Source organism: Phocoena phocoena, chromosome 16 (assembly GCF_963924675.1).
Source record: "Phocoena phocoena chromosome 16, mPhoPho1.1, whole genome shotgun sequence".
In the NCBI taxonomy this organism is placed as follows: domain Eukaryota; kingdom Metazoa; phylum Chordata; class Mammalia; order Artiodactyla; family Phocoenidae; genus Phocoena; species Phocoena phocoena.
In genome coordinates, this window is record NC_089234.1 from 17,583,193 (window position 1) to 17,722,262 (window position 139,070).

The 139,070-nt window shown below is 44.7% G+C and overlaps 3 protein-coding genes and 1 pseudogene across 8 annotated transcripts in view; 2 read left to right on the forward strand and 2 right to left on the reverse strand.

Moving 5' to 3' along the window:
* ZDHHC6 (zinc finger DHHC-type palmitoyltransferase 6) overlaps positions 1–2,077 on the forward strand; it is a 14,855-nt gene extending 12,778 nt beyond the window's left edge. For 4 of the 5 annotated variants that reach the window (XM_065894087.1, XM_065894085.1, XM_065894088.1 and 1 more), the window contains 3 exons: positions 239–384; positions 477–523; positions 1,470–1,573. In XM_065894087.1, the coding sequence (XP_065750159.1) occupies positions 239–384; positions 477–523; positions 1,470–1,573 (297 nt within the window). Of the gene's footprint in view, positions 1–238; positions 385–476; positions 524–1,469 lie in introns of all 5 variants that reach the window. The other variant, XM_065894086.1, reaches the window with a different exon arrangement.
* A 3,687-nt stretch (positions 2,078–5,764) lies between these two features.
* ACSL5 (acyl-CoA synthetase long chain family member 5) lies at positions 5,765–30,681 on the reverse strand. 2 transcript variants are annotated; one of them, XM_065894073.1, is made up of 20 exons: positions 30,505–30,681; positions 26,785–26,890; positions 21,476–21,540; positions 21,254–21,355; positions 19,547–19,646; positions 18,046–18,224; positions 17,249–17,281; positions 17,109–17,160; positions 16,233–16,306; positions 15,831–15,908; positions 14,595–14,729; positions 13,357–13,491; positions 12,736–12,831; positions 9,964–10,036; positions 9,597–9,685; positions 9,197–9,313; positions 7,560–7,703; positions 6,836–6,937; positions 6,290–6,361; positions 5,765–5,905 (listed from the first exon to the last, which is right to left on the reverse strand). In XM_065894073.1, exons 1-20 carry the CDS (start codon positions 30,658–30,660, stop codon positions 5,765–5,767), a joined length of 2,049 nt encoding a protein of 682 aa, XP_065750145.1. In that variant the 5' UTR covers positions 30,661–30,681. The 2 variants fall into 2 exon arrangements, with proteins under 2 accessions (XP_065750145.1, XP_065750146.1); XM_065894074.1 differs by lacking the exon at positions 6,290–6,361.
* A 29,902-nt stretch (positions 30,682–60,583) lies between these two features.
* LOC136135972 (guanylate cyclase 2G-like) lies at positions 60,584–100,357 on the forward strand (annotated as a pseudogene).
* Positions 100,358–104,771: 4,414 nt separating this feature from the next.
* On the reverse strand, positions 104,772–119,618 carry TECTB (tectorin beta). Its single transcript, XM_065894530.1, has 10 exons — positions 119,543–119,618; positions 118,627–118,817; positions 116,785–116,927; positions 116,607–116,679; positions 112,935–113,038; positions 112,704–112,787; positions 108,658–108,820; positions 107,083–107,155; positions 105,923–105,955; positions 104,772–104,821 (listed from the first exon to the last, which is right to left on the reverse strand). Exons 1-10 carry the CDS (start codon positions 119,616–119,618, stop codon positions 104,772–104,774), a joined length of 990 nt encoding a protein of 329 aa, XP_065750602.1.
* Positions 119,619–139,070: the final 19,452 nt, after the last annotated feature.

A 139,070-nucleotide genomic window follows, 5' to 3' on the forward strand; every position in this document is an offset into this window, starting at 1 on the left:
AGTTCTACTGGACAGCACTGCTTCTAAAATTTCATTCTTAGCCATGTGCTTGAAATGAAGGCTAAGAAAAAGCCTGAGAATTAGAAGCATCAATTAATTACCTTCTATAAAGGGTAGATAGGGAACCAGGAGGGAAAGACTTGCCTGATATTTTGGATCTACCTTTAACAGTTTACATTCAAACTTAAAAAACCTCAGGTATGGGTTAATGTTAAATTGTTCTGCTCACTGATGACAGGTTCAGTATAAAGTAATAGAAGATTATAGTGGTACCTGCTGTCCTTTGAATAGAGGAATCAAAACCTTCTTCACGAGCCCCTGCACTGAAGAGCCTCGGATAAGGCTACAGAAAGGGGAGTTCATTTTAGCCACAAGAGGCTTACGGTAAGTGACAGAAAGTAGGTTATTTCTTCTTGAATGACGAAATTGGCATCTAGCCAAAAAAAAAATTAATTTTAATCTTTTAAATATTTCAGATACTGGTTGTATGGAGATAAAATTCTTGATGATTCCATTAAAGAAGGTATGAAAGTGGAAGGGGGTGTTTAAAGGACAAGACTGCCAGCAATAACTGCAAATTTTACAAGAATAACTTTTATAAACAGTTATTATTTCTCCATACACTTGTATTTATCGGGTCTTTGCAATGATTAGCAAACATCACACCCCGTACTTAACTACGCGATAGGCACTTGTGGAAATGCTTCACTTGTGGTATTCAGGTCCCCAACAGCCCTCCGAGGTATTGGTGAGGGAACTGAAACGTGGAGAGGCTAAGCAACGTGCCCAAGGCCACGCTAAATGCAGATGGAGCCAAGACTCCAGCCCACGCAGTCTGGCTCTAGAGCCTATGACTAAGCTGCCATGCTATACGCGCCCCCGTTGAATGACTCGTCCTATTAAGTTATTATAAAAATTAATGAACTGAAACTGTGTCTTTGTTTTTTTATTTACTTTTAAGAATTGTTCCTTTTTAAAGTAAAGATTAACCCAGGATGCTCTTTTGAAAACACTGGGTTAATCATAAATTAACCCATGTGACAGCTTAGGCAAGCTTGATATAGAAGTGCACAAGTTAGAGAAAGTCTAAAAGGAAAATTCACAAAGCCTACAGGGAGATAGTCCCCCAGAACAGATGAAGTATGACAGAGCCATCCTCCTTCATGGTCACACACATGTACGTGAACACCAGGTTGCCCCCACTCCACTGGGGCTCTCCTGAGCCGCATGAGCTCCTTCCCCAGATGATGCAATTTGGGAAATATCTGTTTCCTAGCTTGTTAGGAACATTTTTTTAAATTTTTATTTATTTATTTAACTTTAACCACATATTGTGCTTATAAAAGATGGTGGGGGGTGGTAAAGTCTAACTAAAAGCTTATTAATTGGAAGTAATAGAACTAATGGGTCTCACAAATGTCATTGTGGTATATCTGACTTTTTCATATCAGTTTCATTTTCTCCCTCAGATGTTTCAAGAATAAGAGGATGGTTCCCTAGAAACTGTGTAGAAAAGTGTCCCTGCGATGCTGAAACAGATCAAGCCCCAGAGGGCGAGAAGAAAAATAGATAGCCACTTTTGAAGTAAAATTACTCTAAGTCTGCTCCATTACTTGAAAATTGTACATATTACTAAAGAATTATGCAATGAGCCTACTCTGGTTAAGGTGTTCTTTTCCTCAAAGGTGCCCTAATGCCATGATCTAAATATTTTTATTATCATTTTGAAATGGAGAAGCCATTCTGCACATACCTTTGAATTCCTGCACCTCGATGCCACCGCTCCCTCTCCCCAAAAGGAAAAACACTTCACCCAAGTAAGTCGATTGCATTTTCTCTAGGATTTTTTTATGCACTGCACACGGTGGACCTCACCTGCAGATATAGTTCCCCCTTTGCCAGGAGCATCTGCATGTGATGCTTTTATCCTCTCTCCCCCTCTGCTGGAATTTCTTATGTAATATTCTAGATACTATAGAACTTAATTTGCAGATTCAATGTAAGCTCAGATTTTATTACCCGTCTTTTAATAATGAAGATTTTGTCAAATCAAATAAAGATCAATGGATGTTCTGTATAAATTATAGTTTTTACTCAAAGTATCTTTCTTTTTGCTGACGAAAAAGGATTGTCTTAGTTCCTTATGGAAAAACTGCTCTACTGCCTTGTGAAAAATAGACATCTTTAATCATGAGTCTTTAGACATACATATTTGCCTCAAAGTACCCAATTAATGGCATATTGAGATCACAGGATTCTAGGAGACGTTTTTTTTTTTTTTTTTGCAGTACGCGGGCCTCTCACTATTGTGGCCTCTCCCGTTGCGGAGCACAGTCTCCGGACGCGCAGGCCCAGCGGTCATGGCTCACAGGCCTAGCCGCTCCGCGGCATGTGGGATCTTCCCGGACCGGGGCACGAACCCGTGTCCCCTGCATTGGCAGGCAGACTCTCAACCACTGCGCCACCAGGGAAGCCCTATCTATTTTATATATAGTAGTGTGTATCTATTAATCCCAGATTCCTAATGTATCCTTCCTTGCTTCTTTCCCCTTTGGTAACCATAAATTTGTTTTCTATGTCTGTGAGTCTATTTCTGTTTTTTAAATAAGTTCATTTGTATCATTTTTTTAGATTCCACATATTAGTGATATCATATGATACTTATCTTTCTCTGTCTGACTTCACTTAGTATGATAATCTCTAGGTCCATCCATGTTGCTGCAAATGGCATTATTTCATTCTATTTTATGGCTGGGTAGTATTCCACTGCATTTATATACCACATCTTTATCCATTCATCTGTCCATGGACATTTAGGTTGCTTCCATGTCTTGGCTATTGTAAATAGTGGTTCCATGAACATTGGGGTGCATGTATCTTTCTGAATTAGTTTTTTCAGCTTTTCTGGATATATGCCCAGGAGTGGGATTGCTGGATCATATGGTAACTTAGTTTTAGTTTTTGAAGGAACTTCCATACTGTTCTCCATAGTGGCTGCACCAATTCCCACCAACAGTGCAGGAGGGTTCCCTTTTCTTCACACCCTCTCCTGCATTTATTTGTAGACTTTTTGATGATGGCCATTCTGACCTGTGTGAGGAAATCTCATTGTAGTTTTGATTTTCATTTCTCGAAAGTTAGCAATGTTGAGCATCTGTTCATGTGCCTATTGGCCATCTGTATGGAGAAATGTCTGTTTACGTCTTCTGCCCCTTTTTTGATTGGGTTGTTTATTTTTTTGATATTGAGCTGTATAAGCTGTTTCTGTATTTTGGAAATGAATCCCTTGTAGGTTGTATCCTTTGCAAATATTTTCTCCTATTTTGTAGGTTGCCTTTTTGTTTATGGTTTCCTTTGCTATGCAAAAGCTTCTAAGTGTAATTAGGTCCCACTTGTTTATTTTTGCTTTTCTTTCCATTACTCTAGGAGATGGATCCAAAAAGATACTGCTGTGATTTATGTCAGAGTGTTCTGCCTATGTTTTCCTCCAGGAGTTTTATAGTATCCAGTCCCACATTTAGGTCTTTAAACATTTTGAGTTTAATTTTGTATATGGTGTTTGAGAATGTTCTAATTTCATTCTTTTACATGTAGCTGTTCAGTTTTCCCAGCTCCAGTTATTGAAGAGACTGTCTTTTCTCCATTGTATATTCTTTCCTCCTTTGTCATAGATTAATTGACCATAAGCACATGAGTTTATTTCCGGGCTTTCTATCCTGTTCCATTGATCTATGTGTCTGTTTTTGTGGCAGTACCATGCTGTTTTGATTACTGTAGCTTTGTAGTATACAAAGCTATTTTTTGGGCTCTTCTAAACACATGGGTAGAATTATAGTAGTCACCTATTCCAGTAGTAATTCTTTCCAAGGCAGGGAACTTGAGCTTTGGGGGTCTGGCTTATAACAGTTGACAATAAGGGAAGGGCACTTGGGGATTCATCAATGAATGAAGCACAACTCTGCCTCATTCCAGTGAGGGGGTAGGGAGGTGGACAGACAGTAAAATATATGTCAGATGGAGTCATATATTATGAAGAAAGCAGGTGGGACAGTCTGATGGAGGTGACATTTAAAGTGGATGAGGGGACAGATCACATGTCTCTGGGAATATCTGCATTTTAGGCAGAACAACAGGCTGGAATGTGGCTGGCGTGTTTGAGGACAGGAAGGCAGCCATTGTGGTGCAGTTGGAATGAGTGAAGGGGGCGTGTGAGAGGAGGTCAGGGAGACAGTGGGAGTTAGATAGACATGGAGGCAAGTTAATTCCTGCCTGCCCTTCTGTTTCAAATATCCAAGAATAGATGTTTCCTCAGCTCTTCTGGGCTCAGGGAAAGACCATCCAGGAACATTCTCCTTAATTCCGGTGAGAGACCAGAAAGGAACACTGTTCGAGACTACTTGGATGATAAAGGAGAAAGAACATGAATTGTGCTCAGTTGGCGTTAGGGTTCGACTGGTATTTATTTTATTATTCACAGCTGTGGGATAAGAAGGCCTGGTCTTCAACGTAGCTATCAAACCTGGTGGCATTCTAGAATCACCTGGGGACCTTTTAAAAATCCTGATGCCCAGGCTGTACCCCTGACCATGTTAATCAGAATCCCTTAAGTGTCCACAGGCCTCAATATCTTTTTAAACTCCCAGGTAATTCTAGTGTGTAGCCAAGTGTGAGAGCCACTAGCTTACATGATTGTTAAGGGGTCCTGTCTGAGGCTGGTTCTCGTCACAGTCTGTGGGGAAACACACACCACAGCTTAAGCTATCTGCAGTGGTTTATTCTGAATGCTGAACATTTCCAAGTGGAAGCAGCACGTGTTGAAGGGGTGTAAGGTACAGCAGGAACTGAGTCAGGAGAGGAAAGATCAGTCAGTTCCTTCCCAGAAGGTAAGCCTGCTGTGCAGGCTTCATGCTTGCCCATAGGTCTTCATTCCCAGTTCAGGAGGTTGTTACTCAGTGCTTGCTTCATTTACTGGAAAAATGCGCTTGACGTGAGTTTCAGCTCCTTCCCCCACAGCTTCCAGCTCAGCAGTAAACTGTCGGGAAGAGGTTCAGTTACCAGGTATACTGCAGAAGACACTTTCAGGACAAAATGTCATAGGCCCAGCTTTAAATTCTCCCAAGTCAGAGAAACTACAGGGTTTAGGAAATCCTGAGTGATCAAACTTTTCCCTTCTGGACACAAACTTCAGTGGACACAGAAGTACAAAGAAGAAATTTGTCTCACAGATATGATTAATTAATATGGTGATAGCTTAAAACTCAATTTTAGTGGTTTTGTGGAATGGTTAGAAAACATGAATTATAAACAGCTTTTCAGAACTTAAAGTCCTCTTAATTTGAACACTGGAAGGCCTGAATGTTGAGACTGCCAACAATTTAGGTTTACTAGAAAACATGAAAGAATTCCCAAAGGGTCACTTTGGCCCTTGAACTAGTTACACTTATAAAGGTTGGAGATCACAAGGAAGGAACAAAGATACAAATGGACCTTGAAGAAAGGTATCTTGATAGAAGTAGCCCTAAATGTCAGCAACATTTAAGATGGGAAGGACAAGAGTTATTTAGTTCAAGGCTAAGCTTCCACATGGTAAGTTCTCTCACTTAATATTTTTAAAAAGCCCTGAAACTATGGTTTTATAATTTAGTAAGTAGCTACAACAACAGACAGGAGGAAAGAAAAAAGAATGAACATAAGATTAGTTTTTAATCCATAGTCCCACAAGGCAGGCTACCTCTGAGCCCCTCGCAGCCATAAGTACCTTAACCTACTCCTGGATTTTCTCGTACAGACTGTTGATTTGAGTCCGAAAGTATTTGGCAAGCTCTCCCCTCTTTGATTTCAAGGTTGGTGTCAAGAGCCCGTTTTCAATGGAAAATGGCTCTGGATGAAGATAGATGCGTTTGACCTGGGAGGGAAGATGCATGCATACGTGTTTAATAGTGATGTGGATGGTTCCGCAGAGCCCTCTAAATGCTATGTGAAGAACCTTAAAGACTATTTCCCCTTATAAAAGTGGCGTTGATGAAGTGGGAGGGTAAAGAGAAAGGCAACACGTGCCCATTCTCTCACACTAATAATTTGGGAAAGACATGAGTGGAGAAGGAGGAGGAATAATGAACAGCATGAAGGGGCTAGACAGGTAAATGCAAAGGTTACTGTCATTAATGGACTAATAGTACCTCTAAAATCAGTTCCTTGGAAACTACTTTAAAATTTTAAACCCCATTATAAATGCGAACTTTAAAACTTTATGACATGAGAGACCAGGTATAACATGAGTAGTACGTACCTGTTCGAAGGATTTAAGGCCACCTTCTGTCCCAGTTTTCTGCAAGTCTTGTAAAATGCTTTCCCTTATAACCTAGGAATATAAAACAGCTCAGAGCATGGCTGTTGAAAAAGAGCCTAAAGGAAAGGCTGAGCACGAACCAATTCAAAATGCCTGCTAAGCTCATCAGGATAAAAGCAGGATATGGGGGTATGTGCCAGCACATGTGATACCTAAATGATGCTCAAAGAAAAGAAGTCATGGGAAGAAAAAACAAATCTAACTGGTAGCAGGGGTTTTCTCTGGATGGCATTATTTAATTCCTCATTTTCAAGTTATTTTTTCCACAATGCACATGCTACTATAAAAAGAATAGGGATTTTGGTTGTTGTTTTTAAACTCCCCATCCTCTCTTCCAGTCTAATAAAAGCAGTCAGTCCATGCCCAGCAAGGGTCTGTTCTTCCAGAGAGGAGGCTCTAGGCAGCTGTGGGTGCCCAAGCTGGGGAGGCCTCCCCTTCCCACGACGGGCCGATGGGTGGGCATAGGCTTTTCTGAGTGAGACTTACTTGGTTTTGGCACAGTTCTTCAAACGAGCCCTTCACCCCAAGTTTGGCTGCAAATGAGGGAAGCACATCTGGGTCAGGAACCACCACTCCCACCAGGAATGACTGGAAAGGAAACAGGCATGTGAACTAGCGCAGCACTGCCCCCCAGTGGGGAAAGAAAGCGTTACCTCAGAATGCATGATTGTACCCAAGCCCTGAAATTCAGTGCTGGCGTCCTACAGTTTTCTCACCATATATTTCAAACCCTCATGGAACTCTGATCCCATTTTCCCACTCAACATTTCTACAAAAATGTTCTATTCAAACATGAATAGAAGTGGAGCTCAACATTAAGCTTAAAGCATCTCTGGCCTGTCCATGTCAATCCTCCCCCACTCCCAAGAAGCTAAGTTTAAGTGCAGTATATATAAGACAGTTTGTGCCAGAAGAACTCCTATTGTAGTGGAAACGAAGTGCACCATGGGGCTCTTCTAATGAATGGCTACCCTTTAGTATAACTGTTTTAACAGTTCTACTGACTTGTTTACAGAGTCTATCATAGTTTCAAAGAATTTTTTTTTTCATTTATAGTGCCTTATTTGAGGTTTGGAGTGTGGCTTCATTTCTTTAGTTTTATAAGCTGAGATCTTCTCATCCTAAATCTACCTATACAGATTTCCTTTAGCTATGGAAGTTGGCATGGTCTGTGCCTGAAACTGGCTGTTGTTAAGACAATATACATTACCCATAAGCTTTCCCCATGTACAAAAATTTGCAACACCAGGCTACTCCTGATGTAGATATCTTCTATCTTCTCTGGAGCAATGTATTCTCCTTGGGCCAGCTTGAAAATGTTCTTTTTTCGGTCGATGACCTTCAGAGTTCCATTCTACAGGAGACAGAGATAACACCATCAGTGTTTCTGAGCCCTACTGAGTGATGTCAGTGAAGAGAGAGGTGAAGTCAGAGGTAATCTTCCTTCTTTAAACTTGACCTCTCCATTGACCTTCGGGCAATCTTTCCTGTCTCTTTCTTGGCTTTGGGGAAAGGGGAGGAAGGCAGCTTTCTTCAAAACCTGTCTATACTGCGTGTGTCTTTGAAGAGTCAGTGGGCAGTCTTGGAAAAAGTCCCTTGGACCCACTGGCATTGTGTAAATGGTTGCCTCATCCAACAAAGAAATTTTGCAGCTCTGAATTTCCAACAACTTAATTTCCAATTACTCCTTTTCCAGAACTCTCAGGAATAGGGAAGGTGTTATCTTTTATTAAGACTTTTGAATTAGCTCTCCCCCTCCTTGACTCCCTTTTCTGTATCCCTCCTGTTAGGTCCGGGAGCAGGCTATACAGCTCTACCGTGCCACTGCTAATCAAGCAAGTCAGTAATTGCGCCTGTTAGGACAGAAGCAGGGCTGGGGAGGGCTCTCCGACCAGCCGCCAGAGGTCATTTGCAGCTTCATTTCTCTGGGCTAATTGGTCTGAGGCGCTTAGGTGTTTAGGGATTTGAATTATAGAATTGGGACAAGTGGCAAATACAGTCCACGTGATCACACCCTGAACAGCGCAGCAGACTGAACCAACCCTGGAACTATTAACAAGGCCGACTCAAGAAATTAGCCATCAATTCAGCCTAACAGACATTATCTGAAAGTGATTAATAAGGCTCAGCCCTTTACAATTCCAGTGGGAGGACACATCTGTTGCCTACATTGTAGGCTTATTAGAACTGAGAACTCTTCGTTATGCAGAAACAGATCTGTTAGCAAAATACCACTAGACCCAAATCTGTGAAATACATCATTAGAACCAGGGTTCTTAGAGATCTGTTGTCGGATATTCCTTGAATATCACTTAAATCTTGAGAATATTGAGCAAGAAGGGAGTTTTAAATCTAGTTACATTCCTGCTCCCCCAGCACAGCGTAGACAAAAACCTTCCAGAGAGAAAAGCTCTTGGAATATCCTCCACAGGGGTTTAAGGCTCCATGATTACCATGCCTTCATTTCCTCTCTTAGGAAAACAGAGGGGGTTGACAGAGACTACTTACTGCCAATTGTTAGCAAGCTATGCTTTTAAAAAGTCTCAGTGTCTTCCACCAAGAGAGGCTGTGAAGGTCACCGAGGGGCAAAAACTAGCCTCTGCATACACCTTGTTTAGAAATCCTGCGTCCTTGTTTTGATATGTCTCCATATATAAGTGGAAAGAAGCTTATCCCTTTGAAACTCATAAAAGGCAAACACTATAGGCCCATGGAGTTACCACAATTTCTTCCTCAATAAAAGTAAAAATCACAACAACAACAAAATAGACTACTACACTTCTTCTTTGGAAAAGTCACCTAATTTTCCTCTGTAGGGACTCCCAGAAGTTTTGAAGCAACACCCACCGGGAGCCAGCGGCCAATGTCTCCTGTGTGAAGCCAACCATCCTTGTCCAAGGCTTCCTCTGTCTTCTCAGGGTCCTTCAGGTATCCCTTGAACACATTGGTGCCCTTGATGCAGATCTGCACATAAGATGGTACAAGGTGGTGACAATAGCAAAGTCTGCTGCAAAACACCTACTTTCCTACCACCTTGAATCATTTGATGCTTTCCACTAACGTATGAAGAGCACCAGATTTTAATCCCCATTGTGGGGACTGGAAAGTTAGGCTCAGAGACACTGAATTCCTTGCTAAAATTCTGAATAGAATCAAACACAAACCTGTTCACAATTGTGTGCTTTTTCTGATGCAAATGTCCCCACTATGATTGTCTGAAAATGACTGCCCGGCACAGCCTACCCACCTGTCCTTCGTTGTTCACTGCAAAGTAGTTCATATCAGCCACATCTTCCAGCTTCACATGATTGCAAGCAATGGGGACTCCAACGTGGCCTAAAACACACCGTACTGAATCAGCCAGGGTACTGCGAAACGGTGATAATCCCAGCCATATTTCAGAGAGATTTATGGATTGACTCTAAAGGAATAAAACTGAAAAGTCATCTGGCACCAGTGCTGGAGAGCCAAGATAGGAAGCCCCGGACCAAAGCTTAGGTTTGGCATCTGCCACATTCATCCACAGCACTGAGGTTATCTAAACGCCTGCGTCCTAGTTCATCTAGAACTCCTCCCAACCACTGAACCTCCTGCCCAGTTGACAAAGAACCTACCTGATTTCCAATCCCCAGGTGATGTAATTGTACAGCCAGCAGTGCATTCTGTTTGACCGTAAGCTTCATATACCTGCGCAAACCAAAGAAGGGCTTTGAGACTTACTCGAGATAAAGCAGGAGCCGGCTGTGCCCTATGGCAAGACATGAGGAAAGCAAGGTCTCTGAGAGTTGGAGGACACTTAGTGTCCTAATACCTTGAATTTATGCCTGAGCTGCTAAATCTTTACAACTGTGGATTCACTCAAAAACCAAAAGGGTCCAGAAATAGACCAAAGTATGGAAACATACTATACTTTGGGAAATGTGGCATTTCAGGCTGATGGAAAAAAGCAAGTTATTCATTGAGTGATGGGCAACCCAATGGCAATCAGACTTGAACCAAGGCAATGGAGTGCTACTGAAGGAGCTGAAGAAAGTGAGTAGCATTTTTTAAGGGAAATAGCTATGGTTTGGAACAGGGGTTGGCAAACTTTTTGTATATAGAACCAGATAGTGAATATTTTTGACTTTGTGAGCCACTTGGTCTGTATTTCAACGACTTATCTCTGCCAGTGTAGCAGCAAAGCAGCAGTAGACGATATGTAAATAAATGGGTATGGATGTGTTCCACTGAAATTTTACTTATAAATACAGGCAACGGGCCAGATTTGGCCTGTGCTGCAGTTTGCCCGCTCCTGGTATAAAGGATAATCTTGACTGGAGAGGGGATGTGGGGACGTAAGTGCATGGGCTGCAGTGGGGCTATGGCCTGTCATAGGCAGAGCTGGTGGAGAAGGCGAGGAAGGCATTTCTGGGAGGGGTGTGGCAATAGGACCTTCTGACCTATTGGTTTTAGGGAAAGGAAGGTATTAAGACCGGCCAGGAGGATGCTGGTTTGAAAGACCAGAGGAACTCTGACCTTGGCATCAATTCAGAACCTTTTTTCTTTTAACATCTTTATTGGAGTATAATTGCTTTACAATGGTGTGTTAGTTTCTCTGTATAACAAAGTGAATCAGCTATACGTATACATATATCCCCATATCCTCTCGCTCTTGCATCTCCCTCCCACCCTCCCTATCCCACCCCTCTAGGTGGTCACAGAGCACCGAGCTGATCTCCCTGTGCTATGCGGCTGCTTCCCACTAGCTATCTATTTTACATTTGGTAGTGTATATATGTCCGTGCCACTCTCTCACTTCATCCCAGCTTACCCTTCCCCCTCCCCGTGTCCTCAAGTCCTTTCTCTACGTCTGTGTCATCAGAACCCTTTTTTTTTTTAGATTCCATATACATGCGTTAGCATACAGTATTTGTTTTTCTCTTTTAAGCCGTTGTTTCATTCATGTTGTGCATGTTGGCCGAATGAATGAACTACTTAGCCGTTTGTGGAAAAACAAATATGAGAGTGTATCTGTACTCAAGCCCATTTACTAAATTCCAGGTGGAGCAGAGACTTACTTGGAAAAAAGTAAAACCGTAAGGCTACCAGAAGATCTGGACGAAAACAGATTTATGCGATATTGAGGGTTAGGAGGCCTGTCTAAACAATTATAGAGCCACATAGAAAAGGTGACTGACTACATACACATAGTACATATGTACATACACATAGTACAAAAAGGTGAGACTAGGAAAAATAGTTCTAACACAACAAAGATTGATTTTATGACCATACGAAGAACTCCTAGGAAGCAAGGTGAAAGAGAACCAAATTATCCTTTGCTCATTTTTCTATAAGTAAGTAATCGAGTAATTCATGAAAGAAATACAAGTGCCCGTAAGCAGTAGAAAAGATGTTTAGTGTTAATAAAAGAAACAAAGTTGCAATGAGATTTTTCATGTATCTCGTCGGCTAAGATTTAAGTGACTGAAAAAGCACTAGCAAGAATATGGGGATATCAGGACTTGTGCATTATTTGCATTAATGCATAAAAAAGACAAGACCTTCCTGGAGGGAAGTGTGATAATCTGCATTAACATGTAAAAAACCCATATACTTTAACCCAATAATCCCCACTCGTAAGGATTTATCCTAAATTGATAACTGCATAAATATACACAAGTATCCTTATCACTTGATTATAATAACAAAAAAAAAGTGGTAAACAACTCTAGTGTCCATCAATAGGAGACTACTGATTTGGGTACGTTCAATAAACTATTACAAAACCATTAAAATGATGTTTATTTGACAAGGAGCAATGTTAATGGGCACTGTTTAATAAGTATTTTAGAAAACTGATGCTGTTTTTTTAAAGGTTATACTCCATTTATAGTTATAAAATATTGGATATATTCCCCGTGTTGTACAATATATCCTTGTAGCTTACCTTATACCTAATAGTTTGTACCTCTTACTCCCCTACCCCTATCTTGCCCCTCCCCCTCTCCCCACTGGTAACCACTAGTTTGTTCTCTATATCCGTGAGTCTGCTTCTTTTTTTGTTATATTGACTAGTTTGTTGTATTTTTTCAGATTCCACGTGTAAGTGATATCACACAGTATTTGTGTTTCTCTGTCTGATTTATTTCACTTAGCATAATGCCCTCCAAGTCCATTCATGTTGCTGCAAATGGCAAAATTTTGTTAGTACTGATGCCATTTGTGTAAAGGTTTCTGTACACAGGTGCATTAAGAAGTGACTGCAAGGGTATTTTCTCTTGATTTTGAGATTCTGGCTGACTTTCTCTGTGGTACTTTTCGTCTGTGTTTTCATTTTTATCTAAATAGCTTTATTTGTGCAAAAGTGAAATAAGCTATCATCAAAAAAAAGGTGCTTGGCTTACCGGACATCCCATTGCTGCCCGGAGGAACGTCAAGACAGGAGAGGAGATGGGGGCAGCTCCGGTGACCATGAAACGAACCTTCCCGCCCAGGCTTTCCTGTTTAATAGACACAAAAGACCTGCTGAAGACTATTCCCTTTGCTTCAGTTTCCTGTGTTGCAAAATGGGTAGAACAGCCTACCTACCCGGTGTTGTCATGAGAATTAAACTCGTTAATTTACACAGCACTTAGAATAGGGTCCAGCATTGTAGAAAAGAACTTAAAATGTTAGCTATTACTGTCACCACCATCCATAGCTGGGATCAGACCTGCAATTTTTTTTTTTTTTTGATTTCCTCAGATAATTTGTATTCTTGGGCCCTTCAAATTACCTACAACCTCAACAGACCACCTAAGAGAATGAAAGTGCTAGAACAAGAAAAATCCACTTTCTGCTTTTTGACCAAATCCCTTTAGTGACAAAGTTGTCCAAGAGAGATCTCAAAAGGTGAGTGAACACAGAAAGTGCAAAAGGCTCTCCAGTTAAAGAGATGCTTGACCATCAAAGGAAAAGCAAAGTGTGCTGAGTCAGTGGGCAGCCCAGATACTTACCTGGCTCCATCCATAATCTACCCAACGTACCTGGATCTTTCCAAAGACGAGCTTGTCCCAGACACTGTTGCGTCTGATGATACCCTTTTTCACTTCACTGAATTTACAGGCGACAGCCAGGTTCAACAAGAACTTCTTAAAGGGTGTCTTGGCTTCATTTTGTACCTGCAGAGTGACAGCTCCTCTTAGTTGGAAACCTATTGGAGATACTCACCAAGGCCATTCATCAGTGAGCAAGAGATAGTGCCTCCTAGCTTCATAAGGAAGAGGCTCTTATTCATGCACTGGTGTGCTGAATAATGATGAGCCCACACGAAGAAAGAAATGAACTTAGTACATACACACAGAGCTCCAGCTCCTCCAAATTCCTTGTCCTTAGCAAACAACCTTGACAACTCAGATAGCATGTCCTCAAAAGGTAGTCAGCATCTATCTACACCAAAGTTACCTGGGAGTACTGATTAAACAGCTGATTGGGTACCACTGTTAGGACTTTTGATTCAGTATCATATGTATGTATGTAGTGGCATAACATTACAAAGAAAACATCCCACTGGCCATTTTTGAAGATCGCTGGGGTACCAGTTCATTATTTTGAAGACTGATAAAGGAAAAAATCAAATAAGTTTCATGCCTTTATGAAAGAATCTCAGCTAATGAAGGCAAGAGAAATGCTTGGATTAGAAAAATCACCATTTTGCCAAGCTTAATGAAAAACAGAGCAGTGATCAATGACAGCTAAAACTGTTATGTGGCAGTGGGATTCTGGCCCGACTCCTTAGTAGATCTGACCCTGGACAAGTTATTTAACCTCCAAGGTTCAGTCTCCTCATCTGTAAGTTAGGGGTTGTAAGTGTTGGCATGATTTCCTGGGCTTTTGTAGAAATTAAATGGTGGAACGCATCTGAAATAGTTACCGTGGGGCCTGGCACCTCAGCAAGAAGCACACTAAACCAGTAGGTGTTATGAAATCAGAGTAACAATTTACCAGTAAGTCAGCTGAATTTTGAGGGGCTCCCCAACTCTCTGAATTAATCTCTTTCCAGATCACATCCAAGTAATCTCATCCAGAGGAGAGGGAGTTTCATCTGTTATGGTCTTTCATGGCTGCAGTTGTACGTGTGGCTATAAGTGGATGCTGGTAGGGGTTGGGGGTAGAAGTGGAGCACGTTTCTTAGTAACATAGAGTTCCTAAGAGCTTTAGTCAGGCCTAAGCCCCAGACAGCTCCGGCAGCTCAGGGCCAGCCCAACAGAAGCAAGGTTAGCACCTTATCATAGACCCTGTTAAGGAGTCGGGGAACCGCAGGAAAGACTGTGGGCTTCAGGGTCTTCATGTCATCAGGCAGCAGCCGAATATCTCCTTGGAAGAATCCAACTCTGGCTCCACAAGAGTACACAACAGCCTAAAAACAAAACCAAAGAGCAGAGCTCAGAGCCAAAGGACCACTTTGGGTGGGGTCTGTATGGAACAGAATTGAGGAGGTCCATGGGCACTTTTCTCTGGACAGGACACCCGACCCCTGAAGTTTCAGGTACCCAGAACTCTGAGACCCTACCCCCTAGGCAAGATGGAAACTCACTTCTGCTGAGGTGGCGGGACAGGTAAGACAGATTGTGAGACTGAAGGCCCAGCCCTACTCTGCCCACAGCTCTGGGTGAGGGTCTAAGGCATCATTCTTTGTAAGAGACCATTCCTTATGTAGCACTAAGAAAAAACACTGCCACTCAAACTAGAACACGCCTACAATTGTAAGACCATCTCAGTTTCAGAAATGGTAAAATGTGAAAAAATATGCTTATTAGAATTGATATTTTATTAATCAGATATCAACACTTTAGCCCAAGGAACTGAATCTTCCATTTTGGCATTTCATGCATCAACAGATAAGCTGGTTGAAGAGGTATTTAAGCAGGGATCAGAGAGAGGATTTTCCACGCCTAATAACACCTGTGTTTTTGCTTTCGGTTCTCCAATCAGCCTCAGAGTAGCCTAAAAGCTTGGCGTCCGCTCACAGAAGGCCAGCTCTCCCCCCAGTTGCTGCACGGTCCTCAACGGCTCCACCTTAAACACTCTGGACACCTTACCTGGATCAAAGGCTCCTTCTCCACCCCTCTGTGGGGAACTCCTTTTCTCCAACCCTAGGTCTTTTCAAAAATTCTAACCCAAACAAAAGAAAACAGAAAAAACAATGCCTCGTATCCCTGCTCAGAATTGAGGGTAGATAGTAAGCTCCCGGCTATGAGCTCCCTGGACTGGCAGGCACCCTGTGTGAAGGCAGGAGGAAGCATTTGCTCCGTGGGACACACACAGACTCAGCAGAGAAGGCTCTGCAGCAGGTTAGGGGTGATGCCAAGATTAAGACTCAGCCATGCCAACTCCCTGCCCATGTCCTTCACATTAGAGCAAAGACTGTAAATGTTGCAGAGCTGCCTTTGGAATAAACGTGGGACTAGCAAGTCAGGACCTTCTTTTCACATACCTGCTAGAAATATAGGATCCTTACCTGTACAACCCTCTCAAACATATGAGCCAAGGGGAGGTAGGATATGGTCACGTCCTCAGAACTGGGCTCAAAAGTATGCTATAGATCAGGAAATGGAAAGAAGACAACAGTGGATTAACGCCAACTTTCTCTTCCAAAGAAGATTTAAACGCTGCTTCTTTCTAGGACCGCTGCACACAGTTGTACAGGTGTGCACTGTGCAACTCTAAGGGGCGCCCTAACTGCACCGAGTGCAGAGATCTGCAGTGACCCTAAAAGAGCAAAACTCTAGGCAAAGATGCACCAGTATTTGTCCACACTCCGGCCTTCAACCTGTTTCTTCCCCCTCTGCCTCCTCTGACTTTAAAATCTTATGACAGATTCCCATTTTAACGAGGGCCTCCTTTTCAAGTGACCACTGACCTCCACACATTTGAGAAAAGCAGCAGCATTTGAAACGATATTTTCATGGGTTAACATGGCTCCTTTGGGGTCACCTGTAGGAAACAAGAGGTGGGAAGATCTGTTAAATGGCTAATAGGTAGCCTTTGGCATTGAAATGAGAAGCTACATTCGATTGGTTCTGTTCCAGGGAGCAGAGAGCTTCTCCTGTCACTGTGTTTTTTTGTATGAACAGTGTATGACTCTGCTTATGAATGACTGATGCCTCCACAGATTCTACTTCTGACGGCAGCCTTAGCCTTGTCCTACCACACAGGGCATAGCCACAGTCACAGACAGCAACACAGTCAGAAAGAAAATCCCAAGTAACCCGCCCCCCTCCCCGTGCCGTTTTCATGTTGAAGACTTCAGATCTAACAACATTACCTAGCCATCACTTTATAAACTGGGCACAGTGGAATGGATATAACTTCTAGATCATCATGGATCATGTTAAAATTTATTGAGTTCTAATAGCTAGGTAACTACATACAGGGGAGAAAGAGGACACAGAGTGATCTGTGTAGAACTACCACCGGGCTGTCTTGATTGAGTGAAACCACTCCAGTGATGTCAACTTGAGAGAGTCTGGGCTGGGGGATAAAGTTGACTTTCTGATGCCACCTTTAAGAGCCCTGAATTCCATAGCATGTAAACACCTCCCACTGTGTTCAGTGAAATTTATTTGCTTATGCATAGGTTTTTCTATGCAGGCATCTGTACTCAGAAATCTTAGATTATAAGCCCCTATGGATAGGGCTTATTGTAGGGTATTTTTACCAGCCCACTAGTGGTCAGTGGCTCAAGCCATGTTTTTGGCTGACCAGGGGCCTCTGGGGCAACTTCCTGGGCACTGACCTGTGGTCCCACTGGTGAAGCAAATGATGCTCAGATCTTCTGGTGCAGGAGGCTGGAGGGGAAAGCACAAGGGCTTAGTCTACCGTGAGCTTTGGAAGTTGAATACGGAAAGACTCAAATTTGGGCAGAAACAAACTTACCACGGGTTTTTTGAAGTTCTCTTTGCCTAAATTCTGCATGAACAGGAAACCAAGAAAGAAAGACATTAGTCGAGTTGGGAAGACTTAGGACAAATACAGCCCTCCCTTCCCCGTTTGCTTGAGTACACCTCTGTGGGAATACAACCAAAATTCCAACCTGCATCAGGCCCAGAGGCAACATTCAGGTACAATGGAAGCCTTGGGGTAGAGTATAAGTTTTCTCTAGAGTATCAACTCAAGAGGGCCGATCCCAAATGTCCAAACTTCCCATCAGACTCCTATGGTTCAGTCTTCTAGGACCACTGCTAAATCGTTTTGAATAAAATGAACAGTTAACATTTCAAGGCTTACTACACTTTATATTACTGTCCTGAGCACTTTATTTTCTCTCATACAACCCTTTACAACTCCTCTGTGAGGTAAGAACTATTTCATCCTCATTTTACAGAGGGGGAAAGGAAGATGTGGAGCAACTGGCCCAAGGCCACCTAACTAATGGGTGTGGAGCTGGAACGTGAACCTAGGAAGCCTGGCTCCAGGACCGTATCTTTAACTGCCACCTAGCCTCTGCATTTATAAATCCTCTACTTGGAAGTCTGTGCACACTGACCACAGACCTTCCTCACCCGCTGAGTTGTCTTGGGGAAATGACTCCCAACGCTTCACAGCATGAGTGTAATTTACTCTTCTCCTTCCACCCCGGAGAACAACAGCTTACTCCCTTGTGTAGAAGTCCTGCAAGTTGCCCACAGCATCAGCCCAGCCTTCCAGCTGTGAGCTGACTTTCAGACCCATACCTCAGCATCAAGCAGTGATAAGATCTCAACTCCACATTTCTCCCCTCTCTTCTTCAGGTCCTCGTCAAAGGGATCCATGAGGATGATCAATTTCAGGCCCGGGGTGAGGCCTTTTTCCACATTCTTAATCAGGGCCGATGCCTTTTGGGGCGTGTCACAGATCACCGTGGCGATTTCAGCTGAAAGCAGAAATAGGGCCGGGGGTTACCCTTCTGCTTTGCTGTGTACCCGATTGTCTTGCAAAGAGGAAGAGATTCTTGAAAATTTCAAAGCTACTGGGTCCCCAAAGGAGATTATGTCTGTAAATCAGATTTGTAATGTATAAAATCTGAAACATTCCACTGATAATAAATAAGCTTAATTGAAACAGAAGCACTTAATTTCCTTGCATGCACTTAACAGTTTATAGTTTCTAGAGGAGCCACAAAATTCCTTCTGCTTAAGAATACAGACAACGTGTATGAATCATGTAGATGTGGTCCTGCCATTGTGTTTTACCTAGGGGAGAGGGGAGGAGGGATTAGAAGGTAAAGGAGGAGGCAAGTGGGATTCTAGCAGACAAGCATTTATGATTTTTAATGTTAGCATTTGCTTTGATACTTGTTTACACAAATAGAAAACTTCTGATTATGTCTATAGTTCAAATGGATCTACTCACTTAATCTACTAGTTCTGGGACAGAAAGTAACATCTAGTATATGTCTTATTTGCCCATTGAACTTGAACTTGTTTCTCTAACAGTGGTAATTTGGTCCACAGACTCAGCATGGACATTGGTACCTGCCGGTAAGCTATACTGACTTCGATTTATAAGAATAGGAAATTAAACTAGTAGTTTCACAGTGATACAGTCAATTAAAAAGTTATTCACTAACTGTGGCCTTTCATCCAGGGTTGCCAGCAAAAGTAGTCTTATTGCTAAACTGTATTGTCATACTACGCTACCTTGAAGCATTTCATTGAAACTTCTATCTGATTATATACCTGCCTCATGGGCTTTTTGTAACTTCCCTCTAAATTATATCATAGGTACTACAGGACAAGAGAGACTTGAGCATTTTTCTGGCCACAGCATTCTAAGTCTGCTAACAAAAACAGATAATGAGGAATTACTCAGCATCAAGAAAGAATCAAGTTAAAATGTAATAGCGACAGGAATAAAGACGCAGATGTAGAGAATGGACTTGAGGACATGGGGAGGGGGAAGGATAAGCTGGGACGAAGTGAGAGAGTGGCATGGACATATATACACTACCAAACGTAAAATAGATAGCCAGTGGGAAGCAACCCCATAGCACAGGGAGATCAGCTCGGTGCTTTGTGACCACCTAGAGGGGTGGGATAGGGAGGGTGGGAGGCAGACACAAGAGGGAAGAGATATGGGGATATATGTATACATATAGCTGATTCACTTTGTTATACAGCAGAAACTAACACACCATTGTAAAGCAATTACACTCCAATAAAGATGTTAAAAAAAAATGTAATAGCAAAGTTTTACCCTTGTTGACAACGTATATGACGGCGTCTTCTCCCAAGGTGTCATACAGGGGGACAGCTACCATGGAGTACGTGTAACAAGCAAACTCAGAGATGACCCACTGTATGGAGAGAAGTTCAAATAAGGACTAGCTTACGCTTTGAAAAGGAAATGTGCTAATTCAGTCATTTTGTCAACAAATGCTTATTTGGTGGCTCTGTGTTAAAAAAAAAAAAATCACCTTTTTTGTGATGCCCTAGGGACTGCCACTGCTGATGCTATAAAATATAATTAAATAAAGAAGATAAGATAGGTACAGAGACAACAAAGGGAGAGTGTAGTAAGTTCTATCCATAAGTGTTATGGAAAGCATTAGGGAGTCTTGAGGTAGAGTCACACTCAGGGGTGGGGTGGGCTATCTGGGACTGCTTTGGGAAAAGTGATGGAAATTGGGCAGGGCTTTGAAGGACAGGTAGGATTTGGTCATGGAGATGGAAGCAGAGAAGGTATTCAAGGAAGAAGGAAGTGAATGAACAAAGATAGGACCGCATGACTTCACTAAGTACATAACAGAAAGCATAAAAAGTGACAGGAAATGAATTGGAAAGGTGGGCTGGAATCTGCTAATGGTGGACCTTGAATGTCAGTGTAGGCATTATGAACTGAATTGTGTTCCCCCTAAAATTTATGTTGAAGTCCTAACCCCATTGCAATTGTTTTTGTAGATAGCTCCTTTAAGGAGGTAACTAAGGTTAAATGAGGTCATAAGGATGGGGCCCTGATCCAATATAACTGTTGTCCTTATAAGAAGAGAAAGAAACACAGGGGATGGCAGAGAAATGGTCATGGGAGGACACAGCAAGAAGGCAGCCGTCTACAAGCCACGAAGAGAGGCCTCAGGAGAAAACAAACCTGCTGACACCTTGATCTTGAACTTCCAAGCTCCAGGACTGTGAGAAAATTAATTTCTGTTGTTTAAGTCACCAGTCTGTGGTATATTGTTATGGAAGCCCTAGCAGATTAAGATACTAGGTTTGGTGTTAAGTTCCTGAACTAGAGTCAAGGATATCTCTTCTTACTGAGGCTGGGTGTGATGAACATAAAGTATGTAGATGCACCTAAAAGTGCAGCCAGGGCCCTCTTGGATTTTTAGTTAAGCAACTGGCTTAGGTGAGCACATGTCATCCAACTCTTCTGAAACATACAAAGGCTTTCTCTGAGGATATTGGGTCTAATGACTTAACTTGAACTTGAAGATAAGCTTAATTCCAATCATCTTAATGTCTAAAATCTATTTTCAGCTCACTGTGGAAAGATGGCTACAGCTGGTCTCAGTAGCAATGGATGCCTTGGTTGCTAGTTCACGTACAATGTGCAAATTCCAATTCTAGTACAAACTCATCCCTTTCCACATCATCCTCAAGCTCTTACTTGCCAGTCCTTCATAGCTTCCTTATTTTCTTCATACAACAGACTGACTTAAAATGACACATAACGGGAGACATGTAAGAGAAGTCCAGTCACCTAGCAAATAGCACTAGACATTCAACCAGGATTAAAGAAGTCCTGCACTGTAACTTTTAAGTGGAACAATATTTAAAGAATCTGAGGTCTTTAAACAGCTTTGATAAGTCATCAGCAAGTGTCAGAGTGCTGGATTGGGGTAGGGTTTAAAGTCTTTAGATGTAGCCCTGACTCATTTCCTTGAGTTAATTTCAGGATGGTTACCTCTGGCCTATTCTGAGCAAAGATGCCAACAAAGTGTTCTTGTGATGCCTTATATCCTTTCTGCAAGAGACAGGAGCCCAGGTACTCTGCTCGATCAGACACCTACAAGTGAGAGACGTAAAGAGAGAGAGAAAAAAGCAGTCAAGACCCAAAAGAGATCATATTAGCTCAAGATAACCACACAAGCAAAAGAATTTATCCAAAATCATGGGCCTGACTTACCTGTTTGTAGGACAGCCATCTGTAGGGCTGGTTTGGTTTTCTATATCCCAAGCAAGGCCCATTGTCTAAAAACATAACATTAAATGAAAATCAGCTCCAGTTGCAAATTCTTTGGACCAGAGAAGGTTAAAGGAGGTTAGGAAGAGACAAGACACAAAGGATAAATCCAGTAAAGATGCGAGCTTCTCTTATGTGCCAAGGAAATTCAAACGCAGTAAGTACTCAGTTCTCAAAGGCAGAGGGAGCCTTGCAAACTACATTCGAAACACTTGGGAAATGCTACAAAACAAGGGTGGTTCCATGTTGGAATGTGTGACCCCCATGGTGACAGGCATTTGGGGAAAGCCATGAGTATGGACTAGCCCACATGAGGTGAACAAACAAAAGCCCGCAAGTAAACACTAATAGACCATATCGGATAATCTTGGATTGAGCTTCCCTACAATGAAAGAGATATGTGTTCATAAAAATTTAGAAAAAATCAAAATACAAGGCATCAATAATCTCGTCACATAAACACCATTGTTAAGGCTGATGTTTTCTTTCATACCTCCTTTGATAGTTCTACAGGGTTATATTCATTCCACATGTATATTTTGGTATCCTGCTTCCTTCCCCCATTTGATATAAATATTCCCCTGTAATTATTTCTCCTCTGTAGAGATTTCAATGGCCTTATTATGGCGAAGTTATGAAGGGTTCTACTGTATAGCTGAATTTATCTCATTATGGACATTGAGATTGTTTCCAAGATTGACACCTCAGTCTTGGTAATGGTAATGGTATGATGCATATTTTCCAACTGATCATTTCAAAGTTAGAAAATTTTCTTAGAATAGAGTATTTAAAATGAAATAACTGTGCTGGGAAGGGTGGCAGCGGCTGGGAGTGAGGATGGTTGGTCACACGGCTCAGGTTTTTAGTACTTGGCACCACATTGCTTGGTGAAGCAGCTGTGACAATCTGCTTTTCTCCAACCAGCAATATATCAAGTCATAGACACTAAATAGTCTCTTTTTAATATGTCTTCTGGTTAAATAGGTTTTAAAAGTTATTGCTTTAGGGACTTCCCTGGAGGTGCAGTGGTAATCTGTCCTGCAATGCAGGGGACGTGGGTTCGATCCCTGGTTAGAGAAGTAAGATCCCACATGCCGTGGGGCAACTAAGCCCATGTGCCACAACTAGAGAGCCCACGTGCCCTGGAGCCCGTGCACCACAACTAGAGAAGAGAAAACCCGCACAACTAGAGAGACGCCCACGCGCCACAACGAAAAGAGCCCGTGGGCCACAACTAAGAGCCGAAGCAGCCAAACATAAATAAATAAATGAATAAAATTTAAAAAAATTTAGAAGTTATTACTTTAGTCTAGGTTTCTTTAACAGCTATTAAAGTGGGGCCTTTTCCCTCATTTGTTAAGTTTTATCTGGTAACGTACTTTGCCCGTTTGTATGAGCGTGTCTTCTGAGATACTGAGACTCATAAAGAACTGCAAGAACACACACACATACGAGTACATACAGGAGCACACATGTACACACACATTGGCCATCAATATTTTTACAACTTATATTTATTGTCTTACATTTGACAATAGAAGAATTACACTTCTGAACATTGAAACTACTCAGCCTTATTTAAAATTACGATAAGTCTGGGAACATCCACTTACTAGAGTAAATAGTAATTGCAGCCACAGAAGCCGTGCAAGTCATGGTACTTGTCAGGCTAAGGAACAACTCTAACCGGCCGAGAAGATCCCACATCTAAGCCAGAATGAGACTGAGTTTTTTATTATTATTATTATTTTTTTTTTGCGGTACGCGGGTCTCTCACTGCTGTGGCCTCTCCTGTTGCGGAGCACAGGCTCCGGACACCCAGGCTCAGCGGCCATGGCTCACGGGCCCAGCCACTCCATGGCATGTGGGATCTTCCCGGACCGGGGCATGAACCCGTGTCCCCTGCATCAGCAGGCGGACTCTCAACCACTGCACCACCAGGGAAGCCCGAGACTGAGTTATAAATAGAAAAGCAGAAGAGAAGGAAATTTTACATAGAGGATTTAGCCAAATTGCTAAGAGGAATTCAGGTCTAGCCCAAAGGAAGCATTCAAAGAGAAGGTCACTAGGAATTCAGAGGTAAATAAGTGAACTTCCAGACTAAGTGACAGAGGAAAAAGGAGAGAAAGCAGGAAAGAGATAGCCACTCTGATTAAAGAGATATTTAAAAAAAAATGAATGTGGAGACTGTCCACAGGAAACATTAGTTCTTTTTCTTTCTGCTGAAACAGCTGCATGAACGCTCAAGAAGTCAAGTCTCAGACTGAGACTTTCTCTGAAGCCACAGGCAAGTCCTGCTTTAGAGTTCACAGCCAGTGCTCCAGCCTAGAGTGTGTGCCACTGGTGCTCTACCAACGGGATTGTCTGTGCTGACATTAATCACCAGTGATAAGTACCATTTATGGTACCTAGCCTACTCTGTGCTAGGCATTTTAACTCATTGGGTCTTCCCAATAACTACTGTTATCCCCATGGTACCAAGAATCATGAAGGGCTAGACAGCTTCAAGCTCACTCAGTAAGTGGCAGAGCTGATGAAGGTGGGAAAAACTATACTGCATCTCCTTATCACTTCCCTGTTGATGAAAATACTAGCAGAGGCCCATGACCAAGGAACAAGTCAAATAACTGGCCCAAAGGGGAACCAACTGGGGTTTCATTCAACTCTGTGCCCTAATCAGCTTCAGTCTGATTAGCCAGAGTCCTGACCAGGCAACAGCCTAGCCTTTGATTAATTTAAGCAACTTAGATCTTCTGTTCTAAGACGTGGCCATCTAAAAAGAATCATTAACAACTTCTCAGCAAAACTGGGTCCCAAAGCTGGGTAGAGTTGAAACTCCGGCATGCAGAATCCCTGGAAAGCTTTGTTAAAAACTCATATTCTTAGGTCAAACTATCTGGAATTCTAATTCAGTAAAACACAGTGGAGGGCTTCTCTGGTGGCACAGTGGTTGTGAATCCGCCTGCCAATGCAGGGGACACGGGTCCGATCCCTGGTCCAGGAAGATCTCACATGCCGCGGAGCAACTAAGCCCGTGAGCCACAACTACTGAGCCTGCGTGCCACAACTACTGAAGCCCGCATGCCTAGAGCCCATGCTCCACAACAAGAGAAGCCACCGTAATGAGAAGCCTGTGTACTGCAATGAAGAGTAGCCCCTGCTCGCCCCAACTAGAGAAAGCCCATGCACAGCAACGAAGACCCAACACAGCCAAAAGTAAATAAATAAAATTAAATTTAAAAAAACAACAAGGTGGAGCCAGAGGATCTATATTTTAAACATTATCTGCAGATGATTCTCAACATGGATCATCTACTGGGTAGGGGTTAAAGATAGAGGTTAGGGCTGACGTATTCAATCCCAGTTGTAAACAGACATGTCATTTTTCTATGGAAATAGCCAGGATGGATTTTTCAAGCTACTTACATGAGAAGCCATTTTAACTTTATCTGTTTAGTTTAAATTGAGTATTGAAATAAAATTTCTAAATGAAGCAGTGTTATGTGCCACATATTACACGCTCGATGACTTGTTTCTAGTTACAATAACAACACATGCTCAGTGAAGAAAACTTCAAAAAATGGGAAATCCCAAAGGAAAGTCTATTGTATTAGCTATATACTATCTTAAGTTGTCAAATAAATAAAACTAATGGTTGCATTGGTTTGTGTTTGTTATTTGCCTGGAAGTCTAAATCGGTACTAATTTGGAGCCACAAATAGTAAGTACAGTCCCCTTTAGAGACTTCAGATATAAGTTTTCTTTACAAAAACCTTTCATTGTCTGGAGGTGCAACAACTTTTATAAAACACTTAAGAGCTGACGTAAAATAGAATAATCTAGCCAGATAGACAGATTTAAATTTCAGTATCAGTGTCAACATTTTCTAGCTCTGTCTTCTTTGAAATGTTCCTGAATCTCAGAGTCTCTGTTTCCTTGCTTTAAAAAATGGGGGTGAGGGACTTCCCTGGTGGCGCAGTGGTTAAGAATCCGCCTGCCAATGCAGGGGACACGGATTCCATCCCTGGTCCAGGAAGATCCCACATGCCACGGAGCAACTACGCCCGTGCGCCACAACTACTTAGTCCGTGCGCCACAACTACTGAGCCCATGTGCCACAACTACTGAAGCCTGCACGCCTACAGCACAGGCTCCTACAGCCTGTGCTCCGCAACAAGAGAAGCCACTACAATGAGAAGCCCGTGCACCACAACAAAGAGTAGCCCCCACTCGCCGCAACTAGAGAAAGCCTGCGCGCAGCAGCAAAGACCCAACGCAGCCAAAAGAAACCAAAAACAAACAAACAAACAACGATGTCGCAACTAAGATGAGCCGCAGCCAAAACAAACAAACAAACAAATAAATATTTAAAAAATAAAAATAAATAAAAATGGGGTGATAGCAACTAATCCCTGTGATGTAGGGAAGATAAAGTAGATGATATATCCGTGCAAACGATAGGCTGGTTAGCGCTCGACTATTAAATATTGTCACAGTCATAATTCAAAGGCAGAAGGGAAGGGATGAGAAGAAGTCACAGAGGTAAACCTCCGCCTGCACTGAATATCACCCAAAAGATAAAAGTTATAGCGAGAGTTAGAAGTCAGTTGATTTTGAAAGGAAACCAGTGTACCTAGCAACATGTTCAATGATAAGAGATAGAATGACTGAGCCTTGATATTTTCCAAATGACCCTACTAAAGTTCATGTGGTGATGTTTCTAAGAAAGTCCAAAAGATAATTACCTTCTGTGATACTATGGGCAGCAGCACGGGCCAGCAGTATGGCACTGGGGGCAAGGGCGAGGTAAGAAGTCAGGAGGTCTGAATACTAATTCTGGCTCAGATTCTATAATGCAGAGAATTGCATTTATGAAAAGCATGTTCCTAAACAAATATAATTTACTAGTGAATCAATCAAAATACTTTCCAACTGTTAACTCTTTAACAACAATTTGGCCAGGAAGTTCTCCTTGTGTTAAGTGAGAAATAGGTTCAGAGAGGCAAAGTGGTTTATGTAAAGTCGCACAGCTGAAAATAGGAGAACTGGGTTTCAAACCCAAGTCTGTCCTACTACACAGTTTACAGCACCCATCCTGATTCTGTGCTCACGTCCCCTCCATGCTGTATTTGTGATTCTTCTTGGACCACCGCATTTAAATAGCTAGAGTTTTAGAAGCGAGACTGGGAAGGAGAGGTATGGAACAGGACCCCACCTTGGTCTTACAGGCAAGGTGAGACATCCAGGCTTACCAGACACAGCAACTCCTCTTTGGAAAACTTCATACATCGTCTTGGCATCTGAGAAGTAGTAACGTATTAGGTCATTGTCCTGGCAAGGACCTCTCCGTGCTCCTCCCTAAGACACAAGACCAAGTTTAGGTTAAGACTGAGTCTTTCGCCACCCTTTCCAAACCCTTATGGATTGAACTGAAAAGAACATAAACACTGACTATTGAGGTCACAGCGATGACCCTTTTAGTACTCAGTCAATCAATTTTTTAAATCTCAAAATTGTGGTGTCTTCATATCAGAGAAATCCAGAGATTGTCACAGTTATGTTTTTGGCAATCTCCCCCCACCTCCCTAGGCATACACGCACGTGCGTGCACACACACACACACACACACACACACACACACACGAGATAATATTATAGTTATATCGTTTTTAAAAAATCATGTGAGGTTTAAACATCTATCAAATGCATACTATATTCCAGTCACTCGGCAACTACTGTAGATGCAAAGTGAGGTAAGACAAAATTACTGCCCATGAGCACCCCATAAATGAGAGTTTTTGGAGCTGGGGTAGGGTGAGAAGGGAAAAACATGCAAATATAATACTGTGATGTACATGCTGTAATAATTGTTTTGGGAGATGAATGAACAATTCTGTATCAAGTAGAAAGGCTACAGAGAAGAAATAATATTTCAATTGAGACTTTGAAGATAAGTAAGCATTTACCAAAATGATGTGGTTTCGTAGAGCAGAGGGAAAGGAGGATAATTCAAAGTGAAGGAATAGCCTGAACAAAGGCACAGAGGTAGCAACAAGGATTTACTGTATAGCACAGGGAGTTATACAGTGTCTTATAATAACCTATAATGGAACATCATGTGCAAAAAAACCCAAAAAACAAACACACTGTGCGGGGCTTCCCTGGTGGCGCAGTGGTTGAGAGTCCGCCTGCCGATGCAGGGGACACAGGTTCGTGCCCCAGTCCGGGAGGATCCCACATGCCGTGGAGCGGCTGGGCCCGTAAGCCATGGCCGCTGAGCCTGTGAGTCTGGAGCCTGTGCTCCGCAACGGGAGAGGCCACGACAGTGAGAGGCCCACGTACCGCAAAACAAACAAACAAACAAACAAACAAAAAAAACACTATGCTGTACACCTGAAACGAACACAGTATTATAAATCAACTATACTTCAACTAAAATTAAAAAAAGAAGGTACAGAGGCAAGAAAGCACACTGAAGATTCTGGTGGGCAGCTTGAGAACAGGGTATTTGAGAAAGAGGGAGTAGCTAGGGATTTGTCCAGAAATGTCAGCAGAACTACAGGATCAGGCCCTGATTTAGATCCTGGAGCTGCAGTAAGAGCTATAGGCATGGTTCAACCCTCATGAAAGTTAGTTTAGAGAAGCATAGGCATCAATTAAATAAGCATTCAAAACTGTAAATTACTATCAAGATAAGGGTTATAAAAGTACAAGGTAATCCATGAGGCTATATAACAAGAGATCTGACTTAATCTGGAGCATCAGGAGATTTCCATCAGATGTCACATTAAGTCAAGACATCAGAAATAAAGTTCTTTTGGGACTTCCCTGGTGATGCAGTGGTTAAGAATCTGCCTGCCAATGTAGGGCCCACGGGTTCGAGCCCTGATCCGGGAAGATCCCACATGCCACGTAGCAGCTAAGCCCATGTGCCACAACTACTGACCCTGTGCCCTAGAGCCCACATGCCACAGCTACTGAGCCCACGCACCCAGAGCCTGTACTCCGCAACAAGAGATGCCACCGCAATGAGAAGCCCGCACACCACAACGAAGAGCAGCCCCCGCTTGCTGCAACTAGAGAAAGCCTGCGCACACCAACGAAGACCCAACGCAGCCAAAAAAAACCATTAAAAAAAAAATTAAAAAAGAAAAGAAACAAAGTTCTTTTTCTAGAAAAGAAAGATGGGGTCTTCCTGTCTACTTACATAGATGGACTGAGGAAGAACGAAAGATGATTCAACTCAACTTTAGGCAATTGGGTAAGAAGAGATGCATTTAAGTGAGATAGAGCAGGAAGGGAAGCGGGAATGGGTGCATGCGTGTGTGTGTGTGTGTGTGTGTGTGTGTGTGTGTGTGTGTGTGTGTGTGTAAGGGAGAAGACATGCAGTACAAAGATGTGTGGAGCCTGAGGTACCTGAGTGTCACTGAGATGGACTGGAACTCACAGGCGAGGTCAGAAGTAGAAAGTCAGATTTGGGCGTCATAGACTTTTAGGTACATATTCATGTCATAGAAGAGGAGGGGTTTTCTCAAAAGAAGTGAGGATTGAAAGCAGGGACTGGCAGACTATAATCTGGGGCCAAACATAGCTTGTCACTGTTAAAATTTTATTGGAGCGCAGTCGTGCGCATTCATTTACATATTTCCTGTGCTTTCACGCTATAACAGCAGAGTGGAGTAGTTGCAACACAACCCACGTGGTCTGCAAAGCCTAAACTCTTCACTGTCTGGCCTTCACAGAACATGTTTGCCAACCCCTGCTTTAGAGGAATCAAGAGATGGTGAGACCGACACTGTAAGATGAGGAGAGGAAAGAACTTAAGTGACAAAGAAAGAAAGCTTTCTTTCTTAGGAAGAAATCTCATTGAAGGATACGATGAAAGGCAAAAGTAGAAGTTTCAGGAAAGCAGAAGTGTCAAGTCAATTGAAAGGAAGAGGCTGAAGAATCACTGAATTAAGAAGTTAGATTATGAGTGATGCAGAGAAGTCTGGGGAGATGGTAGTGATAAAGGTCAGCTCTCAGTGAGTGGAAGTTCAGAAGAGGGAATCAACAAATGGACTGCTCTTAAAGACTCTGGGGAAAAGGGAGGATTGAAAAGAGATGGTGGCCTGAAGCAGCAGGACCAGCAGGACAGGAAGATGCTGCTAAAAATCTTCCAAATAAAAGGGAGGCAGGCGGAGAGTGGAGGCAACTTGGAGTAAGATTCCCGAGTAGAAGAACAGAGTTTGTAAAAAGATCAGAAGGGGTTAGCTTTACAAAGGAACAGGAATGCTTCTTTTCTCTGAAAAGGGTTGAAGATGAAAAATCATGAGAGAAAATTCTTGGAGGTTTCCCTTAGCTCAGAGATATAGGAGGCAGTGTGATTTGCTGAAAAGTCAGGGAATTGAGGGGAAAAGCCCAGCTCAATGTCTGTCGTTTTAAGAGGGAACATTACCTCAAAGCTGGTATTTAACTCAATAACTTCTTTACTATTCTCAGACACTGCATGTCTTGATGAAAATGTTCTCCTGTCCCCAAAGTACTGACTCCCTCATCTAGATCGTGGGTCAGCAAACTTTTTCTGTAAAGGGCTTTGTAAATGCGTTAGGCTTCGTGGAACACATATGATCTATCACTCTTTTTAATTTTTTTTACATATCCCTTGAAAAATATAAAAAACATTCTTAGCTTGCTACTCACACAGAAAAGGGTGGATTTTGCCTGCAGGCTGTAGTTTGCCAACCCCAGATCTAGATTACTGGCATCATAAAACCAGTAAAAGCTGTGATTTCATTTTTATTACAAAGGAAAATATGCCATGACTAGAAAGTTTAACTTACAGATTTTGGGTTGTTTTGCTAACCAAAAAGGCTTATTTTCCCGTACTAACCCCCGCCCCACCCAAGTCTCCTTCACCAGTGATCCTCAGGTCTTGAATTCGTTTGTGCTCGATCAAGTTTGACAAACTGAAAAGGTGCTGGGTAAGTTACCTCGAGTCCCACCGATTGCTTGTTCAGATCAACAACAGGCAACACGGGCTGAGGTCTGTTAATCAGCCACAGGAATATGGCGGCTCCAAAGGTCAGGATGCAGATCAGTGCCGGAGTTGGAAGCGGGGAAAACAAGAAGTTAAAGATAAAAAGCATCTTCGTGAATAGCAGCAGGAAATTCAGGCCTAAAATAAAAAAGAAGGAAAGAAAAAGTTAGAGGAAATGGTCGTATATTTTTACTCAATAGCTCTATGTTTACAGAAAGAACACACACAAACACACACACACAGCTTCTAGCCCTCCAAATAGCCAGGGTTGGACCACTTTAGCAGCTGAATTTCTCCCACTGTTTACCTTAACATTGTCGAGAATAGTAGAATGCATTCTCTACCCTTGCTACTTGACTGTCCTCCCACAAGGCAGAAAGGATCAAAGGAAACAGGTTAATCATTTTCCAGACAATTTTGAGAAAGGACTACCCTTTAATTTTTTGACTGACAAAGCCTAGAAGAAGCCCTCTGGACCCAAAATAAGCTGGTAGTCAGAGGAGGGGGCTCCAGAGAGCTCCCCCTGCCCAAGCAGAACGAGGGTCACGAAGGACTCTTGCAACTGCCTCTCCCTAGTATAAACCAGACAGAAGAGGGAACCTCAGGAGAGGTGACACCATCCATCTTAGAAATTAAGCATTCTCGGGCTTTCCTGGTGGCGCAGTGGTTGAGAGTCCACCTGCCGATGCAGGGGACACGGGTTCGTGCCCCAGTCCGGGAAGATCCCACATGCCACGGAGCGGCTGGGCCCGTGAGCCATGGCCGCTGAGCCTGTGTGTCCGGAGCCTGTGCTCTGCAACAGGAGAGGCCACAACAGTGAGAGGCCCGTGTACCGCAAAAAAAAAAAAAAGAAATTAAGCATTCTCCTGTGAAAGACATTTCCTGCTGGCCAGATATGCCTTGCTCATTGCTTTCTTTTCTGAGCCATCAGGAGGGTCTCAGAAATCAACAGAAGCACAACTTGCCAGGTCCAAAGTCCTCTCCTCCAGGGAGCGTGGAGGAACCAGTTTTATTGGAGGCAACTTTAGCCAGGTCTGCAGGAAGGATGCAGGAGAATGGGCCTGACACATGGTAGCAGGTGAGCATTGAAGATTCAGGCCAGGAAGTGATCTCAGCGAACCAAAAGAAACAGTCTTCCCCCACAACTCAGCTTTTCTTGTAGTTTCCAGCTTCAAACTACTGACAGGAGGCATTAACATTTGAGTGGGTCCTAGGAACTCATTCTCGCTGAAGCCAGTCTCCCCCAGCTCTTGCCTCACAACTTTCAGACTTGACTAGGACAATAAGAGCAACAAACAAATAAGCACCAACTCTACGTCAGGCACTGAGCTGGGTTGTTTGCATGGATTATCTAATTGAAGTCGCACTTTACAGACAAAGAAAATAGAAACTCCCAGAAGTAATGACTTGTCCAAGGTCACTCATCATTTGCCACTGCTGCTTCCCCGTTAAAATCTACAAAATCACAACCCATTTTTTCCTTATAGAGTCTAGCCACAAGATTCAAGGAGACTGAATTCATCTGGCCCCTTACAGGTCACAGCAAAAGCATTTCAGATTTTGTATTCTTTAAAGTTTACTGCAACACCCTATATCTCAGAGATGAAACTAAATGTTCCTACTCAAAATCAAGAGAGCAAAGCAAGTCCAATAAAAAGTCATAGCCACCCTCAGAGCTTTGGGACAGCTGCCATTAGCTGGCACCTGGAACTTTTGCCATTGAGGGAAACAATTCATTCCACTTTAACAAAGGCTGTAAAGCCTAGAAATTGTGTGTGGGAACAGCAACAGTCACAAGAAACCCGGAGTCACTTTTCATCATTTTTCTACCCCTTGATTGGGTTATTCCTGAGTTTGGAGTAGTCCCTTTCCATTTTATGGAGCAAAATTGAACTTCCAGAGACTGGGATGACTGTTTCAATTCTTTGGTTTCTTCCACATTGTGTTTAGGTAAAGAAAAAGAAGATTAAAAAAAAAAAGCCAGACCCCAAAGGTGCTAGTTTACCTAACAACAGGTGCTATTATGACCACCTGCCAGGATTCTGAGAGCTGGGATTTTTGGAATCCAGCCTTAGCCAAAATTGTGTGGTAAGGCATTCCAGGAGGCAAAGCATATTAGAGAGCCAGCCATGCGGGACACCATTCCGAGGCCGGCCACCCATCCCAGGCTGAGAAGGGCGGCTGCCCCAGGGGAAGCTGCAAAATTCACAGGACAGGTAGCAATGCCAAAGGGAGAGGGAACCTGCTTTGTGCTCAGCCATCTCTGCCTACTGCCAACCCCTGTCCTCAGCCTGGGGTACTGCCACCAGTCTGGTGCTACCTTAGAATCTGGGATTCTGCCCTTTGCCTTCATCCCTCCTCAAGTGAAAGATTCTTACCTGCACCTCCCTGCTTGGATACAAGAACAGATTGTTGCACTGAGGACTTTTGCCCTCTTCTTACACATGGCAGCTTTATATTTCAGTTGGAGACATAATGGGAGACTTTGCAAACAACGTCTTCAAAAGAGGGTCTAAAGGTGAAATCTGGCAGTGTGGGAAGGGGGAAGAGGGAGGGTGAATTGCCTGACAGGTAACACAAAGGGAGGAGAGAGAGAAAGAACCCATGACCAGTCTAGAGGTGGCACCTGCTGTCCACCCCGGCTGATTCTTACCATGTAGTAATGTGAGCCCAGGGTCACCAGATAAGCTTCTTTACTCCCTAGAAAACCTGGAACACTGGATTTTTATGAAACCTCAATTTTAACTTCTGGCTCTATTAGTAAGGGTCTGGTATGGGATCAACGAAAACACATCTGGTGTAATCCGGACCACGGTCTGCCAATTCTTGAGCACTCCTTTTAGGTGAACTCCTGTCCTATTGCCCACAAATGAGATGAGCCTGGCCGCTTCACTACCTTGCCTACACTGGCAAGGGACTTTATTTGCAGAAAACGCTGAAAGATGTATTTGTCAACTGAAATAGCTTACTCACTTTGTTTGCTATTGCTGACCAGGTATCCAAATAGGATATACACAGAATTTCAGATGCTTCCTCCCTGCCTCCCCACATTTAAAAAAATTGAGGTAAAATTCATATAACATAGAATAAACCAGTTTTAAAATGTACAATTTAGCAGCATTTAATACAGTCACAGTATTACATTCACAGTGTCGTGCAACCGCCATCTCTAGTTATTTCCAAAACATTTCGGCGCCCCAAAAGCGGAAACCACGCACCCATTAAACTGTAACTCCCACTCTCTCCTCCCCCTCACCCCGGGCAACCACTAATTTACTTTCTGTTTCCATGTATTTACCCATTCTGAATATTTCGTATAAATGGAATTATGTAATATGCGACCCTTTGTGTCTAACTTCTTTCACTCAGCATAATTTTTTTTTTTTTTTTTTTTTTTGCGGTACGCGGGCCTCTCACCGTTGTGGCCTCTCCCGTTGCGGAGCACAGGCTCCGGACGCGCAGGCTCAGCGGCCATGGCTCATGGGCCCAGCCGCCCCACGGCATGTGGGATCTTCCCGGACCGGGGCACGAACCTGCGTCCCCTGCATCGGCAGGCGGACTCTCAACCACTGCGCCACCAGGGAAGCCCTCGGCATAATATTTTTAAGGTTTATCCATGTCTACGGTTTAGCATGTATCAGTACTTCATTCCTTCTAATGGCTGAAGAATGTTCCATTGTATGGAGAGACCACATTTTGCTGATCTAGTCATCAGTTGGTAGATATTTGGGTTATTTCCACATTTTGGCTGTGGTGAATAATGCTGTGAACGTTTGTACACAAGTTTTGTTTGAATACCTATTTTCAATTCTTTGGGGTAAATAGTAGTGGAAATGCTGGGTCACATGGTAATTTTACATTTAATTTTTTGAAGAACCACCAGACTGTTTTCACAGTAGCTCTATCATTTTACATTCCAACCAGCAATGTAGAGGATTCCAATTTCTTTACATCCTTACCAACATTTGCTGTTTTTTTCTTTAAAAAAAAATAATAGCCATTCTAATCGGTGTGAAATGACATCTCATTTTGATTTTGATTTGCATTTCCCTAATGACTAATGATGTTTAGCAACTTTTCATGTGCTTTTTGGCCATTTGCATTCCTTCTGTGAAGAAATGTCTATTGCAGTCCTTTGTCTATTTTTAAATTGAGCTGTTTGTCTTTTTGTTGTTGACTTGTAAGCCTTCTTTATATATTCTGATACTAGAACCTTCTCAGATATATGATTTGCAAATATTTTCTGCCAATGTGTAGGTTGTCTTTTCTCTATCTTGATAGTCTCCTTTTTTTTTTTTTTTTCCGTACGCGGGACTGTCACTATTGTGGCCTCTCCCGTTGCGGAGCACAGGCTCCGGACGCGCAGGCTCAGCGGCCACGGCTCACGGGCCCAGCTGCTCTGTGGCATGTGGGATCTTCCCGGACCAGGCATGAACCCGTGTCCCTTGCATCAGCAGTCGGACTCTCAACCACTGCGCCACTAGGGAAGCCCGATAGTCTCCTTTTTAACGCACAGCACACACACACATTTTGAACCTAGGATGCTAGCGCTAGAGAGGATTTGCAACCATATCATATAACTCTCTCACTGTTTAAATGGGAGAAACCGAGGGTCTGAGAGAAGGCAAGACCTTCAGGTTACACCAGTACTGGACTGGTTGCCACTCTAAACTTTAGAAACTATGAACACTTCCAGATATGTTCAAGTAAACAAGGGGAGAAGCCACCATCTCTCTCATCATGTGTCCTGTGTCACTCAAATTACAATTCTGATCGGTCACTCCACGGAACTCCTGCAAGCTTTTCCTCTTCCTTTAACGTCACTCCCAGTTGGGAAAGAATGGAGTAAGGACAAGTGCAATAGCAGTAAAGAAAAGAGGAAGGAGAGCTGTGTTACACTGTATCTGGGAGTTCTTGTTTGAGGTTATCTACAGATGGTTGAACAAGCCACAGGGTTGCCCCAATTGGAAAGCTTCCTCCGCTTTCTGATGTGGTAATAGTGACACGCCTTAGTCCCATACCCCAGGATGCCCATCTGTCCTCAGCCCTTCCCCTTGACTCACGCTCCAGGGCCCTCACTTCCTCTGTGGTTTGAATGGCCACAGCCAACATTACTCATCTGACTCCTGCCGTGTTGAATTCCCAAGCTTGCTGAAGGACACCTCCTGCCTTCATACCTGCTTGCAAGATCCCAGGACCAGCCTTGGTACCTAGGTTATGACCACCCCATAATCAGCTCTGGGTTTCGCTCCTTTGAAGATTTGGGGCAGCATGTCTTCATTGTCCCATTTTCCTTGGATAAAGTCCTTAAATGACCCCCTTCTACTCTAATATTCATGTCTTTGGTCAACTATGTTTATTGCTATGAATCTTTCAGAATCTCCCTATAATCTATAAATAATTTGTCTTCTGATAGTCCCTTTCACTTAAAAGATTTTATTTTTCTGCTGCGTATTCTGCTCTTCAAGCATAAGTCCACTCCCATCTTAGGGTCTCTGTATCTGCTCTTCTTTTTGCCTGAAACACTCTTCCCCAGATCTGAAATGGTTGTGTATTGCTTGTAGCTCAAATCTCAATTCCAATGTCATTTCCTCAGAGGCTCTCTCTGATCACCCTATTTAATATTGCCCTTTCCACCTCAGTCACTGTCATGGGCCCTGATTTCTCTTCTCCATGTCACTGTTTGCTATCTGAAATAGTCCTGGTCCCTTATGGTCCATTGTCCCTACTGAACTGATGCTTTCATTGGAACAAGGATTTTTGTTATGTTCACTGCTGTGCTTCCAATGCCTGCACCATGCCTGGCACAGAGTAAACTTTCAATGAGTGGTTGCTGCATAAATGACCAGTTTTCTAGTTCAGAATTATCTGTTCTAAATACTCTCAGTTGACCCACTTCTCCCTTAATAAAACTCTCCCACCCCCAAACTCTCCAATCTTAAATCATCGAAAGTCACTCTGGACAATCTTGAGATAGGTACTCCTGATCAATATTTTGGCAGGGTATTAGGTTCGGGATGATGGATGGTGAAAGGATGTATTTCTAACATATATAAAAAACCAGTCAGGATCAGTCTACTCCTCCAGGCTTGGAAGAATCTGCAGGATGGATCTTATCAAATGAAGTCTTCTACAGTGTTAAGTGGGTAAATGGTCCAGCCTAGAAACACATGATTCTGTTGCCCTGGGTTTTTGGAATTCAAAGGACAATAAGACTAATTATCTTTGCTTTCAGTCTTGAAGAACTAATTATTTTCTATTCAATAATGAGATATAGATTACAATTATAAGCTTTAAAAAAATCTGCCTTCTAGAAAGTGGCACACTCATTTGGACTTAATTGGTGTTCTGTTCTCTTGCATGTATGGGCTCATTCTGTGGTGATAGAAAGTTCATTAAAAGGGAGACCAGGGCTTCCCTGGTGGTGCAGTGGTTGAGAGTCCGCCTGTCCCAATGCAGGGGACACGGGTTCGTGCCCTGGTCCGGGAAGATCCCACATGCCACGGAACGGCTGGGCCGGTGAGCCATGGCCACGGAGCCTGTGCGTCTGGAGCCTGTGCTCCGCAACGGGAGAGGCCACAACAGTGAGAGGTCCGTGTGAAAAAAAAAAAAAAAAAAAAAAAAGACACATTTAAAAGGGAGACCAGAGTCCCCAAGTTCTTACACGCAGTTAATTAACACATTCTTCCATACTGAATTACTTACTCTCTCCTAGAGACTATGTCACAAATCTTCTCAACTCATAATGACTCCAAAGGGGCCTGTGTGTTGTTAAGGAGGCTGTATATGAAAGTTCTGCTTTCCCGGTTGGGCTTTAAATTCTAATCCAGCCTCCATTGTTATTTCCCTAAATTTCTGCCACCCCCAATTTAGGAGCCCTCCATATCATTCCTTAACTGCGTAGTTAATAGTTAATATATATAGGCAAAGCCCAAAGTAATGGCAACAGGTCAATAGGACATTACAAACCAATAGCCTCATGAGCACACCTGGGAGGATCTGATAACCTTTTCCTTTATATGCAATGAATGTGAACCAGATAAGAGTTCTATTGCAAGATCCTTCACCCAGCTTTCTCAGAGCTCTGGAGCTAAGGAGTTTTCACCTTTCCTTACTCCAGTTTACTCTTCTGTAGCACACGGAGTTTTCTTCTAATAAGAAATAAAACACAACATGATTTGAGACAATCTTCTTTCGCAAAACATGGTCAGAGAAAAGGCTGATACGAGGACCTACTGTATAGCACAAGGAACTATACTCGGTATCTTGTAATAACCTATAATGGAAGAGAACGTAAAAAAGGAATGTATATATTTATATATCTGTATAACTGAATCATTTTGCTGTACATCTGAAACTAACACAACATTGTAAATCAACTATATTTCAATACAAGATTTAAAAAATGGAAAAGCATTGGTTCCTAAGGAGGGTAAACCTCAGCTACCCATGTTATCTTAAATGAGTCAGAAAGGGCCAACATTCAGTTATATCTAAGATAAAATTTATTGTCATATTTCCCAATTTAAAAAAAATTGCTGAGGAGGGAATCCTAAAATCTCTCTAAAGAAATAAGAGGCAATTAGAAACCATGAGATATTTCAGTTAGGTGGCCAGTTACCAAATCAGTAGCCAGAAAGTCGATAGCTTTCCTATATTTTGTGCAAGGAACTAATTCGAAAATAATGGAAGAGGTGCCATTCCCAAGAGTGTATAAGAATAAACGTGTAAAACCTACATTTAAAAAGTTCACATCCGAGGGACATAAAAAGGCTTGAATAATGGAAAGACATACTTGAAATAGTTAAGGGGTCCAATCTCCCTAAATAAATTTATACATTTAGTGCAACCCTAATAAAGACCAACAGGATTTTCTTGGGAAATTAAAAAGTTAAAGTTCAGGGGCTTCCCTGGTGGCGCAGTGGTTGAGAGTCCGCCTGCCAATGGAGGAGACACGGGTTCGTGCCCCGGTCTGGGAAGATCCCACATGCCGCGGAGCGGCTGGGCCCGTGAGCCATGGCCGCTGAGCCTGCGCGTCCGGAGCCTGTGCTCCGCAACGGAAGAGGCCACAACAGTGAGGGGCCCACGTACCGCAAAAAAAAAAAAAAAAAAAAAAAAAAAAAGTTAAAGTTCACCCAGAAAAATAAAACTTACAAAAATAGTCAGAAAGTTTTTGAAAAGTAACAGGAATTGGGTGGGTAGCAGAGAGGTTACCCAAACATTATCCAATTTGCTTACTGTGGAGCTATAGAAGTTTTCTATTGGTCATAAATAGACGAATCTATGTGATGAGATAATCCTGAAATACTCCCAGTGGATGCTATTATCATATACTAAACTGCAGTCCAGATCAACGTGTTGAGACAGTGACTAGCCATTCAGGGAGAACACCGAAAGCTGATTGCTGTCTTACCCCTGAAACAAAAATACATTGGAGATGGATCAAAGACTAAACATAAAACACTGAAAACCACGAGAGTATTTGAGGATAAAAAGTATGAGAATTGTTTTTTATAATCTTGGCATGAGGAAGACTCAAGACAGACACAAAACCTAGAACCCATAAAAGGAAAACGTTGGCAATTTTGACTACACAAAACTTTATATTTGCCCTGCAGAACAGATACCAGAGACAAAGTCAAAGATAAACTGGGAAAAAATATCAAATATTCCAGATAGGCAAAGAGCTCATTTCCTCAGTAGAAATGAGTAGAAGTCGATGAAAAACAAAATACGATCCAGTAAAACCAAGGGCAGAGGGCATGACCAGACAGTTCATGGCAAAACAAACAGGTTACTTAAAACTAGGGAGAGGCATTCAACTTCACTTATAGTTTTTTAAAATGCAAATTTAAATGAAATGCCTTTTCCCCATCATTTAGATTAGCGATGATGAAACAGTACAAAATGCACTATCAATCACGAAGACGTAAACTTGGGGCAGCCTCCGTAGGGATGTGCCCATTGCCCGCTACCACAATTTAAAATGTGTTCCCTTTGACCTAATGACTCTACTAGTAATTTATTCCATAGAAAGACATCAGTTCAATAAAAAGTGTATCACTTTAAATGGCTGTTTGAGGCACCCGTTAGGAATATGGACTCTGAGTCACACCGCGCTCAATCCTTGTCTGTGGTCAGCTTTGTGACCTAGGGTAGATAACTTCTGTGTGTTTTCTCATTTGTAAAATGGCAATACTAGTATCTCCCTCATAAGGCTGTCACCGTGATTAAAGGAGTTCATGTACCTGTATGGTGCTTAGAACAATGCCGGACGCATGGGCTCAGGTATGAGCTATTCTGTTCATCATCATTAATCTATAGGATCGCTGATAATGTCAGAAACCAGGAAAGCCTTCCTTGATAGGAGAGTAACGAGACAAATTATAGCACTTACACACAATGGAATTCTTGGCAGGTAGTAAGGAGAATTAAGCAGGTCTGATAAGGAAAGAACTATGTGAAATACTACCAAGTAAAAGGAAAAAACCGCTTGGACAGTGTAGTGTATGCTTTTGTGTTTCTGAAAGAATAATCCTCATAGGAAAAGACAGACTGAAGAGGAGAAATTATGAATGGATTGTCCAGAAGTTTTGGGTATTCAGTCATTCAGCCAAAGATATTTAAGGGCTTGACTGTATACCATCAGTATCATTCCAGGTGCTGGGATATAGCAGTGAAACCCTGCTCTTGTGGGGTTGGAGCTTATTGGGAGTTTGGCGACAAGCCTGGACAAGAACTAGATTATAGAATACTGTGGAATAAAAACTATATTAGGGAAAGAGGATTGAGTGTACATCAGGGGGTGAATTTTAATTAGGGAGGTTACAGCAGGTATCATTGGGACAGTAACACTTGAGAGGATATATGATTTAATCTGTAATATGTATGCTTTTTAAAAAAAAAAACGTAAAATGAACAACTCTGAATTATCCCACTTCTGACTATGGCAGCTGACTTAGAAAGTTCTACCACCTTGGTTGGTGGCATTTCATGTGACTACACCTGAGAATACAGCCTCACCCTCATTTCTGGAAGTGCAGCTCTCCCACCACTAAAGCTACATTCCATCAGTAGCCTTTTTCCTGCACTCACGTTACGGGCCAGTCTGGATGGCAGCTCTGAGGGTGGAAACGTTTTTCATTCATTCCCTTAGTAGATAAGAAACCAAAGGTGAAGGTTGAGTCATGGGGCCAAAGGGGACCCGAAAGCGCATCTTTCAACATTCTCAGCAGTTGCTGAGAACAGAGGTTGGTGTAACAACCCAACCTACGAGCCTACAGATAACTTCTCAGCCACCCACCAGCGCCTGGGTGCTCAGGCCACCGTCTGGCACTAGCCTTCTCCACCAAGCAGGGCCGGGTTCCCAGGCCTGAGTGGCTCTCCTCCCCTGGGGGCCTGGCACCCAGCATGCTCTGAAGCACACACCCCATGGCATGTCCCCAGGCAGATGGGAAAGGACCTCCTTGTCACCTCCACGGGGTCATTCACGTGTGGCCAAGCAGGAAGACAGCATTATCAAAGGGGATCCCTGTTAAAACCCCAAGGGTGGCGAAGCAGTCATTTCCACACCCCGGAAAGATTGTGTGAGTGCTTCAACAACTAAAACAGGAAACAGAGGGACTCCCCTGGCGGTCTAGTTGTTAAGACTTCACCTTCCAATGCAGGGGGTGCAGGTTCAATTCCTGGTCAGGGAGCTAAGATCTCACAGGCCTCAGGGCCAAAAAAACAAAACATAAAACAGAAGCAATATGGTAACAAATTCAAAAAAGTCTTTAGAAATGGTCCACATCAAAAAATCTTTAAAAATAAAAGCCAAAAAAACAGGGAAGAGATACTAATCTCCCACATTTTGTTTTTCCTAGCCCAATTCCTAGGCCACACCCAACAGTTCCAGTTTGTCAGGTGGCTGGCAGAGAGGAGGTGAGGGCGAGGCTTGGGAAAGTTCCCTGACCCACCAGCAAACATAACCGTAAATAAATCCTCAGGGTTTCGATGCTTATCCACTGGTGATATCTTTGCTACCGAATAGCACAGGAAAAGCTGTAGGAGTCGGATCAGCTCTTTCCTTGGGTTTGGGTCTCGGCGGTTCCCAGGGCTCAGCTGACAACTTGAGTTGTGAGCACTCCCAGGCAGAGGCTATCTTAATGCAGCACTGTGCCCGAGATACGGTGGGAGCCCACCGAGTGCCATCAAGTCACCCTCCCCTTTCGCTCACCGTTAGCACAAGATCAGAGAAAGGCACCGAGGGAGGGGAGTCTACTGAGGAAACAGGTTGCAGAACTCCATCCCACGATGACACGATGTGCGCCTAGACACAGTGGGGGGCCGGGGGGTGGGGAGAGCCGCTGAGCCCTCCTTAGGAATGCCACAGCCGGACTTCCTGCTATAGCAAGGGCAACACTAAGCAACCCGACCCGAGTGAGGTCAAGGTTCACTCATCCTACAAGCATTTGAATATATGAGCACCTACTATGTGCCGGGCAGTGTGTCCAGCATGGGGAAACTACACTCAGAGTCCATAGTCCAGTAGGGGATAAAGCCAATTCCCCAGGCAGGAAACAAATGCTCTGTGGAATGTACCCCAGCTTTGGGAGCATCTGCTCCATACACACTGGAGAAAGTATGTATGTGGCAAGAGATACATTTACCCTCTGCACTTTAAATTTACGTATAATTTCCTTTGAATAAGGCAAACCAAGATCTTAGACTCAGCGTATGCCCGGCACTGTGCTGTGTGCAAAGGGCCAAACACTCAGAAGGCACAGCTCCTGCCCTCTGGGGACTTATGGGTGCATCGAACACTAAAATCACCTATACAAGGATTCAGCATGCAAGATGAGCTAATGAACATGAAGAAGGGAGAGACCAGTGTAGACTGGAGTAGGTGGAGGTGGTCTAAGGAGCACTAGACCCTCAAGGACGTGTGGTCCTCGATCCCCTGGCTGTATTGACAATAGTCTTATGTCCAGGGTCAATCAAGGATGACCACCCCACCAAGCCAATGGCTGGTAGGACCCCAACTATGATTCCAACCAGGGTCACTGTCGCCAAACTACCTTTCTCCATTGTTGTCTGTGTCTCTCCATCTACTTTTCCATGGAGAGAGCAGTCACCATATTAGGTTGGATAAACCTAAGTAGAAGAGAGGAAGAGGAATACCCGGCTGTGGGGTGAGAGGTACAGCACGGTTAGAGGCACCAAAGTGGGAGAAGCGTGAAGGGAAATGGTGAAGACACATGTCTGATGGAGACAGAGGACCAATTTTAGTTGAAAGGGAAAAAAGACAAAGTTTCCAAACGGCTGAGTAAGACAGTGTCTGGGGCCTGGTATAGACACTACACCACTGGAGTCGTTTGGTTCACAAACACCAGAGAGCCTTGGGGTGCCAGGCCTTGGAGGGGTGGGATTTATCAGGAAAGGCTTCATGAAGTCAAATGCCAAAATCCTCTTAACTCAGTCCATGAAGATCACACAGGATAGCTGCTGAGCCACTCATAGGCTGGTGACAGCCAGTGACAAGTCCCGCTGGGGACTTAGTCAACCTTAGATCGACTCAGTCAACCTTGATGTACTACTGCGCGTCCAACAAGTCAGAGTCCAGCAGCTCTACCCTGAGGAAGTTCTTGTCTCAGTAAACATTCCCAAAGGCCTTCCAAGCCTATTGTTGACCGAGTGAATCCTGAGAGTGCTGAGGTCAGGAGAACCAGTACAATCCGCTGGGGTTGATAAGAGCCTGTATAAAGATAGGCTGGAAAAAGTGCGAGGACCCCATCAGCCAGGCCAGGATAAAGACAGGCTGATGCAGGAGGCTGTGAAAGAGGTCTCTGCAGAATCAGCCCACTCACTACCTGGTCGGGCAAGTCAGGGGTCACCAGATCCAGTGTGTAAACAAGCAGCTTTATTCCCAATAGTCTCATTTCCAGGGGCAAACGTGTAAGGCCATTGCCTTTCCAGGTACCAGAGCAACAGAACTACCGCTTACCAGATATGTGGCCCTGGGACAGTTACTTAATGTCACTGAGCATCAGTTTCCCTCCACTGCACACCACAAGGGGTAGGTAATCATCTCTACTTAAAAGGGATACTATGGGTAGACTTTCCACTATGCTGTCCAGCACATAGGAAGCCCTCAGTGAGGATGAGCGCTCTTTTTCCCTCTTCCACTTAAGTCAGTTTCTAACTCCTTGTCAATATCAGATGTTCTGTTTCGAGATGTCCCCAAAGAGAAGAGATGGTCATGATCTTTGTAGTATAACTGCCCTTCGACTTACATACAAAGGTCTTAACAACTCCTCATTTCTATTTAGTAAACAGAGGATTTCTAGCTGGGGATCACATGGTCCACCTCTGAGCTCTGACCCTGCCATCTCCCTCAGCCCTACCTCACCCCTGCATCCTCCCACAAGCCACTCACAACCTCACAACTCTTAGAGTAGAGTGACCCATGGAGACCCAGAGATCTACAACAAGCTTCCCCACAGAGGGTTGGTACCATGGCCTCGCCACAGCAGTACAAGGGCTGCCTGACCTTCCAAACTCCAAAACTCGTATTTATTCTAATGACATGAATTAAGAGCCTGGAAAATACCAGGCTCTGTGCCAGGGGAAGAACGAGAGAGTACATTTCTGATCTCATGGTGCATGGTCACATGGGGGAGAAAGAGACCGGGATGTGTTTATAGCAGACTGCGGCGAGAGCAGGGACGGCTGACCTCAGGGCTGCTGTGGACATGTCACCCTCGTAGGGTGCCTCCGGACACGAGTCACCTGAGGTCACACTCCAAATGAGGGTCAGTTCATCTGCTGGCCAGGCATATGAGACAGACAGAAACAGAAACCTCCTTCCTGATTTCTAAAAATATCTCCAAGTCCTCGTTTAGGAATTCACCTGCCTAGAGGTGGGAGGGTTTTTTTTTCCTCTGAGGTGCAATTCACGTAACATAAAATTAACCACTTTAAAGTGAACAATTCAGCGGCATTTGGTACATTCACAATGTTGTACAACCACCACCTCCGTCTAGTTTCAAAACACTTTCATCATCCCCAAAGGAAATCCTGTAGCCATTAAGCAGCTACTCCCCATTCCTCTTTCCTCCCAATCCCTGGCAACCAAGGATGGATCTGCTTTCCATTTCTATGGATTTGAAAGTGGGAGGATTTGCAAGAAAAAAGTTTCTCCCAGTTTCTAATTCTCTGGTCCATGCACTAAACTAGACTCATCAGAAATGGAGGCAGAGTTTGCCTTCAGAACTAAATGAGCCAGAGTTCAAATGCCAGCTGCAATCTCTTCATATTGTGTCCAGTTTATTTCTAAGTCTTGGTTCCCCTGTCTACAAAAAAACATACTTACCTCATAGGACTGCTTTGAAGATCAAAAGATAAAAGCCCCATAAATGAGTAAGCACAGGGGCTTCGCTGGAGGTGCAGTGGTTAAGAATCCACCTGCCAATGCAGGGGACATGGGTTGGGGCCCTGGCCCGGGAAAGTCCCACATGCCACGGAGCAACTAAGCCCGTGCGCCACAACTACTGAGCCCGCAAGCCACAACTACTGAATCTCACGCTCCGCAATAAGAGAAGCCGTTGCAATGAGAAGCCCGCGCACCACGACAAAGAGTAGCCCCTGCTCGCTGCAACTAGAGAAAGCCCACACGCAACGAGGGCCCAATGCAGCCAAAAATAAATAAATAAAATAAATAAATTAAAACAAACAGTAAGCACAGCACTGCCCCACAGTAAATATTCGAAGAATGGTAGCTGTAATATTTACATTCTAGAAAAATGTCAACCTGAAAAGTCTCTAATAAATATGTGAAGTCAATATCTGCCCGGGACACCATACGTAAGAATCTTTTTAAAAATGAAAATTTCTAGGAAATCCAGAGAGAGGTTAATTCTACACAGGAGTGGATGGAACACGGTTTTTAACATCACACCAACTGCAGCTTCTCTTCCAGTTGACAGCTGGCTGCTTTGCGATCTTGGGAAGGTGGCTTCACCTCTCTTAACCACCCATCTCCTAATACTGTCTTAATGAAATGTCAGAGTGCCCACTATGAGCTGGTGCGTAACTGGCTTCCTCTTCCCCCTCCCCCATAGTTTCCTTCCTTTCTCCTTTCTGGACCCACAGCCTCCCTCCAGCATCTGTGGGTTTAGGGCCTAGGCACTCAATGATACACTGATATTATTTTAGGTGTCATTGCCCCCAGAGAGTTAGAATAAAAGTTGGGAGAAAAGACTATTTCAGGTCAGGACCTCAACAAATGCTCGGCTGAAGCATTGTTTGGTCTGGATAATGTTTGAAAAAAACCCGTCAAGTTGGAGTATGTTTATCTGGGTGCACCTGCCTTGCCTTTTGCCTCTCACCTGCATCTTGTTACATATCACCTACTTTACTTAGCTCTATTGCCTGCCTCTTCTATAAGTATTTGTGACTCTTGTTTTATTTCAGTTTTTGTCCCTTTTGTTGTGCCAAGCGTACAAGTGATGCCTACAAGATTTTATACCAAGTCTCTTCCAAGATTCTTCTGTGTTCACCTCAAATACTTGTCCGTTGGAGGGGACAACCATAAAGTAACTCTCACGCTGGAATACAGAGGGAGGGATCACCAAAACCAATTATTCCTTTTTTTTTTTTTTTTAACTGAACCAATCTTTTATTTTTAAATTAAATTAAATTTAGTTCAATTTAATTCTATTATTTTTTAAGACTGCCTCTGTTAGAGAATACCAATTACCTACAAACAGGAGCTATAGATCCAATCCTACTTTTCAAATCACCAACAAGATGGATACCCACAGAAGGTAGTAAGCCCCAACTATGGAGTCCCTTTCCAACACTCACTCCTTGAAGGTCAAGTTCTTCTTAGATTCAACTTGTGGCCCTGCTCCTTAAAACAGATCCAACTTCATCCAGAAACCATTCCATCAGTCATGCATCGGGCAGCTCTTCCCCTCAGAAGGACTGAAAATCCATCAGGAAAGTTGAGGACAACCCCCAGTGCAGTACAGGTGAGCTACAGGCAGAGGCTCAGGCCCACAGAATGGGGTCCGGGTTGTGGTTCCCCTTCCCCAAGAGAGGCAGGAGAAAGGACTCCTCCACAATCTGCCTTCTCCTCCACCCTCCTGATGGGGAGGGTTTTGGGTTTTTTTGTGGTACGCGGGCCTTTCACCGTTGTGGCCTCTCCCGTTGTAGAACACAGGCTCCGGACGCGCAGGCCCAGCGGCCATGGCTCACGGGCCCAGCCGCGCCGCGGCATGTGGGATCTTCCCGGATCGGGACACGAACCCGCGTCCCCTGCATCAGCAGGCGGACTTTCAACCACTGCGTGACCAGGGAAGCCCGAGGAGGGTATAAAGAAGTCCCTTAGAGACCAGGGAGAAAGTGAGCACTGACACGTGCCTGTGACACAGCAAGCTGCAGATTCGCCAGAGCTGGGGGTCAGGATGCCACCAGGGCTTCTGCCCCATGCCCACGAGACCCCTTACTAAATACCCCCTCCAGCTGCCCCCTTACCCTGCAAGGGGGCCGCATCTCTTGGTGCTTCCAGTGAATGGGGCCTCCTGGCTCTGAGTTCCTCGTGGCACGAGTCCCTGGCCTCTCCCCTCACCCCCGGTTCCTCCAGGGTCACAGGGGCTTCAGAGCATCTCTGCAGGCTGAGGGTCCCCAGTTCTGAGCCGTCTGAGCTGTCAGGCCCCTGTCTGAGCTGCCCCGTGTCAGGAGTCAGGCCATGGCCGGCTTCTAACGTGCTCGGGGACTTCACTTCCTGGTTTTTCTTTCACAACTGAAAGTGGAAGCGTTCTGACCAGGAGAAAAGCCGCTAAAGCTCTCCTGGCTCGGTTTCAAAGCCTTTACCATCAGTCCCTAAGGGCTGACACAGAAGCCAGCCTGCATCCACGCAACTCACGCTCTCCCTGTTTGTCTGACTACCGCTAAACCAAGACCAAAAACCAGACGGAGATGACTGAGGTGCCCCCTGCAGACCACCAGTGTCAGAGAGGTGGGACCCCCTCCCTGGGTTCCCAGGACAGGGAGGTCCAGCCACAGGGCACCGTAGCCCTCGCAGCCTTCCCAAGACTGTGGGGACACCTGGAGGCCAGCCTGGCCTGGCCAGCATTGCCGGCCAGCCGTGCACTGTGTCACCCATTCTCCAGTCCCTAGTGAGCCTGCCTCAGTCCCCGAAGCAGTGCTGATAAAGCCAAGAAAACGAGCATGTCAGGAACGACAGGGACAGCCACGGAGATCTGTTCCTTTCCTCTGACACATCCTTTTCGTACCTCAAATTTGCTGCCTCCCTCACCTCCCAGATTACAACTGGGAAATTTTAAAATCAGGAATCCACGAGCACACACGCCGTTAGCTGTCAGATTGATCCTGCATCTTGGAGTCTCTGTAAAACTCCACTGTATACTCGTGAGACGTCGACAGTGGCAAAGACAAATTACTTCTTGGTATTATTACAAAAATTGCTTTGAATGTGCAGACGCCCTGAAAGAGTCTTGGGGATTGGTCTACAGGGCCTCAGTACCTGCAGTAGTCTCACTGGATTCACCTACGGCTGTGGCCACAGAAGGGCATGGGAGCTTCCATTCTCAGATTCGAAGGCAGAAAGAACAAGTCCTCCTGCCCCTTCCTGCCCCCACCCCTCCCCACCACCTCTCAGACACCCCAGAGTTAGGCAGCACTTTCCCCAGTCTTGGTTCCTTTAAGAAGGATCAAGGTAAGTCCAGCACGAGCTCAGTTCTTTACTAGAGTTAGATTGGGATTCCTTCTCTACACAGAGGAGGGCCTAAAAGCCTCCAACCATAAGAACCAAAGTGAGCTGTGCCCCAGTCTCAGGGAACATAAGAGCTGGTCCCTTGGCCTCACGGGAGCCCACTTTAGACATGGGAGAACGATGAAGTATGGGAAGATGAGGGTGCCCCCTCTGCCTTTCCATCTTCAGGTGCATGTCATGGCTGGAGGAACACTTGGCTTTGCTTAGTTTCCAAGCTCACCTCCCACAGGGGCAGCTCCCTTCAGCGACGAGCAGAGGATGGCAGAGTGGGTGTCAAGTCTCAGCCATTATAATGCTACTGGGCTCTTCCCTGGGTGCTGTCCTCTTTTACCAACCCGACGAAGAGCTTAGGGCCAGGAGAAGATGGTTTCCTCCAGGATCAAATGCTCAAGTACAGAAGAGTCTGGGTCGTTCTAAAGCTCTAGCATCTAGAGGTGCATTCCTGTTCAATCCCACATGCATGAGGGACACCCCCAAGATGTGAGGGAATGATGGAAGGTTTTCACAGCCCCCAAGCATTCCGCATCATGTAGCAGGCTGTAGTGACATACTGACCGGGACTCAAATTCCTGCCCCACCTCCTCTTAGCTATGCAGCCCAGGCTGCTCTGTTTAACAGCCCAGAGGCACATTATTCATCTGTTACATGAGAACTACACCACCTACCTTACAGGAGGTAACGAGCCAATGAGGCCACGCACGTCACATATCTTGTACAGACACCAGCATGGGATAGAAAGTCTGTTAAGAATTCCCTTCCCTGCTCCCTTCCAAATGGGAAGGGCTGTCAGCAGCAGCTGATGGATGGCCTTTCTAATCATATTGATACGGACATTTCTAAATGGAAGAGAAGGAGACCCACATCCTGGCTTTGGCTATAACCTTTAAAGCTTTTAAGTCTGTTTTATTTGCAGTTAGTGAAATTAACAACTCTCTCTTCCAAGTCCATCTCCTGCCAACATTCAGAGCCCCTTCCATGTTTCCACCCCCTTTTCAATTGATTTTTTTCTTTGCCTCCCACGCAAGTCAGCTGAGATTACTATTCAACCAAATGTTATTTCATGTTGTGAAAGAGCCTTAGGCTGAGAATAGACACACGGCCCACTGTCTTCTCCCCAACCACCCCTACCTCTGCTCTCCCATAAACATATAAGCTATGGAGCAGGTAGCATTATTGCAGCTTACCTTGTAAGAATACTCTCGCTTCCGGGGTCCAGGAAACGCGGCCCTCACAGCTGGCGGTACTCGTTCAGCACCGCATTCAGCTCCTGAGTCCGGACGTTTCCTTTAGTGATGATGCCTTTCCTCAGCGCCCGGGTCAGGACCACACCTGAAGCCAATGAGATTGGCTAACCAGCTCTCCTGGAACCTTTGAACCTGTTGCAATAGAAGTTCAAAGGTAGAAGTTACCTGTTCAAACACTTGTGGTAACCTGCGACAGTGAGAAGTGTAGGATTTGGCAAAAGTTTAAAACAGGAGAATGTTATGCAATGGGCTTTAGAGGAAGAAAAAAGAGAGAGAGAGTCGTCAGCTCAGAAAGCTAACGTTTAACAAGCAAAACATTGTATAAAGCCCATACCTCAGGGAAACTGGAGGGGTTAGACAGGGCTTTGCACCTGCTTTTTGGGCAGAATCCTTGAGATTGTGACAGGAAGAGGAAAAAAGTGCTCCTTGAGTTTAGCGGGGAGAGAAAAATGAGACACCACTCTAACTGCCTCTAGCTTTAAGATTCAGATAAGCAGAGGCCTGCATTTTAGAGATGAGCCTTCTTCTAGAAGGGGCCAGTGACCCCTACAGAATCACAGTGTCTCCAAGACAATCAAATAAGGCAAATCACTCTAGAATCTAGACAGAAGGACAGGCATAGCCGGGTGGGATTTAGAATGCAGAATCATGGATACAGCCTACCCCACCCACGGCTCAGCGAGCTCTGGAAGAAGCAGGGTTGCTGTTGCATCACGGTCCAGCCTATCCTCCTCTGTCTTTCCATTTTAAAGTCACTAGTCACCATTCTCGAGTCCAAAATCTTTAAGACTGCAAGGCATCATCACCAAACAAAAACGCTGGATGGAGATGCAAGCGGCTCTGGAGATCATTTGTGATCTCTATTTTATAGGTGAGGCCGATGAGGCCTTTTCAGGTGAAAGAAATCACTCAGAATCATGCAGTCAGTTAGTAGTCAAGGTTAGGCCTGACCCAGGCCCACAGACAACCACCGCAGTGCCTTTGCCCCCATATGGTGCTGCTTTGTTGCTAAGTGTTCATTTCACCGCTAGCAGACCTCAAATACTTGAACGTTTTCTGAGTATCAGGCCTGCAGAAATTCATGGAAATGCTGCATTAGGTTTCTTCTCACTGTATTTGGTTGGGCGGCTAATATCGAAATCAGAAACCAATACCACTTCCTGCTGACTCTGTATGGAGGAGTGGCCACCTCACTGACAAAGAGGTCTTATTTGGCCAGATTCTTATCCAGGTCGTAGGCGCATTGACTCTGTAAGCTCACTTCTTGCCATGGAGCCCTAGTCCTACCGTAGGACCACAAAGAAAAGGCTTCTAAGAGGTGGCTAAAGAAGATACAGTTCGATGGGAACTGGGGGCTGAGGTCCCACTTGATCGCATTAATGCCAACTTGTGTTAAGTAGCAACCCACTGAACACCTGCCGACGCCACGCTAGCCAGAGAGCAAGGTGCTCCAGGCCAGTTGTTCCCAAACTCCAGTGAGCATGACAGTCTCCCGGAGAGCTTGTTATACCGATTGCTGGGCCCATGCTGTAGCTTCTGATACGGTGGGCCTGGGGCAGGGCCTGAGAATCTGCATTTCTCACAATTCCAGCCGATGTGGAGGCTGCTGGTTTGGGGACACTCTTGGACCCCCCACTGCTCCAAGCAGCCACCCCGCCTTCCACGGGCTCAACTACTGAACTGTTCAAAGGAACTCTGCATGGGGTCGTTTTGGCTCTGGTGATCCTGCCATTGGGAGGACAACTTAACACAGATTGGAACTCATGATATGTTCTAGGAGAGAGGTGTTGCTCAAGAAGACCAGCGAGAGGGCCAAGACCCAGGGAGGGTGCTTCGACAACAGCAGGGGTTATCACCACTCACTCTTCTCCTTTCGGTAAGTGTAAGTCAGCGCTGACAGCATCCCAGCTAGACGACCCATGTGGGTATGAGTGTGGGTGTGGAGGGGCATCACCTGATCTAATAACCTTCGCTTTATTCTCAGGGGCACCTGAGACCCCAAAAGGTGCAGCAGCCGGCTAGGGTGAGGCATCAACTTAGTAGGAGAGGGGAGTCCAGAACCCAGGCCTCCATTGCCCTAGCAGGCCACTGTCTCCTGATCAACCATGGTTTCCTATAACATCTCCCTTCAGAAAAACACATGTTCGATAAGGCTTTGCAACACCCTCTGCTTCTCTCTCCCTTCCCACAGCCATATGCATTGAGAAATCAATAAAAAGCAAATTCCTTTCCTGTCCAGGCATCCCATGTCCTCTAAAAAGTGCACACCTTCATTGTTACATGTCATTCACAGGTGAGGTGCCTGAGGTGAGGAGTCTGACCCAATAGCTGCAGTTCTGACACACATACTCCCTGCTCCGGTCGGGAGGTTGGGGAAGGTATTGGGGGGGAGCAGTATACACTCCTTCACTCCTTCCCCTCTCGTAGGGACAAGGGAACCGCACATCTCATTTACAACAGTTCGAGAAGACCAGAAGCCAACATTCCAGAGTTTTGTAACACAGCCTGGAAACAGCCAAGATACCTCTCACCATAGGGCTGGCAGCTCTTTGGAAGCAGAAACCAGGTTTCCCCTATTTTTGAAAGCAGGGAAAGCCAGACCTTCTCAGTAGGCCAACTTTACATAGCGTCACTGTGCATTTGTACAGCTCCTCCCAACTTACAAAACACCTCCAAACTAACTCTTAACAAACCTGCGAGGTATAAGTGGGGACAACACCTTTCACACCTTCAGGCTCCGTGACAAGGACTTCGTTTGGCCCTCACAGTAAATCTTCCAGGTAGTTATGATTTGTGTGGGTGAAAAGATGGAGGCTCAGAGCAGGTACGTTACCTTCCTGAGAAGATGATGATGACGGTGAGGCCAAGCATTTAAAAAATAATAATTTCAGGCTATTTTGCAAAGCCATGTGATTCGCAGCTTGTTCCTGAAAAGGAGACCTTTATTCGGGAGCAGAATTGGTGGCAAGGCAGATTTTAGAGCAGGTTGGGAGGTGTGAATCAGTCAGGGAACCAAATATTATTTAAAGGTCTTTGGGGTGTTTCCAGATTCCAGACATCACTGAACCTTCATGAAGTCCCTCTAGAGGAAAGTGGAATTTCTCCTTTCGGTAAAACCTCTGCCCTCGGAATCCAGATGGCTCGTCTGCTGTAGCATACTTCACTGGATTCAGATTGTGGACTAGCTACTCAACAACGCTCACTGTCGGCATTCCGAGGGAGGGCAGAGAAGGAAGCTGGAGATGAGAAGGGGCGGCACAAGGTGTGTGGAGTAGCTGGGACGGGTGGGGTCCGCTGGACACTTAGTTAGGAAGGATCTGAGGCTGTTTTGACTGCTAATCCAAGTCTTTAGAAGTCAGGCGACATGACCCAAGAAGAAAGAGAAGCAGAGTCCTAGAGCTATAGGCTGAATCTTTTCATGTTGACTCAGTAGTGATGAATCAGAATGCCATGTCCTTCCCTGGAGTCAGCTGTACAGCAGGGCAGAGGGTGTGATGGCTCAAAGTGGGCAAAATGCGAGCTGTGATGGACTGACCTTTAGCTTCCCGCATGGCAGAGCTGACTTTGAAGTTTAGCCTTCCACTGAGATGTGAAAAGAAAGGGGCAAAGTTCCCTAAACGCTTAACAAGATGCCCTAACCGACCATTCCATACCCACCCTTTCCTTGGTTATCTGATGTTTCAAAAGACTAATGGCGCTCAAAGTACACCTTACCGAGGAGCAATCTTAGGTTCCCAGGTCAGCTCCGTTCTGAAGGCCTTCGAGATGATCGTGAATATTGTCGAGCACTTCCCGTGTGGCCCCACTGCGCGGAGCTCTCTGCAATACCCCGTTTAACCTCAGAGCAGCCCTATGAAGAAGTTATTGTCATTTTGCAGAAGAGGAAAGGCTGAGAGAGGTCAAGTTGACTTGCCCAAGGCACGTGGCTAACAGTTGGCAGAGTCTTTTGTGAGCTCAGGTCACCCTGAGTCCAGAACCCAAGCACATGTCTATGATTAAGGATGACTCATCCCATGAACCGCATGCGATATATAAACCCCGTGTGTTTATATATTTCCCTTGGGAACTCTGATTGGTATCTCAAAGAGAATTAAGAGCCATTGCCCTGGAGGAAGGAGAGCCCAGTGCCAGCCACGGGAACCTGATGCCCAGGGTGGAACAACAGCTCCCTTTCCCCTCCTCAGAAGGGCTTCCCACCTGCCTGGACATCCTTCCTGATGCTGAGAGCCTCGCTTCCCGCAGTTGAAGGCGGGCTGGGGGGCGGGGGGCAGTGTACCGCATCTTTCAGCTGTGCGATCCCCAGTTCTTTCTGCTTTGTTGTCTGCTGTGCTGGGAGCGGCCACTGTGCTATTGTAGGCCCCCGTGTTAGGCACATGGGAGAAGCTGACCCCGCAGCTCAGTGTCCGGAGCGGCCTGTTTTGCTCAACTCGGGCCGCTGGCAGTAAACAGCTGGGGCACCTGAGCTCCTGAGGTCACTTGCCCATTCTTTGTGGGAAGGAAGTGTTACTTAAGCGTGAGCACTTAATTGACAAGAATGGTGTTCGCACAGATTGCAATACACAGCTTCCCCCGACCCCAGATGCTCGCCCTGTGCCTCCCCTCCCCCAGCTAACACTCACAGCGCAGATTGCCTTGCGGGCTTGGACCTGAGCTTCCCAACTGGCGAGCCACGGGACACCGGTGGGCCAAGACATACTGGTGCCTCAGCCCTCACAGTGCTGGGTGTGCGCACGGCCAGCCCCGCCTAGGGCGTTCAGTGTGTCACATAAATACTATTATTCTCAGGGTCACGACGTCAACGAGGTTGCAGCGACACAGGCAACTTGCACCTTTCTCAGCAAGAGCACCCCAAGAACATTTAAGAATCAGATGGAAAGGGTGAAGGTCCTCAGAAAGGCGGCAGCTCTAAATTCCCAGAACTTTCAACAACCCCATAGGAGACATCACTATTTCCCAGCTGGTTAGAAGCGTAGCTCAGAGCAAAGATTTAGACGTACGCTGTCCAATACTGTGACCAGTAGCTACATGTAGCAACTGAGCGCTTGAAATGAAGAAAGTCTGCACTGAGACTTGTTTAAGTACAAAACACATGCCAGGGCTTCCCTGGTGGCTCAGCGGTTGAGAGTCCGCCTGCCGATGCAGGGGACACAGGTTCGTGCCCCGGTCCGGGAAGATCCCACGTGCCGCGGAGCAGCTGGGCCCGTGAGCCATGGCCGCTGAGCCTGCGCGTCCGGAGCCTGTGCTCCGCAACGGGAGAGGCCACAACAGTGAGAGGCCCGCGTACTGCAAAACAAAACAAGACAAAACAAAAAACAGAAAAAAAGCACATGCCAAATTTTGGAGACTTAGTATGAAGAAAATAACATAAACTCTCAATTTTTAAAATATGGATTACATGTTGAAATGATAATATTTCAGATAAACTAGCTAAGTATTTCTACTTGTTTCTTTTAATCTTCAAATCTGTCTGCTGGGAATTTTAACATTACCTAAGTGGCTCACACTCTATTTTTCATGGACAACACTGATTTAGACCAAAGATCCTCTGTCTTAATGCCTATAGGACACATGTGAAAGGTGGTGTTACCCAGTGTCAGCATGTTATAACTGCTCTGGGTGAACTTGAAAACAATGAGGTCTTTGACCTGTTCCTCTGGGTTCTGTAGCAGTAACAGTTTGTTCCTTTGGGTTTACATACCTCCGTTCAACAGAGGTTATGATCTTCTCGACGGAAGCAATAGCTCCTTATTATAGAGCTGCTTCTGTTCACTGACTGTTGTTCTGGGCCAGGCACTATGCTGTGTGAAAACTTGTCCCAGCCACAGCTTCAGTCTCATTCCAAATCCGTGCGCCCCACCCTTCTGCTACGCTGCCTCTTACAGGGGAGTGTGGGAGAAATTTCAGACAGGAGCATCAGTACTTTGGGGGTGCCATGCTCACACCTCTCCCCTTGCCAAGCCTTTAAGGACATTGTCCTCTGCTTTGCAGCCTTGGTTCCCTGGGCTCGCAACATGGGGGAACATCACTGAGTGCCTGGCTAGGGAGCAATTTGGGAGCTTTTAACACGAGCAGAGCGGAAACGCCAGGAAGTGGGAGGGTACTGGTCTCTGTAGACCAGAAGCTGAAAAGGGTGGAGGAGCCAGAGGGACATCCTGCCTGGCTTTATATAGCTACGCACCAGAGAGACGCCACCCAGATGACAAGCCTGGTGCTACCCAGGTCCCCTATTGGCTTGGATGGAGAAGCATGTCCTTTTAATGGGTCGAAAGTGTATAAGCCCCAGAGGAAGATGCGTTAAGGCAAGGACACATTCTTTGTTTGCTCAGTGTTTGGACACTGTGACAACAAAGGTGTTCTTGGAACACTTAAATTTTTATGGAAAGTCATTCCATCACTGCTATATATTTAGTATCTTGATTACTGAGCAGATAGCTGCCCCTCCTCCCTACTAGTTTCTAGAAGGTTTTGCTCTTCATGCTAAGACTAATTAGGGGTTGGGGACAGTAATCTGGGAGGCAGAATCAAAAAACACAGAATAAATCTTCAGATCGGAAATCTGGCATTTAGGCTGGATCAATCTGCTGAACTTCCGATTAGATCTGTAGCCAGAAGAAAACTTGAAAGTATTGATTAGAAGCTCCAGGTTGTCAAAAGCAACTACTCAGGCATCAAAAACCCATTCCCGGTAAAAATGGGCACGAGAAATAGCAACACATTACAGGCCAGAGGAAGAGTCTATTTCAGTAGCACAGGACGAATAGCGAGGGTTTGAAGTACAGATGAGACAGGCAGCGTCCCCAGGAGGGAGGATTCTCCTCCCTCACATCAACCTTTCCAGAAACAATCAGCATGTCCTCATCAGAAAGCCAAGGCCGGTGCCCCATCCTCGGCTTTCTGGGAGCAGTCTGCGCACAGTTACCTAAAGGAGTGGCTTTTGGATTCAAGGAATTGCCTTTTGTTGCAGATCTAAGAAACACAATCTCCCCTTTACGCAAGTTCAACCTTTACTCCGCTCTCCTACGGCTCTTTAGACATTTACTTACCAGGAGATTCTTTTTACTTGACTGCATCACAACTATTGGCGAGTGCTGAGAACACAAGAGGGAAGTTTGAAGTTCGTACCCCGGTAGGTAATAGCCACTTTCGACTTGCGCTTACTTGTAGGATGGTTGGTACAAGGTATGCTAGACCTTCAGGAATGTTCCCTTTAGGAACCTGTAAGCAAGATCTGGAAAGAAACTGCAGCCATCACCGAGCATGGAGTACTTGGTTAGTTATGAATCCACCAGGGTCCTAGGGTTTTAGGGCAAGAAGCTGGTAAGGTCAGAAGTCTCAGCCCTCTGCCATTCCCTCTGCCCACTTCACAGATCAGAAAACGGAGGCTCAGATGCAGTCTTACAGACTCTGGAAGCCTGAGGGTGTTGCCTCGTCCCAGAACACACCGTGAGGGGGGAGAAAGAGTGAGGGCAGAAGTGATGGCTGCCTCTCCCTTGGTCTTTCCCTCCAGGTGGGAAGCTCCAGCCTGACTTTATCGTATTCCAAGTGAGCCAAACACCTGTTTCTCTTTCTCACCTTCTGGAGAAGTTCCAACCCACATCATTTCAAACCTTTCCGTTTTCTCTAAACGTGATGAGTCCACAGATTTACAAATTGAAGGGAGGGAGGGGCAAACGGGAGGGGAGGAAAGACAGGTGGAAAAAAGCTAGTCCCATCACCCTGGATACAGCTAATCTCATCTGATTTTGTATGCTGAACAGCTGGCCCTATATCTGATTTATGGCCCAGCTGGTCAGCAGTGAGGAAACTATAAATTAGGAAAAGAGAATCCTCCCTCTGTAATAATCTTTTCAGGAAACAGAGATGAGATAACATATCTAGGAATCAAAATGCTAACATAGGGAACCAAGCTCTGCATCTCTGGGGGCCAAGCACAGATTACTTTTGTTCCAAAACATGGTGGGATAAAACAACATGGCCTCCCCCATCTACCACCACTGGTAACTTGCAGGCATAAGAATCTCCTAGAAGAGAGCAAGGCTGGAGAAGCAAAGTGGAGAACAGTGTACCCCCTCCAGCAGCCACAATCTCCCTGGTTTTAACCTCAGGCCTTGCCACTCCAGCCAATCAAGCACTTCGTACAAAGTGGGTGGGCCTGTTACCATGGCAATGGTTTCCAGACGATGATCGCCATTACCTAGGCCACCTGCATCTCTGTCTCCCTCTCTCTCTGAGGGCAGTGGAGACTTGGAAGGGGCTTAGTTCAGCAGAGAATAAGCCAAGTGCATAGAAGTGTGAGGGTCCAGACCAACGTGACGTGCTCCTGACCCAGGAATTCAGACAGCGTGAGTTTAACTCCCTGTGATTTCACTCTGCAAATACAAGTCTGTAGGGTTTATTTTCAATTAAAACTTTCACTTTTCTTCCTTATTGCAAAGACATGAAGATAAAAATATGAGAATTAAGCAGAGAAGAAAAAACACCCATAACTCCTATCGCCCAGAGTTTTTATTCGTTTGGTGTGTATAATATTTGTTATGCAACTTTATGTGCTTTTTAAAAACACAACAAAAAATGGAATACTATTCATGTCGTTTGAAAGTGTGCCTCCTCTTAATAATTGTGACTATTTTTCTAAGTCAGTAAGTGCACATTTAATATATCATTTTTAATGACTGCCCTCCTCAGTCACATGGATTCACTCCATCTGGGCCCCTACTATTGAACATGGGGGTTGTGCCTAGTTTTTGAAAAAAATTAGAGAGGGAAAAATAGAGAGGGAAAGTAACATGTCCTAGGTTACACCACTAATACGTGATGGAGTCAGAATTCCAGGCTAGGCCATCTGTCTACACTTGAGTGGTTCCCATGATTCTTATTTTACTAGTGGAGAGGGATCTGGGGGGTGGAGAGGGAGTGGGGGTTATGTGGCTTGCCAAGGACCATGGAGTTTGACAGTGGTGCCACTGGATCAATTACCAGGGCCTTGCTGGCTCCCTGTCCCAGCCTCCTTCCACAGATTTCTGCTTATAGATGTGTTAGGACAGACTCTGGAAAGGGAAGGTTTCGGTTAGTTAACAGCACTGAAGAGAAAGCAAGCTGTGGTCCTCAGGGAACTGCACACTGTCATTTAAGCTCTGGGCACAAGTGGTCAGGAGGCTAAGCCTCTCAGGGTTCTGCAGTGATCCAGGTGTTAGACTCCATCCACGGCTCCCAGGACAGGTGCTGAGGCCCCACTCGGATCTGGGCCCTGTTTGGGGGTTGAATGCCAAGCTGGCCACCCAACCTTAGTTCTGATGCTCTTTGTCAGTGTCCTGGTGATGTGGCTTGAGGCTGCTAAACTCACTGGGGGGTTCCAGGCCCCCCATTCAATGTGCAGAGGCTGGGTGCCGGACTCCAGATTGCCATGGACATGATCAACTCTGAGCTGGCAGACTTCGGAAGTTTCAGCTGGGAGTTTACTTACACCAGCTCAACCTGCAGCGCCAAGGAGTCTCTTGCTCTTTTCATCAGCCAGGTCCAGAAAGAAGAAATTTCTGCCCTGTTTGGACCAGCATGCCCAGAAGCAGCAGAGGTAGAGTATACAGCCTTCTAAGAAACTCTGAGTTTCCATTGGAAAGGGTGGTCTTAAAGATGATGGTATAGACTTGAATAATCTCTTGATGACATTATTATAAATAATAACTGTATAAGTCTTGTGTACCATTTCTTTGAGATGTAATTAGACCGTGCAATCAGAACAATGAATACTCTCTTTAAAGAAAGCCTCTCAAATCAATAGTTGTTAGTTCACTCACTAACTTGATGTGGATTGCTTGGCCTTGGTGCTGTTGGATATGGACTCATCATTCACTCTAACATTGCCAGCCACGTGGCTCAGAAAAATTAAGAAGAAATTGAATGCTTGGCTTTAAATGGAAAAATAACATCTGTTTGTGTAGGTTTCCCTTTGGCATGTATAATAAATTATTCAGTGATGGGAAAGAAAGAGGGAAAGGATGAAGTATGACAGATTGCCATAAGCTAAGGCAAGACAGTGAGAGATGTGAATGATTTGTGTTCGTTTAGCTAATGAGATTAGCTTTGTTGATGTCCTTGGGTATCTTGTGCTCTGAGAGGTATAGATGCAAAGGCTGAATAGAGGAGGCAGCACGGTTCTCACGGTCAAAAATACCGCAGTACTATTATTAGTGGGTGCTACAGAGTTAAGATTTGAATTTGAATCTTAGTGTCTCCTAGAATTCCCCATTTGACACATTCCCCATTTGATCAACAAAGCCTACCCATTCTTCAAAGTCAAGCTCAAATGCCACGGAGCGTTTCTTTATCCCTCTACCCTCATCGTTCCCATCTCTAATTCCCAAATCAGAAGTAACTTCTTACTTCTCTAAGCTCCTCTAAATCTATTGTCTATAAATATTGAAGGGCATATTTAACTCTACAGCTGTTTTTACACGTCTTAACTCCTGTAATAGTTGATCACAAGATCTTTTTAAGAGGAAGGTCTCTGAAGTTCCCTGTAAATAGCAGGCTCCTAGTGGGAAATGAATAAGGAACAAATTAAGAAAAAGTGAGTAGTACCTATGAGTGTGCACTCTGTAACCACATTACCTGAATCCCAAGCCTGCTGCACTATTTGCTAGTTTTGGAACTTATTAATACATTCTGTGCCCCCGTGTTTTCATCTCTGAGATGAGATGGTAATAGCTACCTGATAGAAAATGTAAGAATTGAGATAATATATGTAAGCTCTTAGTCGAGTGCTTGGCACGCAGTAATCACTAAATAAATGCTGGCTATTGTTACTCTTGTGCTCTGAGGTTTTGCATCCTTAAGTTGGATCCAAGACGTTATCATCAATATTCCAAAAGAGAGGGGAAGTATGACCCATAGACTCACTGAATCCAAAGTTTATGCAGATATTTTACAATGGGGTTGGAGTGTAGCAAAACTCAATTATGGAAAGACATCCCTTTGGTTACTTTCAAGGTTATTGGTTTGCTGGCTTCCCCATGTTTGACTTTGCTGGACAAACAGCAAAACTGGAGAACAACTTCTTGTATGACACCTGTGTGAAACCTGTGCCACGCATGCACAGGGTTGGTGATGTGCTCCAGAAAAGCCTCCAGTACCTGGGCTGGAAACACACTGGGATGTTTGGAGGTCACTCTGGGACTTCCTCCTGAGACGGAGTGGATGAGTTGTGGAGGATTGTAGGGAATGAACTCAAATCCCATTTCACCATCACCACCAGCATGAAATACACCAACAACAACCCAGCCTTCCTTCAAGAGAATCTTAGGAGCCTGTCATTGATTTCCAGGGCTAAGTAGGAAAGAATCTTCTGTTGCTTATGTTTAGAGGGGCAAATAGAAAAAAATGATTGAAAAAAAAAAACTAAGAATTTTTCATTTTTCTATGAGGGTAAAAAGCAGATGAAAACAGAGTATAGAATTAAGGATACATAAAAGCATTACCAAACAACAAAAACTTTTTTTTTGTCTAGAGTGAAATCTTCGAGCTATAGTGTCATGATGTACAGAGTAATTTCTGGAAGCACCTGCTAGGTGGGCTGGGTCTTGGACTTGGATGTTCGTTCAGAGAATGGGCTCTGGAGACAGACATCCCTAGGTTTGAAACCCGCCTCTGACACTTTCTAGCTGTGTGTTCTTGAGCAAGTAGCTTAACCTCTCTGTGCCTCAGGTACCTTATCTGTAAAACAAAGACAATCATCTTACCTACCTCATAGAACGGTGAGGATTAAATAAGATCGTGCCTGCAAAGTGCTGGATATAGTAACTGATCAACACGCCATAGTGAATATGGTTGTGGTGGTGCCTCTAAGGCTCTACTTTCTAGCAGGAATTAGTAGTCGACTCCTTTCTCTTCTTCCAATAAACCAAGCTCCTTCTGGCTTTGGGACTTTGGGACTTGGTATCCCTTGGCCAGGAGTTCCACTGCAATCCCACCTCATCCCACCCAGTGTTCTTTCCATAGGTAGCTTGCTCTCATCCTTCCAGACTCAGCCCAGAGCCCATCCCATCTCCTCTGAGGGGCCTTTCCCAACTACTTGACATGGAGCGATTCCCCCTCCCCACATTAGTATCACAGCATTCTTTCCCCCCTTCATTCATCAGAATCTTGAACGATCTCTCTAATCTCTTCACTTGTGTATCGTCTGTCTTAATGTCAGCTCCCTGAGAACAAGGACCTTCTCTTTTGCTCACTGTTGTATCCTATGCTTAGTGCATTGCCTGGCACCTAGCTCGAGCTCAGGTAAATAGATTAAAATTTATCTCATTTAAAAAATAAGTCACTAAGGACTTCCCTGGTGGCGCAGCAGTTAAGAACCCACCTGCCAATGCAGGGGACACAGGTTCAAGCCCTGGTCTGGGAAGATGCCACGTGCCACGGAGCAACTCAGCCCATGCGCCACAACTACTGAGCCTGCGCTCTAGAGTCTGTGAGCCACAACTACTGAGCCCAAGTGCGCCACAACTACTGAAGCCCGTGCGCCTAGATCCCCTGCTCCACAACAAGAGAAGCCACAGCAATGAGAAGCCCGCGCACCACAACGAAGAGTAGCCCCCGCTCACCACAACTAGAGAAAAGCCCCAGAGCAGCCAAAATTTAATAAATAAATTTATTAAAAATAAATAAATAAATCACTAAAATAGATAACCAAGAAGGATTTATTGTATAGCACAGGGAACTATACTCAGTATTTTTAACAACCTATAAGGGAAAAGAATCTGAAAAAGAATATATATATGTGTGTGTGTGTGTGTGTGTATATATATATATATATATGTATATCTATATCTGAATCACTTTGCTGTACACCTGAAACTAACACAACACTGTAAATCTATCATACCTCAATTAAAAAGAAAAATTCTGAAGCAAAAAAAAAGCATGCTCCAATTTAAAAATAAATACATAACAATAAATCAATATTTCATTTTTGTTCCCTCAAAAAGCATGCTGATGTGTTTGGATGGAAGAAAAATACCATGGCCTACTCCTTTTCCCCCCACCCCATCTCAGACAGTCTCAATGCTCCTGGTTCTAGGTCCTCCGTCAACGCAACCTACCTGATGATGAGTCACAAGCCAGATCTATTGCTCTGAGTCAGTTAAACGAAGAAACTAGAGCACAGAAGTGGTCTCAAACTTTCTCGATTTGTGCTTTGGGAGAGAACTGCAGCGAAGACTTTAGTTCCGCAAGACGAAAGCTGCCAGTTTGTACGCTACCGGCACGGTTAAAGAAGGACACGCTCTGGGAACAGTTTAGACCTTCCTATTTCCTAAAGCACGCTCAAGAAAAGACAAAGTTCATGTCTCATTTCTAGTGGTTTTAAGCTAGACTTTAAAACGTGTATATCTCTGTGTGTGTGTGTGTACACACGTGCAACTGGCTGTCTGTCTTCTCTTACAGTTCTTATCTTAATCTGCAACTCAGGAGACGCAAAACTTATCCTGCCGCCTGCAGAGAACCTGGCACTCCACACAGGAGAATTCGTCTTTATCATTTGCAGCAGCTGGAGGTGGGTGCTGATGAGAGTCAACGGCTCCCGCAGGAAGAGGTAACAAGCATGCAGCACTTGCTATGTGCCTGATGCATTAGCTCACTGAATACTCAACCCTAGGAGGCAGCTACTCTTGTGTCCTCAACTTAAGATCAAGAGACTGAGACTGAATTGAAAGAACCTACCCAGAGTTCGTTTGCACAGTTCCTGGGACGGGGACCCGGGCCTTGAACCAGGCTGCTGGTTCTGGAGCCTTGTCCTCTGTAGTCTACATCAGCAAACACCAGCTGAGGAAAAACCGTCATTCCTCCCGGGTGGCTGAGACCTCCCCAAAGGCTCTCAAACTCAGTGGCTTTCACTTTCTTTTCTTCCATGGCCACCTGTGTTTGAGCCCCAACAATGACCTGGAGAAACCAACACTCTGGTCTAATGAGGCAATCTGTAGGTGGTTTGGTTCCTTTGGTAACGATAGGGATGGCTGACATGTACCACGTACCTCCCATGAGTACCGAGTTATACATTATACCTGCATCGGTGCACTAGATTTTCCCAACAGCCCCGTGAGGCAGATAGAGAGTCCATGCATTGTTTACATGCATCATTGCATTCAATATTTCCAACAGCCTTATAAGGTACAGATTATTAGCATTCCAACTCACAGATGAAAAAATTGAGGCTTAGAGAAATAGGGTAACTTATCCAAGATCTTGGACCTCCTAAGCTGGTCTTTTGGACTCTGGGACTGAGCCCTTGACCCCAACAGCTCTGCCTTGTGGAGTGTGTACTGAGTGCCAGGCCCCACTGTGAGCACTTGATAAACTAACACTCATTTCAGCTCACACCACCCTAAGGGGAGATACTTTCATTTTCCTCATTTTACAGATGAGAAAACCGAGGTCCTGAGAGGTGAAATAACTTAACCAAGGCCACACGACTAGTATGAGGGAGACCTAGTAGTCAAACCGGGTAGGCTGGCCTCAGTGTCTGTACATTTAACCACCACACAACGCCAACAGGCTTCTAAAATAAAGCCCCTTGTATTGATATTTAGCTATGGACACACTGTGTAATTTTTCCAGCAGTTCTCTCTTTCTAAAATGAGCTTGTTTTATATGATCATAAGAAGTTGAAATGGGGCGAAACGGAGTAAAGGAAGATGCATAATAATGCTCGAGGTTTCTTTTATCTTTTTATCATTAAGTATTTCAGACTGCCAAAAGTGTCTCAGGTTTCGTTGGGCAGCCAGTTGGAATTCTAATCGTAAGCCAAACTTTCCAGAACCTCCTCCTACCTTCCCTTTGCATTGCCATCCACCCCCTTTCTCTTTACTTGTCCTCTCACCTCTGCCTGCAGACAGACGGGAAGGGGAGAGGATGCACCAAGTCTCAGGATCAGCAGGGAAGCCCTGCCAACCCCCTCGTCACGTTCTCCCCAAACCTTGATAATCAAATTCCAATTGGCTGGAAACGCAGAAAGAATATAGGACTAAAAATAGACCACACGACGTCCATGAAAGTGAATTCATGCTGCTTTAAAAAAAGAATAGCATAAATCCATTCCCTAAAAGTGTTCCCGATATAGGCTGAAGTTGGCAAAAATCAAGTTGCGGAATACCATTATAGCATGATACTATTTCTGTAAAATGCACATACGCTCACACACACTTCTGTACACGTCTAGAACATTCGGATACCTCTCAGAGGAGACAAGAGGGAGCTGTAGGGAAATTGGGGAAGATCTTACCGTCTTTCACATATATACACACAATGAGTGGGTGTTACTTTCATAATAATAATAATAATAATGTAGGTAATAATGATAATAGCAAACGACTTAAGCCACAAGCAGAAATTTGAGAATCGACAGTTGTTAAGTTTTTCAAGTTTTTGCTGCCCATTGTTAAAAGGTAAGCTTTCTGCATATTAGTTGCTCGATGCCCCAAGTAATCTTTTCTTATTTATTGATTGATTTTTTTGGCTTCCTTCCCACTGCTTCGAAGCTAACTAGAAAACATAAACTTTACATGGCAAGTCTTCCAGAGCCATTGTGTTTCCAAGGATTAGAATAAAAATTCACACTTGATGTTGGGGACTTCCCTGGTGGCACAGTGGTTAAGAATCTGCCTGCCGTTGCTGGGGTCATGGGTTCGATCCCTGGTCCAGGAAGATCCCACATGCCGCGGAACAACTAAGCCCAGGCACCGCAACTACTGAAGCCCACAGGCCTAGAGCCCATGCTCCACAACAAGAGAAGCCACCGCAATGAGAAGCCCGTGCACAGCAACGAAGAGTAGCCCCCGCTCATGGCAACTAGAGGAAGCCGGCACGTGGCAATGAAGACCCAACGTAGCCAAAAATAAATAAATAAAGTTGATGTTGACTGTTACTTAGGGTATTTCCTACAGAATGGCTACATTTATTTCTTTATTTTTCAGGACAGTTTTTGGAAGGAGGTATTGACAAACCAGAAGGTTGATGCAGTTTCCCTCGGTCTACAGGTCAGTGATTCTCATATAGCCCTCAGCTCCTCGCAAGAAGGCCCTGGAGATGAAGGCTTCCGAGAGCTGGTCCTCCGAAGCCTGCGGGGGCCGCCCTTCCACGGCCCCCTCCACATGCTGGAGCAGGTCTGATGGGCGTCTTCCTACACAGGTCCCTCCTCCCTTCCTTGAGAATATCTGTGTTTCGCCACTCCCCAGGCTCCTAACACAGACACAGACACACACACACACACACACACACACACACACACACACACATGCACGCACACACACACACTTCTTCATCTTCCACAGCCCCAAATAAACAGTGGCCCGATGAGATCTTGTGAAATCTGCACCCCAGGTCCACACAGAGGACAAAGGTTACTAGATGAGTGATCGGTTGGCCTTTGGAGTCAGAGTCCTGGGCTTCCATCCTAATTCTGCTATTTACTACCTACAGGACATTGAGGTGAATTGTTTAACCTCCCTACACCTCAGTCTCTTCACCCAAAACTGGGACTGATAATGACATCTGCCTTCCAGACTGTGGTCTTGAGTATCTAATGACATAGTACATGGAAGTACTATGAACAGATAGTTCAGAAGAGATAACAGTGGGCGCTCAGACCATGACAGTCTCCTTTCCCAGCAGGAGGCCACGACCAGGAACCAGAATGGAGTAGTCAGAGATGTGGAGCTAGGGCAGGTCAAGGCAAGCAGATGTTCTGAGAAGGCAGCCGGGAGAGAGCCTATCAGCCAGTGGTAGTTCCAGTATGTGTGGGATGATGGGGCAAAATGTCTGATTAACTAGACCATTGGCCAGATCTGGAGCTCCTGCCACAGCAGGGCCAAGCTGAGCCTGAAGGCGATGAGGAGCTACTGATGACAAGGGTTCCATTAGGAATGAGGCAGCTGATTGTGGATCCCAACACACAAGGAAAGATGGTGGATCAATGAATATTTGGGGAGTCATCTCCTAAGTGTCAGCTCTGTACCTGGTTCTATGGGGAGAACAGTGCCTAGCGCCTAGTAGGCACATGCATTTTTGTTGACTAAATGAAGTATTGAAGACCTACTATGTGCCAGTTAGTACAATAGATACTATACCTATTCTGCCTCATTTAACTATCCTTATACTCACCACAATAGTGGCTTTATCTGCATGTTATAAATGAACGAACCGAGATTCAGAGAGGTTCTGGAACTTACCCCAAGTCTCACAGTAAGTACCAGGGCCAGCCTGACTCCAAGATCCACCCTCTTTCAATTAAACCATATTCCTTCCTGCCTATGGCCTAAAAAGCTGTTCACAACCCGAAAGATCACGCAATCTAATTGAGAAAACAAGGCCTAAAGAGGAAAAGTGCAGTTGTGATACCTAGGTATACCAGCACGGACCAGGATACGTGGAGGGTCCTCCTTTCTCTGTGGAATAATGGAGAACGTGTGCTATGTTACACTGTTAAGAGGATGGAGAAAGCTTGCTTCTAACTGAGCCCGGACTGTGATGTAGCAGGCCATGGGCTTTTTTTTTTTTTTTTAATCTTTTTAGAAATTAATTAATTTTTATTGATGGAGAAATCAAGAGCTTCACAGACAAGTAAAAGCTAAGAGAGTTCAGTACCACCATGGGCCTGTTTTCTACCCGGCCTTTGCTTCCCTCATCCAAGGTGAGCCGTTACCCTGCTTACATTCACGATGCAGTTCTGCTGTATGCTAAGGCCGTGAAGGAGATGATAACGGCCAGAAGGGATTTCTGGGATGGGCGGCAGCTCGTCATCACTCTGAAAGGCTCCAATCAGACTGCTTTGCAGGGTAAGTGTCTTGACTGTGGTAGGTTTGCCGAACTCAGGCCAGCTGAGTCCGTGGCGCTTGGCGTTGTCGGGCGTGTGATTACAGAATTCTGCTTTCTCACGGAGATTCCGGCCTCTGGGAAGTGTTGTTGAGGTTAAAGCTCCCAGCGGCCACCGTTTGCTCTTTCTGCCCTGTCCAGAAGGCTGCCCAGACCAGGTAGGGGGCCTCTGCGGTCCCTTCCCGCCCCTGAAAAGTCTTTCCCACAGCTCCTTTCAAATCGAACCCATCAAGAATAAAACTCAAGAGGATGGGACCCTCCTCCTGGTATCACTCCCATGATCCTCCACAACCTGCATCCTCTCTGATGCGGTGCCTGTCTGAATCATGACCATCAGCCTCTAAGGATGGGGCCAATCCTATTTTACTTTCCTTGCAGGTGTGAGGATAGGCTTGGAAGTGAACTGTTTTGAAATTGCCCTGGGAGCTGGCCAATGGCTGTCATCTTGGTCTACTCCAGCTTTTTATTTTGTGAGACAGAGATAATACATACCGCCATATCTAATAATAGTAACCAGCATCTATTGAGGGCTTACCTTATATCAAGCTGGGTGCCAAGAGCTTCTGTGCACTATTTCATTTAATCCTCACACCACCGATGAGGTAGTGCTATTACTATCCATAATATACTACACAGGTGAGTAACCCCAGGGTAGAAAAGTTACATACTTGCCCGTGGTCACAAAGTTACAAGATGGTGGAGACTGAATTCAACATAAGGTCTGTTTTTATCTCCAGGGCTCATGTTCTTTACTGTTGTGTAACACCAGGGAGTAATTAAAATATTGGGTTGGCCAAAATGTGCCTTTGGTTTTGTTTTATTTTGTTTTATTTTTCAGATTCTATTCACTTTATTAATTAAAAAAATTTTTTTTTGGTCGTGCTGCACTGCATGACGGATCTTAGGCATAGACAGGAGGTGCGGATGTACTGGTGAAGAGAGGAAGGGGACTTCCTGTGGAAATTCCTACACACACACACCACTGTAGCCCTCTGCAAGTGGTCAGGCTTTTTGTGCTTGTCCTTTGCTTGCTAGCAAATGTCTTAAATGTTCTGGTGGGTGGCCCGTAGATTGCTCGGGTATGGGGAGATTCAGGGAAGTGGCTGGGCAGAGAGAAGTGGAATTTGCTGGAAGGAGAAGTCAGTGGCTTTTTATAAACAAACTCAGCCATGGCAAAGTAGGCAGGTGGCCAATTGTTGCAGGTAGAGGTTTAGTAATGCAAATTGTCCGAGCACTCAGCAGATGCCTTCTTGCGATGTTTCCGATTATCTCTGCCTTATTATGTTGATGCCATATCTTTTATTACAGTGTTCTGTGCATAGTACTTTGATTACTTTGCCACTTTCATTGTGTTCAACCCTTTTTTCGTAACTTTGTTCATCATTTATTTATTTATTTATTTATTTATTTTCTGAAACTGTATAGCTAAAACCTATGGTATCCCTAGCTAGTTTTTTTTTCATTTTAACATCTTTATTGGAGTATAATTGCTTTACAATGGTGTGTAAAGCAACAAAATGAATCAGTTATACATATACATATGTTCCCATATCTCTTCCTGCTTGCGTCTCCCTCCCTCCCACCCTCCCTATCCCACCCCTCCAGGCGGTCACAAAGCACCGAGCTGATCTCCCTGTGCTATGCGGCTGTTTCCCACTAGCTATCTACCTTACGTTTGGTAGTGTATATATATGTCCATGCCTCTCTCTCGCTTTGTCACAGTTTACCCTTCCCCCTCCCCATAGCCTCAAGTCCATTCTCTAGTAAGTCTGTGTCTTTATTCCTGTTTCACCCCTAGGTTTTTCATGACATTTTTTTCCCTTAAATTCCATATATATGTGTTAGCATACGGTATTTGTCTCTCTCTTTCTCACTTACTTCACTCTGTATGACAGACTCTAGGTCTATCCACCTCATTACAAATATCTCAATTTCGTTTCTTTTTATGGCTGAGTAATATTCCATTGTGTATATATGTGCCACATCTTCTTTATAGATTCATCCGATGATGGACACTTAGGTTGTTTCCATCTCTGGGCCATTGTAAATAGAGCTGCAATGAACATTTTGGTACATGACTCTTTTTGAATTATGGTTTTCTCAGGGTATATGCCCAGTAGTGGGATTGCTGGGTCATATGGTAGTTCTATTTGTAGTTTTTTAAGGAACCTCCATACTGTTCTCCACAGTGGCTGTACCAATTCACATTCCCACCAGCAGTGCTAGAGGGTTCCCTTTTCTCCACACCCTCTCCAGCATTTATTGTTTCTAGATTTTTTGATGATGGCCATTCTGACTGGTGTGAGATGAGATCTCACTGTAGTTTTGATTTGCATTTCTCTACAAAATGTGCCTTTGGTTTTTAAGTAAAAATAAATGACACATTTTTCATTTTCACCAAGAACTTTACTGAACAACGTGTTCACCCTTTTGTTCCACTACCTTCTACCATTTTTCAGGCAACTTCATAGTTCCATCTTCCCAAAACTTTTAATCTTTTTGAGCAAAGAACTTTTCCAGGTGCTCTTACAGTCTTCCAGGGAATTGAAATTTTTACCATTAAGGGAATTTTGTAAAGACCGAAATAAATGGAAATCTGAAGGTGCAATGTCTGGTGAATTCAGCGGATGAATCAGAACTTCCCAGGCAAGCTGTAACAGTTTTTGCCTGGTCATCAAGTAAATAAGTGGTCTTGTGTTATCTTGATGGAAGATTATGTGTTTTCTGTTGACTAATTCTGGACGCTTTTCGTCGAGTGCCGCTTTCAGCTGGTCTAATTGGGAGTGGTACTTGTTGGAATTAATCGTTTGGTTTTCCGGACGGAGCTCATAATAATGGACTCCCTTCCAATCCCACCATACACACAACATCACCTTCTTTGGATGAAGACCAGCCTTTGGTGTGGTTGGTGGTGGTTTATTTCACTTGCCCCACGATCTCTTCCGTTGTACATTACTGTACAGTATCCACTTTTCATCGCCCATCACAATTTGTTTTAAAAACCGAACATTTTCTTTACGTTTAAATAGAGAATTGCATGCGGAAATAAGGTCAAGAAGTTTTTTTCGCTTAACTTATGTGCAACCCAAACATCAAAGTGATGAACATAACCAAGCTGGTGCAAATGATTTTCATTGCTTGATTGGGATATTCTGAGTATGTTGGCTCTCTCCCGCGTGGTATAACATTGATTTAACATCTCGATTTGATCTCTATCAATTTCAGCTGGTCTACCCGACGACCGTGGACCATCGTCCAGAGAGAAAGCTCCAGGACGAAATTTTTTTTTTTTAAATAAATTTATTTTGGACTGTGTTGGGTCTTCGTTGCTGCACGCGGGCTTTCTCTAGTTGTGGAAAGCAGGGGCTACTCTTTGTTTCGGTGCGCGGGCTTCTCATTGCGGTGGCTTCTCTTGTTGCAGAGCATGGGCTCTAGGTGCACGGGCTTCAGTAATTGTGGCTCAAGGGCTCAGTAGTTTTGGCTCACAGGCTCTAGAGCGCAGGCTCAGTAGTTGTGGTGCGTGGGCTTAGTTGCTCCACAGCATGTGGGATCTTCCCGCACCAGGGATGGAATCCATGTCCCCTGCATTGGCAGGTGGATTCTTAACCACTGCACCACCAGGGAAGTCCCTCCAGCACAAAACTTTACAAACCACTTTTGACACTTTCGATCAGTCACAGCTCCTTCTCCATACACTGCACAGATCTTTTTTTTATGTTTCAGTTGCGTTTTTATCTTTCTTGAAATAATAAAGCATAATATGCCAAAAATGTTGCTTTTTTCCCATCTTCAATATAAAAATGGCTACATAAAAATTCACCAATTTTGATGTCTTTTTCTAAATGAACGCTGCTATGACAGCCGTCACATACAATCTAACAAAATTGTTTCGAATGAAGTTAAAGACAACTAAGTGCTACTAGAGTCATCTTACGGAAAAAAGCAAATGAACGTTTTGGCTAATCCAATATATGAAGTGCTTGGCACATAGTATGTGCTCATTAAATGGCAGCTAGTTATCTTTTCTTTGGCTTATCATTCCCTTAATAAATTAAGACTTAAACTTCATCCTAAATTTTCAAAAGGACAGCCAAGTCCTGCTCTTTGGGGCATTCATAGATTCAGTTTACAATGACCCCATCCACACCTTTTCCAAGTGGAAATATTAACTTGCTTCCCTTTCTTCTTTTCTTCCTGACCCTGAAGCATTTGCTTTAAAAAAGGGGATGAAGTGGGAGGAGTCTGTCTTCCTGCTCTCAGTTCAATCCCCTCTGTCAGATCAGTTTATTTCCTGGTTCAATGCTGGTTGTTGCATTCGCTGCAGCCCTTTCCCTGTGCAGACCTTGGGAGGGAGCCGTGCTCAAGCCCCAGATTCAGGATGCCGGCAAGTGGGCACAGCAAGGCAGCGAGGGCTGTGGGAAGACCACGAACTTGGGTCCCAACAGACCTGTGTCTTCCTGGCTCTGGAAACTCCAAGGGGTCTGTGCCTCCAAGCCCTGCTCGCTTATTAGGAGTGGATGATGGTGCCTCCTCTGTGGGGTCAACCGGGACTAGATGTGTGAAATCACTACCGCCCTCAGTGCTGGGCACATAGCAGAAGCTTGTGAATGTTAATGTTTTGTCCTGTCCCCAGTGGGAACAAATCATAAGTCCTAGATCAGGCCTTGGGTCCTAGTTTGGGGTGTGGGACTGCTGTACTTTACTCCTCTGGGATCTCTGATGTGTCCTTTGTGTGGGAGGCAGGGCACATCCTCAGCAAGAACAAGGAATGCACCTGGGCCAGGTCTAAGCACAATGCCTGAGCACGAACCAAAACCGGGAAGGAAGGGCCATGCTGAGAACAAAGCTTGCAAACTCGTGTCCCAGGGTCTGGCAGCGTGGAGAACGTGGGGGGAGTAGGATGGTAGCGGCTGGGAGGAGGCAACGTCCCCAGCCCCAGCCAACCACTGCCATGTCATTCGGCCTCCGTTGGTCATAGCTGATTGTTTGGGAAGCATAAATCTTGGGTTTTATGTGAAATTAGTTGGAAAATGCTTAACATTTTTTTCTTTTTTTTTAATGCTGGATGGTCCTCCCCAGCATAGGCCTAACAGAACCAAGTGGCCCCTGAGTCCCACCAGGGTACCACCTCTGAACTATCTTCTTTTTTTCCCACTCTCCTTCTTGACTGCATCTTAGATTCCCTGAAAGGGCAAAAGACTCATGGGTGGCTTTCAGCAACTGCTGGGGAGGGCATTCCTCTGATATGACTCGGCAGGCTGGCATTTTGAGCCCCAAGCTCCTCTATGTTCCCTTTACTGTGTGCAAGTGTCTCTCTTTCCAGGAATCACTGGCCCCATGTTTGTGGACTCCCAGGGAGAAAGACGCATGGATTACTGGGTCTATGCCCTACAGAAATCCTCAAATGGGTCCCTCTTTCTTCCTTTTCTTCATTATGACAGCTATCAGGAAGTCATCAGGTGTGGCAGGGCCTTGCCCAAGCTTAGCTCATGCTACAGGAAGAGGCCTGGGAGGAGAGGAAGGGCCAGTGGTTCTGCTAGGAGGCCAGCTGGGGGTTCCAGCTCCTATAATCAAGTTGTCTGCTGCTCTCTGAACTCATAAAGATGGACTTTGGGCCTTCAACGTGGTCTTGCCCTTGACTGTGGGTGTGGCTCAGCCACTTCAGGTTCCACTTATAACACGGCATCCCTACCTGCACCTCCATGTGGGCCTGGGCCTCCTCATATGCTCCAGCTGGGCAGGTCCCACAGCCCCAGTGTCTCAGGGAGAGGCCCTGGCCCTGGGCGATGATGGAGCACAGCGCCTCCTACAGGGTCAGGTTCACAGTCGGTGAAACCAACTCATGCAGACAGCCAGGGGGACACCAGGACCTGGATGCTGTCCTGGGCTCACAGTATCCAGAAATCCCTTGGGAAAAAAAAAAATCTCTGTTTCTGTTCTCTCAGCTATAAACCAATGAGCAACTACATGAGAACATAAAACTTAATTCAATTTCTACTTGCCCCCCACTGCCATCACCCACAATTCAGATTTGACTTGACACTTTTCTCTCCCCTACTCTTATGGAATTTTAATGTCCCCGAATGGGTTGGCCCAAGAAATAAAACAACCATGGCCAGCTAGGTTCTCTGTATTGTAGGAACAGGCATTCTCCAGGCAGGGGTGACATTTTGGTCTGTAAAGTGTCAAGATGCTCTATAACAAGATTTGTCTGTATCAAACATGGGAGGAAACTCCAGTAACGTTGGAGAATTGACACTTCATCTTTTAAATCAGAAGTGACATGGTTTAAAACAAAAGATCGAGTCAGTTATTCTACCTAGCAAAAAGATATTGCTCTCTCATGAATTATATTACCTGTAGGCTGGGTTTGAAGAATCTTGGTGAGGTGGGAAAACTGGATGGGTCAGCAGCTGTTTGAATGAAGAGACCAAGCCCTGCTTTTTGCAAATGGCATGTGTGTTTCAGTTGCCCCTGCTATACCTGAGGTAGAGACAAGTTGAATAAATCAAGTTGGCACTGACCTTTAATTGTCTTCTTTTTTTTTAAGACCCATGGGGAATTTCTCCACGGTTCCCTTCCTGAAGACAGACGTGGCTGTGGATTTTCCAATGAGCTCTGTGAAACTGAGCCTGCTTTTGCAGATCAGTGTGGCCACCTGGAGAAGGCAGCAGGAAAGGACTCTTTACAACAGGGCTTCTCAGCAGTGGCAACAGCATTGATGTTTAGGACGAGATCATCTTTGTGTGTAAGGGGCTGTCCTGTGCCTTGTAGGAGGCCTAGCAGCATCCCTAGCCTCCACCTCCACCCACTAGATGCCAGCAGCAACCTTTAGCTCTAACAGCCCCACATGTCTCCAGACATTGCCAAATATCCCCTGGAGAGGCAACGTCATGGCCTCCCCTGTTAAGAACCTCTGCCCTGGGGAAACCTGGCTCCTGAGATTTGAGTCTCAGGAATTCCATTTCTATGGAGGTAGAGTCTGGACAAGGGAGTGTTGCCTGGTGGTTAGGAGCCCAGGCCTGGAATGAGGTGGATCACAACTGAGAACAAGTGTAAGGAGAGCACATAGTAAATGTTGAATGAAAGGTGGTGATGGTCTTAGAAGTCATCCTTTTTTTCTCTACAAGGGACGTTTCTATATAAGGAGGAGGTGAGTGCAGTTGCCGTGGGAACCAGAGGGGTGTGGGAAGACCACGCACTTGGGGCCCAATAGGATTCCTGGAAAAGACGGGTCTGAGTGGACGCTGTGTGCCCTAACTTGGACCCGTGCCTGGGCAGGTTTTGAGCCATCTGTTTGGCAGGGCCGGGATGTGCTCACTTGTGCTCTTAGGTGGGCCTGAGTAATGATATGCCCTCCAGGTGTGACTGCTGTGATTTTCACCGTAACCCTCCTGATTACCAACCTCGGAGCTGTCATCATAGGTCTGATTTTAAGGACACAGAGGGAAAAACTACAGAGGCAAAATAAAGGTCTTTGGTGGCAAATCAATTATGATGACATCACCATTCTGTCCCAGAACAAGGTGAGGCCACGCCTGGCCCTGACATCCACCTTCCTGCTCACTGCTGGTGATTCGTGGAAGCGACCTGATCTAGGAGCTTGTGAGGGCGGAGGCTGACACATTTATAAAGTGAGCTCTTAATGGAGAGTCTTAGGCCCTGAGTTCTGGTTCTAGAACTACCACTTTTTTGCTGGGAACATAATTTCTGAGCCTCAGTTTCTAAATACTTAAAAATGATCAGATGGCTTCTAAAGTTCCCTTCAGCCCTGGTCCCTGGTGGGTAGAAGAACCCATACATCCTGTTCAAATATTAAAGCTGTCTCCTGGGGAGCATTTAGTTATTTTCAAAACCGCATTAACTCCTTTAAACTACTGATAACTAAGACAATATAATTCATTTGCTCAGCACACACGTGTTGCCTGTCTACTGCAGGCCAAGCAGAGTGCAAGGCACGCCACAAATGGATGCCTTCTGAGGGAAGTAAGTGCTCTGGGAGGTGTCTACAAGCTGAGGCAGAAACCCCGCAGGTAGAGGGATTGAATGTCACAGCATCATGAAGGCTTCAGAGAAGAGGTGACATCTGGGGAGAGTGGGTTTGCTGGTGACATCTGGGGAGAGTGGGTTCGCTAGTGGTGACCAGGAGAGAAGTAACGCAGGGTATGCTGAGGGCTTCTCAGGGCTGTGAAGCTGGGCACACATTTAATAAGCATGACATTATTTGATAAGTATATAACAGTTACATAATTCCAGAAAATATAGCCATGACTATTTTTATGCATATCTTAAGCTTGAAGTTCTGAAGTCTCTTTTCTTTCTTTCCTTTTTTGTTCTGCTTTTGTTGTTGATATAATCTTTGCAAGCATATATTGATTATTCTGGAATACTTACTGCCCTCCCAGAAAGGTTAGTGAGAATTGTTCTTTAGAGTAGAAAGATAGACCCAAGTTTCTATACTTTAATAAGAGCTCTTTGTTCCTGGGAGGGGAGGTGGAGGGAGGGGGTGAATTTTGCTTTCATCTCAAGTGATTAAAAACCCACAACTGAAATAAATTTTACATCAAAGATCAAGAATTTTAGAATTTCATATAGTACTTGTTCAGGAATCCATGTTACTCATGATATCCAGAGAATAACAAGATATGCAGATCAACCACTGAATCAGAATTTATGTTTTTGAACAAATGTGTGAATCTTAAATATCTCAAAGCGAAAGAAAAGTGTTCTAGAATGTTGTTGCTTGTTAGAAAGCACTCAAGTTAGACCAAGGTATACAGGTTTGTTCTAAAGACATTTAGGTTCATTATGAAAGTAAGGAAAGCACGATGGGTCAAAAATCAAACATTCTTCTCACGTTACATGTATTTTGTTTTCGTTATATTGGCTTTATTTTCAAAATTGTAGTTTATAGTATGTTTCCTTTTATTGGTATCTTTGCATATACTATTCACTGAATAAGTGAATTATGACTTTCAAGAAAAAAAGGTGACTTGGCAGGTACCAAGTCAAGAAGGCTTCAACATGCTATGACCAGGAGATTGGGGTTCGTTTGTAAATTATTTTTCAAGTGTCCCTGGGGATTCTGGGGCTCACTGGTCTGGCCTTGGGTGAATGATGGAATGCGGTAGAGGTGGTGGGGAGGAATTCTGAGCCTTCCTCTTCAACTACAGCAGCTCTGCCTTGAGCTATTGTTTTCTACATTAGGCTTCCGAGTAAGACTCTTCTAGAAAAACAGGGCTCCTCTGTTTAAAATATATTCTCTAGGTGCTGGGGAGGCACTGGGAGTGAGTGCTACACAGAGAGTTCACCTCCTTAGATGCTCATTGAGGAAAATGACTGTGTCATCAGGTCACACATCTAGTTAAGGGCCAAAGCCAGCACTTGAATTTGGGTAGCCTGACCCCAGAGTCTTAACCACGACATTGTGATGTTGGCACAGACACGAGAGTGGTGCGGGTAGCAGTTCAGCACTCACACTTTGGGTTAGAGAAATCAGGGTTTGAGTCCTGACTCTCATTTACTAACTGCTATTAACCTTGGCGCTAATTTTCCTCATCTATAAAAGGCATAGTCTCATCAGTACTTGGTCATCCTACTGAGAGCACCTGAATCGTGTCCTGTTTCGCAGCCATCCCAGAGAGGCACACCTGTGTCGAGAGGGAACAACAGTAACTCATCTAGTGTGATGATTTCTGGGGACTTCAGCTCCTTTGTTGAGAACCAGCAGGGCAGAGAGCTATTTTATGCCCCAGTAGGGCTTTACTGGGTAATTCTGAGGGCAGAGTGGCTGCATGCAGATGTTCAGATTCTGGCTGTACTACCTACAGATGTGTGACCTTGAACTAGTTCCCTAACCTCAGGGATCCCATCTGGAAATGGGCTAATCACCCCCCGCCCCCCCACCCCGCCTTGCAGGGCTACGCTGCCTGTTAAATGAGGTCTGCTGTGTTGAGCCGCCAGCTCGGCTCCTGGACACAGCACGGGGCCACCCGAGGGCTGATCTGAGCAGGGAGGAGCTCCATGATCCCTTCTGTAGATGGGTTTCTTGCCAGTCTTCCTGCCCCCCTTCCTAGATCTTTCTGAGCGTAGCTTTTTCTGGATTAGCCTGGGTTAAGAACATTCCGCTTTGGGAGGTCAGCTCGGTGCTTTGTGACCGCCTGGAGGGGTGGGATAGTGAGCGTGGGAGGGAGAGAGATGCAAGAGGGAAGAGATATGGGAACATATGTATATGTATAACCGATTCACTTTGTTATAAAGCAGAAACTAACACACCATTGTAAAGCAATTATACTCCAATAAAGATGTAAAAAAGAACATTCCGCTTTGTCTCCGGTTCCAGGGAAACCATGTGGCCATCTGTGATGTTGGTGACCCAAGCGTGAGCCTGGGTCAGGAAGTCGTCTGTGCTGCGGGAAATCCGGCTGGTGAGGCCCCCAGCCCTGGGAGTCGGCAAAGCCTTGCTGCCCTCTGCCTTGCCTCTGCCAGCTCCCTGTTCCCACCTGGGGTGCGGGTGGCCTTCACCCCAAAGGACAATGGTGGGAAGCTGCTTCCCTTAACTTGGCCCATGACCCCCACCCGCCAAGAGCCCAGACTTTAGACCTCAGCCCCTTATGCCTGACCCAGGCACCTGCATCCTGGGAGCTCTCCTAGCCTGTTCTTTGCCTTTAATTCTTCCTGGCCTTAATTCTGCCTCTTCATTCTTTGTGTCTGTATCTGTCTCCCTCGAAGCTGGTCCTTGCAGAGGAGTCGGGTTCATGGGGTCCACTTCTTCAGTTAATCCCCGTTACTTTGGGGGACTTTGATCATGCCTCTGGTTTATTTGCTGGGGGCAGACTGCCTGGATTTACCTCCCAGCTCTGCCACTGCTAAGTTGTGTGATCTTTAACACATTAATTTATCTTTTGAGCATCAGTTTCCTCATCTGTAAAATGGGAGCAGTCATAGTTCTTATCTTACAGGGTCTTTGTGAAAAATAGCTGAAAGTGTGTAAAGCACACAACATTGTCCCTAGGGCAGAAGACACATTATAATCATAAGCTATTATTATTTTCAGATGTATGAATTAAGGCATGAAAACATTGTTCCCTTCTTTGGTATTTGCACAGAATCACCCAACATCTGCATTGTCACCCAATATTGCAAAAGAGGAAGCCTTAAGGTAAGTAAAATAGTAAATCTTTTTTTTTTTTTTTTTTTTTTTTTGCAGTACACGGGCCTCTCACTGTTGTGCCCTCTCCTGTTGCGGAGCACAGGCTCCGGATGCGCAGGCTCAGTGGCCATGGCTCTCGGGCCTAGACGCTCTGCGGCATGTGGGATCTTCCCACACCGGGGCACGAACCCGTGTCCCCTGCATCGGCAGGCGGACTCTCAACCACTGCGCCACCAGGGAAGTGCAGTAAATCTCACCTCAGGTTTGATTAGTGGCAGCTAATAAAGAAGCTTATAAGTGCTTTTGCCTCTTCATCCAAGAACAGCTCCTCTCTGGTTTAATTTCAAGACCTGAATTATCTTGCTGGGCTGCCTGCAGGGGATGAAATTAGCAGCACAGTTGCCAAGTGTCTGGTCTCTTTGTTCTGGGAAATTGTCTGAGCTTGGTTTCATCTCCTAAGATGTCATATCTACATCTGAATTTTGTTCCTGGGCCCATCTTTCCCGTGGTATGTGACCACCAGCTTTATGTCAGGAACAAGGAAGTATCTGTAAAACTCAAGACTGCGTAACTTTCTCAATATTGAGTCAGGTTATGGTTTCTTCCAAGAAGAGTTCTCTGCCCCAGGTTGTATCATTTCTGCTCAACGCCATCCAAAGCATTAGAATCAAATCCACCGAACCCGCGAAGATCACTGTGCTTCTGGTTGAGTCACTGGTGATGTTCCAAGTAATTGTGTTTTCTAGGATGTTTTGAGAAACTCAGGCAATGAAATTGATTGGCTATTCAAGCTCTCATTTGCATATGACAGAGTCAACGTGAGTATCACATAAACCCGTGTAAAGAACAAATGCTATTGGTATTTTTGAGGGGACCAAGCTAATGACCTGGGAATGGGTCCTGGTGGGGAAGTCACTCACTCTGACACACGGCAGCAGGACAAGGCTGGTTGTCATCTGTCAATCAACAGTCCGTCCATCAGTCAACATTCCCATCCATCAACTGACAGACTCCTATGGGCAAGACCCTGCCTGGGTGCTGTGAGGGATACGTGGGTGAAATGTAAACTCTGCCCTCCTAGGTTTTAGGGCCGCCAGTGACTCCTTGAATGACTGTGGTAAGTTACTTCCCCTCTCATGGGAGCAGCAGATGCGGTGAGCAGCTGGATTTTAGCCCAGGCTGAGGAGAGCATCCTCAGAATGCTAGTCCATGCTGATACGGCCCACCCGACTCACTTCCCATGTGTGAAACAGGGATAATAATAGAGCTACCTTATATTTTGTTGTGAGAATAAAGTAAATTAATATACACAAAGTGCTAGAAAGTATCTGAGCTGAAATAAGTACCAAATATATTTTAGCTATTATCGTTGTTATTAATATTACTCAGCCTCCACGTAGGTTTAATGGATGAGGTTGGCCTGATTAACATCGAAGGAGTTTTCTTCCTCAAGAATTTGATTGCTCTTTGTGTGTAAGGAGCTGAGTCTTAACGGCCCTGTTAAGCTTTGACTTCCCAGGCCTTAGTGGGAAGCCAGTGTGTTGTTACCAGGAAACGTAAACAAACAGAAACCTCTCTGTGACTGGTTTCTGACGACAACCCTGGGCCACAACTCATTATTTCGGTAAAACTTTATTGAGTGTATGTTAAGGGTTTGTCATACTCTGGGTACTTTCATATGAAGAGAAGGACTTGTTTCCATCTTTGAACGGCTTAAAGTTAAGCTAGAGAAAAAAAAATTAAAAAGTCATGAAGTGTACATAAGAAATTATTTAAGCGGCGGTGGAATGGTTATAAAATAGGAGGATGTGATTGGCATCTTCTCCTCCTCTGGGCTCCTCTCTCTTTCCCCTCACCCACTTTCCCTCCCTTCCCACCAAGCCCAGGGAAGTGCTCTAGTCTTTGGTGATCTGTCTCCTACCCAATCAAAACAGTTGGCATCATTTATACTGGATGTAAAGAGAAAGCTAGTAAGTTCTCACCATGGTGTGAATGACTAGTAGATTTAGGCTTTTCAGTGGAGGCATTTTGCTTTCAAGAAGAATTGACTCCATATATATGTGTTAGCAAATACCGTATGCTAAAACATATATATATAATCTAAAAAAAAAAAAAGAATCGGTTCTGAAGAACCTAGAGGCAGAAATAAAGATGCAGATGTAGAGAATGGACTTGAGGACAGGGGGAGGGGGAAGGGTAAGCTGGGACGAAGTGAGAGAGTGGCATGGACATAAATACACTACCAAATATAAAATAACTAGTGGGAAGCAGCTGCATAGCACAGGGAGATCAGCTCGGTGCTTTGTGACCACCTAGAGGGGTGGGATAGGGAGGGTGGGAGGGAGATGCAAGAGGGAGGAGATATGGGGATATGTGTATATGTATAGCTGATTCACTTTGTTATACAGCAGAAACTAACACACCATTGTAAAGCAATTATACTCGAATAAAGAAAAAAAAAGAATTGACTCGAAGGATTCTCTGGAGAAATGCTGGGGTGGGTACGAATGACACTTTGAAGAGGAAAATCTCCCTGGTGGTCATCAACTATTCTAGGTCACTGAATCTATCCTCCACTCCACGCCAGGACAGAGGACAGCTTGACATCTTGCTTTGGTAGGCTCGCTATCTCCTGAAATGGAGTGTACACGTTATGGGATCCTGTAAGGAAGCTGCAATACCAACCTTCGCTGAAAGGGGACTAAGAGTAACAGAAGAGGGCTTCCCTGGTGGCGCAGTGGTTGAGAATCTGCCTGCTAATGCAGGGGACATGGGTTCGAGCCCTGGTCTGGGAAGATCCCACATGCCGCGGAGCAGCTAGGCCTGTGAGCCGTGGCCGCTGAGCCTGTGCGTCTGGAGCCTGTGCTCCGCAGCAAGAGAGGCCGCGATAGTGAGAGGCCCGTGACCGCGATGAAGAGTGGCCCCCGCTTGCCACAAGTGGAGAAAGCCCTCATACAGAAATGAAGACCCAACACAGCCAAAAATTTAAAAAAAGAAAAAAAAAGAGTAACAGAAGAGTCACTACAGCATTTTGGAGTTTTGGCATGGATGACTTTGGCGTGAACCCAGGTGCTGGGCCAAGCTCTGTGGGTCAGATTGCGCTTCTGGCCATCACATACCGATCATCAGAACAATTCCTGTCCCGATATCTGTTTGATCAGAACCTCCTCTATACGAGGTATCAGGGAGATTCTGAGATGCCACAGACTTTTCAAAATAGCAAATGTATGTTGATTCAGCACCTAATTGGGTCAAACCCGATTCTGGGCATGGTGGGCACAGAGGAATAAGTCTTATTGTCCCGTCCCCAAGGAATTGAACCCAGTGGGGCCAGCTTGGGAAGGAACTCTGGAGAGTATAATACTCTTCTTGAGTTAGGGAGGGGCCTTTGTTTCTAAGTGAGAGAAGTCTTAATAGATTCAGAGGATGAAGGACAGTCTGGCACGCAAGTTGTGTTGGTGATTTAAACCCTGACTCTGCCATGTACTGACCAGGTGACCTTAACTACCCTGACCCCTAGTGTCCCTGTGTATAAAATAAAGATAACAATAGTACCTGCCTCGTGGGGTGGTTGTGAGGTCTAAGGTATGTAAACTGCTTGGTACCATGTCTACTCCATAACAGGTATCTAGTAAATGTTCATTGTTAGTATTAGCGGGAGTATAGTATCACTATTATCCCAGATAACCCAATTTCTAGTACTAAAAACCACACGCTTTCTTATTTATTCCCCAACAATCTTATGGGGTAAGCCTGCACTGTCCAAATATGGTACCACCAGCCACATGTGACTACTGAATACTGACCATGTGGCTAGTCCAAGTTGAGATGTGCTATAAGTATAAAATCCATGACAACTTTTGAAGATTAAAAAAAAAAAGGAATGTAAAATATCTCACTCATACTTTCATGTTGATTACATGTTAAAATAAGATTTTTAATACATTAGATTATATAAAATATATTATTAAAAGTAATTTCACCTGTTGAATTAAAAATTAAACATTATACATGTGCTTACATTGTATTTCTATTGGACAGTGCTCTTAATAATTAGCAATTAACTCCGTTGTTAATTTATCCTTAACTCCAATATTAATAGTATGAATTCTTACTCCCTTTTCAAAAAGGGAGAAAAACGAGGTTTAGTGAGGTGAAGTAACCAGCCCAACTGGTAAGAGGCTGATTGGGATTTCCAGCCAGTCTGTCTCCAAAAGCTGAATTCTTTCCTCCCTGGAAGTACCAGAGAGCACAGATATGGGATCCAGAGGTAGGAGTCCTGTGGGCCAGCCTCAACTTTCCAGCAGGAAAATAAACGTAGCTTCAGACACATAGGTAATAGAACTACCAACAGTGTATGAAACCCGGTACATCAATGGTGAGCCTCTAATGGTTCTATTTGTTCTCAGACAACAGAATACATAAAGTCAGACATTTCCATCAAGATAGAAAAATATAATAGAACAAAACAAAGAGATGGGGCTTCCCTGGTGGTGCAGTGGTTGAGAATACACCTGCCGAGGCAGTGGACACGGGTTCGTGCCCCGGTCCGGGAAGATCCCATGTGCCACGGAGCGGCTGGGCTGGTGAACCATGGCTGCTGAGCCTGCGCGTCCGGAGCCTGTGCTCTGCAACAGGAGAGGCCACAACAGTGAGAGGCCCGTGTACCTCAAAAAACCCCACCAAAAAACAAACAAAAAAAACCCCAAAGAGATGTGTGCCATCTCTCGCAGAGGACTACATTCCTAGGATTCCAAGCATCCCGAAACATGTTATTTTTGTCCTAATGGAAGGAGCTCCGTTAATATACCTGGATGTCAGGGGTGGTCAGCAGCGACCGGAATGTAGAATGTCTCATGCCAGGGGTGAGCCTGGCGCTAGCAAGGGCAGGGACAGTCGTGTGTGTCAGGGAGGCTTCTGTGGAATGGAAAGGTCTCCGTGAGGTCAGAGAGAACTCTGGCTTGGACACACGTCTCCCCAGATTTCAAGACCAGACCTCTCAGCCTGTTGGAACCTCGCTGGAAACATTCCAGAGGGAGCCCCACCCAGGCCCTTCCTGTCTGATTAAGTGAGTTGTGTTTCCAAAATGTGATTCAACTTTATCACCTCAAAAAACAAATACGCAGATTGATAAGGGAACACGGCCTCCTGATATTTTAGGGGGTGAGGTGGACATGGTGTACCCACTGTCCTGAATGTTTCCTTATTGCTTTCTGTATTAGCCTGTATTTCTAATGCAACATTAGCTCAGGGTTCTTGCTAAAGCCGACACTGACTCAGCCTGTCGTTACTGCTGGAGGAAGAGGTGAGTCCCAGAGCTGGTGCCCAGGGGGCCCAAGGACCCGGTCTCTGGGTGCAATAGTCCATTCAGGGGCCCTCCTCACATTCCTTCTTGTTGGGTACCGAGGGCCGATGACTTCTCGTAACCACACCGTGTGACTCAAGCTGGACTTGTGGTTCATTTAACCTGGCAGTGGTGCCAGAAGAATAGGTATGCTTCTACCTACCCTCTTCCTCCCCCACCTTCCTCTTACAGTCACCCAGGGCACCAGAAACGGTAAAACTAGTGGTTTAGAAGTGGCTGAGCTTCAAAGGCGACTGGACCTGGGTTTGTCTCCCAGCTCTGTCCCCACTCCCTGGGAGCAGTTTAAAACCCTGAGTTCCTTCATTGTGAGAGATCCCCACCCCCTGCCCTCATCTCCTTGCTAAGTAAGAATCATCACTGCCTTGAGGACGGAGCTCCCTCAGCCAGCCTTCAGATTAAGCCCTCTTCCTCCATTCAGATCACTCACCTCCTCCGCACGCAGGCTTGGTTTGTGCGAGAGGTAATCTGCAGCTAGTACAGGTTCTTATATCTGGGCCCTAGCATTGATACATTCTTTTTAAGCTCCCCAGGTGATTTTAAGGTACAGCCAAGGCTGGGAACAATTGACAAGGACAGGTGTTCTCAGTCTAATAAGCGCGCGCATCTCCTGGGGATCGGGTTAAAATGCACAGACTGATCCAGTAGGTCTGGGTAGCGCCTGAGATTCTGTATTTCTGCCAAGCTCCCAGGTGATGCTGCTGCTGCTGTTCCCTGGGACATCTTTCAAGTAGCAGGCGTCTAAGGCAGACCCATTTCACTGATGGTGAAATCGAGGCCCCCAGGTGATTTGTTTGAAGAGACTGACAGGTAAAGTCTAGACTTGACCACGTCTTCTGACTCTAGAGTTTGTTCTGTCCTCTTTATAAGTAATAGTGCTTCATTACTGCATACAAATAATTGACGTAACCTCTTAAGAACACAGTGAATGACATGAGAATTTTTCAATGTTCCTCATTTCATTGCCTCTCCCTGTGAAGTGCTCAAACAGGACCCTTAAGTGCATGTGATAAATGTAATAGTCTATTATTATAGAACCATTCTATGTAGATAGTAATGGAATATAATCCTCAATATGTAGGTAATAAAATAATATTTTAATCGCATAGTGTTGTTTCTAGATTGTTGATATCCTTTATTATATTCATACAAATTTTTCATTATAAATTGTAGCAGTCTTTACTTTGTGTCAGGCACCATGTCTGGTGGTTCGCATGTATTATTACATTTAATTTCCACAGCCACCCTGAGAGGGATTATCGTCATGTCCGTTTTGACAAGAAGAATGAGGTTTACAGGGAAAAGTAACCTGCCCTCTACTGTGTGGTAGAGCTGGGATTTGAACCCAGGAGTCTGACCGCGAGGCTACATTTATTTTAAGCTGGCCTTGCGTTTGTGGCTCCAGATGGAGGGGCCAGAAATAGTTTTCTCCTTTTTGGGTGTTCCTGCCCAGGGTGACCCCCTGGGCGAGGGGCTGTGTTAGTGGCTCTTGAACAAATAAACGTGAAGATGGGCATGTCTCCCGCCATGGGTCTGTCTGTTTCTGTCCAACTGCCGCTGTGTCTCTGTTTCTTCCAGCAGCGTTGCTGGCACCTGCTCTGATTCATTTGCTCATTTCCACTCTTCGGGGCTTGCTGTTCCTCCACAGGAGCCCACTGGGATCCCTTGGCAACCTGAAGCCTTCCAGCTGCCTGGTGGACAGACGGATGCAGGTGAAGCTGTCAGGATTTGGGCTGAGGGAACTCAAATATGGCCGGACGTACAGAAGATACAACGAGAGAATAACGGACCGCTCGGGTAACCGTTGGCAGATCTTGCACCCACTAGCTGTCAGGAGAGGGGTAAAGGGCTCCTTATTCCACCTCTGCTTTCTGAGGCTCACGTGCACGGGTACCTGCAGGTGGGCCTTCCTCTGGGGCTGATGGTATGTGGTTATTCCAGCCACCCAAGGAGATGAGAAAAAAATAACGCCCACGAGTGGCACGAGTCCATGGTGGGGTGTCTGAGTTAGGAGACTAGTTCCCACCCTGGCTTAGCTGGGTGACCTGAAGTGAGCCACTGCCCTTCTCTTCAGTCCTCTGTGTCTCCTCGCGTCTTCATCCTGTGCTCTCAGCGGAGAAGGCACGACCTGCCAGGCACCTTACAGATAATGAGCTCAGTAGTCCTCCAACCTCTCCGCGCTCTGGTATCACTTGAGAAGCTTTAAAAAATATGCAAGGGGCTGGGTCCCACCCCATGCCAACTGAATCAGAATTTATGAAGAAGGGGTCTGGGCATCTGTATTTCATTTATTTGTTTGTTTACTTATTTATTTGGCTACACTGGGTGTTAGTTGCAGCATGCGGACTCTCAGTTGAGGCATGCATGCGGGATCTAGTTCCCTGACCAGGGATCGAACCCGGGCCCCCTGCATTGGGAGCATGGAGTCTTAGCCACTGGACCACCAGGGAAGTCCTCGTATTGTTTTCTAAAAGCCTCTCAAGTGATTCTGATGGGCATCTCAAGATCAGACCCACCGCCCGGAGTCCGACCCTCCTTTACATGTGTGCGAATTGAGACTCTACGACTCTTCCTACTTGTCCAAGTTACTGAACACTCCTGAGTCTCACCTTGCACTGTCCTGGGCCCTGATGAGCCCAGTGCCCTCCGCCTTGACTGCCTGTCTCTGAAGCAGCACACTCCCAGCAGCTTTGCTGTGTGTACATGGGGAGGTTTCTATAATATGGGGGCAGGATGGTATCTTGCAGAGAAAGGCAAAAGGGGGAAATTTTGAAAACCTGCTAGCAGCCACTTCTATCTCCCCATCCCCCAATATATTTTCTGTTCATGATTATAACCTATAATGATATAAACCTATAAACCTCACTGCCAAAGAAATGTAGATTTATAAAATATACAGAATACATACATCTGTAGAGACAGAATGCAGATCGGTGGTTGGCAGGACATGGGAGGTGGGGGATGGGGATGCACTGCTTAACGGGCTCAAGGTTTTACTTTGGGGTGTTAGAAATGTTTTGGAACTAGGTAGAGGTGGTGGTTGTGCAACATTGCCGGTGTACTAAAGGCCACTGGATTGTTCGCTTTCAAGTGGTTAGTTTTATGTTCTGTGAATTGTTAAATCATTTTTTTACTGTAGGCAATATAGAAAGGGAAAAGGAAAAGGAAAGCCACCTGCGACCGCACGGTTGTGAGTTAACTGCTGTTAACATGTCAGGGCAGGAACATCCCGATTATTTCCTCCCTATTCACACACGCAGACCCCCAAGTGTGTGAATATGGAGGAAGTCTAGAACCATCAGGGCTGACTTCTCAGGGGCTGGATGCTTTCACTGCTCCTGTGCTTCCCTGAGAAAAAAAAAGGAGCAGCTTTTCCAGTTCCACCCGGCAGCTGACATCCTCGGCTTTGCAGAGCTCTGCTGGACGGCTCCCAGAGGTGCCCCTTTCAGACACCCTGAAGGGAGACGTTTACAGCTTTGCCATCCTGATGAGGGAGCTGATCCACCACCAGGACCACGAACATTTTGATGATCTAAACCTGGCACCAGAGGGTAAAGCTGGGAGAGACTCCTTGGCCGGCTTTGGTCATTCGGGCTAGCTTTTAAGTGCTTGTTTTTATTGTTTTGTTAAATGTTTATTAATTTAGAATCTATTCCATTCTTTTATTTTTAACATTCATATTTTTTTAAATAATTAGAAGACAAATTGCAGTTTGGTTACCAAAAAAAAAAATAATAATAATAATCAAGAAACTCAGAACTATATAATTTATTCAAGAAGAGCAGCCCGAACAGTTCTGTTAGAAAATAAGTCAGATTGTGTCACTTCTCTACTCAAAATCCTCCCTTGACTTCCCATTTGGGGAGTGAAAACTAAGTCCTTACAATAGCCTGGAAGATCACTGGAGGCCTCTGATGGGGCCTCTATGACTTATATTAGTGTCCTAGGGCTGCCGTAACAAACGACCCCAAGCCTGCTGGCTTGAAACAACAGAAATTTATTCTCTCACAGTTCTAGAGGCTAGAAGTTCAAAATCAAGGTTCAGCAGGTCTGAGCTCCCTCTAGAAGCTCTAGGGAAGATCCATTCTTTGCCTCTTCCAAGGTGGCTGCCCCAGCGTCCCTGGGTTTGTGGCCATGTAGGTCTATGTAGAACCATCTTCACATTGCTGCCTTCTCTGTATAGATCTCTTCTGTATGTCTCCCATGAGGACACTTGTCCTTGGATTACGACCCACCCAGATAACTCAAGAAGATCTCATGCTGTGGCCTCTCTCTGGGTATCTCTTACCTCATATTCGTATATGCAAATTTGCCTCATTCTTTCTTAAGGACTACAAAATTTGTCATTGTAAGGCAATGTCATATATTATCTATTGATAGACATTTTGACTGTTTTCCATTTTTTGCTGTTCCAAATTGCTGCGATGAGCAGTCTTGTATCTTTGTGGGCATGTGTGAATGTTCCTTCAGGATAGATTTCTGTTCATGAAATTGAAGAGGTAAATGTATTTTATTCACTTTTTTTTTTTCCGATACGCGGGCCTCTCACTGTTGTGGCCCCTCCCATTGCGGAGCACGGGCTCCAGACGCGCAGGCTCAGCGGCCATGGCTCACGGGCCCAGCGGCTCCGCGGCATGTGGGATCTTCCCGGACCGGGGCACGAACCCGTGTCCCCGCATCGGCAGGCGGACTCTCAACCACTGCGCCACCAGGGAAGCCCAAGGTAAATGTATTTTAAACATATTTAAAATTTTTGATAAATGGTGTCCAATTTTCTACTTACAAAGGATATATTCAGGTTTTTTGTTTTGTTTTGTTTTTTTGGCCAGGTTGTCTCTTAACACATTCCATGAGGGAATTAAGGGCAAAAGCAATGGGAGGTGAAGCAAGATTTGATCAAAATTGATAAGCAAATGTATAGCAGGTGGAACCCGCTGGCACTTTTAATTTCCGCTTTGGCTGAACGTTGGAATTTCCTGGGAAACTTTAAAAACTGCTGAGGCCTGGATCTTAGACTCAGAGAATCTGATGTCACTCGTTTGGGGTATGGGCTGGGTATCCGGGCTTTTAAAGTTCCCCAGGTGATTCTAACATGCGGTTCAGGTGGGGAACCACTATCTTGGAGAGAGGATAGGGAAGTGTGTGTGTGTGTGTGTGTGTGTGTGTGTGTGTGTGTGTGTGTTTCTATGTAAACCCAGCCCACCTTTCTCTCTTGATTCTTTTCCCGTCATTTCTTCTTTATTGCCTTGCCTACCATTTCTAGCCCATCCCCAGTGGCCTATCCCAAGTCTCATCTTTAGATCATCATACATTCCCTGGAGACGTTTTCAAGTCAGGAGGCTTTCTGAGGGTGCTAGTTGCTTTGAAAGCAGATTCTGGTTCTAATCTGTGGCTAACTGAAGCAGACGTGAGACTCATCCTAAAAGGTTAATCTCAGATCCAGGGGCAGCTGGATTTGGAACCCAGCAGCTAGACACATCTTCCCTCCACCGACCCCAGGCAGGAGCCCACCTACACTTGCTAGCTGCCATGTGATTGTGCCAACGGTGGGTGGGGGTGGGTGGGGAAGGTGTGGGAACGCTGTGAACAATCTGTATATTTCCCCCTCATTGTAGTCCTCTGCTCACCAGGGTAAATGAGAGCTGGTCACAGGGGACGATAGATACACAGGACCACAACCAGGAAAAGTACAACGTTCACCTAATTTATGGAGAAACACACCCTTCCATTAACTTCTCATACACCCCTGCCAACAATCCTGGTACTGGAAACAGTACGGATTCTCTGCGCACACTAGACCAATGGTTCTCAAATGTTTTGATGGGCATCAGAATCACCTGGAGGGCTTGTTCAAACAGAATTGCTGGGTCCCATCCTCAGGGTTCCTGACTCAGTAGGTCTGGGGTCAGGCCTGAGAATTTGCTTTTCTATCAAGATCCCAGGTGGTGTTGGAGATCCACAGTCTGCGGAGCACTGGCCTAGCGTGGCCCCTCGACCAGTAAGAGCAGATCATCTGGGAACCTGTTAGAAAATCACGTTTCAGGCCTTTCTGCAGGCCTTCTGAACTGGAAACTGGGGGTGGGGGTGGAGTGAGGCGTGGGCCCAGGGTCTGCGTCTAATTAGCTCCCCAGGTGATTCTGATGCCCACTAAGGTTTGAGACTTGATTTCCCCTCTTCCTATAGTGTCCCCGTAAGAAAGAGGTCAGGATGTGAAATCTTCACCTAAGGATGGGGGTGTTTGCTCCACCACCTTGAATGGAGAAATATCTACATAAATTATTTGGAATTTATTTCTACAGGTTTGTCTATTCTCTCCCATTTATTTATCCATTCAATTACCTATTATATTTCATTTATGATGTTTATATATAATTTATTATATTATATAGTAATTTTATATTTTGAGTTATAATCTAATACTTCTTTATTTATTTTGTGGTTCAAATTGTTTTATCTTTGACCATTTAATTTCAGTTGGCTTCTGTGTACTTTGACATACACTCATTGCAATGTTTTGTTTTGTGCTTTCTTAGTTTCTGGTGGTATAAGATGCTTTAGCCTCATCTTGTATTTTCCCTGCTCCAATACTAGAAATCAGCTGCTTCTCTCTCTCTCTCTCTCTCTTTTTGTTTTTCCCCGGTACGCGGGCCTCTCACTGTTGTGGCCTCTCCCGTTGCGGAGCACAGGCTCTGGACGCACAGGCTCAGAGGCCATGGGTCACGGGCCTAGCCGCTCCGCGGCATGTGGGATCTTCCCGGACCGGGGCATGAACCCGTGTCCCCTGCATCGGCAGGCGGACTCTCAACCACTGCACCACCAGGGAAGCCCCTCAGCTGCTTCTCTTAAGAAGCCCTGGCTCCTGTATTGGAGAATGAACACCTGGACACTAGATGTGCTTGTTGCTACTGGGATGCTGTTGCTTCTAGCCCCTCTCATGGACAGAGCAAGATAATATGTGGGTATATACTAACCCATATGTATGCACACATTCATATCTCTATCTACCCATCTGTATCTGTATTAAGCTAAACATGGGTTCATAGTGACATCTCCAATGTCGTTATCACATGTTTCATTTACTTTAGTCTCTGCCCATCACTGATCCATAACCTCCCTTTCCAACAGCGAGAATCCTGGCTCCCACGATCTGCCATCCATTTACTTATTTGTTCAATCCCAGTATTTGCGTACAGTAGTTTCAGCGTTCTTCCTCTGTACCTCCCTGAGAGGCGATTCTGCCAACTGGAGTATAGTGGTTTTGAGTAGTTCCTTCTGACTCTAGTCTCACCGTCTCTAGTTGTTTCAGAAGTTACTTACGTCGGCACTTTACCCCCATCCCCTTCAATGAGATTAGGTCACACATTTGTAAAACAGATTCTTTTGTCACAGTCTGCATTCTGTCTTGCAGCTGTCCAATCTCCCAACTGATATTTTTTTTAATTTGCATTCTTTAAGGTTCACTCTTTGTGCTGTAAAGTCCTATGGCTTTTGGCAAATATGTAGTGTCGTGATGCGCCGATGCAATATCGTACAGAATAATTTTATGACCCTAAAAACCTCCCCTGTGCTTCCGCTAATCAACTTCATCTCCTCCCCCAACTCCTGGCAGCCTCTGAGCTATTTTCCGGCTCCGTAATTTTGCCTTTTCTAGAATGTCATATAAACAGAATCATACAGTATGACTCTATGATTTCAGTCATACTTTTTCAGACTGGCTTCTTATACTTAGTAATACATTTAAGATTCTTTCATTTTGTTACACCACAGTGTTTTTTTTTACCAAAACACAAATACATTGTTCTCAAAATATTATTTCCTCTACAAAACCTGGTTAAGCAGAATGTTTAATAAATGTCGGTAGAAGCCAATGAGGAAGTGAAAGAAAGTAGGTTTACAAAGTGGGACACAGAGGTGGGACATAGTAGTTAACATTTATTGTTTGTTAAAATAACTTTTATGTAACATTTTGTATGGAATGCAAATTGCGTAAAGCACACTTCGTGGATTTCTAATACCAAATGCGTATGCGCTCCTGAAATCGCGTGGAGATATGCTTCATTTCAAGAAAAGTTCTATTAGAAAGAAAATTAAAAAAAAAAGATTAATTAGGGTGTGCTTATATGTTTCAGAGTCCTCATTTTCCAGGAGGATTCCTAATATTTCTTGTAAAATATTCAGATTTCTCTGAAATTCTAATCTGTTCAGTTTACTTAAAAACTCAATTTACAAATTTAAAAACGTGTCTGTTTAGAGTGAAGTGTCCTAAATGGCACAAAGCTCAGACATTTAGCTACTTAAACCCCAAATGGATTTCAGAAATCATCAGCCAAATCAAGGACCCCCGGGCGTCAGTGCCGCTTCGACCTTCCCTGTCAGAAGAGAAGGGAAATGAAAAGATGGTGGTCATGGTGAAGGCATGTTGGGATGAATCTCCAGAGAAAAGGCCCACTTTCCCTTCCATCAAGAAAATGTTATGGGGGCTTCCCTGGTGGCACAGTGGTTGAGAGTCCGCCTGCCGATGCAGGGGACATGGGTTCGTGCCCCGGTCTGGGAGGATCCCACATGCCGCGGAGCGGCTGGGCCCGTGAACCATGGCCACTGAGGCTGCGCGTCCGGAGCCTGTGCTCCGCAATGGGAGAGGCCACGGTGGTGAGAGGCCCGCGTACCGCAAAAAAAAAAAAAAAGTAAAACAAGAGCCTATAGGATCTAGAAATGCCCCTTACATCTGTCATCTGAAAAGAAAACATCTGGTGTTGCCGTCTGAAAAGAAAAGAATGACCCATCCTGAAATCTACATTTCTGCATGACCATGACGATTGGCATGGAGCATGTCGGGAAGTGGGGGTGATGGGGAGGGCAGTGAAGGCTACTGTTTGTTGAGTGCCCACTGGGTACCAGACACAGCCTTAGTACTCATTATCTCCCCGAATCTACAGAATGACCCTGTAAGGTATGTATTATTATCCTCATTTCCCAGATGAAGAAACTGAGGCTCAGATGGTGCCCCTCAAGCTCACAGGGCTGGTAAAGGACAGGCTCTGTCCTGCCAGGCGGCCTTTTGGCCATTGTCATTTCACTGCTGTCCATCGGCAACCCTTAAGTAGGAAACCTTAAGGGCGAGACATGTTGTCTTGGAATGTATACTTGGAAGTTGTTCTCCACTGTGGCCCTCAAGCTCTTGGAAAAAGACTTAAATCTCTGGGTTCTTTTAAAGCCGCGTGAATGTACTGAACAGTATGGTGAGCAAGCTGAGAGTGTACACCAATCACCTGGAGGAGGTGGTGGAAGAGAAGACCGACTAGCTGATGGCCGAGAAGAGGAAAGTGGATCAACTGCTGTGTACAATGCTGCCCAGGGATTCCAAAGTAGCAGGGGCCTTGACAAAAGAACCAGGAAGCAACACCATCGCTATTTAAGGAGACCTCACACGGAGAGACTATTTCCTGTGTTCTTTTTCTAAGAGAATGTTAGTCTCTTCTAAAATGCGTCAAGCATTTTGTGTGTAATTTGGTACACTTTGTAAAGGGAGATAGAGGCAAGGCCCTGGAATCCACAGGAATTAGAGAAGGCAGGTCTGTAAAAGATGGAATATAGGGGATGCAGCAAGAGGAAGCGACCACTAGATGGCGCTCTAGTTTCAGGAGTCCAATTAATTACTACCCTCAGCATATTCAGATTTTACGTCTGCCCAAATGCTTTGCACAGTACAATAGGCACCAATAACTTCAGGTTCAAAACTTGCTTATTTTGGGCTCTGTTATCACCTGTGCACTCTCTAAACACTTAGAAGAGCATCTGCTGTTAAAATCCCAGCACCCTTCTTATTTGTCTTGACAAAGAAATGGGGTTGTGGATTTGAATGTGTCAATGTGAGATTGATTGATAGAAGCAGAAATGTTAATTTGTGGATCGATGAATGTTTACATTTGCTTCCACATCTGTAGACTGAGTCGTTAAAATCAAATTCTATGACCAATTGGGGCAAATGAAATTCCCTCAGGGAGAAAATCTTTTTGAAAAGGCATTTATGTGAACTGCTTCTCACCCCTCCCTGAATTTATACCCACCAATTCAAATATCTCTTTAGAGAAAATGCAGGCAGAGAAATGGGTGTCAAAAGAATCCCTCTAGATGATGGATTTTTGTGACCCCAAAATCTAACCCACCGAAGAAAAAGATCTACCAGGGAGACTTTGTAGGGGTCTATAGGAGACGAGACGAATGCTACTGTTCAACAACGATCCTATTCTCTGGTTTCAGCTTCATTGGAGAACAGCTCACAGCTGGAAGAGCTGCGGAACCAGAGCATTTACAGTCCATGACAATCTTTTTCTCTGACATTGTTGGATTCACAAAACTCTGTTCTCTCAGCTCCCCACTGCAACTTGCGCAGCTCCTTAAGGACCTGTACAGTTTATTCGATCACATCATTGAAACTTATGATGTGTATAAGGTGAGACACCTGGTCCCTGGGTTGTGGAGACACACATGACCCTTGTAGGCTGTCCCCGGGCATGAGTGAGGATTAATCCAGCCCTAGACCTCAGCCAGGAGGAAGGTTCTATTTCAGGCTGGCAGTCTATCTCAATTCATGGCAGAAACTCAATATCTGATTCCTGTTTGTTTTCTTGGAAAAGGGCTTGATTCATCACAGATGTAGGTGCTTGTCAAGAATCATCAGTTGTTCCCTCTGTTTCCTTCCATTATTTTATCTCACAGTAAACACATTTCTAAAACAGGCATTGACCTTCTTCTGGCTAATTCCTCCAGTTCCCTCCTGAATATATTTTTTCCACATTCAGAGAGGCTCACATTTACTCTCCTTTAAAGATTGTCTTTGGATCTGTCGTGAGTCTCACTTCTGTTACTGTGCCCTTAGCAATTCAGGTGAAGATAGACCCCCAAGCTTAGACTATCAGACTCACGGCTAAAGGTCAGACAGCAGCCACCCGCCTAGTGCTACACTGGGGATGTATGAACAGGGTCACCTAGAGTGAAAAATGAATCTTGCAGGGGAGGAGAGCAACATAATAATTTGGCTTCGTTCACTGGTGGTGATGATGAGGCCACTTTATGTGCTTTCTGGCTGTTCAGATGGGGCCAGATCATGACTCCAAGGTGCCCATGTTCACACGCACCTGGTGGGCAGCCACTAGTTTACCAGCTCTGACCATGATTGCAGGACTCTGCCTGTGGTCCTGGAATCAGGAAGACTTGGGACAGTGCAATCATGTCCCCTGGCAACACATCCTTGATGGTTATCCCCCAAAATTCCCCAAAGATGTTGCCTCTGGTCAAGAGCAGAAGGAAAGATGGTACAGGTAATCACAAAGAGCAGATCACATTCACCCAACAAAAATGGAAGTTGCTCTGCTTAGACGAGGCTCCTCTGGGATTTCCTCTCAGTGTTCTCTTCTTAGCTACGTTTTGCATGAACTAATGCTAAAATCAGTTTATATTGCTAAAGGATGTGCCCATGGTGGGGAGAGGTAGCCTAGAAGCAGTTAGACTTGTGTACTTGTTGGCTTTGGGTAATTTTAGGGTCACCAGGAAGCAGACGTGGTCTTATTGCCTGGCTAAGGCCTGAAATTCCACATTTTCCACATCATCTTTGGATTCTGCTGAAAAGCAAATGTATCTGGAAGGGGCTGTAACTTTATGCTTTCACTTGTCGTTTATTCTCTGTGGTGAATGAAGGATCTGAAAGATGATTTTGTTAGGAGGACTGGGGAAAAAGAGGACAGATCAGGCAGGTACATACATTTATACATATTTTGTATAGTATAAGCATATGTGTAATTGTATCTAAGAGCCCCTGTGTGAAGACAGTTCATCTTGGATAAGATGGATTGCACTTGATGGATCCATGTGATCCTTTAAGATCTACTCCATCAGTATATTGCTGCCTGTCTAACTGGTTTTGAACTAGGATTGGGGAAATATAATCACCAGCACTCTCAGATTTCAGAGAAGAAAGCAGAGACTGTGGGGAAGAGGGTGAGGGAAGGAAGGCTTTGTAGGAGCCAGGACAAGAGTAGGAACTCGAGGAAATGCTGGGACTTGGATGGAATGAAGGTCAGGGAGTATGACCCTTCAAAGGATGTGGCCTCCAACAGGATCAGTAATGAGGGGCCTTGTCTCTGACCCCACCATCACCCCCAGCCTCCCTCATGATGAACACAAGGCCACTTTCTTGCTTTATTTTCAGGTTGAAACCATTGGAGATGCATACATGGTGGCTAGGGGACCTCCCGTCCGGAATGGTACCCAACGCGTGGACGAGATTGCCACGACGTCCTTGCACTTCCTCAGTGCCACCATCCGCTTCCGGATTGGGCACATGCCTGAGGAGAAGGTTAAGCTCTGGACTGGCCTCCACACCAGTAGACAGCACTGAGGGCAGGTGGCCTTGTGGTCCAGATACAGCAGCAGGTAGTTCTAAATTCACATCCTAGGTCTGAAGCTTAATTTAGGAACCCTGAGAGCAAATGGTAGCATCTTCAGGGGAAAGAAAAGATTGTATTCTCTTTGCATGTGTATTTCTAGTTAGTCAGATTGCTTGGTAACAAGGACAAACAAAGACTCCAAGGCGCTGAACCCAAATTAGGAGGAGCCCCCGAACCAGGACATTTATTTGGGCTGCTTTCCCTCCATGCCTCTGCATCAAATGCCCTTTGATATGTTCTGTTTTTGTCAAACTCATGGGCTTGTGACTTGTGCAGAAGTGACCTGTACTTGGTTTAATGCCATTCTGTTACTGTCTTGAAATTCTTGATAATTTTTGAGTGGAAGATCCCTTATTGTCATTTGAGACTGGGCACTGCAAACGATGTAGCCAGACCTGCTCTTACTTACCCTCCACGGCTTAACTAAAATAAAACCTGACTCCTAACCAGGATGAATTACTCACATGTTTGTGCCACTGATGCTTTGTTTACATCTCCAGCGCATGAATAACACTGTCATTAATTTCTGTCTTAGTCAGTTTGGTTGTTGTAACAAACTACCATAGACTGGGTGGCTTAAACAGCCCACATTTATGACAGTTCTGGGGGCTGGAAAGCCTAAGGTCAGGATTCTACCATGGGGGATTCTGGGGAAGCCCTCTTCCCAGCTTGCAGAGGGCTGCCCTCTGGCTACGTCCTCACGTTGCAGGAAGAGAGAGAGCTCTCATGTCTCTTTCTCTTCTTATAAGGGCGCTGGTCCCATCATAAGATCCTTCCCTCTCACGACCTCCTCTAAACCTAATTACCACCTAAAGGCCCCACCTCCTCATCATATTGAGGTTAGAGCTTCAGCAGGTGAATTGGGGTGGGACACACAAACATTCAACCCATAACAGTTGATTATGTTGCTTTCCACCAAAACTCTATGGGTTCTGTAGTTTGCCTCATTGTAAACCCTGAGGTCTATTTCCAGGCTTTGCCCCCAGAGGCTACTTCCCGCATATTTATTGACTTGCTTTTGTTGACCTGATTTGCACTGTGGAGTCCTACACTTGGGAAATACAGACTGGTCATGCGCCTCTGTCCTTCCCTTTGCAGGTCCCATGGTGGCTGGCGTGGTAGGAATCACCAGGCCCCGATACTGTCTGTTTGGAGACTCTGTGAACATGGCCTCCAGAATGGAAAGTAGCAGTTTGCGTGGGTATCGTTTACAGCACTTTGCAAACACACGATCGCTGTCCCTCCTGTCCCCTATCTTTAACCAGAGAGTATTTTTAGAAGACCCATTTGCATTTTGTCTACTCTTTTCCATCTGGAAGATAAGATCATTATCCAATTCAGACAACACTGGTCACAAGCTTTGTAGATGGGTTTTTGCACTGTGTTCTCGATGGAGCCATGTAAACACACATGACATCTCCTTCCAAGACTTTCCATCCTAAACAGTCAGGTACACATATAGTAAGATCATTTAAATAAGGAGCAGCAGTTGGCAGACTTTTTCTAAACAGGGCCAGACAGTAAATATTTTAGGCTTCGGGGGCTATAGTCTCTGCTGCAACTATGTAACTGCTGTTGTTGTGTGAAAGCAGCAATTTGCAACATGTAAAAATATTGGGTGTGTTTATGTTCCAATAAAACTTTATTTTGCAAACACAGGTGGTGGGCAGGATTTGGCTTGTAGGTGGTAATGTGTCAATCCTGTCGTATAGTTTTGGCGATGCCAAAGAAATCTATGGCCAGGAACTCCTGGGGACATCAAATTCTTTTGCATTACAATAATTTTATTGTATTGATTATTACTAGACACATATATGCCATTTATCAGCTGAGACATTTATCAGCTGGAAAAAATAATTACTCAGTGATTTACGTTTTGAAAAGTTTAGGTTAACATTCTTTTGAATTTGTAAATCTTCCACGGTATATAAAAACACACAAAAAATCTTTTCCCCTCTGATTACTTTGTTGTCTAAGTTAATCAACTGAGTCTCAAATCCAGATTTAAACGTCTCTCTTAGCTTGTAAGTAAAGAGTTCAAGGACAAAATATGAAATTGGAAATGCTGATGTAGACTCCGCACCTGACTTTAGCTGCAGTTCTGGTTACAAAGGACATTTTCAGTGGTACATCCCAGCTCTGGTACTACCCCAGGGAGCCTGAGGACCCCAGCTGCCCTCATCCATCAGGAACATCAACTTGCATATGGACTCCATTCCGTCTTCTGTTTCTAAACCGAATGTGTTAAAGCTTGAGCAACACCCAGCAGCCTCTGAGCAATGCCTGGATGGTTGGTGATAGCAGTCCACGTGTCCTAGACGTGAGAGAGGTTGTCTGTGATTTGTTTAGTGAGAGGTGCTAGCAGTCCAAGAACTTGAGCCATGTGTGTAGTGTTCCCTCCCCACAGCAGCCCTTGCCCCACTGACATCCATATGAAATTCACAACCAAGGTGATGACTAGCCTAAAACTGGTTTCTGGCAGCTCTCGGGATTCAGGTCTCTCAGAGAACTGCAGGCGCCCTGCTGGCGTTGGGAGGGTGTGATTTGCAAAAGAGAAAAAGAGAGGCACCATTCCAGTCAAGGTAAGACTGGACCAAATGCGTGCCCACCCCACCCCCCCACCCCATTTCGGTCCCTGAAGGAGATATTGAGGAACTTGATGGGATGAGTGAATCTCCATGCCGTGGTTCGTGGAGACCACTAAGGTCCATGTGGAGGCTCTCATGACTGTGAGGTTATCTTCCTCCAAAGGGGACTGTACAATTCCCTTGAGTGGTCAAACATGGAATCTGTGACTTTGGCTCCAACCTAGACCAACCTCTTGTGTGATGCCTCCTTTCTCTTTGCTACACTGGTCTCCTGGCTTCTGCTTGAACACCCCAGTCTAGTCTCCCACAAAAGCAACAGCAAATATAAGCCCAGGAATTATAATGTCCACATTCTTCTATTTCCCTTCTCCTGAGTCTAAAGTGCCCAGGCGGAGGGGATGGAAGCCCATTGGTTTGGGGGCACTTGGACCTCATCTCTACACATTTAAATATCTCTTCACTTTCTCTCTGCCTTCCTTTCCATCCTGGCTTCCTGTCCATCACTGAAACATACCATGATACCTTCTCATCTTTCTGATAAGCATTGCCCTTTCTGGGGGTGGTGGTACTCCTCTTGAGATGTTCTCAGGAGCGTCTTGGAGATGCTCACAGTGGGAGTGGTGAGCGGTTACTATGACATTGGGAGTTTGAGTGGGTGTCAGGGTCCAGGGAAAGAAGTGAAAGGGAGGAGGTACCTTCAATTCCACAGTTTGCTAAGTCTGGCTCTGGCATGATGAATTTCATCAACGGACTTCAGGTAAGAGGAAGATTTTCCTCGATGTCAGCAGTGTAGACCTAGCTTTGAATCCTGTCCCACTTGTTCCTAGCTGTCTCATTTGGGGGCTTAGTTTTATCATCTGTAAAATGGGAATGGTGATAATACTGCCCTCAAAAGGTGGCTGTGAGGATTAGTTGTGAACCTGTATGTGAGGTGTTTCACTTGGTGCCCTGCTCATAGTAAGAGCTCAATAGATTTTATTATTATTTTAAAAAGATTTTCTTTGCAACAGACTTTAGCCTCCACTGGCCCTCACCCCATAGACCATCGCTGACTGTCCATCTAGGCTTATCGGCAAAGTCCAAGGATACGATCACGATTTCATCTGTGATGAAGCTTTTCCCTCACCAAGGCAGCTCCCGCCTGATTGCAGTTCTGGCTACAAACAACGTTCTCAGGAAGCGAGTAAGGGCGACCTGAGTTGTCTGCTGAGAGACCACACTTGACAGGCACCCTCTCCTGCTCTGTGATTCACCAGCTCTCCTTTGCTTCCCACAGGGCAAAGGAGAGCAAACAACCTTCTGGTTGAAGGGCAAAAGGCTTCACGATCCCACTCCCCGACTTTACTGAGGATGACGCTAAAGTCCCAGAGATCTTCTGAGGTGAGTATTTTCTTCAAAGGTGTTTGTGTGGCCCCAGGAAAGTCCATGAGGTGTCTTAAATATCCCCTTCAGGGGTTGTAGTTCCGGGGTATTGAGTCAGTCTCCCAGTAGGGGGAGCCATCTAGCTGGCCTCCTCTGTCCACCCTGGAGTCCTGTGGCCTAGAGCAAAGGTGGAGTCAGATGAGCTGGACACAGTGAACTCATTTCCTGGGAGACCAGGGCTGCCGCTCCCAGACTGGCCAGCGAGCCTGCCTCCCCGCCAGAGGTTTCCAGCGCATTAGCTTGCGAATTTGCAGTGAGTCCAACTTCATTCTGGGAAAGGGGAAAGCTGGAGGACGAAGCCTGGGGCCAGGGACCTGCCTTTCTCTGCAAAGTGCCTCCTCCCTAACCTTTGGTGTTTATTATCCTTATCAGCTAATCGGCCTGCAAGGACCTAGAGGCCCACAGCAGAAGGCAACTCAGGAATGTTTTCAGGGGCTAAAGCTCTAACTGAGGGGTGAATCACTGAAATCCAACAGGTTCAGGCCGTCCCAGGCAGGCAGAACCCCTGCAGTCAGTGGCTGGAAGGCCTGGCCCTGAGCTCTCACTTCCTGTGAGCACTGCAGCTTCCAAATGGATCATGTCCCATTCTCAATTTATTGCTTCATTTCTTTCTTATCCATCGGCAGGACTCTTCTTCTGCCCAGAGGTGGGCAGCTGAATTCTAGGAACTTCACAGACTCTATTTTCTATGACACGATTCCATTTTCATCTTATTTATTTATTTATTTATTTTTGGCTGCATTGGGTCTTCGTTGCTGCACGTGGGCTTTCTCTAGTTGCGGCGAGCGGGGGCTACTCTTCATTGAGGTGCGCGGGCTTCTCATTGCGGTGGCTTCTCTTGCTGTGGAGCATGGGCTCTATGGTGTGCGGGCTTCAGTAGTTGTGGCGCATGGGCTCAGTAGTTGTGGCTCACAGGCTCTAGAGCACAGGCTCAGTAGTTGTGGCGCATGGGCTCAGCAGTTGTGGCTCACGGGCTTAGTTCTCCACGGCATGTGGGTCTTCCCAGACCAGGGCTCGAACCCGTGTCCCCTGCATTGGCAGGTGGATTCTTAACCACTGGACCACCAGGGAAGCCCCAAGGATTGAAAGCTTTTGACTGATGCTCGGAAGGAGGGAAGGTAGAGGCATTTATATGAAGGGGACAGGGGAGTTACCTTAGCATGGAGACAGTGGGCCAAAAGTTATCTTCTCATGCCTCATATCTTCTTCCCTCGTTTGGGATCAGGGCTTCTGGGTGCTAAGAACTTTGTTCCATTATGAAAGGGAACAAAGCAACTTCTGCTATGGGGTCCCTCAGAGAGACTGGCCAGTTCCCACCGATCTATCCATCCATCCATCCATCCATCTTTATGAACATTTCACTAATTCAAAGAGCATTTATTGAGTCCTTACTCTGTGCCAGGTACCACACTGGGGGACACAAGAAAATGTGAAACTTTCTATGATCTTTAGTTCTCGGTTTAGCTGGAGAGGGGAAACATAGTAGTAATGCAACATATTGAGGACTAACAGAGGTATGTACAAAAGAGCAGAAGTAACTGAGAAATCCAATACTGTTACATTGAAAGCGAATTAGAAAATAACACACAGATGTAGGGATAGGGTGGGATATGACAATCAACTATCATTATCCCATCTTTGTATCTCTATGGAGTGTGTGTGTTTGTTCCCTTCCAGCCCTAGCCCACATGCTTACACAGTTATGTTCATATAATAAAAACTTTGTTACTTCGGCCTTTTTCATCAAACATTGTAACATAAACATCTGGCATCCAGTCACATACATGCACATAGAACATGTATACACATGTGCCTACATTCACACACACACATGCACATATATACATACACATGTACACACCTAAACATATATACATGCACATATACTGAGTATATACAGACATCAATCTCTCTATATCTGTCTCTCTACAGCTATAGCTATAGCTGTCTCTATCAATTGGTAGAGATTTATGTGCCTGTGTATACTCAGTATATATGTGTGTGTATATATCCATGTCTCTCTCTATATTTTGTTTAAATTACTCAAGTTTAGAGAGAGAGAGAAGATGTCTTTAGGGTTCATAATTAGGAATTTTGATAAGAGCACTTTCCTAAAATCTATATTCAGGGTTTTTTTCTATGTCAACCAAGGATACCTAAGGGAGAAAGTACCCTTTCCCCCTTCTCTAAATGTCTGTTTTATGTTTAGCACTAATGGGAGTTTGCAAGAGAGATTGTTTGGAGAGTGACTTTCTCTTAATTCCTTAGTAGAGAAGTTGTGAAACATGAAACATGCAGCCAGACATCATGGGGCTGTTAACTTTGAGTTGAAGACACGCCGTTGCTGGTGACAGACGTGAGGGCCTTAGAGACAGGGATGACCACAAAAACTTTTCCCCCAGACGTTAATCATGCAAAATGGCTCTGCCTCCTTGCCTAGAAACACAATACTGGAATTTCTGAAATGCAACTGTAGGATAAAATGATTGAAAGCCTATGAAATATATGTGAATTTAAGAAGCTCTAGTTGTAGAATCCAGTGGGGGGGTTGAAGATTTGGCTACCAACATGATATATTTACACTGTAAGCTATAGTCATAAGTTATTTATTTTAAGGCATTTTATTTATTCCATAGCACCACCAAGAGATACAAGATCATTAAACATTATGCTAAAACAAAGCAAAACTAGCACAACTTTGTTTTACTCTGACAGCCAAGGATTTATGATTATGGCTGTGAGTATGCTATTGAAGAGTTTTTGACTAGAACCAATGAAATATATCTTCTGTCCTTCCTGACTACAAAAATTCTGAAGTTATAGGAAGAAGAGATCCCAAAGTGGTCGGAGCACCAGCTTAGAGACCAGTTTCAGCTACGAGTCATTTTAATCGAGCCTATTGCTAAACATGCTCTCTGTGTCTCCAGAGGTTTGAGAACTAGCTTAATTTCTGAGTTCATCAACACGGTTGCAAAACAACCATCAAACTACACATCTCAAAACTTCTCAAATACATTAAATACAGAGATACAGACTGACGTGTTTTCCAATGATAAGCCCGCTAGTTGAGTCTATGCAAGACAAAGAACAGAATTTAAAGCTCAGGCTTTTCCTAGCGCATCTCAGCTTCTAGCCTCAAACCGAGGTCCTCAGTGCATTTTCAGGGATCCGCCAATTCTCTACCAGGACCGCTTCTTTCCGTTTTTATTTGCTTGACCGTGTAAGTCATTACTCTCAACATATTCTGGATCACTGGGGTGGCAGTGCTCTCAGCATGAGAAACCACGTGATTTCACTGGCCATTTGTTTGCATTTTATTTGCATTTGTGTTTCCGAGTTTTTGTTGGTTCCATTCGAATGGTCGTAGGTTACTGAGACAAAAAAAGATACGGGCTTGAATGTTGAAGTAAAGGCTAAATGAGGTCAGACCATTCTCTACAAATGAAGATTTCTTAGCAGAGCAAATAGAAATAGTGAGAGCCTTGGGCATCACGAGTAGGATGGGGTTGGCAAGCTGAAGAGACTGTGTCGTGTCAGTCCCTCTGAAGCATGTTACAGGTAGCAGTTTCATGTAGGCAATGCCACATTATCATGTTCGATGAATGCTAATGTGGGTTTTACTCTTTTTGTAGCCTGAGTCCTATTCAATTTGTAATTTTCTTTCAATCTTAGACGTATATATCAGCTATAAAAATAAGGAGTGTATACCTATATACTGTTTATACATATTTAAGAAAACTTATAATAAAACACCAGTTGGGTTAGCACTCACTGGGGGCTCTCAAGAATCACTTTCCTTTATATTATTCAGGTTTGAGCAAACGAATGTTTTCTACTCTGATTCCCACATCATCACTTGAAATATTAGAACCCCCGCCTGGTGGCTCAGCTCTGGTCCTTAGATAGGAATTGCACAGCCTCAAAGACAAAGGCTCCTTCGGCAAAGTTGGTTGTTCCTGTGCATTCGGTCCTCAGTACTTTAAAGGTGCTTATGCCCTACATTCTCCTCAAGATGCTCAGCTACACTTGGTTGGGTGTGCTAGTCTTTTAAAATTAGAATAGCTTTCAAAGGAGTCCGCTGCAGTCTCTACTTGACTATGGGAAAAGGAGCCTCCTCCGCTGGCTTCAGGGGAGGGACGGCAGAACCTAAGAGCCACAGGAAGTCACAAGAGGAAGTGGGGCACCGAAGAAAAACAATCGCTGAAATTCACAAAAATCACTGGAACACATATTTGGCAAAGCGCTGTTCCCTGCTTCCCAACAATACGGTCTTCTGTTTGTTCTTTTTGGCAGCACAATAAATGTGAGTTTGTCATTGACAGAGGAGATGGTCTTGGGTGGAGGAACTGCAGCTGCCTGCCTGGCTCTCCCTTATAACACAGCACAAATCCCCAGCATCACGATGAGGTGATAGAGAACATCTGTGGACCAGACAGGAAAGGAGACAAACAGTTCGACAAGGAGTAAGGAGAACTCAACAAAAGAGTCAACTCAACATAAATGAGTCAACTCAGAGACGTTAAGTAGGTTTCCATAAAACTCTGCACATTTTGTACATAGTTTTGTTCGTCCTCTGGGGTTTCCATAGCTCACTTTCATCAGTACAAAGAACCCAACAGATAAGCCTAGGATAGGGACCTCTGACAGACGGGAACCTGAACTTCGATAAAACAGTGATGGTGCGTTTCACTGTAGACTCCAGATGGTGCATCTTAGAGTCTCAAACAGTTGGCTTGCATGGTTTCCTGTAATTGTGAGAGCAAATCTTACATCTGTGTTTCTTTATAAATAGAACTGCCTGACCCATCTTCTCGCATCATTTGGTGAGACCTTGGGTCTTAGCTGAAATGCTTCTTCCTCTAAGATGCTTCCCGGACTGCTGTCTAAATCATTATTCGGCCCCACCCACCATATTTCACGCATATTAGGAAGGGCAGGAGCCTTGCCTGCCTTGTTCACTGCAGCAGTCACACCGCCTAGAAAAGTGCCTGGTACAGAGTCAGTAATCATGGCTGATCCTTACTGGTTGTTTGTTGCTTTCTGGGCATTGTTTAGTGCTCTTAGCTGTAATAGTTAATCCACACAACAACTTCTGTGTATGATATGGGCAATTATTAACCCAATTTCACAGAGGAAGCTGGGCAATGCAGGAGTGGGGTCATGGCCCAAGGTCACGCAGTTCATGAGGGGCAGGGTTGTAGAAGGGACTCAGAAATATTTGTTGAATGAACAGATCGTTGAAAATCATGTTTTCCGAACACAGAAACCCAAGAGGCATCACCTGGTGATGTCTTTGCTTAGACTCGGTAGGGGGGGTGGGGGAACCAGCTCTGCTTCATCCAGCTTGCCCCCAGCTCCTCCCTCCCTTCAGAGCTCAGGGGCTGGTTGGAGAGAGACCTCTCAACCTCCGATCCCCCTCCAACTCATTCAGGTAAAGGCTTTGTTGGGGCCAAAGGTAAGCCTCTTTTAAAACACACGTCTGCCTGTTAAAAGCATTGCCCAGAGCTGTCTCTTTTCCTTACCTGAGAAGCTATAGAGACCGGAGGATCCCCTGCCTGTAGTGAGTAAAGAAAGAATACAGAAAGTTTAAGAAAAGGTCACAGAGGGAGAAGTCTCAGAGCTGCGTTCCTAAAACACAAACCTGACTGGATTCTCCCCTGATGAAACCGACCCGCTCCCATTGTCTTTAGCACAAAGTTTCTTGCAGGGTTGACAAAGGCTTCATCTCACACCATTTTCATCCCTGCTCTCTATGGCAGGGGTTGGTAAACTTTCTGAAAAGGGCGGGTGATGGTAAGCTTACTCAGCTTCGCAGGCCACTCGGTCTCTATTGCAACTACTTGACACTGTCGAAAGTAGCTGGAGACAGGCCCTAAATGAACCAGTGTGGCTATGTTCCAACAAAACTTTCTGTATATACAATGACGTTTGAATTTCATATAATTTTTGTGTGTTATGAAATATTGTTTCTTTTGATTTTTTTCAACCACATAAAAAGGAAAAACTGCCCTTAGCTTACAGGTCATATAAAATCAGGCAGCAGATGGGGTTGGGCTCCTGACCAGAGCTGGGTGACCGTCCTCTAAAGCTCCCAGGCCTTGCCCCGCCTTGATGTCCCAGCACTCTTGAGGTCAGACTTAAAGATGACTCGCAGAGGTCCTCCCTAAGCCTGACTACGCTGAGCTGCCTACCCATCTATTTCCATAGACCCTACCTCTTCCACCCCCACTGACAGCAATCTCCCTTTCCCTTAGCATTTAGCATCTCCCTCCTTGATGGATGGCACATTCTTGAGGACAGGGCCCGTGTGGATCTCCTTTATTTCTGAAACCCCAGGGCCCACCCAGCTCCTTTACTAGTTTTGTTGATGTGCCCTGGACGCCCCAGTACGTTTCATTTTCTTTTATTATTATCACCTGCACACCGTGTGTGGAAGCTCAGCACTTCCTAGTCCCTGGGGGGCATTGGAATTGAGGCCACAGACCGAACTTTTCAGGGTAGTTAACAAACCTCCTTGATCGGGCGTGAGTTACCCACCCCCAAGGTGAGGAGATGCGTTGCAGGTAAAGGTTGTGTCTACAGGCACAACTGGTTTGGCAATTCAGTTAAAATGCTCAAACCGGCCGTGCCTGTGGACGCAGCCCAGCGTGAGGGCAACCATTTGGAAAACAGAGAAGCTTACTACGGAGGGAGAGCTCGACGACCAGGACGCCCCCAGTCTGGTCCCGGAGGAGGCGTTTTCGTTTGTCACAAGTCTGGAGACCCAGGAGAAGCCGAGGGGAGAGGTGGGATGAGAAAAAAACACAGGAGAGAAAAGAGATTTTTTTTTTAAGAAGTCACAAAGTTGACGGAGTCAAAATTCCCCAGGCCTCAGACATTAGTTCCCTTACTGTTTTTATAACCCAGAGAGATGTATTTCATTGCTTCTCCAACTTGAGAAAAGGAAGAGATCTTTCCATCCTTAACTCTTCAAGCTGGAACAAATCCACATTGCACGTGGGAGGAACTGACTCTGTTTCTTTTGTTGAGAAGTAAGGCTTTTACCCATAGTTACTCTCATCACTGTGATTTGAGACGTGGATACCTGCAAAATGTGTTCTGGTTCATTTCCTTTTTTAAATGTAGTGCCAATAATAATCCTTTCATGAACAGTTAAATGTTTCTCTACTCCCTTCCCTTTCTCTGTTTGTGCTCGTAAGTGACCACTGTCTGGCTAAATGAATCAACAGCAATAGAGATTATCATCTTATTTCTGTTGGTTACTATAGGCAATGTGAGCCGGTACCCTCTTCAGAAACACTGTGTCCTTCCTCACTGAGGTCTCCGGTCCAAACAGACTGGAGGAGGTAAGAGTTTGGAATTTAACACTTTTAGATCTTCAAAGCAGTGGTTCTCAAACATGCACGCCACTTGAAGAGCTTGTTAAAACACAGATTGCTGGGTCCGCCCAGAGTGTCTGAATCAGGTGGTCTGGGGCCAGGGGGTGGGGTGGGGTGCTGAGAATTTGCATCCCTAACAAGTTCCCAGGTGATGCTGAAGCAGTGTGGACCACACTTTGGAACCACTGCTCTGAGGACCAGGTTCACACCTGGTCGCGATGGAAAATTTTCTTCCACCTGCATTCATTACAATGTTCACTGGTTCTGCAGCAACTTCTTGGTGGAGGAAGCGGAGGAGAAGCTGACCCTCCTGCGTGAGCTACTAAACGTGTCTGGGGAGCTGGGCCCTTCCTCTCACGTGGTCGGAACAGCTGTGACCTCACGTCGTGAATTCCTGCAACATCTCTCTTGTCCATCTTAAGTCTCCAAGATGGACGTTCAGGCTGGTAAGTCAAGAGCTAAAAATACCTACCTTCGACTTCCATTCAGAGCCTATTGCTACCAGCTGAATTTTGAATCTCCCTTGTCCTGTTAACCTTTCAAAGCATCTCCATGTCTGTTGTTGCTTTCATTTTCCCTAACATTTCTCTCTGAAAAGAGAAGGGCCGCCATTACTCATCATCACTCTATCTTTAAAGATGAGAAAACCAGGCTCTGGGGTTAAGTGACCTGGGCCAGACCATGTAGCTTGTTTGTGGCAGGGCAGACACACCTGGAACGTCTGCCCCTACCCTCAGCAGCCTTTCCTCCAGTATGTCCTCACACATATCTACACTGGTCTATTGACAATTTCCCAGGTAAAAATACAGCTTCTCAAATACCATCCCCTCACCCTCACAGCCTCAGGTAATATTCTCATTCCGGGAAGGGTGGCTCACCACTGGGCAGGAGAGCTTCTCACTGTCACAGATGAAAGTCTCACAGTGTAACCACACCTTGGACAATTTGGGGATGTTCTGGAACCGGAAAGCATTGAATTGGAAGGTTGCCCTGTGGTCTTTCCCATTCTCATACACGATGACTGTTTCATCCGTAGGGCAGCTGGAGCACACGCGGTCAGGGGAGGGAAGGGGGAGAGACAAGGTCATCTCATGAACTCTAGCAAGGGCATCTGAGGCAAAGTCACGCGCGGCATCCCCTGGGCTTTTACACAGCACATTATCCTTCTGAAGCACTGTGGCAGCACCTCACTGATCCTCATTTCTTTGGGGTCAGTTGGAGGAGCTATGAGATGGCTGTGACCATCCCCATTCTACAGATAGAGTATAGCAAGGGTGGAGCAACTTACGAGAAGCCACACATCTGGAAGTTACCACATCTCTGTCCCCAAGAAATGAAATCCCCCAGACAATGTCCTCTGGAGGACTGGGATACGTACAGACTCCCCGCATATGTCCAAAATAAAGATGGTGGTGCTGGGAACGGCATTTCCCAAAGTGCTCTCACAGCCACCTAGGCCCAGGTCACACCCAACATATCGCTGTGTGTGTATTGTGAGGTTTTGCCACCTTGAATTTGAATTTACATTGTACTATTTAAGCGCTATATCTATTCTATTATATAATTACCTTTGTAAAGATATTTTTAATATGAGCACAGAAAAAAATGGCTGGAAGGATACCATTTAAATGTTAACACTGGCTATTATGGACAGTTTTTGTTTTCTTCTTTCACCTTTATGTTATTTTTTTTTAATTCTCTATAATGAGAATGTAATATTTGGGAAGTTTCAAAGTCCCAAATGTACAACTGCAGTAAAAGAAAAAATAATGACATAGATGGGCATTTGTCGAAACCAATTGTTCTCACCTGGGGGCCATTTTACCCCCCAGGGGAAATTTGACATGTGGCTGTCATGACTGGGGGGAAGATACTCCTGACACCTAGAGGGTAGAAACCAGGGATGCTGCAGAATGCCCTACAGGGAACAGGACGGACCCCACAACAAAGAATGATCCAGCCCCCAAAAGTCAACAGTGTCGAGATTGGGAAAGCCTGGTTTAAGCACAATACCTTTTCATTTACCAAGCACATATGGATTCCCTACTTAAGTGCCAGACATTCAGCCAGGTTGGGAACAGACACAGTGGTTCTCGGGAATGTACAGCGAGACCCACAGAGTGTGAGGGCCTGTATGCAGGTGACAATGAGCTCCAGAACCTGTCCTCTTCGGAACAGAGGTCTATGGGTTCAAAAGCTAAAGACCAGTGGACAGCACCTCAGTGGAACCCGAAGTTCATGCCCCACCTGGTGTGTTTCTCTGACTCTATTGTCCTTCCAACTCAACACACACACTAGGGAGCAGTGCAGTCGCCCCAGGGAAACTTCATGGTGGACCCTCCCCCATCCCAGTCCATCAGAACCAGACATTAGGGGCCAAATCAGAGGTAGGACGGAGGGGATGTTAACTCTGAGAGTGAGTGAAACGAGCCATGAAAACTGCACCTTATATCTGGACCGGGGCCAGAAGCTGGAGTCTGTTTGTGGTGGCCTCTGAGTAGTGACAAGGGCTAGGGGCATTTTCTGAGCTGTGAAACAAGACTCTTGAAGGATCATTCGGTCATTAAACCCGAGATCCTTGTACGAACTCAAGACTAAGTCCTTAAAATAGCTCCTGGCTGCTGGAGTGTCCGGGTATGGTGTCAGACAGTGGGAACAATATAAAGCAGAGCTTTGCTGGTGGCAGGAAGGAGGCAAGTGACAGGCAGGCCTAGATGCCTTGGCACTGCTGCCTCTTGGCGCTGGCTGTGGCACCTGTCCCTCCGTGACAGGTATCTCGGGATTGTGGAATGCCCACGGGGAGGCTTTCACACCATCATCACTTCTCCACCTGAGATCAAAATTCCTATTCTAATCTCTCCAGGCTTTCTTGAAAACTGGGTTTTCCTTCCAAAGGGCCTGGTGTGAACCAAAACCATCTGGGAGATTATGGGAGTGGCCTTTCTAATTCTCCCCTTTGACACTGGTCTTCGTGCAATTATCTCCAACCTCAAGGGGCCATTTCAGTTAGGCAGTATTTGCAACTAGGTCAGGGTGTCTTTAATTTGGCTGTGCTTAAATGCAGAGTCCCAGGGTTCACCTAGGGACCTTCTGATGTTGTAGGTTACAACGTGTTTGCATGCGTAGCAGATACCCAAAGGAATTCCTGTGCACACAAGAGTTTGAGGACCACTTGTAGTGACTACCCCAAAGTCACGAGCACTCCCTTTTCTGCCATATGACACATCCACTAGGTGTGCAGGGGCACTAGGACTATCTGAGGAGATGATTCCATGGTGTGGCAGAAGGCTTTGCCCTTGTGTGGCTATTGGTTGAGAGAGGTTCCCAGTGCCTCTTGGTAATTTCAAGGTTCCTATAGGTCAGTAATTTATTTCAGAATCTCCCTGAGGTCATTTGATTTGCACCATCATCAACGGAGCCTAAATGAATCATTCAATGACAGATGTGAAATAAGGACCCAAGCTAAGCTCCCATCTCTGCAGGAAGATGGGTTGCTTGGGTGTGGGCCTTGCTGGCCTGTCCTACCCTGTGTTATCAAGAGATAACGCTGCCCAGATCATCCATCCCTTTACTAGCTTAGACTCTGGGTAAGTTTCTGAACTTCTCTGTGCCTCAGTTTCCTCATGTATAAAACAGTGATTGTTATACTACCTACTCTATAGGAAGTTTAATGAAATTGAAATAATTTAGTATTTGCAAAGCACCTACCTAGAGTAATGCCTGGTATGTTGTAAGGGCTGTATAAGTGTTTGTTAAATAAAAATAGATAAAGATCCAAAGTGGCTTCACCTTCGTTATCTTATCATCTTTGTCCCTGGTGGCAGTGTTTACTCAGCCCTGATGGTTCCAGTGTAACTGGTCTGCTTTGGTTTGGGGAATGGCCTCTTCTGTGTTTACTGTTTGTTGTGTGGATGACGCCTGAATCTCTAGTCTAACTCATCCTCATCCTTTTCCAAAGTTACAATTCTAAGTGCTTCTAGACAATTGTCATCTCAAGGTCAATATGTCATCCCTGAACTCAAGGAGAATCCAAACTCGCTTATCCAGAACCCCTCTTCCCTAGGAGCCTATGACAAACAATTTCTCATCTTCACATTTCACGGTGCAACAGCAGAAAGCATTCTTGGTCACATGTTCCTCAGACATTGTGCCCTGTCCTTCCCTCGACCATATCCAATTGGTTGCTAAATTTTTATTGCTTCTCCCTCCCTTGGGTGATGTTGGATGACCTTCTTTCCATTCACTTAGCTACAACCTTGATTCAGGTCTTATCACTTTCGGCTCTAGAGCTGCCACAGCCTCTAATCTGGTCTTTCTACCTCCCATGTTCTGTTTCTAACCACCCTATGTGTGATTTCCAGAATCACACTTCTATACTATAATCCCATTACTTTAGTTCTCTACTCCAAATTTTAAGAACTCCCTGTTACCTATGAAATTATTAGTAAATAAAAACAATGATATTATTAAAATTGATTGAATACCAACTAGGTACTACGTACTAAGCTTTTTACATGGATATCTGAGTTAGTTCTCATCAGGGTTCTGATGTCAGATTGATTGGGTTTGACCCCAACCTGCCCACTTCCCCATAAACACACACATACACTAACTATGTGACATTACTTAACCCCTCCTGTGCCTCAGTTTTCTCATCTGGAAAATGGGGATGATAGTAATAATACCCACCTGTTGTAAGGCAAATGAGTTAGTATATGATAAAGCTCTCAGAACAGAACATGGTACCTAGAAAGCACTATGTTAGTGATTCCTGGTATCAGTACTCAGTCTGGAAGCACAGAGGAAGTCACTGATGTGACCCCAACAGGCTCCGCCTCTTCCTTCCAAGCTGTCCCAAGCCAGAGCAGCCCTGGATCTACCTAGCCCCACCTCTCAGCCCTGTGGTCCCGAGAGCCGTACCTACCCCTTGCTGATCAGCTGCCACTGCAAGGGATACATGAAATCAGCCGAAGGTGTGGCCCAACAGCTGTTCAAAACCACTTTAAACCTGGAAATGAAACAAAACTCATCACTGTGAGCTAGGGAGTTGTATGCCTAGAAACTTTGGGTGATTAAAACGCCTCTGGGCTGTTTTTGTTTGTTTTTTTTTCCTCTTCTTTGTATTTATAAATACAAACATTAAGAACACACTTACCTAATGCTTAACCCTTTGGCTTCTACTCCTGCAAACAGATCTGAACCAATTTCGTATGTCTCCAGGGTAAAAGGCGCTTCTTTCTTAATGGTGAACTTGGCATTCTTTGGAAGGAAATTGACACTGGGCGTTATGATCTGTCAGACTGAGCAGTTGGGTCTGACAGGAGCAGATGAATCGGGACGGGAGGGGGGAGGAACAACCCAAAGGCACAGGTACATGAGACCACAGTGAGACCCGCCGGGACCAGAGAGGCTGTACCTCCTAGGATGCTGGTGCCATCTTAGAAGGGATGAGGACATCACATGTATGTCCAGGAGACTGCGCTACATAGAGACCCAAATCATAGACTGCCGTCCGCAGTGTAGCCAGAGGTGCTCCTCCTGGCCCCATCTCCCGGGAACTAAGAATTGGAATATTGGAATAATACCTCCACTTGCAGGGGAAACTTCCTGATTATGTTACATAGTGGAGCACAGAATCTGCACACTTAATTCAATTTCTGAAGCAAAACGCTTTTAAGGGTCAGTTTCTCCACTTCTCACCTGACAGTGGGGCAATACTCAGTGTGATTTCCCCCTACTTTCTTTGTAACGTGAAAATTAGGGACCTATGTCCAGATAGCTTACCCTTTAGTACCCGGACAGTTTATTTTGGCAGATTCTGGGCTCTGCCTTTTAACGGGGGCATTAACCCAGGAAATCATACAGAGAAGAGAGTCACTAGGATGATAATGGACCATCAAGAATGGGACGATGTTTAGTTTGGGAAAGACAAGCTTGAGCTAGTCGAAGGACCATCAGTAACATGTCGTATCATTTCAGAGGACAGAACCAGGACCAGTGGGCCAGAGTTCGGAATGTCAGATTTCATGACATCAGATTTCACGTGCTGGCCTAACATGAGAAGGTCCAACTTGCCGTTGCCCTTGGAAGAGGGGGGGCACCCATCCCTCAGCAGCCTTGCAGAAGGGTTTTGGTCATTGGGTGGAAGGTCAAGATTAATCACCTCTGAGGTTGGTTCTGACTCTGGAAGTCTATGGTTTTGGTCTCTATTGCTTGCCTTCGTTCCATCCCAAGCTTTGGCATTTGTCTCTGTCTAACTAAAAGGAATAGTCAATACCATTTTGATTGAATAGAAGGCAACCTAATCCCACTCTGACATTGATGTTCAACCCTATAAAGGTAACAGTGCTGGTGCTAGGAGTTCTCAGTTTCCACTTTCAACAAGGTCAAAGCTTACAATTGTGAGAATGACTATTTCCTCAGGCATTTACTTTGCTGCCAGGCGCTGTGGAAAGGGTTTTATAAGGATTATTTCATTTAACCCTCATAACAAACCTCTCAGATAAGTGCTATTATTATCCCCACTTAACAAATGCATAGGTGGAGGCCCAGAGAGGTTAACTAACTTGTCCAAGGTCACACAGCTAGTAAGTGGTGGAAACTGGCTTCAAACCAGTGGTCTGATGTCAAGGCCTATTTTCTTAACCACAGTGCTAGGCTACTTCTACAAGTTGACTACCTTCCTTTATTTCGGATTGGGAGTCAAAATAACTTTACCGAGAATACCGACCACGCACCGTTGGCAGAATTGAGTGGAAGCGGGTAGAGAGAGAAGAGAGGAAGCATGCTGGGTAGAACTGGTGGATTTGCAGCCTGGCATTTGGAGCTCTCAGAACCCTAAGCAGCTAGCAGAGCATTCATTCTATTGTACCACGCAGGGCACAGCTCGGTCTCTGGTAATTTGATGGAAATATATGCAGCGAGCAGCTGTTGCTTCAGAGACACACAAGAATGCTCTCAAAGCAGAAGAAGGGAGGAGAAGAAAAATACCAACCTCATGGGTAAGGCACAGGAAACCGAGCCCATTGTGGGAACGTTAATCAGTACCAAAGTCTCGGTTATAACCTCAGAGCCCCCTCGTTGCCAAGGTTTGTTTGTCCCATAAGGGTCTTGGTGGGCCCTAGGGAAGGCCTTAGCCTCATTTCTACCAGTTCAGGGAAGCAGTCTGTCTAGCCATCTAGAGGATGGTCTGGGTGATGCTGAGGACATGCTTCCTAATTTTTGTTTTTTATTAAAAAAGTTATAAGATTTGATATTTCTGTCTGAAACTTAGCTCCACATGACTGATGGTGGATGATGACTTTTGACAATCGTGGTGCCTCTCCATTTCCAACTGTTGTAAAACCTTCATAGGGTCATATCTATAATTTTATCTGGTTAAAGCAACAATCATGTATTTCCAGACAGGGACTCAGTAGTAAAGACAGCCAGTCATCAGGATGTCCCCTGAGTCTGTTGTCAATGTGTGGAGCTTATTTTCCTCTCTGGGTAACCCTCATCAGTTACTACAGTGGTTTTGCCATCCTTTCATCACCCTGGTGATCCACACTGTTTTAACCCCCTGATTATAGGTCAAGGGATTGTATGGAATTTCCTTTTCTCAGGACTTAAACACTAGTGTTGTGTAGCCTGGGGCAGATCTAGGTTTTGTGGGACCTTGAAGCTTATTTAGAGAGCCCTCTTTAATTAAAAGAATCAAAACTTTGAATACAAAATTAGACACAGGGCCTTGAAAAGGGCCTGTGGAAGTGAGGGGTCATGAAACTTAAGCTTCATTCCCTGCATAGTAAGTTTGCCTCGTAGACCAATGTTAGGGGACCTTGTTCCAGACTGGGTACTGCTCTGGACCACCTGTGGAATCTTGGACAGATCATTTCCTCACTGGGTTTCAGATCCTCAGCTATAAAATGGACTAGGTTATTCTAGGATCCCTTCTAGCTCTCACTTTCTGAGTTCAGCAAGATTAATAGCTTCCAGAGAGCTGGTAAAGCAAGTTCAAAGAGTTCAAGGTCAGTGGAGTTCCAGGTAACATAGTTGTTTCCTTTGCAAAATGAATGGGTTGTACATGGTAGCCTCTAAGGCTATCTTCCAGTTCTAATGTTGGAAGTAAAGGTTTCTATTTCTGCCTGCATTTTCCTTTAGCCAGCTGGGCCATTTCCTATATGCATGTCCCCTCACTGGAAGCTGCAGGTCTAAAAAACAGAGCACCCCATCTAAACAGGAGGGCAGCTGGGCTAATGGCCATTGCATATTTAGTTTCTCTGGAGAATTTTATTCTTAGTGCCTTTAGCTTTGATGTCAATGTAGGCAGCATGCCCAAATTAGACAAAGAGGAGGCCCACTAAGTAAAGGGCTTTGGAGACCAAAGAACTAGGCGGCAGCAGCCAACCCCAACCTCTCCCCTTAGCCCTGTCCCAGGTAGAAGCTCACTAGTCTGTGCCAATGTTTTAACAAGAGCTAGATCCTAAATATAAATCTCTGGAGGGGGTTGTGGTGGAAACTAATCTTGATTAAGAATTAGACCTTGGCTGTCTTTATTGCCTATTGACCTTTGATTTCTCTTATCTCAATTTTCTCATCTGTGAAATGGGAAGATTGCCCTTTTTCCTCTGTGGCACCTTTCCTTTCTTCCATCCAGTCTATGAATCTGAACGTCTGCTGCATCTAGTCTTTAAAGAGGCTTAAAGCTAGAACAAAGCTTACGTCTCAGTTCAAATTCAAGAATGGGGGTCTGCATACGGCTTAGAGGAGAACAAATGCTGAGGAAGCATCCCATCATCTCCTAGAAAGGCCCCAGGGTAGCAGTGGAGACCTGCAGACCACTTACAGTGTAGAAGTTGAGAGACAATTGGCTTTCAAATGTGCCCATGCTCCCGTTCTTCACATGAACAGTGGCCACTCTGAAAAGGGGAGAGAATTTTGCATAAGGACTGAAACATGCCTGGTTGACAGGGACTGCAGAACACACGCAAGGCAGCCCGCCCTCCACTCTCGGAGCAGCTTACCTCTGGTCAAAGGCAGCCTGGTTCACCAAGTAGGTGGAGTGGTAGGAGCAGGAGAAAGAGTAGTTCACAGGCTGGTTCTTTACGATCACGGTGCTGTCATTGGAAACAATGTGGTTGTAGAAGTGGTAGATGGGGGGCTTGTACTGGAGAAAGAAAGAAGACAGTTAGGGTGGCCCTGTACCCCCATGATGTGAATGAGGCCTCTTGGATAAATGACTGAAGATGGTTCAGAAAAAAGCCCAGGGCTTCCCTGGTGGCGCAGTGGTTGAGAGTCTGCCTGCCGATGCAGGGGACGCGGGTTCGTGCCCCGGTCCGGGAAGATCACACATGCCGCGGAGCGGCTGGGCCCATGAACCATGGCCGCTGAGCCTGCGCGTCCGGAGCCTGTGCTCCGCAACGGGAGAGGCCACAACAGTGAGAGGCCCGCGTACTGCAAAAAAAGAAAAGAAAAATGCCCAATGGGGAGACATGAATGTCTGCCATTGATATAGCACCCACTCTTGTTTGTAGGTGAGCTGATAATTTTTGTAAAGAGATCTTAAGTCTGTTCAAGATTGTTTATAATAATCTTATAATAATCTAAGTTGAATGTTATACACTTAAAAAAAATCCATATACCCATTGGGCTTCTGACCGAAATGGACTGGCTCAGGAACCTCTCTCTCCTAACATCAACTTTTAATTTACTTTCCCCTGTCTAAGTAATCTTATGTGACACCTTCACTACCTCCCATCTCTAGAACGTTACTGCCTGGTTCTTTGCTCTTTCCCTCTTCCAATCATGAGCACTATTTCTGAGTTTCTTTCCTCTGACTTGTTGGACTTTAAAATCACCAAATATTAGAGTTAAAAGGGATCTTGAACAGTCACTTGAGAAGTGATCTCCCTAAGACTGCACATATGATTTCTAGTTCATTTTACCAGGATATTCAAAGACATGATGTTTTTGTTAATCATGCCCGTGACTCTTCTCCCTAAATCCCTGAATCCTTGTGGGACCTTTAGGAAGAGGAGGTAGCCCCAGGAGCTGAGACCTGATAGATGTACCATCTGCTTCAGTCAAGGCCGTATGAATTCTAGACGTCAGCCAGAGCGTCAGAAGACCTAGACTCCCTTCATGACTATATCTCTACTTGTTCTGTGGCCCCGAACTAGTGGCTTTGCTGGGAGGTCTCAGATTTCTCCTCCATCCCATAAGGATACTTGGCGAGAGGATGTCTGTGGTTCCTTTTAATTCTGATTACCTGTCCTGGGTACTTCACAAGACCCAATTATGGGTTGTGTTATACTTTGGTCACTCCTTTGAGATGCCTTCCATTATCTTTTTATTTTTTGGCCACGCCGCGTGGCATGTGGGATCTTAGTTCCCCGACCAGAGATTGAACCCGTGCCCCCTGCAGTGGAAGCACAGAGACTTAACTGCTGGACCACCAGGGAAGTCCCTAAGATGCCTTCCACATGCACCCCTTTGTCCCCACTTCCAAGTCTCGGGCAGAGGATGGCTCACCCATCCAACTCAGGAAGGATGGCAGCCATGAACATGTGCTCGGAGCTCCAAGTGAGGTGGAGGTGGGAAATGTACTTTGTTCTACTCACGGAAGGTGGCTTAGCTGCTCAGGCAGTGAATTAGGAGAATAAAATTTAAATCCAAAGAGTCGCCTAAACTAGTCAGAAGAAAAGAATTTAAAGAACACTAATATCTCAGGAAATTTGGGAGTTGGGACTGACTCTTAAAAAGAAAGTGGTGAATTCTGAATCTTTTTAAGGGTGGACAGAAGATGTCTCATTCTTGGGCCCAGTTGCCTCCTCTTAGCAACTCCTCCACGTGTGGCCTGGTCTTACCTCGGACTGGGTTCCACAATAGGACTTGTTTTTAGGTGACAAATCTGGGATGACGAATAGGTAGTAACCTCCTTCATGGACCCCATTGTAACACAGCCCGCCAAGCGCCAGCTGATGCACTTCCCATCCATAGGGACACTCCGGGATTTTGGCGATGATTGTTTTCGGATAACAAAACACAAGAATGACATCTGGAAAGAGGAGAGACTTGGTCTGAAATCAGATCTGGTAATATCTACATATGGTGGGCTCCTGTTACAGCTGAGCATGCAAAGCAGTTAGTTAAAAATACTTTCCCCACTCTTCTTCATGAGCTGTGATGAACGTTTTCCCCCAACTTCAGTCACTGAAGTTCCACTTTTACAGTTTTTGAAACCTCTGTGTAATATCTGCATTATTCTTAATATGTATTCAAAATTGGTCCACTTTTAAGCTTTAACCTATTTTAAGGAATGTATTTTTGAAACCAGATTAAATGTATTTTCATATATATTTATATTTCCAATATATATATATATATTTCCAATCCATTCAATCTGGTTTCATATATATATGAGCATCCCATGTAATGAGCCTATAAAATTTAAAATGTCCATTTATGCACAATGCCATGAAACAGTAATTTATGGCACAGGACAGAAAAGCAGTAGTCAAATAGAAAATGGGGAAAAAATGTGAAGATTTTATCTATTTGTTCATCTATTTAGCAGCCTCTAATTTTTAAAAAGTGTAACTTTACTCAATAGATTTGTACTTTCTGTGGGAAAAACCGGATGGGCGTTGGGGTGCTTAAGTGCTTCTACTTGGCTGCAGTATTGCATTTTCCTAACAATAGAAGCACAGGGCTATGAACTCTGCGAAGGGAAGTGCCAGGAAAAGTTCCTTTCCAGGAAAATGGGCTAGCACCAGAGCATACCTGCTTTATTTGGAGTGCAAGATCTCGCAGAGGCTTCTGCAAAGACAGCCAACAGGACGAAGGCCCTCATCACCATTGCTTTTGCCAGGTGGCCAAGTCAAGCTGGCCAAACGTTCACGGTCCTGACAGGGCCCGAGCCTCGATCATTCTAGGTCAGAAACACGAGCGAGAAATTAAAATCAAGGGTGAGAACAAAGCAGCACATACAGAGGAGATGGATCACGCGTCTCGTTTCTAACGGCTCTTCGTCTGCATTGGGAGGCAAAACATGGGGCTCGTACCACAGAGAGTGTCAATTTCATACGCGGCTGCTCGAGTTCCCGACTGTTTCATTCTCTCCGACTGGAGGCTGCCTCTCAGATGCTCCCCAAATCTCTGTTCCCAGTCCTAGCTCGACTTTATATAAGCAGAGGGTGTAAAAGAAACCGGCTCCAGATAAACCACAATGAACATGCATTATCCACTGTGGGGGGGAAATAAAAGGCAACCTTGCACAATAATCCGATGGGAAGCTCAGTTACGGCCACTTGAGGCTAATTCCTTTTACTTCACAGAGTTGGAGAACCTTTTTCTTTTTTTAACTGCTTTTTAAACCAGGGGTGGAATAAAAAGTTGAATTTTTTCCTCCTCATACAAAAATAACTCTGGAGACAAACCAATTTCTGCATGGTTACAGGTGACAGTTTTCTTTTTTTACATCTTGCTTTCTTTGGTTTATTTCTTGCTTTCTTATTTTTATATGCAGGCTATCCAAACTGAATTTAGGAAGACAAGTTCAGCAGTGGTACACTGGATACTAAACCAAAAAAATAGGCTGTGTTCATGCAAACATGTTAAAGATTTTTTTCTCTAATATCTTATAATAAGCTCCGAACTTCTAGAGTTTCATCTTGAAGTTCATCAAAACTTCATTCGGAAATACAACTTTTGATTGTAGACCTCCTAGGTTTCTAAAGTTTTGTTAGTCTCCCAGAGCGGTGATATTGGGAGAAGGAACTTAGAAAGGCAATCTTTCTTTAAAAAATTTTTTATTTGTTATGGAAGTATAGTTGATTTACAATGTTGTGTTAGTTTCTGGAGTACAGCAAAATGATTCAGTTTTATGTATATATATATATATATATATGTATATATATATGTACATATATATGTATTCTTTTTCATATTATTTTCCATTATGGTTTATTATTGAATATAGTTCCCTGTGCCAGATGGTAGGATCTTGTTGTTTACCTATTTTATATGTAGTAGTGTGTATCTGTTAGTCCCAAACTCCTAATTTATGCCCCCTACACCCCCTTTTCCCTTCAGGAAGCACAAGTTTATTTTCTATGTCTGTGTGTCTGTTTCTGTTTTGTAAATAATTGGTATCATATTTCGGATTCCACATATAAGTGGTATCATATGGTATTTGTCTTTCTCAGAGAGGCAATCTTATGATTCAATTCTTAGTCACCAAACAAGATGCCACCAAAAACAGCAGATAAAATGCGGCTCCTGGGAAGTTTCCAAATATATTCCCTAGGAATTTTTAGTACCCAGAAATTTAAGAATGAAAAATAAGGGCTCCTTTTAGTTTTGTTTTTTAGAGGAAACGGACTCTTTTATCAACCAACTGAGAGCATTTTGTACAGAAGCCACTACATTACGCTTTTTGAGAGACATGTAAAAAGTATAGAAAAATACCCTGCTTGTGGGAGTTTATAATGTAGCTGAGAAGGTAAATTGTACACAGTGACTCAGGGTTAGAATGCCATGTTAAGTCATTGTTCCACTACTGACCACATTTTCTTAGTTTTAAGATACATGTCTCTCTCTCCAAGTGCATATAATTTAATGTCTCAGAAACGCTGGGATGTGTCTTGTAAGCAATATGTATACACAGTATGGTAGTTTCCTTATATCCTCAAAACCTATTGTTAAATCAATGGCATGCCTTACAATGATGATATTTAAGAACTAAGGAAATAGCCATATGGCAAGCCACGAAAGATTTCTGTGACTCAGTTTCCTTCTCTGTAAATGGAAGCCACAGCCCTGAACTCACCTCACGGGGTGGGAGAGCAATGATGTGAAGGCTCTTGTAAACTGTGAAGTGCTAGGTAAAGAAACAGATCACACGAGGAGACAGCTAACAAGTTCTGGCAACATGTATGTGTCCCTGAGTTGTTTTTCTTTTCCTCGGAAGTACCACGAAGTGCCCATTGTAGATTCATGCTACATGAGACATATCTATATTGTATAACACACATGCAATGAATATATTTTATAGATAAAGACCAAATGGGCTGGAGAGGGGAAGAAGAGGAAACACATTAATTTTTTTAATGCTAAGGATCAAGTTTAGTGTGACCTGGAAATATCAGCACGTTTATACTGGTCTCCACAACTCATTGGAGGCATTACTTCCTGAGCAGAAAATGGCGCTTGAATCTCACAAGCATGCATAACTTCTGAGTTTCTCTTTCCTAGGGCTTAGCACTAACTCTGAGCTTCTTCCTCCATCCATTTTTTAAAACATATATTAAGTCCCTACAGTATACCAGGGACAAGGCTCTGGGAAGACACAGGCAAATCAGCAGAACTAGGAACTGGGTGGGTGGGTGCGGGATGCACGGAAAAATAGAAACCTGTACCGGGAACGTAGGATGGGGGGAGGAGGGAAAAGGGAGAGTCGGCATGCTTGACAGAGGAAGCAACAGGTAAGCCGAGTCACGGAGGCCTCGTACAGCCTAATTTCATAAGGATGGCCTCTCTGATTTGACACAAATGTTATGCATCACTGATAATTCAGCATTGGTAGTCTATGTACGTTAGGATACTTGTTTCTATTTCATAAAGATTCTTTTCACCCATCTTCAAATACGTCCTTCTTTTCAGCCAACCTTGGCCCAGGGAGGTCAGTAGGATCATCTTGACTCTGACCTGGAAGGGCAGAGTTCACTCATGAAAAGGGTTGCAGGGGAACTAAAGGCCTTCCCTCTCTCCCAGCGGAAATGTCTGATGGATGCCTACAAGGTGCCGGGCAGATAGATACTGAAGTTGGCCTGGGAATCAAAAGCCCACCTCTATCCCTTACTAGCTGTGTACACTTGGGCAAGTTACTTAGCTTCTGTGAGCCTTAATTTCCTCCCTTCCTGAAAGGATATGATCATATCTATGATATAATGTTACTAGGAGTATTAAATGAAGTGTAAATTGGTTTGCTTAGAGTAGCTTATTTTCTTCTATAGGAGCAGGACTTCAGGGAAGTCTTTTGTTTTATACTCAGTTCTGCTTGGAAAATCCAAAGAGGGCAGCCTATTAGGAGGGGGTTGTCACTAGATAGTATACATTAATGTCATCAGTGCTGAATTACATCATAGGTAATTAAAAGCAAACGTTCTGGAATTAGAGGTTGTGGCTCTGTCACATTTCCAATTGTGGGATCTTGGCAAGTCACCTGACCTTTCCAAGCCTTCAGTTTCCAAATCTGTATAATCAGGCTTCCCATCTCCTATGGCTGTTGCAAGGACCTGGCACACAGTAAGTGCTCAATAAAGGTTCCCTAGTTTATTGGTCTAAGGTTGGTACCCTCAGGCTGGGAGGACATGTTAATCATGTTCCCATTTGAACTCCGGGCATTTTCTAATGGGAATATTTCTCTCTTTGGAAGCCCATCTTCACAAAGAGCAGGTGCTTTTGATTTCTAAAGAAGCCCCCCCCCCATAATGATAAGATCTTGCCTACAATTTCTCTGATTGTTAACCAGCTAACAATCAGGTACACGATACTCCTTTCAAAGGCAAGTTGAATACAGTTGGGGAAGCGGAGTCAACTTTTGTGGCAGGCTAGTCTCTAGAAGTGTAATTTGCATAAGAAACAGAATGGGACAAAATGTACTTGGGCCAAACAGTATTTGATACTTGCTCCGATAAAAGGTAGGAGGCTTCTATTTTTTCCTTGGTAATTACCCACCACTTCACTGCCCCACCTCATCCCCTTTCTGCTTTTCACCACTCCTCTCCCTTCCTGAGATGGTGGGGTAGGAGGGGTGCCGCCGGGAGACGACCCAAAAGCGATGTCTCCCACTCACGCCCGTGGCTGTGTCTCCGTAAAACACAAACAAAACTGATGGGAAGATTTTTAAAACATCAGGATCTTGAAAGAGCCCGATAAATAGGGTTTTATGGCAAACTCATCTGAAAAATGAGTTTGTCTCTCGTTGCATCTTTCTTTTGTGAATTGCCAGGCGTTAGAAGGTACCAGTTCTCTTCGAAGGTCTTGCACGGTTTGTGAAAGCTAGCCCAGATGCAAAAGGGTTGCCATTTGCAGAATTCCAATCAACGTTGTCATTCATAGCTCAGGAATCATATAGGTGATGAATTGTGATGATAGACAAACCAGTAAACTCTTCCTGAGGTAACAGGTGGTAGTCTGAAAATAAAGCTAATAAGCATGCATTAAAATTTAAAAGGCTGCTTTATTAACTTATTTTTTAAAGCGCACTGTTTCGAGTTCATTAAACATTGGCTTTGTTAAATGGACTCCATTGTTTCCTTTAAGCCCTGAATCAAGCCTTCTTCTACATTGTGGGAGACCCTGTTTGCCAGTTTGCAGATGAGTGGGTGTTCCCTTGCAGGCTTCAATGGCCTACTCCTCCCAGCTCTCCAGAGAAAGTGATGTTCCCCTCATGGAAAATGCACTTCAGAAAGGAGAACTGAGAAGTGAGAAAAGACCCCTCTTCTGAGAGTGCATTTGAAATTCAGAGCGAGAAGCTCCACCTCCCCCATCCCTCCGAAGACCCTGAGGCCCCGAGTTCCCCCGAGTGCCCCAGGCATACACACTGGCCTCTCCAGGTTTATCTGGCTAATCTCTGCACAGGGGATAAAGACTTGGCCTCTTTCTCTGAAGAGTAGGATCCATCAGCCCCTCCCTTTCCTGTCTTCTCCCCACCCTTCTTTCCTCCTCCAATCACAGGACTGAAGAATTAAAAATAGCTCCTACTCAGATCGAGGTTAGGAATCTCACAGCTGGTCTAAAACATTCAAGGTGAATCATTTGTTCTGTTCTTAAAACTTCCCAGAGTATCATCCACTTATTCTTTCATCCATTTACTCATCCATTCATTCACCAAATATGTAATGAGTGTCTGTAAGGTACCAGGTAGTAATCAAATACACATATATGAAAATATACATATCTCTATCTATCTGTCTATATCTGTCATCTACTTGGGGTAAATGTAAGGATATTGAGGCAGAACACAAATAGGCTTTAAAAATAAAGAATAATGGGACAGAGAAGAGGCATCTAATTTAGACAGCCTGGTCAAGGAAATCTCTTTGAAGAGACTTAAGATGGGACCTGAAGGGGGTTTCCCGGGGGTTTCCCTGGTGGCGCAGTGGTTGAGAGTCCGCCTGCTGGTGCAGGGGACGCAGGTTCGTGCCCTGGTCTGGGAAGATCCCACATGCTGCGGAGCGGCTGGGCCCGTGAGCCATGGCCGCTGAGCCTGCGCGTCCGGAGCCTGTGCTCCGCAACGAGAGAGGCCACGACAGTGAGAGGCCCGCGCACCGCAAAAAAAAAAAAAAAAAAAGATGGGACCTGAAGGGTGAGGAGCTGGGCTGGGTGCTGAAGGGATGTGTGCACGTGTATATGCACGCTTGTGTGTGTGTGTAGGGACAGAATATTCTAGGAAGGGGGTATGGCACTTAAGGAGGCTCTGATATAAGATGGAGATGATACATTCACCAATCATCACATACTTTTTATTTTAAAGCTCTTTTCCCAGACACCCAAGCAAGTTTTCCTGTTTGACTCGAAGCACATTTCCTCTTGCTTGGCCTTTCACATATGAGCATTTCCATCCTTGGTGGATAATGCCATTCTGGGTTTTCTTTCCCTGTTGGCAAATTAGTGTCACTTTGGTTATAGATTTATAATTCAGATTAGAGTAATTGTCCCATGGATCTGTAGAAACTAAAACTAATTCACAGATTTGCTCTCTAGGACGCATGTCTGTTTCGGTGGACTGATTTTTCTTTCCAGGAACTTCAAGGGGAGCCATTCTCTTACCCAGTGAGCTTCTTCCTCATTCCCAGCCAAAGTCTAACCAAGCCTGATTTGTTTGTAATTATGACAGAGGTGGAGTGAGTTTCATTTTCCTTTATGTCTGTCATGGTTTAGTGTAGAGATACTGGCCCAGTCCAGTTCTCAGATAGCCAGAGATGGGTAGAAGGAAGAAGCAGCAGCAGAAAAGAGCCTATGTAATGATCTTGTGCGCTATTGCTAGATGACTGTGCAGCTGTAGCCACATGTCACCTTGTTCTCAAATGCCTACAAGCTCTGTATGGATACCAGGTACATCAGATACATGGCACAAGTACTACCACTTCCCCCTTCTGCATGCATGCCAGACAAGACCTCAGAAGCATTCTCGACACGATACTTCAAAGAGACGCTATTAATCAATTGGAATTAGCATGAGTTGAAACCCATTTGTCATCTGTGGTGTTAGCAACTGCGTTGCTTCTAGGACAGAATTATACCCTCAGAGCTGATGCACTTCTCCTACCTAGCATTTATCACAGTGTGACTTCACTTTTTTGAATGAAACCTCCTTTACTAGAATGAAAGCTCCATCCAGGCAAGGGTTACAACTGGGTGTTCGCTTGGCATTAAATTCCTAGCCCCCAGCACAGTACCTAGCACATGGGTGATTTAGAAAGCATTTACTGAATGAAAGAATGACACGAAGTTGTCCTTTGGAAGAAGCCAAAGGACTTTTCAAACTGCAAAGCAACTGCCCTCAAACGTTAGCCTCTGTTGAAGGGTATTATTCTGGATTTCTACGCGAAGTCAATTAGATTATGGCTAGTTAGCATATAGAGACCTGATCAGACTCCTGAAGCCTTGAAAATATGCATCTCTGATTTTCCTTCAGCCAGCTCTTTACGGTCAATACTAGTTCTCAGTACTTGTTCTGATTACAGCAGCCCCTGCAGGCACCATTGTTTAAGTGTTTCTGAAGAGAAGGCCACTTCTACACTGCATCAGAGGGGTTTCTGTATAACAGTAGTGCATGTGCCTGCCCATGTTTCCCCTTTCCTCTAAGAACAAACAGCATCCTGAGATGGGGGAGGAAGTGTTTCAAAACCTTGCAGCTCCATTAGCACCCTCCTGCAAAACGCATGCTTGACAGTGCGATGAAATGAGTTTTAAATGATCTCATGTACTAAATGCTGAGTAGTCCCGTTTTTTTTCTGTTTTCTCTGACACTGCACATGTGGGTCCCATTTGTTTAATAAACTGGCAGAATGACGTGTGACACTTTTAAGTCTAATTCACATCTCAGTGAATACATTGTGCATTTCTGAACCTAGAGAATTTAAATGTCTGTGTTAAACATTTGGGGAAAGTTGAAGTAACTCGGGAAATTTCAAAGGTAGTTTCTACTATTCATATAAAATAGGCACTCCAACTAGTTTTAAAGACTAAAGGGCAGGGGAGTTCCCTGGTGGTCTGGTGGTTAGGACCCTGCACTTCCATTGCAGAGGGCACGGGTTCGATTCCCAGCTGGGGGACGAGAATCTTGCAAGCTGGGCAGTGTGGCCAAAAAAAGAAAAAGACTAAAAGGCAATAGTTTTGATGAAAGCAACTTGTAAATCATGGTAGAATTCCCATCATATCATCTATAATTCATTATCTGTAGAGGGAAATTAGAGCAATAAGTTTATGTTGCAAACTTTCTGTGTATGGTAATGATTAAAAAAGAAAACCCTTTCATTGGATTGATTGATCTTTTCATTAAAACAAAACCCTTTCGTTAGATTGATCAGTCTTTTGATTTCTGAAATGAAGGTTTTTGCTTGTACAGCCAGAGGGAAATGGTAATGAAAATGGATTTATTGATCAATAGCTGCAGGGAGCAAAGCAAAAGGCTGGAGCAAGGTACACACATAGTTTCATTGACAAGTGGTTTTCTTAAAGCCACAAACTCAGGGCTCTGATGGGCCCAAGGGGAAGGATATCAAAAATTCTGGAGCTGCATGTCCTTCCTTTCTCGGGTCAGAGCTTTGGGGATGGAAAGTGGAAGTTAGGTGATTTCAGACGGTTGCAGGTGGCTGACATGGTAACCAGGGCCAGACCACACTGGACATCATTGGCAGCAGACATGAGCAATAGAGAAATATTGGGTAAGAGCTGAAGTGTTTACAGACTACGGGGGTAGATACTGGATTATGGGTAATTTTTTGTTGATATTTTAAAAATGTTGGTGAATGAATGCAGTCTCCATTATCCAGACAATTCATACCCAGTCTTCAAAGACAAACTGAACGCTACCTGCTACGTGAGGCTGTCTCAGATTTCCTAACTCCTGGGGACTTTGAACTTTTTGAACTTCTGTTCTCTGCATCACGTATATGGCTTCTAGTGTGTGCTGCTGTGCTTGTCTTGTCTTCTTAAAATGAGAACTTGTAGGTCTTTGTATTAAAACAACAAAATAAAGTCATAATGCTCATTTATTAAAGGATTATGATGTCAGGCTCTGTCAAGAATAGAAAGATAGATATAAAGCCCCAAATCTTAGTGGTTTAATATGATAGAAATTCATCTCTCACTCATGTGAAGTTTCCAGCAGTTATTCCCAGTTGGTTGGTAATCCTCCCACGATTATCCACAGAACTGGGCTTCTTGTGTCTCATAGCTCTGTTCTCTGAGTCCTCAGACGTCTCTGTATTGAGCCAACAGATGGAGAAAGAGTATGGAGGATCTCCAATGGGGAATCTGAAAAGGCCAGGCCTGGAAAGAGTACACATCATTTCTACTTACAGTTCATTGGCTAGAACTCAGTCATGTGGCAACATTTAACTTCAGCTGTCTGCCCAGGGAGAAGAGAAAATGGGTTTTGGTAAACAGATAGCAGTCAAATCTATAGAGCTATATATATTTGGGAAGAGTGTGTGTGTGTGTGTGTGTGTGTGTGTGTGTGTGTGTGTATGTATACTTGTCTGCCTGCCTATCTACCTACCTACCTATTTTTCTATCATCTATCGATCTATCTATCTAAGTGGATTTTATTATTCTCATTTTACAGGTAAGAAAACTGGAACCTGGGAAGATTAAGTCACTTGCTGGGGTAAGTGCAGGTGCTTGAATGTGACCCACGATTGTCTGGTTTTACAGCTACCACACTGTATTTGCTTATTAACCTGACTTATTCTACCATTACATTGTTCTCTATTTCCCCTGTCACCATTCTTTTTCATGCCTCACGGCGTCCTAACTTAACTGCTAGAATAGCCTCAGCTGTGTTCAGCTTGATGTCAGTCAACCAGGCAAATTAGTGACAGATCAATCTCCTTAAAAGACAGCTCCAACCGTATCAATTCGTGACCTGAAATCTTTAATAAATGCTCAGTAAATATTTGTTAACGGACTCCCTAATACAAAGCAAAGGCCTTGGACTGGGTTCAAGGCCCCCGATTAGAGAATTATCTGGAAGCAATTTGAGAGTGTGCACTGGGTCTTAGACTGTCCTAACACTCTAGGGGTAAGCCTTAGAGAAGGCTGTTTTCAGAAGCATTGATTCTGGGTTGTTAAAGAATAAGTTCTTTCCTGATCTCATTCTAGGAAGGGTTAGGTATCTTACTCCCCGAAAACCTTCAGGTTTAGCCACTTAGGCCTCTGTCTTTGGCAGAGAGAGAGCAAGAGAAGAAATCACCTTTGGACAATGACACACCGTTCTTGAATCCACTCCTCTGTACATACTCCATGAATACCAGCCTTTACACTGGTTGTGTGCAGGGAAAGAGTCACAGAAGGTTCCTGAGCTTGTGTAGGGGCTCTGCTTAGTGAACCCAGTGATGTATCTGGAAGAACTAGTTGATGCACAACGGTGGCAGCAGATTTTCTATGAGGAAAGGATTTAAGGCAACAACGTAGTTGGTAAATGGGATGTTTCAGTGATTAAGGATATCTTACATAAGACTGAAAAATCTCAGTTGTTCATATTGAAGATTAAAATGGTAGATGTGGATTATAAATACGCTGAGGTCCCCCAATCCTCTCTATTTTTTTGTACTAGTGTCCAGGAAATAGATGCGATGCTGAGATTCTCTGCCCCTCCTTCATCCCCTCCTCCCACCTCTGCTCCCTTTGGCAACATTGCAAGGTTATGCCTGTCAATCCCAGTTGCATTAGAAGTGCCCACTGGCTGCCACCTCCTGCGTTCTGGCCCAGCAGAAGAACTGCAGACAGTGTGATGGTTTCTTTGATGGCAGCCGACCGTGTGGGAAAAAACATCAAACAAACAAACAGAAAAGGGTTTATTCTCCCTTTTTGATCCTCCACTGCTGAAATCTAAAGAGCAGACACTGCAGAGATAACGGGAACAGGATTCAGTAGAAAGACTTTACACATTTCAGAGTGGCCAGGCCTTCTGACCCAAAGCAGGCAAGCCTCAGGCCTCACAGTACAGGGTGGTGAGCTCTGGCCTTGTGGGGACAGAAGAACTTGGGGACCTGGGCTGGATGTTTCAGTGGCTATCAGACCTGGAAAGGGTTCTGGTGACTAACTGGCCAGCACCGTCGTCGATCTTAGCACCAGGCTGCTGCACCTCCTTCTAGTACCCAGGACACACAATCTGCCCACCCACCCCACCGCTTGCTGAGCCCCTCTGTAGATTCCTGGTCAATCCCAGGAGGAGATATGATTGGTCAGCTAGTACCTTATTGGTGGAGCTCTTTTGCCAAGCCAGCTACCCCAGTGGTTGCAAACCAGCCTAGAGAGCGAGGGATCCCTGATCCAATCAGCTGAGATTAGACAGTCGAGTTCAAATTGGTTAAAGTATGGTGATCAGGCATAAGAGAATTTTGGCTTCCCTTTCCTTCGCAAGAGGTTTATAAATGGGAGGCACTCAGATTGCTATGTCCAGGACGTTCAAACAGGCCCTTTAATGACTAGCTTCCTTATCTTCAAAGTAAACATGTTGTTGAAAGGGATTTTTCAAAGTTGAATGACAATGATAGTCAGTAAGCTACATGTAATATGATTCCAGCTGATAGATAAGCCTCATTAAGGATGTTTAGCACTATCATAAACACTTTTCACGTGTTGACAAGTTTATTCTTTGCAACAGCCCTATGAGGTGGGTAGGTACGGTTATCTCCAACGTACAAGTGAGGCTGTTGAGACACAGAGAGGTTAAGAATCATGCCTACATCTCACAGCTAATAATGAAGGCCTAACTATGACCCCATGTGTGGGGCTCTGGGGTCTGCATTAACTCGAGTGCTTATGAATTCAATTCAATTTATAAAATGAAAAGGAAAGTAAAAAGTTCTGTAGGCCTTACAGATGTAGAGAACAAACGTATGGACGGACACCAAGCGGGGAAAGCTGGGGGGGCAGGGTGGGATGGACTGGGATATTGGGATTGACATACATACACTAATTTGTATGAACTAGATAACTGATAAGAACCTGCTGTATAAATAAATTTAAAAGAAACTCAAAAAAAGTTCTATAGGTCTTATTAACAGAAGTACTAGTTAATAATGATCATATCTGGCAGCTAATAAATATTTATTATATGAATAAAATAGGAAAAATGAACAAAACACATAGAAGCCTTGGAATGACGACACCTAAGTATTCAAGTGGTTTTTCATCTCTTTAATAATCTTATTATTGAGCACAGAGATCGAAGTCATCAGTTCTCAAAACTTTCGGTCAGGATTCCTTTATGCTCTTAAAAACTGTGGAAGGGCTTTGGTTTTGTGGGTTTTGTCCATTAGTATTTAAATATATTAGAAATTAAAGCTGAGAAATTTAAAAAATATTTTAAAATTTATTTAAACATAACAATACGAACATTAAATGTTAGCATAAATAGCGTAGTTTTAAATGAAAAATAACTATATTTTCCAAAAGAAAACAATTTCATAACAGTGCCGTTTCAGATTGTCACAAATCTCTTTAACATCTAGGTTCATAGAAGAAAGCTGCATTCTCATATCTGCTTTTGCATTCAGTCTTTTTTTTTTTATAAATTTATTTATTTTTATTTTTGGCTGCGTCGGGTCTTCGTTGCGGTGCGTGGGCTTCTCTTATGGCAGAGCACGGTGTGCGGCCTTCAGTAGCCGTGGCTCACGTGCTTAGCTGCTCCGCGGCATGTGGGATCTGCCCGGGCCAGGGCTCGAACCCGTGTCCCCTGCATTGGCAGGCGGATTCTTAACCACTGCGCCATCAGGGAAGCCCCTGCATTCAGTCATTTGTGATATGTTGTTTTGCTTCATGTATAAGAAGAAAATCTGACTTCATACAGATTTATAGTTAGAAAAGAGTGTTTTAATAGACTCTTTAGATAATTATGGATGTTCGTTTCTGATACAACACCAAAACTCAACAAATGGTAATTTCTTACAAGTTAGTAGCAACACGGAATCTGAAACCTATCAATGAAATTTTTGTACTCTGCAACGCGAAATTCATTGGTCTATCTTACACTTTAATAGATCTTTGCATGATTTATAATATTTTGCGTTGGTCTTTTAGAAAATATTAGTTCATTGAGTTTTGCAGATTTTCTAAAGGTTGACATGTTCATGATAAGTATTTAAAATATCACATTTATTAAGACCACCAACATCTCTTCAGAAAATTCAGTGAGTATTGAGAAGCTGTTAAGATCATGGTGGTGGAGAGTAGATTTTGGAAATCCTACTTTCCTAGCAGAAGTTCAGCTTTTATCATTGGCAACAAATACCACCAGTTACTTTCTTATAGTGTCAAGCTCACTTAGTTTGTTTTAGAGAAAATATCTGCCAAAGATCCAAGTTTGAATAACCACAGTTTGTCTGCTTACTGTTCACTCAAGTAAAAGTGCTCTTCCCTGACAAAGCGGCTAATGTATCCCTTAGTTTAAACAACCTTCTGAGTGCTTTCCCTCAAGACAATCATTACACTTTGGTATGTAGCAGAAGGGCTTTATGCATGCTTCCCATTCTGTTACGTGCAATATTAACTTAACATTAAAAAGTTATGTACTCAAGGGTTGGGATTTACGTAAATTAATAATTTTTACTGCTTCATCAAGGATATTCTTTAGTGAAAATGGCTTTTTGCAAAGCTGGGAGTGACCTGCATTGACAATTACAAAGACTTTCAGTGCTACCGCCTTGAGTCTTGCTGAGACAACATTGTTTTTGCAAATGCAAGCTCAGTGAAAAAGGTAACTAATGCCTTAGTATTGTTACGAAAACGGTTTTCACCTCACTGACTCCCAGAAAGGGTCTTGGGAGTTCGAAAGGGCTTGGGGAAAAAAAAAAAAAATCCCTTGCATCATCATTTCCTAAGCACTTTGAAGCTATCAGCTGTTTGCTTTCACAATCACATCATTATTTCTTGTTGAATGCTTGTGTCTCCCACTGGAAGTGCCGGGAGGGCAGGGACCTGTCTCTGGATTATCTGCTGCTGAATTTCCACCGTCTGGTGTCCAGAATTCAGCGAACTGAATTTTTGTTAGATGATGACATAAAATGCAATGACCGCTGTCTGAGTGTCATCTGGACTGGGAGAAAGCATCCCAGCCTTGGTACCTGAGCGTGATGTCACTGTTACAGTAGTGACGGGGAGGGGGCATGGTGGTAGGAAGGTGTGTGTGGTGGTTAGAGCCAGGGCACAAAAATGAGAGAGACCAGCTATGTGTCTGCAGATCAGTTTCTTAACCTCTCTTTCCCCCCACTTCCCTCATTTGGAAAAAGGCGGTAATCCCAACACCTGCTTCCAAGGAGTGTTGTAAGGACGAAATGAGAGAAGGCAGATAAAGCACTGGGCACCCAGTAAGCGCTCAATAAATGGCAGTATTGCTATCATCTTATCACCATTTCTCCAAGTCCCTGTAGGAGGGCAGTTTCTCCGGCGCATTCTTTTATGGGGTTCTGTTCCCTTCATTTAAAGGACATCTTTCTTCTGAGCCCTCGGGGCTTCTGCTGGAGAGACTCAGAGACTTCCCATGTATGTGGAGCTGAGGGCCCCTTTTTTCACACTGCCCACACCGTTGCCTTCAACAGTCTGGGGGCTTCAAGTCTCCAGGTACTTCTGGCCCCCAGCCCAGTCTTTCTGACACTAAGTTTGCTTTTAAATCTCATCCTAGGGGACCATTTGTCCACCACTTCTGTCTTGTCAGCCCCACATCTCCTTATTGGCTGGGCAATCGGGTCAAAGCAGAAGAACAGGCAGGCTTAGAACTTACAGGAGAAATTTAGGTCAACCCCCTACAAACTTTCATCTGCAGGACTGGGACACCCGTGAGCTGTCTTTCTGGTTTCCTTCCCATTTGCTTTTATTGTCATCAGCTGTCTTTACAGACCCAACTGATTTAGTGATCTTTGTGGTCACTGAATATTTCCCCAGCTGTGAGATATTTTATGGGAGAATGTAGTGCAATGATACATATATATATATATATTTTTTGAAAACAAAGGAGTAGCCCAGTAAGTTGAATTTGAGCAATCTGGACAGTTGCACGGTCAGGCCTGCAATTTTTTTTCAAGTATTGCAAATGCTGAATAGTTCTGTGGTTTCCGGCCCTGACCTTTGCACACTGTGACCTTCACTAGTTACCTCAGACTATTTACATAGCGTTAGTTTTGGGTTTGAAACCAACTCTGTTCTCTTACAGTTGGATTAAGAAGCTGTGGAAATCTATCCTCCCCAGTGGACTTAAATGATGGTTAAAACTGATAGGAAATCCATTTGCAGCTCTGTGCACACTCCGAGATAACCACCACCGCACAACGTGGTCTGCCCTTGGGCTTGGGAAGCCTTAGATTTCTCCAACCCCCTCCCCGCTGTCAGTTTGGTTCTGCCCTGAACTCACTGTGCAACCTTGGGCAAATGGCTCCATTTCTCTGGTCGTTCATTTCCACCAAGCTCCTTACAAGGTTGTGATGACGGACAGAGGAGAGGTATTCAAAAATATTTAGGGGCTTCCCTGCTGGCGCAGTGGTTGAGGGTCCGCCTGCCGATGCGGGGGACGCGGGCTCGTGCCCCGGTCCGGGAGGATCCTGCGTGCCGCGGAGCGGCTGGGCCCGTGGGCCATGGCCGCTGAGCCTGCACATACGGATCCTGTGTTCCGCCACGGGAGAGGCCGCAGCGGTGAGAGGCCCGTGTACCGCAAAAAAAAAAAAAAAAAAAAAAAAAAAATATTTAGAAAAGTTAGAATTTGTTTATCAAATTATATAATTACATATAAGGATTATGCAAAAAACTGTATATATATATATATAAAACATCTCTTGCTACTAAGCAGACAGACAGGTAAGTGGAGGTTGTAAAAGCATTTTCAAAACTATAAGGTCACACACAAGCGCAAGACACTGCAGAGATCACCACTTCTAACAGTGAAGCTGGCCTTGTGGCTGGTGGTGTTTTTATCTTGAGGAAAGCCTAGACTGTTTTGCCCACTACGATTTACTGAATATGCTAGTGGAGATAAGGCTTGAGTGGTGACTCTGAGCTGGAGCTTGCACGCCTGGGTTAGGTTAAGGTTAAGGTTAGGTTAGTTTAGGTTAAGACATGGCTCTTACCATCCTCTTCTTTCATGTTTCTTATCCTCATTCTCCCTCCCCTTCGGTTTCTTTTTTTAATTTGTTCTTCCTATAGAAGTAACACTTGCTCTTTGCAGAATATCTAGAAAGTTCATAAAATATTAAAGAAACAGAGAAAAATGCATAATTCCATCCCCTTGAGGCAACCCCTAGACTATTTGCTATTTTCTTCCTTTTGTTGTTGTCGTTACTGGTTTTTTGTTTTTGTTTTGTTTTTTTTTTTGCCGTACGCGGGCCTCTCACTGTTGTGGCCTCTCCCGTTGCGGAGCACAGGCTCTGGACCTGCAGGCTCAGCGGCCATGGCTTACGGGCCCAGCCGCTCCGTGGCACGTGGGATCTTCCCGGACCGGGGCACGAACCCGTGTCCCCTGCATCGGCAGGTGGACTCTCAACCACTGCGCCACCAGGGAAGCCCTGTTGTTACTGTTTTTAAACTATGCATTTTGAAAACATCATTGAGAGCCTACTGTTTATGAAATTTTGGTATCCCGCTCATCCTTATTTCTGACTCTACCATAGTAGAACCTTGATGATCTTTAGGGGTGGATCTCAGGACCTTCTTGAATCCCCATTTTGGTAATACTTGTAGAGAGTATGATTTCCCCAATAAAACTTCTCGCTCTATTTCAGCAGCCGTTGACTATCTGTTCAGGGTTACTTTCTACTACTTTGCATGAACTAGCACACACGTGACAGGAACTGCATTGTACTGTGGCCTGTTGACGGGGCTCCACCGCTAACTATGGAATCAGATCCCATGACCTAGTCCCCCCACTACTTGAAACTCCAATTCACATGACCAGAAAGAACAAATGACTCTATGTCTTGGGCTTTCAGGATCACTTGTGAACAGTTTTAACCTCAGATACTCCACTGTGACCGTCAAGGGTGCCCTGATCCCCACACCCTTGCATAGGAGGGGCAGTTCAAGTTTCTCATCTTCTCCCAGGTGGAGTTGGGAGAATTGGAGCCTTGGAGAATCACCTCACTTAGCCTCATGGCCATCCAGGGAGGGGGAACCCACAGCACAAGTCATTATTTTCCAGCTGGTGAAAGGGGTTGAGGTGGGGATAACAGCACCGTGACTGTAAACTACACACCTGAATCTCTCATCAGGGCCCAGTAGAGGTTCCTTATCAAATGGTCACTGGAAAAATGCAAATGGTGACCTCTCCCCTGTGCCCTTGAGCTTATCCTGAGTGGAATCAGAATTCTCTCCTTCCATCACTCAAGCGCATGACTTCACGCCAGGGCCTCCTTTTCTGAACACATTGAAACCATTATCCTCCTGGGTGATCCCTGTTTTTCTACATTTGTGGTTTCGAGGGAGCTGATAGCGTCATCCCCCATTGTCTCAGGCCTTTTGGAGTCCATATTAAGTAACTCCTAGGTGGCCCTGTAGAGGCGGCTTACACATTGCAAGTGAGAGAATGACATGAAAGTGGCTTTAGGGAAAAAAGAGCAAAGTCAAATCAGTAAGTTTGGGCTTGGGTTTCAGGAGTCCCCGTATCACAGAAAGGACCGTGGCCTCCACTGCTTTCCTCTGATTACAGTCTACTGGTTTAATTGAAGGGAGGGAGGCAGTCTCATCCTTCAGAAAAAGAGATTCTAGGGATGGCCAGATTTTCCAAAATCTTTCCGCAGGAAAGTGTCAGTCACTCTCTTGCTCAAACATGGCTCCTTGTTAATTTCCAGGATCACATCAAATCTCCAGATATCAATATTTTGATCCCTCCATGACTGCCCTTAATTTATGCTTCCAGTTTTATTTCCTTTTTCTCCATCCCTCTTAGTAGATTACACAGTCCTGCCACTGTGTACCACTGACTAACACCTCCCAACTCTTGCTCAAGTGCTTCCACTCTGCCGGTAGTGGCTTCTCTATTTTCTTTTCAGGGTCACTTCTCACTGTTTACCTAATCTGTAACTGTTAACAAAAGAGCATTCCCTTAGATCAGAGGTTATGAACAGGCAGGCTGTTGGCTGATTCAACCAGCAGGTTACATGACTTGTTTGGCTCTCCATAGGGCTTTATGAATTTGAGCCAACTTTTTTTTTTTAATTTTTATTTATTTATTTTGCGGTACGCGGGCCTCTCACTGTTGTGGCCTCTCCCGTTGTGGAGCACAGGCTCCGGACGCGCAGGCTCAGCGGCCATGGCTCACGGGCCCAGCCGCTCAGCGGCATGTGGGATCTTCCCGGACCGGGGCACGAACCCGTGTCCCCTGCATCGGCAGGCGGACTAAACCACTGCGCCACCAGGGAAGCCTGAGCCAACATTTTAAAAACGAGGAGATTTTACATAACAACCTACCTTTTGACTTAACTTGAAGAATGATACGCTTGCAATACCGTGCCCACGTTTGTGCACGGTGGTAGCTGTGGTTGCAGAGAAGCTCCTGGCCCCTGTTGACAGGTCACAGACTCTCCAGCTGTCCCAGTCCCTGCCACTCACTGACAATCTGTACCTGTGCTTCCACTTGCTTCTGCTTCTCGCATTCATATTCCCTGTCTGGACTCTGTAGGCATTCGTATTTGCAATTCCTGCTTTAAATGAAACAATAACAATTTAAAAATAATTAAGACACACTCAGGAAGTCTTCTAAAGCGCTACTCAACACATGAACATGCTGCCTAGAACATGACATTGCAGAGCTGGAGGGGATGTCTAGGTTGTGATCTGGTGAAAGTCTAAATCTCCCCATTCTGGTTGAGGCCCATGAGCACATATGTGGGCAGACTGTGAGGGTGAGACGGGGAATGTGGAAACAGAGAGGGCTCCAGGGTGGTGCCCAGTGTGGACAAGATTTGTCCAGCCTAGAAGGAGACCTAATGAAGGGCCGGCCCTAGGTTCCATGGTCTGTTGTAACAATGGACAAGGTTGTACTTCAGTGAGGGAGGCACTGGACTTTCATTCAAAGTGACTGTTATACCATGTCCTGGGCAACAAGAAATCAAGATGATGACTGGAGGCTTTTCTTGGTCAAAAGACAAATGGAACTAAAAGGGAAGAAACTGGACAAGGTGTTCCCTTGTTCTTTTCAGCCCTCTTGGCAAAAGCAGAGATGGCAGATAAGCTTTATCTTTATGCCTGTGCCGACTGATTGGTACTGGCTGTCTAGAAAGCTGTGTTGAGAAAGATTCTCAGATAGTGGGCTCAACATTTGGATAAAGTGCTGTGATTGATTAGTGATGTCTACTAAGAGCATTGAATTGGAAGTAGCGAAATGCATGCCACACGTTTGTATCCTTGGGTGAGTGAGTGTATTTTGTTGTCAGCAAAGTACTTCATGACCTCTGTGGAGACAGAACATTTTACTATAGAATGTGATGACAGTTACTCTGCATTTTTTGTACTTCTTTCTTTTTTTGTTTTTCCTTAGGATTCCAAAGTTTTTTTAAAAAAAAATTTAAAAATATTTATTTATTTATTTTGGCCGCGCTGGGTCTTAGCTGCAGCACGCGGGATCTTCATTGTGGCAATGTGGGATGTTTAGTTGCGGCACACGGACTCTTAGTTGCAGCATGCACGTGGTATCTAGTTCCCCGACTGGGGATTGAACCCGGGCCCCCTGCATTGGGAGCGTGGAGTCTTACCCACGGGACCACCAGGGAACTCCCCCAAAGGTTTTTATTTGTTTTCTTTTTCTTTTTTTTTGCGGTATGTGGGCCTCTCACTGTTGTGGCCTCTCCCGTTGCGGAGCACAGGCCCCAGATGCACAGGCTCAGCGGCCATGGCTCACAGGCCCAGCCGCTCTGCAGCATGTGGGATCTTCCCGGACTGGGGCACAAACCCGTGTCCCCTGCATTGACAGGTGGACCGTCAACCACTGCGCCACCAGGGAAGCCCATATTTGTTTTCTTTTTAAGTGAAAATGCCATGTGTTTTGGCTGTGCTGAAAGGAACTAAAGAGAACTAACCTTTTTTTGACAAC

Bases quoted from the DNA above. Each gene is read 5' to 3' on its own strand.
- ACSL5 (XM_065894073.1), bottom strand. From the start codon at position 30,660: ATGCTTTTTATCTTTAACTTCTTGTTTTCCCCGCTTCCAACTCCGGCA. The intron at 18,225-19,546 runs GTAAAACTTTGC...TTCTGCTTTCAG, and splicing joins CATATACGTTGTCAACAAGG to CTGAAATCGCCACGGTGATC. The intron at 6,938-7,559 runs GTAATGTATATT...TTTCCTTTCCAG, and splicing joins TACATGGGGAAAGCTTATGG to TCATTCCTGGTGGGAGTGGT.
- TECTB (XM_065894530.1), bottom strand. From the start codon at position 119,618: ATGGTGATGAGGGCCTTCGTCCTGTTGGCTGTCTTTGCAGAAGCCTCT. The intron at 107,156-108,657 runs GTGAGCCACCCT...CTGGGTCTCCAG, and splicing joins AGAAGCTCTCCTGCCCAGTG to ACTTGTGACAAACGAAAACG. The intron at 105,956-107,082 runs GTAAGCTTCTCT...TACTCACTACAG, and splicing joins CGTCGAGCTCTCCCTCCGTA to GCAGGGGATCCTCCGGTCTC.